Below are 144,179 nucleotides of genomic sequence, written 5' to 3'. Positions count from 1 at the left end.
GTATTGTGATGGAAGTTTTCTGTTTGTGTACAGACCCAGGCAACGGTGAGATGGAGAAGGAAGGCAGGGCCCCGAATGGCGAAGAGGAATTAAACAAGAGCAACAAAAAATCTGGCTGCTAGTCACTCGCACCTGGTAGAAAGTGTCAAGAAAAACCACAGATTTGTGCCTGAGGCTTTTTAAGTTAAAAAAAACCACAGTCTATTAATTCTTTCAACAAATATTTATTTAGTATCCGTGACCTGTCAGTTTGCAAGGAGGTAGGGATGCAAAAATGTAAAGGACACAGCCTCTTCCCTCGAGGAGATTACAATATCAGGGTAAGGCAAGCAAATAAAATCTCCATGATGAGTAAAGGTCTAACTGAGGTGTATATTACTATGAAAACCTAGGAAAGACAGCATTTCACTCCACCAGATGAAAATGAGCGGCAGTCCAGACCTAAGCTGTAAAGAATGACACAAGATACAACGTAAAACTAAAGCCAAATCTAAAAGACTAGATTGGAGTTTAGAAACTACCAATGGGGTAAGAAAATCAAGTCCAAACAGATTTCTTGTAAATGTTGAGTACTTCCTGCTTTGGGATGAGCCAGAAACAGAAAAATCAAGATAACAAGTTGAGTGTATTCCGCTGAAACCAGGAAGTAAAGAGGACCATGAAAACTAAACCTAAAAAAATAATGAAAAGAATACATAAAAGATTTAATGGATGGAAATGGGTGTTGAATTTGGAATGAGACATAGAAAAGAGATAGGCGTATTGTTCGTTTTCGAGATATCAGTTCACCAACTCGATTCAACGTGTGCTCCCTTCAACCTAGAAATCTTCCAGAAGAGTAACAAGAGTCCTAAGTTGTCCCTTATTCGGAAAGACTTGCAGCACAGAGAACTTGAAGAAAAAAAATTCTTCCAGGCTCCCCCTTTCTTCCTCTCTCCTTCCATGACCTCTCGTAAGTCTTTGATCATTTGAAAGGAATGTGTGGGTGGTGTGTAACCTTAAGAAATGTTCCTCTGCCAATTTACTAGAGGGAAGTTTTCTTTTTCTCTTCTCCCCCTCGCTCTAAGTTCTGCACAAAACCGCACCTTGCAGCATTGTACAAAGTCACTGAGAGGCGTCCTTGAAAGACTCCAGTGAAAAGAGAAGGGAGCTGAGGCTGTGAAACCAGACAGCACCCCTTCAAAACCAGATTTTTGTGGCCCCAAACAATCCTGTCTCTTTGTGTGGGATGGCTAGTGGTTGGTGAGTCATGTTACCAGGTGTATTTATAGACCATGAATTAAAAATAAATAAATAGACGTAGTTATCACCTCTTAAAAGTCTCAGAATGAGCACACAGAATAGCCAAAGGAATGTCTGAAAATATGAAATGTTGCTACTATGAGAGAGCAGGCTAAATGCAACAGATCGAAGAGTTCATTCAAAAGACAGGAATTCTGGCTGAATCCCCTGTAGAATCCACAAGACTCTTCATAGAGTGACGTGCCTTTGAAAGATGATCAATCAAATGTGCTGTGGAATCATTGGCAATGATCGGCAATGAGCAAATTGATTCTCATTTGTTTCATGTAACTATTTCTCATTTCAGTCTAAAATATGCATGGTGTATAAGAATGATGTTCCTTTTCACTGTTTTCTCTTTACATTACTGCATATTAAAGTTATTTTTATCAAATGTAATAATTAGACTCATGGTAACTACTACATTGGGTAGAGACTAACTGGAAGTGGTAACTGAACAAGGAATTCCTTCCCTCAGAAAATCATCTGTTGATCTGATAACCCGAGTTATCAACTAATCACCTGAGCTGGGAGAGGGTTTCTTATTTCGGGAGCTCAGAACCGCTCAACCATTTCTGAACTGCTTCCCAAAGCAAGGTCCTCAGGTAGGAAACAGGATCCTAGGGAGAGATCCAAAAGGCAGTTTCCGTTTTGAAACAGGAAACGTTTGGTAGCGTTGGAGAGGTGGATATAAATCATATATGCGCATACATATATCAAGGAAACATGGTCTCAGCCAGTGGTTGAGGCCACTAGGTTTCTGCAGTCACTTAAAAGTGGGCTCCAAAGTGGGACGCACTTAGTCAAAGGATGGGCAACATCACCCACTCTAACGAAGGAGAAAAACATCAGAACTTAGATTTATGTGTGTTTTAAGAGAAGAAATCAAACTTTACTGATTTTAATATATAGGTTGAAAATAGCATATATATTAAATATATACATATTTATGGATTTGTGTTCAAATATCTTTCTCTGGTTGGCTTTTGTTACTCATTGGCTTTTTGTATCTTTTTGTCTGTTTTGTTTATTGATGTTTCCCAAGTTTTAGAACAGGGCTGCGATCGGGAAGCATTCAAAACATTGTTTTTGAGTGAGGTGGAATACATTTGGTCACGAAGATTGGAGACTACTAACTTAAAATAAAGTGTGATAAAGGTGAGCTTCTTCAAATTATTAAATCAGATTCAAGCATCAATTAGTGTGTATGCTTTGTCAAATTGTATAGATCAGAAAGATATCCATCGATGGCTTCCATCAGACAGCATGTCCTTTGGATAAGGAAAGGAGTAAGCAAATAATCTGAGGTCCAGAACAGGCCTGTCAGCCAGAGAGGGAAGCATCTTTATCTGGAGTTTGACACCAGAGAAGACCAGGAAAGGTTGCAGTGTTGGAGGAGGGTCTGGGAAAGTCGGTGGATTCGAAGAGACTGGAGACCCGTCCAAATCCTAACCACCCTCACCAAAAAGACAATAAACTACATGGAGTCCACTTTAAACCAGACTGGAGAACTTCTCACACTTTCTCAGTTTAAGAGGAAAAGAGAAAGCCTTAGACCTTGGCTAAAATAAAAATAAAAATCAGAGCTCCCACTAAGAAAGAAACATAGGTTTGCAAGTCATATGGTACTTGGGTTAAAATACCAACTCACCTATTTATTACCTGTGGAATCTTGAGCAAACTTCCTGACTTCTCCAACCTCACTTTCCATTTGAATTTAAAAAAAAAAGTCACTAATACCTCTCACAAGTTTGTTGTGGTGAGTAAACAATGGAGCATTTCCCAAATCTCAGTCTTTCTTATAATGTTTCAAAACTTCCATTGAGTCTAACACCAATAGTATTATTTTAGTTATTTTTTCCTTAAACACATATTTCATAAGAAATCTTTGTATTATTATCACAAATTATCACTTATCATAAATAGAAAGCATCATAAAGATAAATACATATCTCTTAAAATTAGGGGAATCATGATTTTTAGTTGCCTGGACAGTTGATTTCTGTTATCCTGGTGTAATTATTAACAGTGTTCCTTTTACTCACAAAAGTTTTTCAGTCTAGACTATAAGTGGGGTAATTTTACCTAAAAATATCTGTGTATCCCCAGAGGTATACTCACCATTGGGAAGCACTGACTCCCGTGTGTGACATGCCAGCAGAGCAGCTGGTACGTGGAAAGCACTTGACTGGGAGAGTTTTTCTCCTTTGCTGGAGTGCCTGTGAGATGGGAATCATGCTCCTCACAGCTCCAGAGCCTATGTGGGCCGGGGGGCAAACACTGTGGGACAGCAGGACACAGAGACCAACAGCTGTGGCCATTGATCCTTTCATGCACTCGTATCTTCGCACACTAGTATCAGAAACAGACATACAGTGGATACTGGGTAATTTTGTTGTAGGGATATTAAAGAGTGAGCACAACTCAGCATCTCCAATAAGTAAAAAAGTGAACTCCAATAAAACACCTACAAACACCCTCCAGTTATAGGATAAATGGGTACTGGGGATGCAACGTGTATGATAACCATAGTTAACAGGGCTGCATGGTACTTTTGAAATTTGTTAAGATAGTAGATCCTAAGAGTTCTCGTCACAAGGAAAAACATTTTTTTCGTTTTCTTTTTTTTGTATCTATATGAGACGATGGATGTTAACTAAATTTATTGTGGTAATCATATCAAGATATACATAAGTCAAATCATTATGCTGTATACCTTAAACTTATGCAGTGCTGCATGTCAATTATATTTCAATAAAATTGAAAAACTATTAAATTTAATTTTAAAAAACACCTGAGGGCCAGCCCGGTGGCACAGCGGTTAAGTTCTCAGGTTCTGCTTCGGTGGCCTGGGGTTTGCGGGTTCAGATCCTGGATGTGGAGCTACAGATCGCTTATCAAGCCATGCTGTGGCAGCATCCCACATATAAAAAGCAGAGGAAGATGGGCACGGATGTTAGTGCAGGGCCAGTTTTCCTCAGCAAAAAGAGGAGGATTGGCAGGAGATGTTAGCTCAGGGCTAAACTTCCTCAAAAAAATAAAAAAGAAAACCACCTGAGAACATAGTAAATCAACAGGGTGTCTCTCTCTCTCTCTCACCGTGTTTGTGTTTTATATATGTGTAACATATTTCAGTAACATAAAAACATATATGGAATAAAGAAAAAAAGACACAGGAATTTGTGAGACTCCAGAAATTGTGACAAAAATCCAATTGTTTTAATCTGAGCTCAGACTGTTAGAAATTTGGTGGTGATTGGGGAGCGAGGTTGATTTTAGATTCTCTCCTAGACTTTCTTGACTTTCATGGATGATAATTACACAAGAATCAAAAAAATGTATAAAACTAAAGTTTTCTTAGGATCTGAAACTATTTACCTTCTATAGCCTAGAAAATATTTTCTTGAAATAAATTACCACTGCTACTATAGTTAAAACAGAAAAATATTGTGACAACAATTATTGAAAGAAAAAGTTAAATTGTGAGTAGTGATATAAACCAATCCTGAGAGATAGTGTTTGAGTATGAGAGTGGGTAGATCTTTACAAGCAACATCTCCTTGATTTTGGCAGTGAGTACCAAGTACCCTCGCTAAGGCAAAAAGTATGTTTCCAAGAGTACAGCGTAAAATGAGTAAATCTTAAAATAAATCCCATGCGTCTAGGTTTAGAGTTTATATCTTATATCTTTAACTAGTAGGAAAAGTTCCTTTTTCATTCAGCAAGTATCTCAATTCCATGACAAAATGGATTCTGGATTGTTCTATTAATAAAGGTGTTGAGTAGCACTTTTATACTTCTAATATACACTAAAAGTGTTATAAAATTTTGTTCTAAATAAAGACTTCGTCCATGTGAACACACTAAACACCAAAAAAGTAACAGAAATAGCTAGATGATTAACAAATAAAAGCAGATAAAGGAAAATATGAGCCCTTTAAAAGGTCAAAGAAAAATTTCAAGTAGCTAGAGTTCTGTGCATTTGCCCTCTGAGGCTTTCTGAAAACTCCTTTAGGGGCAAAATACATTTCCAAGTGAAGTAGTTTTTGAAAGTGGTTTCAACTCGTCTGATGTGTTATTGTCGAAATCAAGAAAACACTTCCTTTGTCTGCTTATCAGCAGGTGCTTGAGTATGCAGAAAGGACGAGGTTCCAAGTGGAAGGTACTTCCCCAAAACCTAGTAACATGTACTTCTAAATGCTGGGTGTTTGCACATTGAAAAGGTAGTTTTTAAAGCAAGCATAGATATTTTGTGTAGAAAGATATCCTGTGTGGTTTTTCTTTAGAATACGGGGGAAAGACTGTAAAATATACTTCTTTATAAGCTTGGACCTCAGGTATAGATTAGTCTTTTGTTGTTGCTGTTCTCTTAAAGGAAAGTTTTATTCAAGGTTAAATTGAGGCTACCTTTAAGCAAAATATTGGAAATGTGGAAGGAGATAAAATTCATGCTGGACTGTTTTCTGCTTTCATCGCTGTTTCACTCATTCATAGAGTAGCTATAATAATTGTAATTTCTTGTTACCTCTTCCAGAAGCATTTAAATTTTAAAGGAGCACCCTAGCTCCAAATTGATCTAGAGATTCAATACAATCCTGATGAAAATTTCCAAAAATGTTTTTTATGTCAAAACTAACAAGCTGTTTCTGAAAGTGAATGGAGATGCATACGACCTAGAATTGCCAAAGCAATTTTAGAAAAAGAACAAAGTTGAGAAAATTATACTACCTGATTTCAAGATTCACTGTGAACCTATGTAACCAAGAAAATGCAGTAGTATCAAAAATTAGACATATTGGCAATGGGGCAGAAAGTCCAGAAATAGAGCCAAGCATAATACTAAGCTCATTTGATTTTAAACAAAGGTGTCAAGGCAAGTCTTTCCAATCAACTGGAACAACTGGATATCTGCATGAAAAACAAGAGCAACCTTGACCTTACACCGTAAACCAAAATGAAATGAATCTTAGATCGAAACGTAAAAGCTAAGCTATAAAATTTATAGAGAAAATAGATGAGAAAATCTTTGTGATTCTGGAATAGGCAAAAATTTTTTTAGGTAGGACACACACACACAAAAGTATGAACCATAAAAGAAAACAGAAAGTCAAGTCACAGATGGCTACAATTCATTATTTAACAAAGGAGTTATATTCAGAAAGTACAAAGAGCTTTTACAACTTAATAACTCAAAAAATAAATGGGCAAAAGATTTACAGACACTGTACACAAAATAATATGAACTGGGGCCAGCCCGGTGGCGCAGCGGTTAAATTCGCACGTTCCGCTTCTCAGCGGCCCGGGATTCACTGGTTCGGATCCCGGGTGCGGACATGGCACCGCTTAGCAAGCCATGCTGTGGTAGGCGTCCCACATAGAAAGTAGAGGAAGATGAGCATGGATTTTAGCTCACGGCTAATCTTCCTAAAAAAAATAATAATAATATGAACTGTCACTAGGACTGGCCAACCAGCAACTGAAAAGATAGTCGGCATTATTAGACATAGAAGAAACGTAAACTAAAACCACAATGAGACACCACTACAAACTGGCTAATTTAAAAGGACTGATAATACCACATATTGTCAAGGATGTGGAGCAACTGGAAGACACACACTGTACGTGGTAACATACAATGATACAACTACTTTGCAAAAACTCTTCGATGCTTTCTTTTTCTCTTTTAAGTTAAACATCCCATATGACCCAGCCGTATGGCCTCTAGTTATTTACTGAAGTGTAATGAAAGCATGAGTCCACAAAAATACTTCTATCTGAATGTTCCTAGAAGCTTTATTTATTACTGTCAAAAACTGAAACGAACACAAAATCCATCAACAGGTACACAAATACACAAAATACAGTATATTCACACAATGGAATACTACTCAACAATAAAAAAGAATGAAATACTGATGTATGTAACAATATGGTTGAAGCTGAAAACTCATTATGCTGATTATAAAAGTATATAGAATGCTTGCTGTGGTCAGGAATAGTGGCAGAAGTTGACACAAATGGGTAAGAGGGACAATACTGCGAATAATCTTGTATGTGACGGAGTTTGAATTTACGACGTAGACAGTTAAGAACTGGGGCAGAGAAATGCTATGATTAGTTCCAGCAGCAGGAAGACTAGTGAAAACACTGTATGTTATAAAAACTAAAAAATTAAAGATTCAAGGCAGTTCTTACTGCTAGGAAGAAGGAGTATATAGGCTAGGAGGGGGCACCTAAGTAGATGGTGCCAGTCATTGTTCTAGTCTTGGGTTCGATGGTGTTCATTGTAGTATTATGCTTTAGACTTTGATACACATTACGCTGTCTCTTGTATGGGTCAAATATCATGTTATTAAGAAAGAAAGTTAAATGGAAAGAGTTATAAAAGAAAAAACCTACAGGAAAAGTTTGTACAAGATATGATAAGGGCTGGTGTAGATTGGGGATAGTGGTAATGGAAATGGATAGGAGTAAGGTTGCTGAATGCGAAAAGGGTGGAGAGTGAAGGAAAAGGAAAAATTAGAGATGGCTCCCAGGACACTAGCTCAGGAAATTATACGAAGGAGAAAGTCATTTGCTTACCGAGACATATTTGAGAGAAGGGCTTCCGTAAGTTTTTAAAAATCATGTAATAAACATGACCATCTACTTGACCTGTAAAGAGAGTTAACCCAGGGTCCTATAAAACCTCAGATGTAAAGGCCTATTATAAACACAGGTAATAATATTACCACCACAAAGAGACATATATATGTATTTGTTACAATACAGCATAATAGTTGTTGTAATACCGCAGATTATAAGAAATGCTTTAAAATCCTTAGCAGCTTATCTTTCCATCTGCAAAGGTTGACTATCACTCCATCCTTTTCAGAATATTACCCATGTATTAAATGACCTGTCTTCTCTACTCAACTCACCATCCCATGTGCTAAGAAATCTGAAACTGACAGGCTGAAAATAGATTGTCAAATTTCAGGGCATGTGAAAACTCATATTCCCATAAAAGAGTTGCAATAAAGGCTTTGTTGAATCATATCAGGCTTTCACTACTCACCTGTGAGTTAAAAACAAACAGCTCCTCAGTCTGACTTGCTCTGCTCCTGGCTTCATCAGAAGTGAATAAGGAAAATCAAGGACGTTTTTTAAGATGACGGGAAGATTACCAAGAAAATTTATTCTGATGAAGTTCTCAAAACAAGTTCATATATTGTAGTTAATATAAGTGTTCTCTTTTGCTTTCTATGCCAAATAATGAAAGTCTAGGCTAGATATTGATGATAAAAGGAGAGGTTTTATAACCTTGTTTTCGTGTCTTAGAGTCATATGGATTAGGAAGTGTCAAGTTAGAGACATATTTAACAGGTCTGCCAGAGGTTCATTTTAAGGAAGCACCTTGAGACAAATTTTGGCGTTCAGTGGAGAAGTTTGAAAATATTAGCTTCTAATTACGCTCTTCCTAACAGATAATAAACTTTGGACTTGTATTCAAGTCTGGTTAACAGTTATTTTAAGTTCAAATAACATGCAGCAATTTGGCAGATGTGAAGAAATTTTAAATTATAAATGGATGGAAAAGCATGGGTAGATCCTTAATTACAAAAATTCCTTATTGGTGTATATGCAAATTGAGCGCTACACTTAGAGAAATTAATTTACCTTTCATCTTCTTTTTAAAATTTGTTTTAGTTCCTCAGTGAGTCATAATATTTTTCCTTTCTATAGTCATTTTTATTTCTACAAGTCAAGTGAATGATAGTCACAGCAATCTTGAATTTTTGTTATTGTCATTGCTGTTTCACACACACATGCACATGCACACACACCCCAAACAGGGAGGATCTAACATCTTAATAACTCTGAATATGACTTTTTCCAACCATATAATGATTATTCCTATACTGTTTCAGATTTCTATTTAGAGTAATGAGCTCATTTATTAAAATACATTTTAGAGCGAGTCCGGCCCCATGGCCGAGTGGTTAAGTCTGCACGCTCCGCTTTGGCGGGCCAGGGTTTCCTGGTTCGGCTCCTGGGCATGGACATGGCACCGCTCATCAGGACATGCTGAGGCGGCGTCCCACATAGCACAGGCAGAGGCGCTCACAACTGAAATATACAACTATGTACTGTGGGGCTTTGGGGAGAAGAATGAAAAAAAAAAAGATGGGCAACAGTTGTTAGCTCAGGTGCCAATCTTTAAAAAAAAATGCATTTTAGGGCAACTACCAGCATAAAATATAATCATTTGAATGCAAATAAGTTGAGCTTATGTTTTATGAACTTACTTTGGTTCATTTTAATCTAACCTTTACTGAACTTTTACTAACACTTGGTACTTAGCTAGAAACTATAAGGACTATTTAAAAAGATGAGATTCTTCAATCTGTTACTTCATAAAGAAATTGCAATGTGATTGAGAGAACCACAGATCCATGCGTGACAAGTGAAGGACATGGATATATTTAAGATAATGTTGAACAAGTGATGTACCTAGAGAATGTGAACAAAGAAATGATCAGTGTAGAGGAAGCCAAGAAAACAAAATCTTTATTTATTTACATCTCAGGAAGGAAGGCATGAAATTCAGGAGCATTTTCTTAACTCATTCCTGGGACTTAGGCTGTAATTAAAAAAATAAAAATAAAAATCCTGTATAAGAAGTTTCAGTGAGATTGACATCTTAGTCAGTTCTGGCTGCTATCACAAATTATCAGACCGGTGGCTTAAACAACAAACATTTATTTCTCACAGTTCTAAAGACTGGAAAGTACAAGATGGAGGCACTGGCAGATTTAGTGTGGGCTAAGGGGGCTTGCTTCCTGGTTCACAGACAGCTGTGGCCTCACATGGAAGAAAACCAAGAGAGCTCTCTAGGGTGTTTTGTAAAGGCATTAATCTCATTCATGAGGGCTCCGCTTTCACGACCTAACCAACTCCCAAAGACACCCCTCCTAATATTGTCACAACGGGGGTTATGACTTCAACATATGAATTTAGGGGGACACAAATATTCGGTCTGCAGCAGTTGTTGACATAGCAATCCTAATATGGGCCCTGAGGATTTAATTTAGGTAATGCAATAGCTATGGGCTCTATCAACCATAAAACGTGACACAAAAAGGGGAGTCTTTAAAAACTTGTTGAAAAAAATTGTAACAGTAGCAACTTTTCCTTCGTTTTCATGATAAGGGGACTATCCGCTCGGTAAGCCTTTGGAAGTCCTGTCTAATTGACAGGTCCTTTAGTGGGATTTATTCCAGAGACTGGTTGATAAGCTGTGTGTGTAATTTAATACCTTGATTATGAATTTTAACTAAGTTCTATCAAAAGGTGCTATCAAAAGTATGTCATAGTTTTAAAAAGTAAAGCCTGTATCGATGGGCTCTCCCTGCATAGGACCTGTTCTTTACTTCCTTCTCCATCTTTAATGGGACCCACTCTAGTAGTTGGGATGAGATAAGGTGACTTTATATATTGAAAACCATTTTTGGTCATGGATTTTATCATATGGAGCCAGAATTGCTTCAAAAGGAGGTGACAGTGTTGCTCTAACAGGCTCCTGAATTGTTCTCTGACTGGGATTATTACTCCTCTTGGGCAGGAAAGCATGACATGTGGCTCGACTGATTTACCAGAAGCAGTAATTGTTTAATGTGAAGGTTGTCAAGTTTCATTTTCCTGGTGCTGCTGTGCTTGCAGAAATTTGGCTAGTGAGTTAGAGAAGAAGCCAAGTGGGAGAAGAAATCAATGCTGCTTGAGTGCCACCTCCCATCCCCCCAGACATCTCTTAAAATGCTCTGCCCCTTGGCTTTTCGTTATTCTCTTTAACTCCCTCCCTCGCTGCCTTGTCCTTTACGGTCTTCAATTTAAAACCCGGCTTCACTGTGTCTCGGTAGTGTAGTGGTTATCACGTTTGCCTCACAAAAGTACTGTTCGAATGTCTCCAAAACGCAAGGCGTTCACCTTGACATTTCCTGATACCTATTAGATAGTTCCCTTGGGCTGGCCCACCAGAATCTCAATCTGAATATACCTAAAATTAAACCAAGGACCTTCCCTGAAAAATCAGCTCCTTTTCCTGACTTCTATATCCCTGTTAACTGCTGGACCAAATATACAGCCACTCAAACATGAGCCTTCGAAGCAACTTTTGACAGGATAAAGGGAACTAATTTGGTAGAAGAGTCAAGAACCACCCCCCAAATGAAACTGGAAGTAGTAGAAGTCAACACAAAACGTAAGAGCCTGTCTACACTTGACTCTGCCTGAGATTATAAATATGTTGCTCATACCAGACTATGCCCCAAATTTAGTTATGAAGTTGAAGGTAATTTGCAAAAATCTTTAATTTCTCAAATATCTGAGTTGTTTGCAATGCTAGCAAAACAAAAGGTTGCTAGAATAAAGGAACGTGAGCATTAAAGAGTAAGAATTTGCCCAAATTTTCTAATATTATTGGTGAAAGAAGGTGCCTGAGATAGAATGCTTGCTTCAAATATCTTCGCAGACATCCTCTGACACAAGAGAAGGATGCATCAATCTATCACGACATTAGTATACTAGCCATTTAGACCGTCAAAACTTCCCCTCCGATTAGTCCTCTCTTTGATAATTATTTCCACATAAATTCAGTAGGCAGGCATCAAAACAGATGGAGATAATGCCATGTACTTCAGGGTACTATGAGAATTTAATCAGAGATCCTAGATAAATGGATATTAAGAGTTGGATATGTCTGGTGTGTGGCGTAAGCAATGCATATGTACCGTCGCCACAACCAACATCTTCACATATTTATTTGCCAAGTCCACTATTTCTGTGGGTGCTAGGAGAGCTGTTTGATACAGCTGTTTGTAGCAGGCAAGCAGTGCCACATGTCTTTATGTTTCACATTAAATTGGTACCAGCTTAAGACCTCACCCACCAGTTTGAGAGAAAGTCAAGTAACCTTACAGTTCCTACCTCTGCCACTGGATCATTCAAGGACTCTGGGGCCAACCTAGTGCTAAAAGGTAGTCTGGTACTTCCACTTTCAGGAAGTGGGTGCCCTGGCATCTCTCAGTCTGCAGTTGCCATAGCTGCCATTGCACTTTGCTGCCTCACGGGGCAGGGACCGGATGCGAGCTCTCCACTATCTGCCCAGAGCTGCAACTCGGAGTCCAAGGAAAGCACAGCCCCGGCAAGCCTGGTCCTTCAAGAGAAGGCTGTTACCCCCAAGTTCTACTCTCTCTGGGCCAAGCTTAGCCACATGCACCCAATGCCCAGGCCCCCAAGGCTGCAGCTCCAAGGGCCCTGTTCTCTCAGTTTCATACACGGCCTTTCCCATCTCAGCCTCACCACTGGTCCAGCACAGGTTCAGACCTCTGCCCTGATGAAACCTGAAACCGTTGTCTCCTTTCCCAAGTTTGCGTTTCCTCCCCAGGGGCAGACTACTTTCCTTTTTGTCCTCCCCTTCCCTTTCTATGCTAATAGTTTCAACTAGCTATCAGAAAGTCTCAAGATCTCAGCCTTCAGGAACTCAAAATACCCTGTGAGTCTTCTTAGTGACAAAAAGGACCCAGGTCTTAGACACACAAATTTCTGTTTACCTTCCCATGCTGGATAATTTTCATTCCTTCCTAATATGTGAACCCATCTCAAGAACAGATTGGAGGTCTTCTCCCTGCAGCAGAGAAAAAACAAGACAAGACAAAACAAAAGACCTCAATACATCCACAAGTTAATTTCTAAGTGGGTCACCCTGCTACAGAGATATGAGTATTTACTGTTAATTTCTAAATGGGTCAGACTGCTGCTGAGATAAAAGGTGCGTGACAAATCTGGGGCAGATAACAGAAGCTAAATTGCAGGGATAAAGGATAGGCATCTGGAGATAATTCACCACGGGTAAAGGAGTCAGCGGAAGATCTAGACTCAGCAATGAGGCCGAGGAGTCTGGAGATTGGTAGATTGGAGCTGATCTAGGCCAATCTGTTGGCTCTGCACCCTGGGGGAGAAAAAGGGCTGTGTGTGTGCGTGTTTTGAACAAAGCAAACAGAACTGAAAAAGGCCTTTACCTATCAGGCCTAAACAACTCCGATACAGGAATAAAACATAGAGAAAAGGAGAGCATTTTCCTACAGTAGGATTGAAGCTCAACTATGGAGCCCAGAACATCCGTGAGGGTTGTGTAATACACAGCTAGTAGCACACCATGAGAGCAGCAGAGGCAAACCAAGGGCAGCACGTTGTGACTAGAAGACCGTTGTCTAAGAAACCTCCAAATGAGGGCGTAGCAACCTCATGAGCCATCTGGACAGCGTCAACAATGCAGGCAAATTGGAGGCACCAGCTGCAGCAAATTCACCTCCACAGCAGAACCCAAGAGTCTCTCCGAAGTCATACAATCGAAAGCCAAGATGGAGGCACCTGCTGAATAAGTCATGAGATAGGTTGCAGGGACTCTTGGAGGGAGGTTAGAAAAGAGGAAAAAGAGTAAACATCTGAGGGCTTGGTACTGTGAAAGTAGGGAGTCAGGTTAAGGAAACAGGCATCTTCAGATCAAACAATAAAGTGGTTTTATTTGAAGGCACAAACAGGTGAAGCCTGGTGAGATAATTTTTACATATTTAAATAACATTTAAGCAAACTTTCATTTATTTACTTCCCGAGTGACATTTTTCCTTGTAAGTTGTCAAATAATACGTTAATCTTCTCACTTAGCCCGTGTGTGTATGTGCCGGGGACACGGGGTGTCTATGAGTTTGGTTGTCAGTTTCCCTGAGCTGGATTACTTCAGGCGTAACCGGTAAAAGTATTACTTTTGGGAACATGCAGGCTGGGAATCCAAATCTAGAGCCATTGTAAACCAAGGGCACTCACATGGTGGCATGAGATATCCAGTAAGTCTTCTTTCACGATTTCCTTTTAATTCATTTTCTCCATTGCCTATTGTCATAACCATAATCTTGGCCCTAATTAACTTTCTTTTTTTTGTCCAATGAATCTTACATACTGCTTCCGTTATGCCTTTTCTAACTCTATTACTTCTACCTGAAATGCCTCTAAATCTTATCCATATTTCAAAGTCCAGCTCAACTATGACTTCCCTCATGAAGATTTTCCACATCATCCACTCAGAAATTAACTACCCCTTCCAGGAAGTCTTATGACAGTTTACTGATGTTACACAAATGGGGCTTCTTTACCCCCTTGTTTGGCAGTTAACAAGGACCACAGCTTTACATCCTTGGACAGTGTTCTTGCTCGTGTTCAGCCTTCCCTCCCACTCTGTTCATTGCCATCTTGTTTCAGTTTTACTAGTTTTTATTCTATCAGGGTGATTCTTAATGCCTATGTAAGCTAGATGTCATACTCATAAAAATATGGAAGGTTTGAAAGGGGACAAGATTAGAAAAGACTATTCAATTTGTGTCAAATCTTATATTCCCTCACTCAGAAATGTATTTGACCCTTCAAATTCTGTAAGTTGTAATAACTTTTTTGAACTCTTTTCTAATGCCCCCCCCCCAATATCCATAAGCAGAAAACACTGGAGAAAACATAAAATAGTAATAAATGAGTTTTCCTACTGGTTCCCACAGTATTTTTTTCCCACAGTTTCCATTACTTGAACATTTGATAAACACCATGTTGATGACTCACAAGCAGATAATTTAGCATCAACCAAATGAATAAACTCAAAACTAAATGAGCCATGCTTTCACATCAGTGTTGCCAATTATACTATGCCAAAAAATTCCTTTTAGTACCAATTAGCTAAGTTAACTATCACTCAAAGGTGGATTTAAAGGAGGGGCGATCTTTATGGCCTCTCAGCAGGCAGGTACAGCTGTGCCACTACACCTTCCATCAGTATTTGTGCAAGTAAGAATTCTGGAAGACTTCTACAGTCTTGCCAAATTCAATTGTATAATTTAAGTAGATTAAAAAAAAAAGTGAAATTGATTCCACAAAAGGAAAATATGTCTAGGCATAGGATCTGAAATTAAACAATTTCCACTCTTTCAAGTTAGTTATAAGATATTTGATTCTTAGCCATCCAAAAAAATCTAAGCTGGCCTCACTCCAGTTTCTAGCAAGCTCCACGTACTAGGTTTGTGATGTTGGTCATACTATATTGTGCTCTGGTTTCCTCATCTGGAAAATGGAGATTGAAACTACTACCAGCTTCATAGAGTTACTATGAGAATTAAATAAAATAATCCACATAAAGCTAAATTGTCTAGGCCAGAGTTAGTGCTTGATAAATGTCAGCTATTATTATGTGATAACTCTTACATGTATGCCAATACTGTGTCTATGCAGTACCAAAATAAAACGGCTGAAAATAAAGATATCAACCATGCATTTCATTCCAGAGACTAAACTGTGACGAATAAAAGGATAAACAATCATGGATCTAAAAAGCTTCAATGATTTTCTAGGACTCAAATGTTTCAAATTTCGTATTTACTTATTTTGGTATAGAGCACATGAATCTACTGTAAATGCTAATCATTTGTGATCCTGAATAAGGTCAGTGTGTAAACATGCCAACTGATCTTGTTCCCAACTAAGAAAATAACATTTGAAATTTGCACGGGGAATAAAGTTTTAGCACACTATCTCTATTGTACGTCTATGACAAATCAAGCTACTGTGGGACAGCAGATTTTAACAGCAACCCAAAATCTTATGATCTTGCACTCAGTTCTCTCTGCTACAAACATTAACCCTAGTTCAGCCCTTATATCCTCATTTTTGGAAACTTACAGATGTACGGATCACTAAATTTTTTCACTTTCTATCTGAATGTGTTGGTGTCATTTAGGGTAGGCACAGGGTGAAACTCCTAAGTGACTTACTGATGGGGATAATATGCATTTGAATAAACAATTTGTATTCTGGACAGTCACACCGATATCTCTTTAAAAGAGAGCAAGTCAAAACATTAAAAAACAAAACTTTCATTTCTTCTTCTTATTAATTGAAAAGCTTTTCATTAATGATGAGAGAGTAAATGCACTTACTAGTTAGATGGCTAAGTGTCCATTATCAAGTGCTGATAAGGCACAAGAAATTGCCCTTCCTAGTGCAGTGTAACCTGAATGCTTTCTGCACTTCCATCAGCTCAGATAAGGTGCACCAAATTATCTTTCCAACTACAGTTGTGTCACCTGAATGCGATTAACACCTTATTAAGTGGTAAGGCATTTCTGCAGGTAATAAATTAGTCATGGCTCAGTGCATTGCAACACTTCTTTAGTACACTGCTTGATACATCCACTGTAGTCTATGGAAAATGCCAAAAACAATTAAATAAATTCTGTAAAGCAATTCCATTACAGGGTAATTTTATATTTGTTTTAGTGCTGCTGATTGCACAGTCAGTCAGAGAGAAGGGGCAATAAATCAAAGATCTCTCTTTATATGACTGCTGGGCCTCTTCTGGATTTAGGCAAAGTTTAGTGCCAGAAAGCTAATAGTGTATTTGTGAAAATTTTTCTGAAGTCACTAAACCATTCCTTTGTCAGTTTTTTTCCCTCACTTTCCTCCCTACACTGAATATCTTAAGATATCACAAATTAACTATAACCATTTTAATTAAAAAATTGCTAGACGAATGTGAAGCAGCTCTTAATATTTAATATAAACAAGTAATTTAAAATTTTTATAGCCAATTTATATATCTAAAAACTTTATCCATTTGAAAAGATCCCTCCTTCACTTTTGTTCTACAAGTTAAAACCCAAATACTAACAACTTGTTCCATGAAGAAGAATGAACGGATGAAATATCTTTAATAAAAGGAAATATGTAAATATTGATAATTAAATGGATTTTATCCACACACACAAATTTTAAAATAATTTCTACTTGCATTTCTTCTGAGATTCAAATTTTCCACCCGTTTCCTCTCCCCTTCCCTAAAGAATCATTATCAGTGACTAAAGGCAGGTGCAGAATTTGTAATTTGTAACAACATCACTTCTTCTTCCAAGGGAACTGGAGAACCTTTCCTAGGTTCAGATGATGGAAGTTTTAAGATACCTCCTTTCTCCACTAACTATGAGCTCTACTTCTACTGCTGTAGAAGTGAGCTTGCAATGTACGTGCGCACAGAAGGAAAGCATTCAAGCTATTTGCAAGTAAGCATCTCTTTAGAATTTGTCTGCATATATTTTTTCACTGTAAGTGATATGATTTTTTTTTCTTTCCTTGTTAAGAAACTAGGCACTCATATTAAGTGCCACATAAATAGCTAATTGGGTGGAATGATCAGAAGATTACATAAACCTCTTCTCAGGAAGGAACCTCTGAGACAAGCCACAGAGGAATGTGGGTCAAATGTTTAATCACCCTTTTCTGAGCGTATAAAATTAACATTTCTTAATGAACTCCAGATTGGCAGTTTTCAGCTTTCCCTTTAAATCACAAACCAAACCATGATCACAAAATCGATTCGAAGCTTAAGATCCCTTTAGTCCACTTCCTCATATTACAGTTGAGAAACTAAAATCGAAAGAGGTTAAATGACTTACTCAAGGTCACATAGTGAGAACCCAGATCTTATGCTGCCTCATCTGGATCTTCTGTCACTGCATCACCTGTGAGGGGGATGGACCTTCGAAAGAAGCTTTGGGCTATGTTCTAGTACTTGTTTCTAGGAGTGGAACTTGGTAGATTAAAATGAATTCTTGAATATACACAGTATGTCCTAAATTTAATACTGAACCTACTTTGGTCCTCCTTAGGGTAGCTGTAACAGTTTAAAATACTTTCCTTATATTGTGATATTTTTATCCTATATCAAGTTTCAGAATATTTCTCCATCTTTTTTTTTTAAGATATGTCAGGAGTAAGCCAATAGAGTTCCCATGAAGTTTCAGCATTATTAAAATTACTCTTACAACTTGAAATTTTAGATCAGTTTTGTCATATATTTTTTATGTAATTTATCAAGTCCTAAAATTAACTGAAATTAAATACAAATGCTGTGTATGAATCTTTCTTTTTTCTCAAAATATAAAGACTTCTAAAACATAATATATGGCACAGTTGAAGATATCTATGAAAAAACAAAAAAAAGACATTTAAATAACAGTCATAAAATACTGAGAAAATACTTTTTGGAAAACATTCTATAACTTTTACAGCTATGGTGCTTTTATTTTCCACAATGCTCAAATAATGAGATTTAAATAGTATTTTTAAAAACAGCTCTTTAGTTAACAGTCAATTCAGAATTGGGTTAAGGGATGCTATGCTGCAGAGTTAGTGTTTAATCATTCCTTTGGGCCAATGGTGTCTTTCCCATGTAGCAGTCACTGGTGTCTACAGGAAAGATTAGTTACATAGTAAAGAGGTGCCTTTATCTATTCCTACTCTCAGGACTGTCCTTTGACAACTCTGAGATTTGTAACAACAACAAGCATTAAAACTGCTTGTCTTGAATGTCCAAGGTAAGATGCCTATATTACTGCCAACAAATTGTTAGTCAATGAAAATATGCTTTGACTATGGTTGAAGGCTACTTTTCTGCACAATGATTATCAACTCCATTGTTGACATAATTGCACTTCTAGAAATATATATTTTGAAAATCAAGATGTAGTCAAATTTATGAAAAAATGTTTATTGTAGCATTATCTAAAATAAGCAACAAATGAAAAAAAGTCCTTAGAAGTTAGAGAATTGTCAAGTAAATCATGGCATGTAGTTCTACTTTATTACTTTTGCTTATTTTTCAACCTTCCCTTAATGAATATCTATTACTTTCATCATTCTAAATAAAGGCTTTAGAAACATTTTTAAAACATCCTTTGGCAAAACTAAGGGATTCAAGAGATCAACAATATTACATTTGCCATTGCCAGGAGCTATGATGTGAATGTATGCTGAGACAGATTGCATTTTCCAAAGAGGGCCACTGCAATATATCTCATCTCACATGCTCTTCTTACAACATGACATCTAGTGATGAGGTCTAAGTCCCCTGTCCTTGAACCTTGGCTAATATTTGTGAGCACTTCTACCAAGAGAGGATGTTGAAACCAGAGTACACTGAAATCTTTAAGATTTCCAAGGTTAGGTCATAAATATGCCATGAATGTCCACGTTGGTGTTTTTGTTTGTTTGTTTGTTTTGAGAATGTTCTTTCTTCAAACTCTGCCACCGTGCTAGAAGGAAATCCAATCTAAGCAATGTGGAGATACCACATGTTGATGCTTCATCTAGGTGTTCTGGCCAAGAGCTCCAGCTAAGGTCCCAAGAAATAGTCAACATCAACCACCAGACATGTGAATAGACCAGCCTTGAGATGAATCCACTCCCCAGCTATCAAATCATCTTTCTTTGAATTTTCCCAGTTGAGGACTCAAAGATGTCTTCTTTTCTGTGTCCTATCTGGATTCTTGAAACACAATCTGTGAGCAATAAAATGGTTATTGTTTTGCACCACTAAGATAGGCCGGTTTGTTTTGCATCAATAAATATTTGGAACATATGCCTCCTCCAAAGAGAAATAGTCACTTTCCACTAAAAGAGAAGAAATGAAAAATCAGCAAGTCATTCAACTTTCCAAATACCCAAGAGAGAAAATAAAAAGTATACAAATATCATTATGAGTTAATAAAAATAGAATTGATATGTTTAAATAAATAATCAATCTATCTTGCATTAAGTGCTTAGAATCAAAATTGAACTTTCAGAAAATATTTGGGTATTTAGTGAATTCCTTACTTAAAACGAAATTCATCAAACTTCACTCTAAATGTTGAAGACCTTGATTTTAGCCTCACTTATCCATAACAAAGACTAACTACCAAAATAGAAGAAAAGAGAAATTTTACATTTTAATTTTGATTGAGAATATGTACAGCAGTACATAAGAAATTGCTACTATGGAATAAAACATAAGAGTTCTTGAGGATAAAATCGATTTAAAAAAAAAAACTTTTTGAATATCATTTTAAGCTACATTTCCTGAGAAGACACTAGAGTCACAGGGTGAATAAAATGCAACATCTTTTAGCACTACCATAGTGAGTAATTACTGTATCTAATAATCTAACATCCATCAGATTAACACAGAACAAGGAATATTCTTTGCTATGAGTCATTTGACACTCTGTGATACAATCTGAGTATAATTTGCTTGTTCCTTTGGGTTAGTGATTGTTGTCCCATCTGGACACATAAATGTCAGAAGAAGTAGATGAGACTAATTAAATAGTTCTTTGCTGCAATAGAGTTGTAAGCTAAAAGGTTATTAAATCATTCATTCATACAGTGGGATATGTATTTAATGAAGAGTAAGTGATTATAATAATTAGGGTGTTAAGAGACATCTAACAAAGTCTTGGGTTGGGAATAGGAGGGAAAGGTCTAGGTTGGTTTCCAAAAAAAGGTAATGTCTAAGCTGATTCCTGAACAGCAAATAAGACTGCAGTGAATAAAGAGACAAGTGGTAAACTGTCCCCAGTAGAATCACAGCTTTTATAAAAGCTCAGAAGAGAAGAGAAGTATGGTGTATGGAGGAAATTCCAAGTAATTCAGTCTGTCTGGAGTTTAGACTATGAAGAGGGGAGTGGCAAAAGATGAGGCTGAATAGGGAAGCAGGGCCAGAACATGATGTCTCCCACACATGATTCTGCATTTAAGTTTTATGTTACAATTTTGAAGTGTTTTAGATAAGGAAGTGTCATGATCAAACTGTTTTCTATCAAGCTCTCTCAGGATGGAAGCGAAAAGATCAATTAGAAGGTAGTTTGGGGGCCGCCTCCATGGCCGAGTGGTTAAGTTCACACACTCCACTTGGGTGGCCCAGGGTTTCACCGGTTGGGATCCTGGGCATGGACATGGCACTGCTCATCAAGCCATGCTGAGGCAGCATCCCACATGGCACAACCAGAAGGACCTACGATTAGAATATACAACCGTGTACTAGGGGGCTTTGGGGAGAAGAAGAAGAAGAAGAAAAAAGAAGGTAGTTTGCATTGATCTAGGGAAAAGACAACAGTGGCCTCAAATAAAATAAGGGCAATGGAAATGCAGACAAGTGGATGGACAAATTCAAGTGATGCTAAGGTAGAAACATCAATGAGATTTGCTTATTGAGATTTGGTGATGGTGCTGAGGAAGAGATTAGGAATTGAGACTGTACCAGAGTGCCTAGTTTGAACAACTGAGAACATGGTGATGAAAATCTCTGAAACAAAAAACACAAGGAGAATATTTTGGTTAGGGTGGGGTTAAAAGAAGCATAGGTTTTTAGACACATTGACTTTGGGATGATTATGGAACAGTCAGGTAGAGATGTTACGGACATCCAGAGCTCAGAGGAACAATTCATTCTACAACTAGTGAGCTGGAGACCAATGTTTACAGATGGTACTTTCAAGTACCATCATGAGTGAGATCATCTCGGGAGAGTATATCAAGTGAGAAGTGTAGAGGATTAAGCATGTGGAAATCAATGTTGTTTATGGGTAAGGTAAGAAAAGAAGAACATTCAGAGGTGGATAAAAGGAAAAATTACAAATGTGAGAGAGTGTGGTCACAGAAGTAAAGAAAATAGTCTGTTTATTAAAGATGGATTTATCAATAGTTCAAAAGCTACAGAGAAATCAGCAAAGTAAACACTGGCAAAGGTCCATTGAACTTAGCCTTTCTTTTGCTAGTCCTAAACATTCAATACGGTTTGCCTCATCTATGTCTTCAGGTTTCTACAACTTCAAAAGGAGAAATTGTTTAATTATAGCAATCATACATGCAGAGACATTTGAGATAAGTCGGGACTTGTTTTTGCTATTATGATACCACTCAAAATATATTATATTGGAAAAGTATGATATAAGATAAAATTTTTCCTAAAATTGCTTCTGTAGTTATTGTCATAATAAATTTAATCTAATAATTATTAGTTTGCCACAAGTTTCTACTTTGAAAAGAGGTAAACTGAGGCACAGAGCTACTTCATGACCTCCAAAGGCTTCTTAAAGAGGAAAGGGTCTGTGGACGGAAACTTATGTATTCTGGTACAGACTCCTGTGTACAAGGTTCTTAAACATACGGGCAAAGCAAATAACCTTGTCAATTTCCCATAGAACATTTTCATAACAGCACATTGTTCAGCCTTTATCATTTTTAAATAGACACAAACGCCTTTAGAGTTTCATATGATTAAAAGTTTTACACTTTGTGTGTGATTCTTCAAAGCTTTCATCAGTTTGTCAGTTAACAAACAAACTAAAAACCTCATTTATTCTAGTTATGCCTGGAAGCTGAATGTTCCTAATAAAAATGCTTCCTACATAAATAAAAGTAAATGCCTTAAAGAATTGACTTTCCCCAACTTCCAGAATTATAAACCAGTTATTTCTCTTCCTGAGTACATTCAATATTTTCTAAGTGCAAAACAGAGAGGGAATTTGCTAATCCCCTCAGCACTATAACATCTCTGCGTTTAACCACACTGATCTATGTACATTTCAGCAGGTGGATAGCAAGGGTGGATGTACAAACCAAATGGACTCAGGACTGCTGCGGATACCTGCTATGTGTTTGTCAAGGCGCCCTCACCACATCCAGCGGAAGACGAACCCAGGCCATGGTCAACAAAATGCACTCAGATGCTACATTTAGGCCTGAGCAACCAGAAGAGATATGTAAAAGAGGGAGGGTAGTTTTCACTGCTTAAAAGTCCAACATGTTTTATTCAAATAAAATATACTAAAAAAATAAATTCATCATCCTAATGTTAGTATGTGAGATGAGTAGGTGGCTGCACCAGAGAAGGCCATATCTAAGGACAACCTTCAAAACTCAACCACACTCCTTCCACAAGAAAAACAAGATACAGCGACTTAAGGAATTATTAATTGTGCGTTATTTCAGTGGATATTTGCTGAGTCTCTAACCTTCGTGATAAGCACTAAGAACGCAGATGTCAAAAAGTCTCAACCCCACCCTTGAGGACTTTACAAGAATGCCAAGTAGGAGAACTCAGTCACAAAAGGAGAAAAGTTGGAAAGGACCTTAACATAACACAGAATGTCAGGAGACACCGTCAGCTGCCTCCCCAAACTCATCGCCTTTCAAACCTCCTCTCTCCCTTTTCCCCAGATATCTGCTCTCCTGTCTCCAGACATGACTTCAGGCAAGACGAGCCTCAGATCCACTTCTGGAGAGTGAATCCTTATTGGTAGAAGGCAATCATCCTGTACTGATTTCCCAGGCCAGTGATGAGTTTCAACATGAACCCACGATACAATTTTTTTCAATTAGATGGGAGAATTCTGCTGGAGTCTTTTGGAAAATGCTTCCTCAATAATAATGAGAATTATATAAAAGAGAAAGTCACTCGTATTGCACTGGACATTGTTGTGACATGATAGGAGGTCTGGTTCTATTGCTGGCGTTTTGTGGCCATGAAAGCTGCTAAGGACTAGAAAACATACTGAGAATAGGAAGGAAAGGAAAACATACACACATACACACACCAGCTCCTGATGATGTCTTCAAGCCATTAACTTCTTGTTATGGTATATTATAAATTATCTATGTTGTTTAAACCATATGAATCAGTTTTCTGCTTATTGCTCCCAAATGCATCCTGACCAACACACTCAAAATTCACAGATGAGATAATAGAGACCCTGGGATTTAAAGAGATCTGCCTGATATCAGACAACTAGTTATACCTAGTATTCTTTCTTTCTTTCTTTTTTTTTTGCTGAGGAAGATTCACCCTAAGCTAACATCTGTTGCCAGTCTTCCTCTTTTTGCTTGAGGAAGATTTGCCCTGAGCTAACATCTGTGCTTATCTTCCTCTATTTTGTATGTGGGTTGCCACCACAGCATGGACACTAATGAGTGGTGTAGGTCCATGCCTGGAAACCAAACCTGGGCCACCAAAGCAGAACATGCCAAACTTAACCACCAGGCTACGGGGCCAGTCTCCTATTTAGTATTCTTAATAGCCAATCTCCTTTTAAATAAATGGCCATCACTTTGAGATGGCTACTCTCCACCAATGTTAACCTGAACATGCTGGGCTAAGGAAACGCCGCTCTGTCCCTGATCCATTGTCTTGGTTTAGAAGGCACTTTTCCTATTTCCATTACTGTCTATCACAGGACTTGATTGTCCAGCAATGGGTATGATTATCATGCACTAATACCAAGATATAGGTTTCCATAAAGTAAGTTCTGATGCATTGTACGTGTAACCAGGTGTAGTTACGTGGTGACTTTTATCACTTCAGCTGGCAAAGGTAATGACTTGAAACTTGAATTTTTAACAATTTGGAAGTTTAAAAGCAAATTTATTTAAATTTCAAAATATCAGGCTCACTCTTGATTTCACTAATATATTATTAGAGTTTAAGAAGACCGTGTTTTCACTTATTTTGGGTATGGAGTGATATACATTAATTATGCTTAAAGGAACACAGTCAAAATTCAGTAATATTTTTCTTAAGTGAATACAATTTTCCAATAGATGGAAATGCTAAAGCAAAATTTATTACATGGATGGACTGGCATATGGTGTCAAAAACTGAATAGGATGAGAAGGGTGTCAATGTGGGGAGTAGTGCATCATGGGGAATCACAGCCCAAATATGGTGAGAAAGACATTAGTGGCCAGCCAGAGATACTGATTATATAAAGGGAAACTGATCAAATAAGTGAATACATTAGGATAATTAGAGTCATGTTTCTAGTAGTAGGAGAAGAAAATTACAAATATGGAAAGGGAGAAAACTAGAATGAATTGCAGGGGAGTGTTGTGTTAGAATTGGAATTATTGGTTTGAACTTATGATTTTCAGTATATATAGACAGAAATCAAAACAGATATGTAAATTTATATTTGAATATATATACATATATGTTCCTATACACACACATGCATATATATACATATAGGTAAGTCTGCATAATCATATGTATATTTCCTAGCTCATCTACTAAGAGGACCTGGGAGCGGTGATGCCCAAATTGCATTGAGCGCACCTAGTACCCAGATCATAGAACCAAGGTTCCTTGGAGAAATGGTTGATACCAGTGCTGGGACAAGGAAAGTACAAGACAAGCCTGGAAAATCTTGTTGTGTTAAAAAGTAAGAAAATGCTCAGAGAATTATGAAAACTTGTCAAAAGGACTCAGAAGCCAGCTTGAAGGGGCTTCCACTGGCCAAACATTGGAAATTTGAGCATCAAAATAAATAAGTGAAGAAAATAGGAAACTGAGCACATACTAATATTAATTTAAAAGGCAAAATTGAATGTTGTAATGAGGAACAGAATATTTACATAGTTACAAAGGGCCACCTCACAAAACACTTAACTAACAAGAGAGGAAAAAAATAACTTTCCAGTGGAGAAGACTGGCAGACACCACGTTAATCAAGCAATCAAAGATAATATCACCAGTAATGAGAAAAATCAAAATCATGATAGAATCAGTGAGAAGAACACAGTATTACTTCCATGACGGCCCCATAAAAATGCTACTTCCTAATCTGATCATGAGGAGATTGGTTTAAAATGTAGGTTTTATTGATATTCAGGTATGACGAAGCCAACACATCAAGAGATGATTACCATGGAAAAGATAGTATGTGGTTCATGGTTCTGAAGGGGATGGGGCACACCATGTCATGCAGGGCCACATGAGGAAGCACCAGTGTTGGACAGCAGGCAGAAGGAGCAAGGAGAAAGCATGGGCAGGTGCCTTTATAGTGGTCTTTTGGGGGAAAGTAAGGCAAGGCAGGATATGCAGGTTTAGGATTGGCTAGTTTGAATAATTTCAGCAAACTCTGCGGTATGGGGGTTATCACAGTTTGTCTTGTACCCGACCCTGGGACGATTAGGGAAGAAGAATATGGCCTCCTGGAGTGCAAGAGGTCGGTTTGGACAGGAAAGACATGCTCTCAGGGAGAGTTGCCTGCTACCTGTTAGAAATGGACTACCCTGGGAGGGGTAATAGGCCCCAGAAGCCACAGCATCGAAAACATACAAAACAAGCAAATATAATTAATACAGAGATTTGAGACAAACTCATACTGAGGTGCATTCTAAAAAAATTGTAATCTTCAAAAGCATTAAAATCATGAAAATCAAAGGAAGATTTAGGAACTGTTCCAGTCTGAAGAAAACTAGAGACCTGACAACTAAACACAATGTGTGAAGTGGATCTTTTTTGCCGTAAAGGATGTTACTGGGACAATGATGACAGTTGAGTGGGGTCTGAGGATTACACGGTAGTACCGGATCAGTTTCTAATTTTGAATGTTGTCTTGTGTTTATGTAGAATACTCTTGTTTTTAGGAGATCACATTGTTCAGGGGAAAGTTTTTTGTACTGTACTTACAACTTTTCTGCAAGTTTTAAAATGTTTCAGATTTTTTTTAAAATGGTACTTAAAAAAATAACATAGAGTAAAGAAATATTAAATCAGTATATTTTAAATTCTGAAAATATTCTTAGAACTCATATCTTGTCTCTCAAATTTTCCTTACAAACTGCAACTGCCTCCGGCACGTGATCACATTTGTTTCACAGTATGACTGCAGGTCCTTCAATTTCCAGTGTGGAATGACAGGAAAACAAGTTAAGGGAGTGTGGAGGGGGTAGATCTCAGCCAAGCAAAAATGTTAACTAAGGCTCAGGCTGCCCGGCACAAACGCCTCAGAGGTCAGTAGCCTGTGCTAGGATAAACCCCTTCCATTCCACCCAAAGATAGGCACAATAAAAGAGACAAAGAATATTGAGCAGCTGCAGACTCCAAGGAGTTTTAGGAATACAGATAAGACCCCATCATTTCCCTGTCTCCAGGAGATTCTTGCTTTCTTGTGTGGACAGAGCCAAGTTCTTTTTGGCCACCCCAGCTCTCTAATTTCAGGGTTATTGACTGCCTGTGACTACACTCTGGCTATGACTTTCCCACCAGTCTTCCCACTGCTTTTCCCCAGTTGGAACATAAAAGAACTGGAAAGAGTTGCCAGCAGGCTGATTTTTGCTGATTCCTGGGCATAACTGAAGAAAACCTGGCCTCTCTCTGGGCTTTGATCATTAATACAAGTCTATTTAGGGCTTGTTTCACTCTTGGTCTTTATCCAAGCAATGTAACAAGCTCCTGTATTAGCCTTCTAGTATGGTTTCTCTGTATCCCCATCCTTCCCTATATTTTGTATTCTGGGGGTCCGCAAAAACCTTAACACCTTCCAGAGAAACCACAGAGTAGGCCACGTCTTCTACTTTAGCAGCCTGGATTTAATTTTCAGAGCAGATGGAATTGATCAGGGTAAAGGAATTTTCTGTGCATCAATTAATATCATATATTAATTGTGGCAAGATAACACCTCCTCCCTCATGAGCATCTACTTCCAGTAACCTAGCACAACCTTCACCCGCTCCTGGAGACCACAACATTCATTTACTTAGCGACAATTTCCTGAGCATCTACTACAAGCCAGGCACTCTACTAAGCATTTAAGATATATTAGTGAGCGAAACAGACACAAATCACTGTCCATTTAGGGGCTGGATCTAGCAGAAAAGAAAATGAGTAAACAATGACCACAATTAAACAAGTAAGTTATAGCATATATCGCAATTTTAAAAACCAAATTAGTAATAGAAGGGAGTTTACATTGTCAGGAAAAAAATAGAGGCAGATTTTTAAATTTGTGATGCGAGGTAGTCAGTTTTAATAACAGAAAGGTTTGTATTGTAGCTGTTTTGTCCTGAAGTCTCTATTCCCAGGTCCATGGAGGGGAAAATGGAAGGAACTGAGCCGGGGGCAGAGCTAAAGGATCTGCAGATCTCTGCAGAGATAGCAGAGGGCTGAGGAGGCCGAGGGCATTGTGGAAGAGGATGAGACGAGGGAGGGAGATCCTGGGGGAGGAATTCCTTTATGCCATCCAAGAGGAACTCAGAATCTCCTGATGGATGTAAGTCGAGGGAGAAAGCAGAGATGTCTTTTGGACCATTCCCTAGATTCCACCAGTGTTCTTGATTGTCTATTAGTAAAATTTTTCTAGAAAAGAACCATGTCTTCCTTCCCTAGCTTACTTATCAAGACCACTAATGACTTCCAAGTTACCACAGCTAACGGTCAATTCCCGGTCTTCACCTTACTTAACTTCTTAGTAGCATCTGGTAGGTGACCACTCCCTCCCATTATCTATCCTCTCTTCACTTGGCTTCTGAGTTTCCACACACTCTCTGTTGCCCTCCTGACTCTCTGGTCCCATTTCTCAGTCTCCTTTGTTGATTCCTCCATACCTTCTCAACTTCTAAATGCTATAGTAACTCCGTCCTCTATGTCTATACTCACCCCTGAAGGAATTGTATCTGGGCTTCTGGTTTTAAATACCATCTCAGTGACGGTGGCTGCCAAATTCATGTCTCCATCCCTGATTTTGACCTGCTAGTCAACATTTCCACTTGGATGCCTAATGGCTATCTCAAATTTAACATGTCCAAAACTAAACTCTTGATTTTCCCCTCACCAGTCTTCCTCTAGACTTTCCCATCTTAGTAAATGACAACTTCATTCATCTAATTGCTGACTCTAAAAACCTTGGCATCATCCTTGATGTTCCCCAGGTACGCTGAGGAAATCCCCTTCTCAGGGCCTTGGCGTGATCCTTCTGCTTAGTGCTCCCTCCTTCCCTCCATCTACATTGCTCACTCCCTACTTTCCCTCAAGTCCCTGTTCAAACGTTGATTCCTCAGAGAGCTCTTTTTTCTACCATCCCCCTAAAAGTAAGATCTTCTGTCAATACCTAGCCCTTTGCTTTATTTTTCTTCACAAAAATTTCACTACTTGATATTCTATATGTTTATTTAATCATTTATTTATTGCCTGTATCTCGTATTAGAAAAGAAGTTCCACGAGCACAGGGATTTTACGTTTGTGTCTCTCTATGAACAAGAATAGAATCTGTCGTATAGTCAATTTTCAACACAAATTGCTAGAATGAATGAACAAGAGGAATGAGGTCATATCGTGTAGATATAGGATGCATACAGAGTTAGGCTGAATTTTTTACTGAGATCAAGTTGGTCCGTGTACGTTGCTATATGAAAGCAAAACCACCTGAGATTTGCGGGTGATTGCGTAATAACCATAAGTAAAGCTAAATGAATGCCCATAATCCTAGGGAAATCTTCTTACTCTAGATCTGTGCTGTTCAATGTGGTAGCCTCTAGGTATATGTAGCTATTTAAATTTAAATTAATTAAAATTCAATAAAATTAAAAATTCAGTTTCCCAGTTGCAATCACCACATTTCAAGGGCTCAATAACCACAGGTAACTAGTGCCTACAGTGTGGACATTTTCATCAGTGTAGAAAGTTCTACTGAACAGCACTGCTGTAGATTAACATATGCTTTCACCACACCTAAAGCCTACAATTACTTAGCTCTTTCCTTTCCTCACAATTTGCAAAATATCAGAAAGTCTACTGTTTAGGTATTTCAGTATTTTATTTCTGGAACTATCACAACTTTTCAAGAGATCCACTTCTATAACTGTGTGTGTATATACACACAGAAACACACAATTTTTTCCTAAGAGGAAACAATTTTGTTCACTTCAGTCTTTTGCCACTGTACATTCTATAAAATTTTACTTCACTGAACCTACAAATATTTATTGAATGCCTCCTATATTAAGAACCCCATATTTGTCTCTCAAGGGATAAAGAGTATACAAGTAACAATTAAATATGCAAGATGGCTTGAAGAAGGGAAGGAATGGAGATATTGAAGCCTGTTGTACTATATCCAGTTATCTGAACTAAAATGGTGGCTTGGACAAGGAATTCAAGACCCTTGGCAGAGATTAAAGACAATTTGAAGGAAAAGCCAACAAGATGTAAAGACTGATTGGACATGGATGATACGGAGCATTAAAAGTCAGCTGTAACTCTTGAGATGTGTGGGTTCCTACTATGTGCACTGTGCTGGCCTTAGAAGCAGTCAAAGCTGAGAGTATTAAAATATGACTGACGAAAACAGGCAAATCAAGTGTGAAAGAAAAGTTTTTAGGAGATCTAAAAACATTTTTTGAATCAATAATGCTAAGATATTCAACTGCAAATATCCAGCTAGCAATTGGACTGGAGGACAAATGGTTTGGAAATCATCTGTAAAAATCTGTAAGAATGAATGAAAAGAAGGAGAAGATAAAATGTGAGCATTTCTCCTCTTCGTGGGCACCAGCACCTTCAGATATTTTGTCTGTAATTATATCCTCCTCATTCATCCTCCCCCAAACCCAAGTCAATGTTTTGCCAATTTTCCTTAAGCCTCTCTTCCAAGCTTTCATCGTAAATCAAACTTTCTATTCATAACGTCATGGTATTGTACTCCAATGAATTCTCACAAGTTGTCTACTTCTTTGTAGAATGTCCTGATTATGCTGATGAACAGAAAAGTACTTTCCTACTGTGGAAATGTACATGCAAAGTTTGTATATTTTGGAACATAGCCCAGTTAAACTGTAGTAACATAACCCATTAATGTATAGTTGTTTACATGCATCTCAGGCAATTAAGGGTGTCTTTCAGGTTTAATGACTACTACAAAAGCAACTGAGAGTTTATAGTGCCAACTCTGTGGATTGACAGTTCTTTTGATGTTGAACTTGAGAAACATAACATCTTAAAAAAAAAAGTAAGCAGGGGAAAGGACTCTATTTTTGCTAAAGACAAATGACGTCTACATATTTCTGTGAGGTTGTGACAGAGCAATTTAAATGTTTATATCTCTTTATGCTTAATGTGTATGTATGTGCACATTTTTACATTTACTAGAACTTCATTTTAAGGACCTAGCTCAACAGGACCAGCAGTGAACTGGGATTTGAGCAGCCACGGTCTACTTCAAAAGCAGCAAAACAATATAAAAGTCAACAAAAAGAAATAAAACCAGATGATTTGGATGCTATTTGGGAATTCTGCATGATTAAGATCATTCATTTATTGTTAAATGAATGAATTATTTAAAAAATTTTTTTGAGGTCATATTGGTTTATATCATTGTGTAAATTTCAGGTGTACGTTATTATGTATAAACTTCTGTATAGTCTGCATCATGTTCATCACCAATAGTCTAGGTTTTATCTGTCACCATACATATGTATCCTTTACCCCTTTTGCCCTCCCCCATCCCCCTCCCCTTTGGTACCCACCAGCCTGTCCTCCTTATCTATGTGTTTGTTTATCTTCCACATATGAGTGAAATCATATGGTTGAATGGGTTATTTTTATAACGAAAGTACAGGATGCAAAGAAGCTACAGAAAAGGGAAGCTTAGCCTTGTCTTGGGTATCAGGGAAGCTTCCTAAAAAGTAACTTTCCAGCTGAGATTAGTAGAAGCATCTAAAAGAAGAGGAAGAAGGAAGCTACAGGTAATAGATCCTATTCCCACAACCTCTTACACATACAAAAAGTAATAAAGCCATATCTGTCACTTCTCAGAACTTTATGCAAGGTGCCTGAAAAGTAAAAGCGCAAGAGTGAAAATATCTGAGTCTATTAAATAAAATAATAAGAAATTTAGAGTCTTTGATGATCTTAATGTTGAAGACATACGAGGATATACTAACCACCCCTAAAACTGGGGAAAATTACTTTAAAAACCAGCTTTCTATGGCCCTTTGAAGTGGCACTAAGCAATTGGAGAAGTTTATTTTCTATACTTGGTCACGTTTCCCACTCAAGACTAAAACCATCCCCAAGAGACAAGAAAACAATATGATAAAACTACCATCTTCTCCCAAGGGATATGCTTCCAATAACTCCTAATGTTTATAACCCCCGGCTTGAGAAACAGTATTACAGATCTTGGGGAAGCTTTGATACATATATTCAAATACTAACAAAAGCAAAGAGCAGCTAGAAATTCTACAATTTTAGTGTGATTTCAGTTGATTTGTATGGATCAGGTTATTACACTGTTGGAATTTTCCTGCTGATTCTAGACCATCAAAATGGTTTAAAAGCATTTTTGAACTGTCTGGTTTGGATGCATTTCTGTATATGTGTCTCTGACTTGCACAGTTTTAAGATCCAACCTAAATTAGCAAATGTGACTCTGATCTTTTCATCCAAGGGACGAGACTATCATTATTAGAAAAAAAAATCACTTAAATTTTTGCCACATTATTATAATACTAAAATCATTACAACTATAAAAATAGCAAAGACATAAAATTAAGTGAAATGTAATTTAGAAACGTTAACAATCACCTTCTAGCTTCCAATTTAATGATAAGAAAATAAACACAATCCACCATATATAAGCAGATCGTTTTAACAAAACACTGGCTACGGATGCAGAGAGAACTGGCTTCGAATCCCTGTCCCGCCTGGTTACATGACTTTGGGCAAGTTGATGATCTCCTTGAACTTTAGTTTCTTAATCTGTAACATGAAGAGAATAACATCTAGTATGCAGGTTTTCTTTTAGAATTAGACAATAAGTTACATAAAGTATCTCTACAATTTTGGGCAATAAACAGTAATGTCTTTTTCCCTCCTTTGCCCTAAAGTGTTATGTTGAATTCCATTAATGACGGTAAAATCCACTACGAAATGGGGAAATTAGCATATTACTAAGGATTGCATTATAAACACACTTCATCCCTCCATAGTTGAATTATTCCTGATTATTGAATTGAAAAATCTTATTTTTCATATCAAAATAAAAATAAATATTTGGACAAAAATTAGAGATTATTAAATATTTAGCTATAGTCCATGAGATCTATCGATCCCAAATAAATACCATTTATGGGGCCAGCCCTGTGGCCAAGTGGTTAAGTTCACTTGCTCTGCTTTGTCAGCCCAGGGTTTTGCCAGTTTGGATCCTGCGTGCAGAGATGCTATGGCTCATGAAGCCATGCTGAAGCCGCATCCCACATAGCAGAATCCGAAGGACCTACAACTAGAATATACAGCTATGTACTGGGGGGGGGGGGGGGCTTTGGGGAAAGGAAGAAAAAGAGAAAAGTAAAAGATTGGCAACAGATGTTAGCTCAGGTGCCAATCTTTAAAAAAATAAAAATATAAATATAATTACCATTTATTATATCCCTTCTATGAGATATGGAAAGTGTTTGAATACATTTTACCATTTAGTTTGCACAATAAAGCTACAACATGGGAATGATTATCCTTATTTTGCAGATAAACTGAAGTTCAAGGAGTCTAAAAAATTTGCTCACGATCGCACAGCTGGTAAGTAAAGAAATCTGATCTAAATGGAAGTTTTTCTAATTGTAAAATCCAAGCTCTTTCTACCCCCAAGGTTAGGAGTAGAGCTGCAATTTTTCAGTGTTTTGGTAAATAAGATGTTAGATTATGGACACAAAATCAAAATCAGTAAAAAATTAAATATATTTATTGAATTTTAGAAAGATTTTATGTTGTAATGAAATTAGAAGCATATTCTGAGTCCAGGAACTGGCTCTAATCCAAAAATTTGTTGGTGATTTAATTATTATATTTATTACTAACTGTGTGAATGTCAGCAAGGCAATTAACTTGAGAAGAAATCTTACTATTGACATTCTAGTTAGTCCAGTCTATCCCAGTGCTAAAATTCTATTACATACAAGTGATTTCCTGGATTTTTTAAATAGATTTTAACTTTTTTAATGTTTAAAAATTATGCAAATAATATATGGTAGTGGTAAATATAAATACAGTCACATGTAGCTTAACGACAGGGACACATTCTGAGAAGGGAGTCGTTAGGTGATTTCGTTGCTATGCGACCAACACAGAGCGTACCTATACAAACCTAGATGGTATAGCCTACTACACACCTACGACACATAGTGTTAATCTTATGGGAGCACCATGGTATATGTGGTCCCTCACTGCCCAGAACGTCATTATGTGGCACATGACTGTAACAAAAAAGGTCTAAAATTTCTTCTCTCCAAATCTCTACCCTCACTCATCAAGAAAACAGTAAAGTTTCTTTTGTATGGATCCATAAAAGCTCCATTTTTATGATATATTTAGAACATTTTTATTAAATTACAACAGAGAAAAGTGCACAATTTGTAAATAGATAGCTGATGAATTATGATAAAGTGAACACTCTTACGTAATCACCACCCATATTCAGAAATGGAATATTACAAGTATGCCAGAAGCCCCCTTCATGCCATGTCCCAAATACTACTCTCCCCTTCCTCCCAGAGGAACTCATCCTGAGTCATAACATCATAAATTACTTTGCCTGGATAAATGGGATAACACAAAATCCATTCTTCTGTGTCAGGCAACTTACACTCAACATTATGTTTGTAAAATTTATCCATGGTATTGCATGTAGTAGTAATTTATTTACTGAATTTATTACTCTAAAACTTCTAATATAAAGCAATATAGAAGTAAGATGTATATAGAATATATACATTATATATATATATAAACATATCGCAATTTATGTATCCATCCTACTGTTGATGGTCGTTTGAGTTGTTTCCAGGTTTGGGCTATTACGTATAATGCTGCTATACATACTTTGTTCAAATTTTTTGATGCACATATGTCTGAGTTAGTTCGGGTACTTATATAGAGGTGTAATTCCTGGGTTATACCATTTATTATGCTCAACATTAGGAGATAGTGCCAGTTTTTCAAAGTTGTAAAACTTTGGCTCCCAAACTTGGCTCTTACCAGCTGTAAATGTGAGAGCTCCAGGTGTTCTACATTCTCCCTGATGTAATGGTCTGTTTTTTTTTTTTTATTTTAGCCAATTTTGGCGGGTGTATAGAGGTATCTCATTGTGATTTTAATGCTCCTTTCTCTAATGACTAATTTTTTGCGTGTTTACTGGCCCTTTGGATATCCCCTTGGGAAATATCTGTTCATATATTTTGCCCACTTAAAAATTGTTCTGTCTATCATTTTGTTATTTGCAGTATCTTGTATATATTTGTATTGTTCCATGCAAGCACTAGGTGGCTTCTCTTATTTTTTTAATGATTTTTTATGATGAGAGATTTCTCCATAAATTGGTACAGAGTGGTTAATCAGACTACTTTACAACACTACCACTTATAATTCCATCAAAAACATAAGCTACCTAGGAATAAATCTAATGAAAGCTGTAAAACACCTATTCTCAGATTTAATCAGTATTGAGAAAAGTTTAAACAGACAAATACATGGAAGGATAGTGAGTCCAGAAACAGCCACATATATATTCGCTCTTGATTTATGATGACAGCGGCACTGCAGAGAGGCTGGGAAAGGAACGTCCTTCCAATAAATGGTGCTGGTTCCACTGGCTATCTAATGAGTGCGTGCTGTTCTGAACTTCCCTTTCTTTCTACTTAATATATTTTAGCAGTCTTTCCATATCAACACTTGCAAATCTAATTCATTTTTAGTAGCTGCATAATAGTTCATTGAATGACTGTATCTCAACCAATTCACCAATCCTGTCTTGACTCACGTTTAGCTTGTTTCCACTTTTTTCTGAGGACATTTTGGAAGTTTGTCTATAGCACAACATTCTAGAAATAGAATGCTGACTCAAAGAGTGTGTGAATTTAAACTTACTGACAATTTCCCTCCCAAAAGGCCACCTCTCCGTGTGCTCTTACCAAGAGTTTATGAAAGTGCCCAGATTGTAACATAAATGACAGATGTTCCATATTTGTTCCACTTTTGCTGTTGATGACTCACAGAAAAGTTTGTGAGCAAATTTAATCACATTAACCACTGATAAGTTAGAATGAAAGTAACGCCGCCTCTGCAGAGATTAAATAAGGGCTGACAGAGCAGACAGTAGAGCCCCTCCACGATCTGTGTGCAAAAGTGGTCTTACAGCGTGGGTGGTGAAAAGAGGAAGGCCACGGGACCGTGGCAGTTGGGGCTCAGTGCAGATGCTAACTTGAGAAGCAATATGCTGACTGCAAGTAATGTGTCCTCAGTTTCTTCGCTGATTAAATTACACCCAAGTGCAAGAGATTGAGTAAATTGTCATGTCATCAAGGAATTCTGTAGTGTTGAATATTGTGTGGTATTTAAATAAGTGGGTCACCTGCCGGGGTGCAGAAATCTCATTAAAGCTTTTCAGTGAAATGGTATTTTTGTAACTGGATTGGCCTTTTATTACACCCAAACAATTCAGCTAGTGCTGTCTTCCTTGAAAAAGATGACTCCTTTCTCTCAAATTATACACATTCTCCCTCATGTTTCAAGGTTCATCACAAGCCCCATTTTCTTCCTGAAAACTCCCTTAAAAATCCATTCCATATTGACAGAATTTTTCTTACAATTCCTGGTTGCCCTTTAGTAAATGCAGTTTTGTAGTATTCTTTCATTGTTTCATGTCGAATCGCATCATGCCTATACATGGAGTTTCCAAAAATTTACTAGGAAAGAAGGATGAGATGGGAACCCACCTTGCGCTTTTATTGTGCCAGTCACATTAGTGTCATATTTAATCTTAGCAACTACTACTTAAGGTATGTATTAATATCCCCATTTTTCAGATGAGAAAATAGAATTCCAGAGATGTTATATGCTTTGCTGGGTCACACCCCTACTTAAGTGGCATTCTTGGATTCAAACTCAAACTAATTTTATTTCAAAATCGCTCACCACAATATCTTCCCCCAAACTACTGTGTCTGCTTTTTGTATTGTAGAAATTATACCTAGTTCCTGGAGGCATTTGAAGCTGTGATATCAGCACTGCCACCACCACTAAAGTGGAAAGGTCAAGGGCTTCAGAGATGGAAGCTAGAGTTCCAATCCTGATGGTACTACTTTGAACACCAGTCTCTTCCCTTTTTGAAAAATGCACGCAAAGTCTATTCAACTTCCAAAAGATGCCATCAGCCTGTGAGTGGGACATTTAATGTTGTGCGCTTTTCAGAAGTCGTATAACATTGTGCTCGAGTTGGGCTTCAGAATAAAATGAACTGAGTTTGAATTCAGGATCTGCTGCTCTCAAGCCATGCTAACTTCAGCAAGTTATTTAATTTCTCTAAGCCACACTTCCCTATCAGTTAAAAGGATTTAATAATCACGTCGCAATGGATCATTAGAAGGATTAAATGAGATTATACATGTAAATTCTTTAGCATATTGCTGGCCCATTGAAAGTGCTTCAAAAAACTGTCATTTGTACTCATACCCACTGGATTAAAAGAAAATAGACATCTGTGTTATAAGTACATCAATAATTGTGCAAAAACATAGAAACTGATTAAATCAAAGTAAAACGTTTGGAAAAGAGAAAAATCTTACTGACGTTCCTTTAGTCTTGGTATCTGATATTCAGTAGGTCCAATGGCAGAGCACTAATTAGGCTACGGTTATAATTCACAGCTGCACAGTCAAAAACATTTTTGAAAATTTATAAGGTAAAATCACCTGTTTCTGAACTGACTGGAAAATAAGTTTATCATAAAAGGTTATCTCAGTCACTTGCTTTTGATTTATCACAAAATTTAGTAAAATTATGAGTAGTAAGAAAGATTAGGACTCAAGTCATAGGGTACACACATTTTAAGAATCCTGCATATTAGTTGAGATAATGAAAACACAAGATTACCTTATTTTCTCACTTTTGTCTGCATTTAAGCAATGAAAATAAAGCCAAACAGATCTAGAACCGGTAGAACTGACTCAGGTAAAAAGGGTAAACACAGACTTTATTTCTCGCGATGAGAATGTTTAAAAAACCTTTAAGAAAACGCATTACTTTTAAATGTTGTTACCACGTCAACAGACGCTGAAACATTTCTACAGAGACTTGCAAAGGAAGTTAGCAGAGTCTTTGCATGTGACATCATATTGTGGATGCATTTATAAGGACAAAATATACCAAAATGGTTTAAGTTGTCTTAAACAAATTGGAAGTATCTAAAAGATGCAGACGGAATTGAGTTAAATTTCACCCCAAAAGCTTGTATACTTGTTTGTAAGAACCTCATTTGAATGCTGGCTTATCAAGTCGAGTATAGCTATTTTAGAAAGAAAAAAAAAATGGACAGCAGGAGTTAAATTTGATGTTCATTAACATGAAGGGAAATTTCTTGCCCCATTTAACTAATAACTTAGTTGGTACAGTGTGACAAACAAATTTTAGTTGTTGAAATCTATTATACCTGCTTTAAATTGCATCTCCCTATAGCCAGAGGCTTGGTATTGGTTAAATTCAATTTGAGTTGCCAGGGGCTGTTAATGGGTAGGTTTTTCTATTTATTCCCTTAATTGTTCTCGATCGAAATTATCACTGATAATGAAATCTTATGTGCACTTCATTCCCACGTAATCAGAAGGTCTAAATAATTTTTCCTCTTCAAGATAATGATATGGAACTAAATGCCCATAAAAATCTTTAGGGACGGTTGTTGTTGTTGTTTTTATAATGTGCGACATTTAATTTCAAAAGAAATAATTCCACCTGGGCTTCCACAGTGTTAAAACAATATGAAAATAACAAAGAAACAAACCGAAAGTTATAACTGCTCAGCCCATAGTAGGCTCTTAACAAATGTGTAAACATATGCTGACTGACTACCACAGCATATTTCTAGCACTAGGATGCCCTTCGAAACTTCTTTTTTCTTCTTCTTCTTCTTCTCCCCAAAGGCCCCCAGTATACAGTTGTATATTCTAGTTGTGAGTGCCTCTGGTTGTGCTATATGGGACACTGCCTGGCCTGATGAGCCGTGCTATGTCAGACCCAGGATCCGAACCTGCGAAACGCTGGGCTGATAAAGCAGAGTGAGCGAAATTAACCACTTGGCCACGGGTCTGGCCCCCCTTGGAAACTTTTAAGATGCAAATTGTCCTGCCTTGAGTACAGCTTTATAATAAATGTGTTATGTGCATGACACGTCATTGATATTTCATTCTGTAATTAGTGACCAAGTTTATGATATAATAGCCACAGTAAAATGCAAACAGTGAATTGGAAAGGAAAATCTATACCTATCATTTCCAGCAGAGGTCTCTAGAGAGTAACTAAAGTTATGGAAATAAGGGATATATGTTCAGTAATTTAAACAGAAAATTTAACTCTTCAGCTTTATGGGAGTCCTTTCCACTCCCCCACGCCCCTTTCCCTTTTGATGTCTGTGCTCCTTCATCAGATAAAAGGCTGTCTAAAACACCGATCAGAAGTAGACACAAGAGAACAGGTTAATCCCAAGTGCACCGGTGTAATGTGTCACAAAACAGACAATGTAATTATCTCAGCAGCCTGTTTAACCAGCTAATTTGGCAGCCTTGCATACCAGGGGTGAGCTCATCTGTTCACTGTATTACCAGCCAGGACGTTTTCCACCAAGAGCACTACAGTTTTACAAAAGCTCGTAAAAGCCTGAGGATTGAGTGTTTCCTTGAATGTGGTGTAAGAGCTTATTGCAATCTTTTATGTACAGGGGAGCAACAGGCTAACAAAGAGAAGAGAATGCAGATTAGTATTGCACAATACCAGAAACGTGAAGTCAACAATATAAATCTCCATATGTGCTTATTTAAAATGAAGTACTCGCTCTTTATGGAGAAAGGCTAAACACCTTAACAGAAATGTGATTTTGATGGCAAAGACTTATAAGCCCGCTTTTGCTTTTCTTAGAAGTAAATTTATTTGCCCCAAATGCACTCTGCATTTTGCTAACAGTAGCACTGTTCGGGGAAGTCAGCGTGGGCTTTATAGTCACAGTGACCTGGACTTGAATCCTGGTTTCTCGACTTTTCCGTCTTCTGATCTTGGGCAAGTTAGCCCCACAGTTTCCCTAAGTCTCCTGGCATGGAAGTCCCAGGTCTTCAACAGAAGTTCAAAGTCAGGGGAAAAAAGAAGCAGAAAGTCTCCCTACCTTTGGCTTCCAATTGACTGCCCAGGGGGACTGTTGTCCACACATCAGCTGAAAAGAAAATTGAGTTATGCAGCTCCCCTACTCTGCATTCTCCTGCAAATCCTACGATTGACCCCATCCACCTCTCCCAATTTATTTCAAACCACTCTTATTTCAAGTGGCTCCACTGAGGTCATATTGGTCTCATTGCTTCTTCTTTTTTTTTTTTACAACAGCCTGGGAGTTCATCTCTTCCCCTCAGACATTTGCCAGGCTTGCTTCCTCACTCCACTTCCCCAGGTCGCTGCTCAAATGTCATCTCCTCACAAGGCCTTAGCTGAACCCCCTTCCTAAAACAGAAACCCCAGGTGTTCTCTGTCTTTTAATGCTGCTTTATTTTTCTTCATAGTACTTACCTGGACCTCAGTTTACATTATTCGTTTGGTGATGCATTTATGGTTTTTCACCCCACAGGAATATCAGCTCAGTGAGGCCCAGGGATTAATGTCACTCATTGGTCTATCCTCAGTGCCCAGAGAGGTCCCTAGCACACCTATAGGGATCGAATAGCAAAGTACTGCTATGGAGGGAGTCCTCCTGATCTCTTACCTGCGTGATGGGCACAGAAAATTTGATGCATGGGGGAGGAGGTGCCACTGAAGGACCTGCAGCCTGACGCCCTGCTTCAGTGTTCGCTAGTACACTGAAAGAAGAGAGAGTCATCAGGGAAATGCAAATTAGAGCCACAATGAGACATCACTGCACAGCTGTCAGAATGGCTGTTTTCAAAAAGACAACAAGTAACAAGTGCTGGTGAGGATGTAAAGAAAAGGGAACCCTCTGCTCTGTTCATGGGAGTGGAAATTGGTGTAACCACTGTGGAAAACAGTATGGAGGTTCCTCAAGAATTAAAAATAGGACTGCCATATGATCCAGCAATTCCACTTCTGGGATATTTACCCAAAAAAAAAAAAAATGCTATATAATTCAAAAAGATTATGCACCTATGTTCATTGCAGCATTATTTACAATAGCCAAGATATGGAAGCAATGCATGTCCAGGGATAGATGATTGGATAAAGAAGATGTGGTTTATATATACAATGGAATATTACTCAGCCATAAAAAAAGAATAAAAACTTACCATTTGCAACAACATGGATGGACCTGGTGGGTGTTATACTAAGTGAAATAAGTCAGATTGAGAAAGACAAATACCATATAGTTTCACTTATATGTGGAATCTAAAAATCGAAACAAATGAACAAACAAAACAAAACAGAAATAGACTCATAGATACAGAGAACAAACTGGTGATTGACAGAGGGGGAGGGGTGGGAGTTTGGGCGAAACAAGTGAAGGGGAGTAAGACGTATAAACTTCTAGTTATAAAATAACTAAGTCACAGGGATGTAAGACATAGCATTGGGAGTATAGTCAATAATACCGTAATAAACTGGTATGGTGACAATGGATACTAGACTTATTGTGGTGATCATTTCATAATGTGTATAAATATTAAGTCACTATCATGTACACCTGAAACTAACATAATATTGTATGTCAATTTTACTTCAATTACAGAAAAGAGAAGAAGAAGAAGAGAGACGTCACAAGGAAATCTTGGCTTTGACCACTTCTTGTGTTGGACTCTTTGGCGTCACTAACCCCTGGCCTTTACTAGATGGAACGGTTCTGTGAAGCAGCTTGGACTCTCCAGTGGGTCGCATTCAAAAATGACAAAACCACAGGTGAGATTTTGGAGGTGTTGGCACTCTTGGGTGCCTCAACCATTGCAGCTGCATGGGACCTACGTTCACTCATGGTTCTCATCGGGCCCTTCACCACAAAGTTATTTATTGGATTTCCTTCGAGTAGTGGGAAAATTATAATGGTACCTAGCAGTCACTTGGTACATATGTTTGTTGAATGAGTGGTGGGAAAGAAGATTGGAAGCTGAATGTCAATGTTTCCACCACATTTTGTTCATTCTAATTTCATATTGTATAGTAATTGTGAATTTCCATGTTCTAGTGCTGCCATTAGTGTGTCAGCTCCATAAGTCAGGGGCCCCTAGACCTTAATTAAACTTTGACTATAATGTCTGGCACACTGTGGCACCTGAGAAAATAGTTGTCTAGTACACAAAAATTTTAAAAATGAACAAAAAAAGACTAAATATTAAAGCTATTGAAGTATTTTTTAAATGGAGAATCACAGTATATTTCCAAAAGTAATTAAACACATCAAGCTAATACTTCTGTGACAACAAAAGTGGCTCAGTAACACATATCTCTCTGTCTCAGCCATTGAGGTACCAGACACTGATTTCATCTCGTAGAATTCTCCATATACCCCTGGCAGGGTCCCATTGTTATCATTCCTAACTTATAGGGGGAGAAATTGTGGCAAAGAACAGGTAAGCATCTTGCCCAGAATCACACAGCTAATAAGCGCCAGAATTTGAATCCTAGTCATATTAACAGCTCTCTTTTGGAGTCCTTCAGTATATACTCTTCAGACTGATCTTCTAATATTTCAAATATTATTTTCCTAATTTCCTTTTATCATTAATACCCACTTCCTACTTCTCTAACAATGAAGTTAATATCACAAAATGATAAACTTAAATGTTGCAAAGCTTCAGTAAGGTTTGGATACCAAACTCTGAAAACATACTTAATCATAAATGTGTATCCCTCCTGAAAAGGGGGTGGTTAAAGAAGGTTAGTGTTGCCCTTGGGGTGGTAGAATTCAAATTTCATGAGTCTCCTAAGCGTATTTAACAGAGAAAGAAATGTCGCCATCTTTCCGTAAAACTTGTATTTCAAGGCCCTTCTATGATTTATGAATTTCTCCCCCATTGAGAACAAGTGATATATAGCTGGAGTCTAATTCATTCCAACTCATCACATCTATTTTGTAACTCCATATCGCCTTTCAAAATCAATAGGCAGTTCACACTGAGGAGATGCATTTAGGTTTGAAAGAAGATAAAAATTTGACTCTGAGCTCGTCCTTGTATGGGATCCTGTTAACATATTTTCATATGTCATCAGGTCAAACACCATAACTTGTTTTTTAGACTCATTGCCAAATATTCTTCAGCTCTTGTATGATTAACTCTTACACTAAGCTTGCAAGCAATATTAATTTGCATGGATTGAAAAGTTTATTACTAAATATCTTATGGCCTTTGACAAAAGTAAGTGTTATGTAAGTAGTGACCATGTGTCCCAAATTAATAGTCTCTTCCTCTGAACCTTTACTTTTAATGTTTTCTTATGTTATCAGATCATCGATATAGTTCTGTTCATAAAGCTCAACAGTTGGAGGTACCTTTCCTTTATTCACATATTTATTTATTCATTTGCTCAACAAATATTTACTGAGAGCCTATTGTAATAGGCTCTGTGATTGCGCTAGGAATATAGTGGCAAAAAGACAGACATAAAGAGTGAAAAGCAATGTACAAAGGCATCTTTGGATGCCATTGTAATCATAAAATTAAGTGAATAGTCACAACTTCTCAGCATATGGCACATGCCGGGCCAGGTCCTGTGGTTGAACGAAGCAATGCAGTACATGGAGAGTTACATCAACTCTCTTCAATAACTGGGTGACATTTAGAAAATATATCCCTGTGAATACACTAGCTATTCTAATATTTGAGCAGGCAAATTGTAAATATATAGATTGCTCAACATTTTACTAAGTTATAGAGTCATATTTTGAATTTATTTCAATGGAGTCTCTGAAAAAAGAAATTGTTTTTATCTTTTGGTCATGGTTTAGGTGTGTTTGAAATCAAAGGCAGAGGAAAGGGTGAATTTTTGACCCAAAAGTCGTGGTATTCCACACAGAAGGAACCATAGGAGAAGAGGCAGGGAGGCCCTTTTGGTTGGGGCATAATGGTAGTGCAGAAGAACAGTGGGAGATAATGTTGAAAACCCAGTTTTGCAGGAATGTTGAAAGCTGAGCTTGGCAGGTCAAGGAGCTGACAGATATGCAGCAGAGTAACACAATCAGAATTGGGATCTTAAATGATTAATCTGACAACAAGGTAGAGAATGAATTGGGAGAGGGGGGCAGAGGAGGTGAGAGGCTAAAGAAGGGCATTGATGTCAAACCCAATGAAGGCCTGAACTAGAGGAGTTGAAGTAAGAATGCACATGTTGGGGGTGGGCCCTGTGGCCGAGTGGTTCAGTTCCCGCGCTCCGCTTCCGCGGCCCAGGGTTTCACCAATTTGGACTCTGGGCGTGGACATGGCACCGTTCATCAAGCCATGCTGAGGTGGCGTCCCATGTGCCACAACTAGAAGGACCCACAACTAAAATGTAAAACTATGTACTGGGGGGTTTGGGGAGAAAAAGCAGGAAAAAAAAGGATTGGCAACAGTTGTTAGCTCAGGTGATAACCTTTAAAAAAAAACAAAGAATGCACAGGTAAGAAAAAGTGTTGCAGAAAGAGGACAAGAGAATCAACAGCACGGGGAACCAGACTGGATTTGGGCTGAAAAGAATCTGCACTCAAAATAAGACGATGTTTTTAGAATTCATCTCACTAAAGTCTCTGATACTGATGAACCAATACAAGAGCTTTTTAAGGTTTCCTTATCTGAGACAGTCTCTAGATAAATGGAATTGCCTCTGTAGGAACTGCTAGTATTTATTAATAATGAAATATAATAATCATATGCTAAATATTATATGTATATATTTATCAAATTTATTTTAATAATAAACTAAGATTTATTGAGCACTTACAAGATAGCATGTCAAAATGTACCAGATAGCACGTTCAAATTAAACATGCTACATTCGTTATCTAGTTAAAGCCACAACAAATCTACAGGTAGGTTCAGTTATTGTCCTCTTTTCACAAGTGGGGAAATTGAAAACTAGAGAACTTAAGCAACATTAGGCTGGAATTTGATCTCAGCTCTGTCAGACGTTTCAGTATGAGCACTCAGGCGAAGTTACATCTGAAAGAATAATAATTACTTCACCCTGAAGACCAAAGAAGTTACAGAATTTGTCCTACCTACTTATCAAAATGAAATCTTTTATTCAAATATAATAAATATCTTCTGAGCATCTACCATGTGCCAACCTTTGCTTTAGATGTTTAGACACTGGATTCTTAGGTACTGAGTAAAGAAAAAAACATAAGCATTCAGAGAATTTTTTGTTCCGACTTCTTAGTTGTGTAGGCTCTACACTGATTGGGGGACGTGAGTAGGGAGAAGAATTGGAGAGAGCTGCGAGTCAAACTTATTCTCTGTACAAAGCGACATAGAGCTGCAGATGGAATATGGAATATGATCTGCCATGTTAGATTCATCTACCATAACGAAGTTTAAATTATTAAAGTAATCTACTTTGGAGAAAAAGGAGTGGGGAATCAGGGGAGGAAGTGGGAAATGAGGGACTGAGAATGGTAATCTTAGAAAAAGCTCCTATTCACAGGTAAACCAGCCACCTCTCTGTCTCCAAGTTTCATAATCCTGCATTCAACTTCCTCCCAAATTCTGGTAGGAAGTATGTCCACGCTTAGAAGGCACGTCAGAAACATTAGATCCATAGCTCACGAGGTCAAATCCAAAATTGCTGCTGATCCTCCTCCTCCTTCATATTTCAGGAACTAGTTTGTTGTTGTTTTGTTTTTCTTTGCTTTGCATCCCATTTTCCCTGAAACCAGATTTCTCCTCTATGTTCTCCCATCACCGATGGATTCATTTATCAAACTGGAACCTATACTCTGACAAAGGTTTGTAAAAAGGAATGTAAGGAAAATACTCTCACGACAGTTACTAAACATCGTATCCTGCTTGCCTTTTTCCTTTGGACTAATTTCCAAGCATCAGACCCATTTTTCTCCCTGATCTTACGCTCATTTTTGAATACTGTCTTCACCTTTGCCCCAATACTTTCCCAGTTTTGTTCATCCATCTCTTGGCAACTTATGCCTTCCTTCCTTTAGACTACAGAACAACTCTAGCCTTACTCACTTTCTAACACTCCATTCTCCAAACCAATTCTATCCTCAACTCTCCTGTCACTTCACTGCTGAGTCACCAGGGAAGTGAGAAAGGCCAGGTCAGAACATGAAGACTAGTCCAGCATGATATGAGGGCAAGTGTGGCATTCATGGGATCCTGTCTTGAGAGGTTCACATAGACAGGGAGGAAGGGTATCATGAACTTATTCAAGAAGAATTTGGGTAGGTATCCAAGATCTCAGATCCAACCAAAAGAGACTCATAAGACACAGAGTTTGAGTCAGCCAGCTGAGGTTGACTATGGACACTGATGCAAATTAGGCAAATCACCATGGTCAGAGATCCCAAGTCAAACAGTGATGAGCAGGATGGGGTACTGAATAGAAACTGGATCAAGAAGCCTGGAAATCATTTAGGTGTGGTATAGACAAGCAGCCCAAACAGGAATAAACAGAAAATGTGAATGATCCTAGGGCATGGACAAGGCATCTCCCATTCTGGTTATAAATGTCCTTCTTGGTGTAGTTAACCTTGACTGCTCTGAAGAGTGAATCAGCATTGTAGAGGTATATTTTCTTGATAATTTTAGGTATAGAGCTACAGTTTTTTATTTAACACTCATCATTAACTTTCATAATCATTATGTACCCAAATATATAATGTATTTGCCTTATTTCTGTGTCAATAGTTTCTTCCTTCAAAGTACGTGAGTTGAGCATCCTTGTATATAATGTCTTGTACATTCAGAAATTGTCCACAATTGAATGTGAACTGGAAAGTATTTACTGTGTAACAAAAACCTTTGTCTAGTTAAATTTTTCCAAGTAATTTCTCACACAATAAAATGTTAAATGCTGTCATCTGCTAAATAGTATGCATATTTTATAACCTATTGGTGGGGTCAGGATTGGATAGGTAAAGGGATTAAGGGGAAAGAAATGTTGACTCCAGCTCTGTACCACAGTCAGAGTGAAGAATGCAGATTTTTTCCCTCATCTTGGCCAGTATTGCTTCTGACAAATATGTTAGATTATCTTATTTCCTCACTCTACCCTAATGTCGACTCTTCTTGTACTACAAACCAAATAAGGTCTAATTGTGAGCTTAGGTAAGGCTACATGATATCGTCTCAAAAACCTATCTATGGAAGCATAGCATATTATAATTAAGATAATTTCCACAGCTGGGAAATCCTCAAAAGATCCCAAGCTTGGTTTGGTTTGGTGCCAGGATATATCAGGTTGACAGCAAACGATCATTGCTCATTTCATTTTTTCTCTTTAATAAAGAGAACACTTCTGGCACACTACTCCTGCATGTTACATCACCACACTACCACAGGAGTTTGATGAGTTTCCATTGATTCAAGCCAGCGCTCAACATAGTAATAGACGCTAGACTGACATGAGAGGACAGCACAGTCATTTTTTTGTTGTTAGTGCCATTGAGTCAATTCTGACTCCTCACGACCCTGTGTACAGTGCGTGGAAACCTGCCAGGTCTTTTGCCATCCTCTCGCATTCCAGCACTACATCAGCCAATGTTCCACTGCACGTCATTGGGTTTTCATGGCCAATTGTTTTTTCAGAATGGGTGGCCAGGTCCTTCTTCCTGGTCTGTCTTAGCCTGGAAGCTCCCCTGAAACCTGTCCACCACAGGTGACACTGCTGGTATTTGAAATACCAGTGGAATAGCTTTCAACTTGCAAAAAAATGGGGGACAACACAAGCTTCTCCTTCTTCAACAATTTAGTGCTATCTCTTTATTTTTTTTATATTAGTTTCTGTCCTCTAGCCAATATTCAAAAACAAGTCAGGAATATCACGAAGATCTTTGGCCCAGTGGCTCAGTGGTTAAGTGCACACTTTCTGCTTTGGCGGCCCGGGGTTCACTGGTTCAGATCCCGGGTGCAGACATGGCACTGCTTGACAAGCCATGCTGTGCTAGGTGTCCCACATATAAAGTAGAGGAAGATGGGCACGGATGTTAGCTCAGGGCCAGGCTCCCTCAGCAAAAAAGAGGAGGATTGGCAGCAGTTAGCTTAGGGATAATATTCCTCAAAAAACAAACAAACAAACAAACAAATAAAAATAAAATAAAATTACAAATACATCCAAAGAAGACATACAAATGGCCAACAGGTACATGAAAAGATGCTTCATGTCATTAATCGTCAGGGAAATGGAAATCGAAAACATAATGAGATATCACCTCACACCTGTTAGAATGGCTGTCATCAAAAAGACAAGAAATATCAAGTGTTGGCAAGGGTGTGGAGAAAAAGGAAGCCTTGTACACTGATGGTGAGAATGTACATTGGTATAGCAATTATGAAAACAATATGGAGGTTTCTCAAAATATTAAAAATAGAACTACCATATGGTCCAGCAATCCCATTTCTGGGTATCTAGCCAAAGGAAATGAAATCAGTTTCTCAAAGAACTATCTGTACTCCCATGTCCATTGCAGTATTATTCATAATAGCCAAGATATGGAAACAAACTAAGTGTCCACAGATGAATGGATAAAGAAAATGTGGTATATATACAATGGAATTATTCAGCCTTGAAAAGAAATAAATCCTGCCATTTTCAACATGAATGAGCATGGAGGACATTAAACTAAGGGTTATTTCAATTATTTGTCAGACATAGAAAGACAAATACTGTATGATCTCACTTATATATACACGTGAAGAATATATAAATGCGGAATCCAAAAAAGCCCAACTCATAGAACCAAAGAGTAGAATGATGTTTGCCAAGGCTTGGGTGTTGGGGGAAATGAGGAGATGTTAGTTAAAGGGTACAAACTTTCAGTTATAAGATGAACAAATTCTGGGAATTTAATGTACAATATGATAGCCATAGTTAATAATACGGTATGGCGTACTTGAAATCTGCTAAGAGAGGAAATCATCAGAGTTCTCACCACACACACAAAAAGCTGCCTACGTGAGGTGATGCATGTCTTAATTAACTTGATATGGTAACCATTTCACAATCTATCTGTACATTAAATCATCACATTGTAAATCCTAAAAAATTATAAATACACATTAATAGGTTGTTTTTTCTATCAATATTAAGTAAAAAAAAATATATTTTTAAAAAGTAGATTTAGGATTAGAAACCTCAGAAACAGTAAAATGTATGCATTGAGCTAACAAATAGGAGCTCACAAAGGTGCAGAGATGAATGGTCAGAGAAGCTCAGAGACAGCCATAGCGAGCTTTGTCATGCAAGCTAAAGGGTTACAGATTTTCTCCCTAGGAGAGTGTATTAAATATGGCAGAGGGAACTTGTTCCATAAAGAAATTGCCTGAAAGTGACCATTGGCATTGACAATAAACATGTTAATATTTTCATAAAGTAGCTTTAGCAGAGTTGTAAAGGCAGATAGGGTACATTGCATGGATATATGAATAGAGAGGATCTGGACTCCAGACAGAAATGGAAGAAAGGGCAGTCAGGAGAACGACAGGGGGCAGCCAAAGAGAAGAATTCTAGGGAAACAAGGTCAAGGAAGTCTTTTTTTAAGGGTTGGGGAAAGGAGTATATTCATTGCCTAAACAGAAGTTAGCAACAGAAGGAAACAGATAAAAGACACAATTGAGAGAGAAGAATGCTGAGTCCACTTTGAATTCTACCTCTGTGTTCAACTATCACCTAGATTCTGGAACTAATTCTCTGTCCAAAGAGAATGTCATAATCTCTGTATCCGAGATCTCAAGTCACCCTTGTTGATTTTTGCCACTTCCTGACTTTGTTACAGGTCCTGGGCTCTGGCCTTACCGCTTGTGATTAAGCCCTTAATTTGAGGCCTAATTCATACAAATTACTCTCCTATTCCCAGTTCCCACTTTGATTAATTTCCGAGAATCCATGTTGCTCTCTCTAGAGTAGAGCAGGGGGCTATGAGGACAGATTGAGAAATAAGACAGACTGTTCAAACCTCAGCACGTTTATTAGCTGGATAAACTACGATAGATTACTCAGGTCCTAGATTCTGTATTATTATTTGTAAAAGACAATAATAGTACCCCCCCCCCACCAAGGGTTTCTGTAAGCATTAAATTAGATGATGCCTGTATCACATTTAGCAAATATGGATGCCAATTTAGTCATGTAACAAGTGTGTCTTTATTCATATTAATACTGATACTGCAAAATACAGGATCAATTTTTTTAAATCACATCATAGAATTTTAGGACTGTAAGAGACTGCAGAGATGAAATTTTGTGATATCCCTGCCATCGAGAAGTAAGCTTAACCTAATTCAAAAAATAGCTCAGGGCAAAATATATAAATGACCTGCTTACGGGTTACTTTAAAAAAGTACTTTTCTTTAAAAAAAAAAAAGCTAAATAGAATGAATTTATATCACCATTATGAAACAATCATTTGGAATTAATGACCAGTTAATGAAACATTGCAATAAAGTTACGTGGAGGAAGGAAGAAGAGCACATCTAGTTAGAATTTAAGAACATGATAATCTTCACTGCATTTTACCATACCTGGCTGCCAACTTTGTGGTATTATATAGTTGAAAGAACACTAAACTTGGAATCAAAAGATGTAGCTGGATCAAGCCCCTTCTCCATTATTTATTAGGTCTGTAACTTTGTGCAAGGAATTTGCCATCTCTAAATCTCAGCTTCTTTACCTTTAAAATGGGAGTGATGATTTAGCTTATTTCACAGGATGATTCTAAGAACCAAAGTATATGCAAAAGACTTTTATATGTTGAAATGTGCAGTATACATGTAAGGAAAATAATAAAAATTTCAGTGAACACAAATGGTGGAAACTTCAGACTCTGCATTCTGTAACATGTTCTTTAAGCTTTTTTCCTTGGGATCTTTACTCATTACTTATTCTGAAGTGTCAGCAGGCTTTCTGAAACCACACAGTACTAACACAGCACAGTGCCACGATGGACGGCTGTAGATTCAACCAGAGCCTTTTGATGATCATCATCTTTGAAGGTTTCCCATCTATAGACCTGCTCTCACTTTGTTCGCTGTAGTTGATAGAATCAAGCTACAGGCTTAGCATGTGATAGTCGGTTTGAGTCAAGGTTGGAAATCACTCAGTCAAGAAACCGCTCAATCACTCTGTCTAGAAAACAAATGGATTAGGGAAGAAAAACCAAGATGACTCAGACCTGATTCTGAAAGTGTTTTTAATGGGCCATTGATTCAGCCTCTACTGAATATTTACTAAAAACAAAAAATAATATTGGCAATATTCTTTGTGGAGTTTCTTCCAGACAGCTGTGACATCGGAGGAATACTTGGAACAACGCATATAAAAATTCTGTAAATAATAGCACCTTCCTCATCTATGATTATTTTTCTCATTCCAAGAGACATTGAATAAAATGAGCTATTTTCCAGGAATGTCAGAAAGCTCTAGAAATTAGTAAGTTGGGCACCGCTACTCAGTAATTATTGCAATTTTTAGTTAGTACGAAAGTCCAGATTCCCTTTCCCCTATAGAAACTAGGCTTTAGATGTTGGTTAGATTCTCAGATTGGCCCAAAATTTGACAGCAAACTCAATGTGAGACAAAATACTTCCTCAGAAAGCTGAGGTGATCATTGATAGCATTCAGAGTAGACACTATACAAGAGCCCAACAAACCAGGAGCAAGAGGGTCACGAACCAATTCTGGGGGCCACGTTTAAGGAGGAATGTCCAGAAAAGACCAGAGAACCAGAGAAACCACAAGTTTTTCTCTCTGTTTTGTAGTCAAGCATCTAAACGTAGCAGTCTACATTGATTATCTTCCTATTCACTGAAAAACATATTATGTTATATTTGATAATACAAAAGGAGATTACCAGTTTGGAAATATCACAAATTAGAACATACAGCTAGAGCTACAATTATTTGGTTTCAGGGAATTAAGATGCCCAACTTTTCAAGGAAATGTCAAACTGTTTTCTGAAGTTATTGTACCAATTTATTATGCCACCAGCAATATCAATTTCCGCATAGTTCTCTACCCTTCCCAATACTTGATATGGTCAGATGTCTTGATTTTTGTAAATCTGAGTATAAAATTATTTCTGATTATGCTCTTAACTTGCATTTTCCTGGTTATTAAGGAGATTAAGCACCTTTTTTCCCTTTATTCTTCATTTTGTTTTGTATATGTTTGTGTCATTTGTCTAATTTTCTGTTAGGTTTCTTGTTTTTCTTATTGATTTATAAAGATTTTTAATATGCATATATTGGAAACTAATCCTTTACTAGTTAAATATGTTTCAAATTTTGTCTCCAGTTGAGTGCTTGTCTTTTTACTTTATTTACATACCTTTTGGCAAACAGAAATTCTTCAATCCAATGTAGTTAAATTTATCGGCCTTTTCTTCTATGTTAGTATTTTTTAATTTCTTGTTTAAGAAGTCTCTCTTTACCCAGAAGGCATGAGATATTCTCCTATTTTTTTTGTAAAAGTTTTAAATATCTCATATTTCAGCCCTTAATCTACATGGAATTGATTTCTGAGCATGATGTGGTCCTCCAATAACTTTTTAATCCATGCATTTTTAATTGTGCTGCAGTCTTCCCCCAAAATTGCCCTAGTTCAGGTCATGACTGGCCTTCATGTTACCAAATCCAGTGGTCAACTTCTTGTCTCTGATTCTTTTTTTTTTCTTTGGTAACATTTAAGAATCTCCAAAACTCTTTCCTTCTTGAACTCAGTCTTTCACTTCATCTGTGACATGACTCTTCCCTGTCTTTCCTTCCACCTCTTGACCCAATCTTTTTTGGTCTTCATAGCTTTCTCCATTTGCATCCTAGATGGTGGTATGACCCAGGGCTCCATCTTCAGTCACTCATCTTCTCATCTATTTAGTCTTTCCTAGTGTCCTCCCCATATCCATTGTTTAAATAGACACATATATTCTAATAATTCACAGATGCATTAAATTCAGTTCAGGCCTCTATCCATAATACTAGGTCCCTTGAGCCAAATGCCTACTGGACAGTGCTGTTGAGATATCCCAAAGGCATCTCAAAATAAACATCTTTAAAAGGGTATCTTTTTCCCATCCCTCCACCTTCCAAAATCTGCTCCTCTTGCTTCATTATTCAACAGAGAGATTGATACCACTCTCTACCCGGTCAACAAATAAGAAGTAGAACTTTGAATTTCCAGATTACTCTGGGCAAGCAAAAGTGGCTTTCTCCATTTGCTAGAGGAGGGCCAGCTCTTATTGCCTGAAGTCCAAGAAAAACCCTCCAGTGCCCTAAGGCAGACAACTAGCAAGAGAATGCTTGACCTCCTTAAGATCTATACATGCCTCGTCTCATTGCTTCTGGATCAGCAATCAGGGTCACATCTCAGTATCATCAGGGTGGGGATGGGAGGACCTGGGTAAAGTTCCTACTAAGAGAAGATGCCTGGGGATAGATAAGGAGGGTAATGGCTGGGAATTAGAGCCAGGAACACAAGCTGCATCATAGTTTATTGATACAGGACACCACTTCTGTGTCTCTAGTTTAATATCCTGAAAAGGATGCCTGGAGATGGTGTTAATACTATACTGCCATGTCTATTTGAAGCTTAGAAACAACAATGGCCTATAGGACATGAAGTAGAGATGCCATAATAATCTTGCTAAAGTACTTAGGAAAGGGTCAAAGTTCTTAGAGATGTGTAAATGCTAAGATGAATTTACTACATAAGATGAGAAGGTTTTCTATGTTCCCCTGGAAGGTAGGAGTAAGGCAGAAGCTCTCTTTACTAAAATAATAGTGAATAAGTAATGCGCTAGTGAGGAGGCCACCAGCATCACTGGAAAACTCAGTGGTGGCTGTTCTCATAGCCCTGAGTTGATGGAAGGAGATGCTGCCATGGAACTGGGCTACTGAGTGTCATTGGGGATATTAGGATTCTGTAATAGCAGAGACCAGATGGTGACAGTTATAGTAAATAGCAATACGGCCAAAATGGCAACTATGGGGCTGGTACTTGAGGTAATGGCTAACAGATTATTGTTCTTCTTAGTGAAGATATAGATGGTCAGGCTATGAGTGTGTAATTTAACCCTTACAACAACAAAAACGATCAAGAACAGGTAAGGAAAAAGCTAATATCAATTACTGCAGTGGAAAACCATAATCTCTCACCAAATTTCCATGTTTGAGTTAGTTTTCAGACCCAGAGCCCCTTAAGTAAAAGGTAGGATGGTTACCTTGAGGAAGGGCCCCAGAATGTCACAACATGTGACATATACAATAGCCTTTCCCTAAATCCTTTCTTCCAGTGACCTAAGGTCATTTGCCAAAGTCACTGCATACTGGGCAAGAGGAAATATTCGAATCTGAGAGCGATGGAATACAAGGCCTAAGCTGACACTGATAAGAAGAGACCCAACATGCCGTCATGGACCCCTGTGAAACTGGAAGCATATAGAAATCAGGTGATAAATTGAGAGTCCTGCTCAAATTCCATTTTATGGTGAGTGCATTGATCCTCTGGTCATTTACTTCTATCTTGGATGTACATAATTTTGTTGGATGTATTTGGTAGATCCAAGAACGTCCACAATTGTCCCCTGACATGTGGAGTTAGAGCCATTATTGTAATAGAGGCTGACTGAAAACCCCTGAAACTATCCACCTCCCAGGCCAACATAGTAAATTAAAAGTATTACTACATTCTGGGTAGAATGGCAAAGAATTGTGTCACCGTCGAAGATTAAATAATGCAAGGATGGGGGTTCTCACTCATTCCCCATTTAATTCACTGGTATGACCCTGCAAAAGCAGATACATGGAGGGATGTCTAAAGGTGAAAGACTGGGAGGTAATAGAAAACAGATATATTGGTCTCTGACCCAGTTCCTGGCACAGCTTTCCTAAAACCCCTGTAATTTCCTGAGTGATAAGAGCACCAGGAGCATCTTTTCTTCCAACGTTTGGTATTTGACCCTGGTTTCTGCCACAGAGCTCCTAAATCTCTTGGAATTTCCTGGGTGATAGCAGTGTCCTTTGTGTTAATGAGGTGATGCTTGGTGGGCTTCTGGATGGGGCTGGTCACCAGACGGACCAAGCCATGATTAGAAGCTTGGAATTTTCAGCCTCATTCCCCATTGTCCAGGGCGGGGAAAGCTGGAAATGAAGTTAATGATTCATCGGGACTATGTTATGAAGCCTCCATAAAAATTCCAAAAGTACAGTATTCAGAGAGCTTTCAGGTTTGTGAGACAGAGAACATGGAAGCTCCACATCTCCTCCCACATACTTTGTCCTATGCATCTTTCCCATCTGGATCTTCATCTCTATTCTTTACCATATTCTTCTATAATAAACTAGTAAATGGTAAGCAAACGATTTTCCTAAGTCCTGTGAGCTGCTCTAGCAAATTAATAGAACCCAAGGAGGGGGTCATGGAAACCTCCAATGCATAGCTGATTGGTCAAATGCATAGGTAACAGCTAGGACTTGCTACCGGTATCTGAAGCGAGAGGCAGTCTTGTAGGACTGCTCATTTAACCTGCGGGATCTGAGGCTATCGCCAGGTAGATAGTGGCAGAATTGAGTGAAATTTAGGACATCCAGCTAGTGTCACAGAATTGCTTTGTGTGGGAACCCTCTCCCTGACCCCGACACACACATCTGGTGTCAGAAGTGTTGTGAGTGTGGTAGTAGTGTGACAGAGTAAAGGAGAGAACTCAGAAATAGGATACGGTTTCTACACAAAGACCCAACCGCACACGCTTCGCCAGATGTGGTATCTGAATTAGAACAGATCAACGTAGGCTCTAGAACTTGATATGAGGCTATTCATTGAGAGATCACATTCTTTTCGATCTCCATCAAAAAAGGAGGATCAACAGCAGCTTGCTTTCACCTGGAGCGGACAATAGTACATATGAACAGTCTTGCCCCAAGTCTAAGTTAACCGACTTGCTCTCTATCATAATATAATCCAAAAGAGCCTTGATAATCTTGACATTTTCACAAACATCATACCGACCGATTATTTTGATGGATCTGAAAAGCAGGAGGTGATACATACATGTGCCACTGATAAGATATATGTGCACTGGAGGGTGAGAGATAAACCCTAAAATGATTCAAGATCCTGCCATATTGGTGAGGTTTTTAGAGGTTCATTGACTGGAGGTATTCTTGGATATCTTCTGAAAGTTAAAGCACAAGTTCACATACGTTGCCCCTTGTACTACTATATTTTAGATACAGCATTGCCATATTTGGAACTACGGTCCGTACACATTTATAGGGTAATATGGACAGCTTCCAAATTTGATTAGAGGGCAGAGAAAGAGAGGGCTCTGCAGCAGATTAAGGCTGCAGTACAAGCAGACCTTCTACTTGGCCATTTGACCCAAGAGATTTTATTTTGCTAGAGATAGCTGAAGGAGTTAAGAATTTCATGTGGAATCTAAGATTTTTTGAGCAGTGTCATTTGCTATGCAGCAGAGAATAAGGAGAAAAGCAGCTTCTGTCATGCTCCCAGTAGAGACTGGTGCATGGGCCCCAGAAGAGACTAAATGTAAGATCATGGGAGATCAAGTGGCAATGCAATTGAAAATGTCCATCATGAACTGGTTATCTTCAGACCCCCTATGTCATAAACACAGTAGAAATCCATAGCCCAGTGGAAATGAGAATTGGATCCTAAAAGGCCCAGATGGTACAAATTAACATAGAAAAGTAGCTCAGATCTACTCTTCTCCTTCAGTTCACAGATATGGCCCCATAAGGCATTCCTTATGACCTGATAGGTCAGTTCTATGTGCTAAGGTGAGCCACAGATTTATTGCTGATGCACTACAGCTCAACTCAGGGATGGTCCTGAAAGACTATAAAGGCAAATTGATCAGTTCACCTGATCATCAGCTCATGTGGAGGGAGAACCGAAAGCTCAGACCACTTGGGAATGAAGGGAAGAAGTTCTGGGTAATCCCACCAGACAAGCAATTTAGAACAGCAGAAGTGTTGACCAAAGTCAGGGGAATCTAGAATAATTGAGAGACGACACAAATGATATATTTCAAATTTGGCCTCAGGACCAACTGCAGCAGCGGAGACCATAGCTTGTCCCACTATCTCTTCCATTGTAAGTCTTTCTTGTTTTTAATTGTGACCAAGAAACTTGAAGATCCATTGACAGAACAGAGAGGACTTAGTATGAGACTCTACCTGAGCACATCCTACTGCAAACACCGCTGACTCTGCATGAGAGATTTCTCTGGCTATAGGAGCTTGCTTAACCTCCTGGCCAATCTGGAAATGCTAGGGGGTGAGCATCCCTAAGACCAGCCATTGATCAATTACAGATAGAATTTAGTGGATTAATAATCTGGCTTCCTCACCCCTCAGACATATATCACAATTCTCAAGTATGCTTTAGAGTCTTCCAGAGTTCCACAGTGGGATTGAGCCCATTGTTCAAAGAGGTAAACTGGTCATTAATACATCCTGTACTGAGTTTCTTTCCTTTCCAATCTTTCTTCTCCAGTCTTCTCTGATCATGTTCCAAATAAACAACTTTCAATCAAAATCTTGTCTCAGGATCTACTTCTGAGAATCCAACTGAAGACAATATGAACTTTATTTCAGATCCTCAGATATTCCCTGCTCTGTTTCCTCTTCTGGTACTTTCTCCCCACCCCATCAACCTCTACCTCCCAGGTTCTCCTAGCTAAGTTTTATTTGTCTTTTTAGTCTTAGCATAAAGATTATTCCCTTAAGAAGGGTGACTCTAAGCCCAGGACAAATTAGATTCTAGAAATATGCTCTCTCATGGATTTCTATATGTCCCATATCATAGTACCAGATTTATTGTTATTGTCTGTCTTTATTTTCCAATTGACTGGAAGTATTAAGAAGACAGGGATGATGTCTTTGTTCACAACAAATTCCAAATGTCTACCACACGGTTAGTATATAGTAGCTGCTCAATAAATATTTGTTGAATGAAGTCACTTACAAATTAAACTTATTACCATGGCTTCCCTCTATCTCAGTTTAGGACAGAAAGTCTTGTCCTCTCTAATCTCACCTCCAGGTATTCCCCTAGATGCACCCTTCACTCCAGGGAATTAAACTGCTTGCAGTTCCCTATACACACATACTCAGTCATGTTAAGCCTTGGCCCATTTGTTTCTTCTGCTATGATAGCATCTCCCTCCTGTCCACCTATGTTATTTCTACTCATCCTTTAAGTCTCAGTTAAAGTGTAACCATCTCTGGAAAGCTTTAGTGTCTCAATAATACTTAGGATTCTCTGCTCCCAAAGAACCTTCAGCATAATTCTACCATAATTATTTAATATACTATAATAATTTTTAAATTTATTTTTTTCTTCCCCTCAAAACCTGTAATCTGCCCAAGAAATCAATCTTTGAGTGTTGTCTTTTAATACAGTGCCTAGCACAGTGCTTGGGGAAAAAGTATGTGCTTGAAAGTATTTTCTGGCTGAAGATGAATATGAAATATGATTAAAGAACTAGGGATGGTTAGCCTGGAAAGGAAAAGTCTTTTTATTTTTTTACTGAAGAATAGTTGACATACAATATTGTTTTAGTTTCAGGTGTACAACATAGTGATTCGACATTTATTTACATTACAAAGTGATCACCCTGATAAGACTAGTTACCATCTGTCATCATACAAAGTTATTACAATATTATTGACTATGTTCCCTATGCTGCGCATTACATCCCATGACGTTTATTTTATGACTGCAAGTTTGTACCTCTTAACCCCTTCATCTATTTCACCCTTTCCCCGGGCCTCCACCCCTCTGCCAACCTCCAACCTCCAACCTCCAACCTCTGTATCTATGAGTCTGTTTCTGTTTTGTTTTGTTTGTCTATTTTTTTGTTTTGTTTTTTGTTTTAGATTCCACATATAAATGAAATTATACAGTATTCTTCTTTCTCTGTCTGGCTTATTTACCTTAGTATAATACCTTCTAGAGCTATACATGTGGTTGCAAATGAGAGGACTTCATTCCTTTTTTATGGCTGAGAAATATGCCATTGTATATATATATATACCACACCTTCTTTATCCATAGACACTTCCATATCTTGGCTATTGTAAATAATGCTGCAATAAACATGATGGTGCATGTATCTTTCCAAATTCGCGTTTTTGTTTTCTTCAGATAAATACCCAGAAGTGGTTTTGCTGGATCATATGGTATTTCTGTTTTTAACTTGTTGAGGAGCCTCTATACTGTTTTCCATAGTGGTTGCACTAATTTACATTCCCACCAACAGTGCATGAGGGTTCCCTTTCTCCACATCCTTGGCAAGACTTGTTATTTGTTGTCTTTTTGATAACAGCCATTCTGGAAAGGAGAAGTATTAAGGAAAGCATGGCATCTGTTAGCAAGTGTGCAAGGGCTACCTAAAGAAAGAAGTAAGCATCACAGTTGAGGTGCTTATTTCGGTGTATTATAGCCAATTGCTTTCTGACTTTACAGAATTAGATGCTGGGAATGCAAAAAAAAAAAAGAGCTTGTTGGTTGCAACAACTGCTGATGTGTGTAGTTCCTTCTATCGGTTACTAAATACTGCTGTTGGTAGTTGTTAACAGTTTGATGTGTATCTGTACTTGTTAACAGAAAAGGGCTTGGAATTCTAGCTGTCTGGGTTCAAATACCAACTCTCCCTCTAATAGTGCTACAACCTTGAGCAGTACAATGTAATGTTCCAATGCCTCAGTTTCTGTATCCGTAAAACGGAGTTAATAAAATTACCTACCTCCCTGGGTTGTTGTGAGGGTTAAATGAATTAACATATGTGAAACACTTAAAACAATATGTGCTACAAGGATGTTTGCTATGATAAAAATTATTTTTATAAAATCCACTAGGCAAAAGCAGGTCCAAGTGCAAGTGTTAGAAAGCATATTTCGATTCAACCTAAAAATGACTTTCTGATAATTTAGGCTATCCAGCAGTGGAATTAGCTGTCTTGGAATAGTAAACCTTATGGTACTAGAAGTTAAACCATCCAACCAAGCAGTGGCTGCATATTTTGAAACGTAGTAGAGATTTTTTTGTTAATTCTGATTCCGTGACTTCCTCAGCAATACAGTGTGACAGCACCACCCGCCAATTTGCACTAACATCTTTATTAAGAACCTCAAATCCTTAAATTTTAACTCTTTTCTCCCTTTCTGGGGTATAAAACTAAATATTAATGCAAGTAGGCAAAAAAGAACATTTATCTTTAACCCTTTCTTTACTATCTCTTCCAACTAGATAACAACCATGAGTATTCAGCGGAACACTGGCTGGCTTGAACCATAAGTTGAAACATAAGGACCAACTGTCCCTCTGATAAAATTTTTCCTTAGCTGAGACCGTTCCTGGGATTCATGGTCAAGATAACACAGACTGGAGGGTCATAACATTGCTACTTAGTCTACCACGTGCATAGGTGGGGGGAAGCTGGAGAAAAAGATGTTTGAAAGACATGAGAAAGCATAAGGAAGTTCTAAATTCTCACTTATTTTTCAAGAGCCTGCATACCTCATAAAGAAAGGTTAAACAACGCTTCACTAAGGCCCACCCCTGAGGTTTGGTCTGGAAACAAGCTCTAGTTTTTCCAACTCTCCATTTTACCCGGCACCTCCTGCCCCATCACCGTGATCACCACCACTCTCTTCCCCAGATACTGTATCTAACAAGGAACTCTCTGCAGAAGCAGACGTCTATTTTTTTCCGACAAAACCATTCTATTAGATGGCATTCCTTGTTTTCCCACTATTTTTATTCCTTCCAGTACTGGTTTGGGTTGCAGAAATCCAAGATTTAGGAAAAGAAATTGATAAAGAGATTGAACTGAATCCTTCAGGCAGAAGGGTCACCTTGAAAGTTCTCTAATGACATTAGTGCAAGAACCAGAATTCAACAATGAAGTTGCTAAAACATTTGTAGGTCTTATTGCATTTTTCTTGACCATTCTTTAAATGCAAACTGCGTGGAAAACTAAAACCTCAATTAGTACAGAATTGTTCTCTCCCAAAAGCATGAAGACAAGTTGTAGCTCTAAAAGGACAACTCTATTAAATTAACTGTGCATATTTAAAAAAAAAAAATTGTCACCATACACTCCTCTCTTCTGTCATGTACTAATGAAAATTTGCTCCTTAGAAAACACTATTTGGAGTTTCCATTTGGAACTCTTAAGTAGTATTATTTATAAGGTAGCTTTACCCTGGACCAAATCCATGTAATAGACTATTCTGGTTTCACACTCTCTCCATTGTAGCATTCTTATCATTTGTGTGTATATTAAAGGCTATGAGTATGATGGACTTGCCTTCTAAAGGGTAAACCAACTGGTTTAACTTCCCAGAACAATTACACATGAAAAGTCTAAAATTCTGTTTGCCAGGTAGACTTTTTAATTGTTCTCACTTTCTTTTCTATGAAAGAAAAAAGAAAACTCTTTGGAGCCAAGTAAACAAAGGATAGAACAACTATGGTTGACAAAAATGTCCCCCATATTAAGTTATTAAATATTCTATAAAATAAAATCTTTTAATGAATATTTGTTCAGCGTCTTTTTCTTAGCTCTACTCATTTGAGCCTATTTTATAATCTTGAGTAAATCTTTTAGCCTAAACCCTGTCCCAAATCCCTCACTTCCTATACCCTGTAAAAATAAAAAGGGCAATGGAAGTCTTAGCTCATAGACTGTTTTGAGAATTCCAAATTGACGCCACTAGCAGACAAGTTCTCAAAGTACAGTCTTTGTAGGAAGGATGTTTGCTCTCGTGAGCCAAACCATTTGGGGCATGTATGTTAGCTTCTTGCCAGCTCACTGTCCTAACTGACCACTACCTCTTGTATTCCATTAAATATTCCAGAGAAACAGGTCTTGAAAGTATGGTAGCATTGACCTGCATCAGAAGGCAATTCCCAGTTCAATGTTGTGGGGTTTTTTAAACAGAGAATGTGCTCTCTGCTAGAAATTTTGATATCTGAGGAAAAACTCAAAAACTCCCAGGTGTTTGGGGGCAGTATTTACACTATGAGGACAGTATTTCCACTAGTACTAGCCCCCCCAAAAACCTCAAAGATCAAGAACCCATCCTATTTATGAGTTATCTTAAGTGTCTATTATACCTGGCTAAATTGTGATTCCTTTCTCCACAATCTCTGTCTTCTCAGAAAATAACACAGCATGCAGAACTCTTTCCTTCACCTCCTCATTTCCTTTGTACATCTTGTGTGGTAGATGGTTAATGACCTCAAATTCCTCCCATCCCAGGAAGCATGCCTCTTTGCAATATGATTTTGCTGCTTCTCCCTTCCAGAGGTGGAGTTTATTTTTCTGCTCCTTTGCAGATGGGCTGGCCTTGTGACTTAGAACGTAGCAGAAGTGATGTGTGAGTTCAGGTGTCCAGACCTTAAGAGGTCTTGCAGCTTCTGCCTTTGTGATCTTGGAATACTGCCCTGACACTTCCAGGTAAGAAAGCCAGTCTAGCCTACTGAAGAAGTAAAGGTCACATGGTGACCCGAGTGACCTAACTGACAGCAAGCAGCAACTGCTATCTTTGACATTCCAGCTGACCTCTAGCACAAGGCAGCCACCTGAATGACTCAAGGCGGAGCAGTGAGGAACCACCTTGCCTAGCCATGGAATCACGAGAAGTAATAAATCAGCTTTAACAAAGCCATCAAATTTTTGAGTGGTTTGTATAGAGCCATAGATAATTGGTACATCTTATGTGAAAGTCCTATTTCCTCCAGCTCATTCTGGTTTTCCGATGTATCTGGAATAGTAGCTTACCCTTCTCACCTTTCCAGCTCTGGAGAAAGTGAAACTGCAAGAGTCTGAACCTGGTTTGATTCAGGCTTTACAACTTTTACTAGCTTACCCTATGCTGCTAGGACATGTACCCTGGGTTTATAGTTTTGACTCTCATTTGTGAATCATTCTGGGTCATCAGAAATGGCCTAATTTGATATTCAGGAATAAATACCTGTCTTCCAATTCTTTTTGCCTGTAATTTTATTCAGAATGTGGAAGGATGAGTACCCATGTGTACGAGCAAACTATCTGATGTGGAAAAAGCTTTAGGACTCTTGGACGATGAGTCTCAGTCTATTGTTTTCATCTAATGATAGCCTTGTGATCTCTTCTCATCTTTCTGGCCCTCGCCTGGGAAGAAGGAGCCATCATGGCAAAATGCCTTTGCAGCTTTTTGGAAGTGATACAATCTGAATGTGGCCATAAGTGCAACCAAAGAAATATTAGGGTCTTGATATTACTTTAGATCTCTTTCCCACCTTCCAATGGTCATGGCGTGTTAAGAGGAAGGGGTGAGCTATCATGGCTAGTATTTAGTGAAATTTCATGATTTGTTCTGTTCTATCTACATTGAAACTGCTTTAGAACAAAGGCAAGGATTTTGCAAGCACATAAGGGCTATTTTGTTATAGTTGGTTCAAGCAAGAAAGATAACGATGTGGTCTAGTGGTTTCCACATGTCTTTGAGTGTCAGCAACTCTGAGTCCTAATCTCATCCAACTGTCTTTCTGGCTGACTCAGATTACTCAAGAAAAATTACCTAACTTCTCTCTGTCTCATTTTTCCTTCCAATAAAATGGAAGAAATTGCCCTTATTGCACAGAGAGAATTCTTTTTAATTAACTGATATTTATAAAGACCCTAGAAATACTTAGTATGATTATCCCAAATATGCATGCCTATAGACATGCACACATACATTTTTTTTTGACCCTCAAATTTCTTTTACTTTATTCAAAGTCTTAGGGAGAAATTAAGATGCAAGCAGGGAAGTTTATGATTTCTCTTTTCCCGTTTTAAAGGCATCTCACTCCTAGTTCAGCAGCATGGAGAAAGATTTGTTGTCAGCTCCTGTGCTGGGCAATGATTCAAATTCCCGAGGTTAGTGGCAGCATCTCAGAGAGATTCTCAGAGATTTTCAAAGCTCCAGTTTCTTTTAATTAGCTCTGCCTCTCCCTCAGGCAACAAGTTCAGAGAATCAATACGTTAGACTGAGTACAGACTTTGCGGGTATCAGGAGCTACAGTGTGTTGGGACTTGTCAGACCCTGGATTCAGGTTTCAGGAGGTAAGCTTCACTGGTCTAAGCACATTTAGAAAGCAGATTTCAAACAGAAGCAGCTCACCAGCTTCTAGACACTGTCTGACCATGGTTCCCAGACAGAGACTGCCATTGCTTTCCACCACGTGTTGGCCCAACACAAGTCACACAAGCTCCAGGACTTGTCCCAGTGGCCTGCAGATCCATCCAGACACTGGTTGAGTTAACAACACACTTGAGAGAAGCTGCAAGCATGTATTCGGCTGACGTGTTAAAATGCTCATGGAGAAGCTCTTAGTCCACACACCATCTATTCCCCCACTCATATTTCTCCTGTCATAAGAAGATTTTCCCTGTACCTAGAAGATATTTTGAGTAATACTGGCTATATTCTTACTTTGTGAGGCATCAATTTTATTTGTGGCATCCTTGTTCTTTATTTACTATAAACGCGAGTTGCACAGAAGGCTGACAACAGCTTTGCTAAGCGAGGTGCAGTGGACATGTTTCCAGAGTCCAAACCTCAAGCAAAAAGTTCCTGCTGCTGTAGGTGTTGCAATAACTGTTCTGGTACAAACTCCACAAAGTCAAGGGCAGAACATCTGGGGTTCTTTGCAAGCATTCATTATTTATGCTGAGAATGGAACCACAAAATTCATCTTTTAAAAAAAATCAGATTAAGTGATATGGAAAAAATAAAAAAGACAAAGCCTTACTGATAAAGCAATCAGTAGCCAGTATTAAGTGACAATAAACACTATTAGACTCCGTTATGCTTGAAGCTGTAAGCAGTAGGGCCCTGAGTGTTTGTCTCAAAGAATCACAGGATATCTGAAAAGTTAGGAAACATAGGTAAAGTTATTTTTAAATTATACACTACATCTTCAAAACATATGCTCAGAATATTTTGTCATGTAATAGCTCTAAATTTCAAGCAATGGTTTAACTTTTAATCTGAAAAAGTAAAATGAATATACACCAAATTGTCCAAAAAAGTCTGGAAACACAGGGAAAGTAGTATACTTATTGGTTTTGGGTTTTCTGTTTGTTTCTTTTGTTTTTTTCTTTCAGATTAACACTTGGACCCATTGTTTAAAATTTCAAAATATTTCACCTGAAAATGTGTCTGAAGGTTGGAGAAAAACATATTGAACCTGTTATTTGAAAATGTGACCAACATACTGTTTAACAACCATCCCAAACTTCTTTCGATTCTCTGTATAAGGATAAAAGATCCAATGTTGCCTAAGCCAAAAACCAAAAGAAAGGGCTTGACCTGAGTCAATCAATTATTTTAACAAAGCTGGGGAGGAGGGTTGACTGTATGGAGAGAAAGGACGGTGTGATTGAAGGGGAATAAGATGGTAATCAAGAAAGTTAAGAGTCATGGAGGGTGGCAGGGCTGGGATATGGTGTCAGGGGCATCATATCAGGCCTCACCATGCCTGGGAGGAAACATTCCTCAAGGCTACTACCTCCCTTTGCTTGATGTTCTTGCTCTCGAGGAAAACTTCAGGATTGCTAATTCCTGCTTTCCACAAATCCCAAGCCTGGAAATGGGGGTGCTCTGGTTCCAATTTAGAACTGAGGCAAGAAAAAGATTTATCTCTCTCCGTCCTTGTACTGGTTTCAACTTTCCTTCCTAAAGTGTGAAAGCAAAGTTAAGTACAGTTGATATTTGGGATGGTAAAGCAGAGCCTCGTTAATTGTTGTACAGAGATCACGATATCACACATGCAAATCTTCCTCTACCTTTCTTCTTTCCCTCAACCATAAGCACTAGGCACTTCTTACCTTTGGGGTTTGGAGAGAGTGAGGAGAAAGCAGTGTCCAGACTCAGGCTCAGACACACAAAAAATTACACCAAGTCAAACACTTCTCTGACCCTTCCTAATCACCCAGTGGTTACTGCTGAGCCCTTACGGCTTTTCGATAGAGAGAGTTGAAAACCATGTCAGGTCTGTCCCCAGGGTCTCTATAATGGTGGAGAAATGCCAGCCAGTAGGGTCTAACTTATCTGATTGACAGGAGTCTGTATTCTCTGCTTCCTAATCACAAAACTGAAATCTAATCATGGGGCCATGATTAGAAATCCTCTGACCCCTTACTTTTGAACTATTATTACTTTTCTTCACATTTATCCAACAAATCTCTCTACTTTTCTTTATTTTTCCCCAATACACGGCACAAATATTCAAAGCAATGAAGTATGCTCACCCAGACAATAAGCACTTGCTAAGATCATTTTATCCTCTAATATTTGGATAGTAAATCAAGCTGACCTGTCAATCTAAGTGATAAATTAAGCCAGGTTCACTATAAATTACATCAGGCATTGTTGTATTGTGGAGTGGTGAGCAGCCTCACTCTGCAGCACCTTGTGTGGGTACCACCAACATAGCGTTTCCTGATCTGCAAACTTGAGGATTAGGTTCTATAATCTCAGGAACATGGGCATACTCCTTTTTTTTTTTTGATGTCTGAAATTCTAGTTTATTTTTCCAGATCTTTGTCTTTACAATGTTATATATCTATGATCACTTTTATAATAAGATTTGGACCAAACCCTAAAAAGGATAAAAGCACCACTCAAATTCCATGTTTTCCCAAAGAAATAGAAAAGAAAAAAAATTTAAGTAAAGAAGTGTGGTTTAAGGGACACTTTGCTACAACATCTGGGGTCCAATATTTTTCCCTGATCACATTTCTATCTTATTTATTTCATTTTCCTTTAAATTGCTGGGTAAATTTGACAGCCCGAGAAAGAGAGGTCCTAATAGCTGTGTCAAGAGCCAAGGATTGAACAAGATTTCCTACGTCACCCTGTGTCTCAACAAAGGCTGTACCAAGTGTCTGATTTTAGCATTTGGCTCAACACTGAACACCTGGAAATGGCATTCAGCCAGAGATGAACACAAAGCTGAACAGTGGGTGAGCAAGCGCATCTGTCTCCTCTTGTTTTCCCCTTCTCAGCTATTAGGTAAATAAGGTAGTTATTAGGTAGATAAGGTAGTTATTAAATGATGACTTATGCAAAGCCTACAATTTTAGTGTTCACATTTCTTCTTACCAACATTTATCAGCCTCCTCAGCAAGCAACATTTTGATAATATTTGTTATGAAAACTAGTTTGACTTCCTACCCAATGCCATCTTTGAGGATGGATTTCAAACTGTTTTCCTCTTAGAACAGAATGGATACATGAAGATTGCCAGATGTCAGATTTGCTAAAATGGAAAATTGGAAACTGGTAAGTTTCAGTCGCTGGTTTCTATGTAAGTATATTCCTAGGTGCCCCACATGCATACAAGTCAGAGCTCTCAGGACTCCTGACTCCATTTCTTCAGCCACAGAAACCACATTTCCCCTCACTCCTCACTTCACCAATCCGCAAACCCTTTAACTGCCCCTGAAATGTGGAGATACTTCCCGACATCTCCACAAATATAACAGAAAGCTTTCGTGGTCTAATGTAACCAAACTTATAACCATATGCACGCCTTGTGTGACCAAGAAAATCACTCATCTCTCTAGTGTGTCCAGTTCAGGATTCTTTGCAATAGACCATGGTACATGGAATTTAAAGGCTAAATCTTGGTGCTACAGATTGCAGAGGAAACAGGCACACAGACAAAAGGAATGAAATCAATGCCAGATTTTATTTAATACTGTTTTTTCAAGTATATAGCTTATTGGCTCTTTTTAAAAGATTCTAAATTTTGCTTGCTGTCTAGAGGACACGTGGCTATTTCCCTTTGATCTCAGAAGAGTTCTGCACAAACATGATTTAAAACAAAATTCAGTAATGTAATTATGAGTTCATAAACCATATACATTCCTAATGAATCCTAATAAGTCCATAAAGTAGCGACAAGCAGTTTTATCTTTGCTTATTATTAATAACAACCTTGTAGCTTTAAAATGCTTTTGCATACGGTGTTGATACCTCCCATGCAGCTCCTTGTGTTCTCTTGGTCTCACGTAGCCTATTCTAGGCACCAAAGTGACCATCTGGTCTGTGAGGGGTCTGGTCGGTATCCCATACATGCAGCTGGGCAGCACTTTGCCCTAAGGATCCCATCTCTGGCTTCCCAACTGGGGCTTTTCTGTTGACACCTTAAGTCGGGGACAGGGAGGGAAACTATTCTCCTCTCATATATATACAATCTAGAGTGTGGGGTAGCTCCCTGGGGTTGCCATAACAAAATACCATAGATTTGGTCGTTTAAAGAACAGAAATTTACTTTTTCACACTTATGGAGGCTAGAAGTCTGAGATCAAGGTGTTGGCACATTTGGTTTCTCCTGAGGCCTCCCTCCTTGGCTTGCCACCTTCTCACTGTGTCCTCAAATGGTCTTTCCTCTGTGCACACTCACCCCTGGTGTCTCTCTGTCCAAATTTCTTCTTCTTATAGGGAGCTCAGTCAGATTAGAGTAGGGCCCACCTTAAGGGCCTCATTTTAACTTAATCACCTCTTTAAAGGTCCTATCTCCAAATAGAGTTATTTTAGGAGGCACTGGGGGTTAGGGCTTCAACACATACATTTTGGGGGAACACAAGTCAGTCTATAAATATACCCTATGAGTGACCAATGGCAGAAGGAAACTGATGAATAATAAATTCTTTTTCATTCTCCCCCTAGACAAACGGTCCTGATTCACACTTCTTGTGAAGGCTTTTAAATAGTACGTACGTGGTTATCAAGCATAGGTACTTACAGCAATGGCCCACTAACAACTCATCCTGGTGTCGACTCTCCCTCCGTCTTTGCCTGGTTCCTCTGTACCCTACTCCTTACAGTTCCCAGGATCACAAATGCTAAGAAAAAACTTGCACTCGGACTCTGCTTTCTGGAGAGCCCATGCTAAGATATATAAATTATCTCATTTCATCTTTACAATAACCATGCCACATATGACTTTGCAAATAAAGAAACAGGAGAATTGGAGAAGATAAAAGACTTGCCCAGGGTCACACAGCTACTAAACTACAAAGTCAGAACTCTGATTTAAATCTTTTGATGCTCAATCCTGCATTATTTTCTAGGTACCATAATATCTCCTAGCATTGTCTATGCATAATCAGATAAAATTTAAGCCATTTGCATACCAATTTTTAAAACTGTTTAAATGGATTAGAGATAAGACATCCCAAGTATATAATTCATCTCCCTATTATTTAAATGCTACTCCGGCCCTCCTTCCTCAAATCTGAGTCTGGTATTCCTTTTTCAAAGCTTATCTATATCTGAAACTATTCTTTTTCTCAATAGAAATTATATAAATTACAATCTTTTTACTAGTACTATCACAAACTATACCTTTCCAAGCAAACCACATCTCGCAGTGAAATTAGGGAGGCCTTTATATCTTAATCAAAGCTTAACAGTCTAATCGTTCATTAAACATGAGAGTAATTTAGCATGCTACCATGCAATCATTATTGTTTCCTGAAAATCTGATGCGATGAGGTACAATAAATGCAAACTGAAATATTGCCTGTGGAAGGTTATTTATTATTTCTTCCAGCTAAAAACATTCATAACTGAAATTTATTGGTCCATACTCCCTTCATTATAAATATTTTATGTTCTGCCTCGGGGATCCATGTCTTAGCATTTAAATGTCTCAATCTTGTGTCAGTAACAGGAAGAACAAGTTCACTGGGTGGAATTTTTGCCCTTTACTTCAGAATGTTACAATAATAATAGGCTATAAATATGTTATAATTATGCCTTTGATCACTGCTGTGGTTTTCTAGTCTGAATGAATTAAATTCAAAACTAAAGCTCAGCTCGTTGACAAAAATGACAGTAGTTATCTTAAACTAAGATTTTGCTGAAAGCCATATTAATATAGTGAAAATATTTAGAGTGGCCAAGATAATAAACCACTTCTATTACTTCTACCACAACGTGAAGTAGCACCTACACTTATCACCACCTTTGCATACCAATAGTGGTTTACATTTATGTAAAGCTTTATATTCTTAGTACTTCTATATCTTGATCACCAAACAACCTTTGAAATATTGAGCAGTTCCAAAACTCTCCATTGTTCAAATGAGAAAACCGAGGTTCAGGTAGTTACAGATGTATAATTTTTGTTTTAATTTTTAAATTTTACAAACAAGATTCAATAAAATCACACAATAATGTGAATCAGACCCTGCTTTCTGCCCATCCCATCTCGTGAGGAGGCTGGCGGTGAGGGAGCAGAGGAGGGCACAGCAGAGAGGAGAGGAGGACATGAGCAGGTGACAAAGCAGCAGATGACAGGTAAGCTTACCTGGGGAAATGGGGATACGAGACAGAGGATATGCCCTGTATCATCTACATTCTCCCAGATCTACCCACCTGTGTAAAGCCTGCACAATGGATTACTGGTAGATTAATGGGAGATGTCTAGAATTGTTGTCACTTTCCTGGAAGTCCAAGCCAGCAATGGGACCAATGGTTACCTGCACTGAGATGCAGCGTATTTTACCACATTTGTTAATGGATATTTTAAAGTTCCAATTGAAGGACCTTTCAGAGATCTTTATCTCACTTGTTCTCTTCCAATTCAATTCTGGACATAATCTTTTGAGATTTACCCTACATATGGGAGCACACAGAAGGAAGAAAAACAATTTCATCTCAGTGAAGACTAAAAAGAAAACTGTACCCTGGTATTAAACATATGGAGGAAGGACTAACCTCTCTTAGTGTATACAAACATGTTGACAGAAATTTCCTGAAGAAATATCATGTAATTTGAAGACAAGGTGATCTTTGATAGCTTGGATCCAGGGGCTTCTTGGGCACTGAATTCTCCTGCAGAATCTTGTAAGCCTATGTGCCCTCAAGCATATTCCTTGAAACAATGGTTCCTCTAGATGTAAATAGGTTTATGTGAAAAGAGAATTCTGTGATTAGATTGTCAATGCTGATCGCCAAAAATATTCTTTTGACAAAGCATAGCTGAGTTTATTGCTTATCATGATGAGGGAGATGGTTACTTTGACAGTCTTAGTAGCATCTTGGAATGGGGAAGACAAAGCAGAAATTTAGGAGACTTGGGAGATCTTGTTAAAGTGGGGGCTTGATCAGGACTGCAGAAGGTTCATGATATAAGCGGATTAGTGAACACAGCATGGATATGGTTTCTAAGAGAATCTTGAAGAGCTAGCCCTCCTTTGTTGCCATATTATCCTGAGAAAGAGGATTTACTCTGATGAGGGTAAATGGAGTATTTTTTTGAATAGATTTTCTGGAAGTTCATAAAATGAACAATAAACCTATTTGCAACTTTAACATCCTGGGCAAGTTTCCTGAAAAATAAAACCATGTAATGAAGATAGCCACATAGTAAAGTCACGTTTATGTATAGACAATAATCTTGTAGGTGTGAATGGTTTTGCTTCTCAACATACGTTTGGAAATCCCTGGATTAAACAAAGTTAAGCAAATGTTTTTACAGTGGGACTTTCCAGAGTCTATAATCTGTGAATGTGTATGTAATTTTCAAGGAAAGAGTATATAATAAATAGCATTTCCTAAACATTTACCAAAGAACATCTTTATTTCATACATCTCAAAATAAAATCTCCCAGGACTGGTATTCCATGTAACATAGTTGTAGAAATGGTGACCAAGACTTTAGGATGTTCATTTTTAAAAAAGATAGATTGTAAATATAAAACCCAAAGTAGGCAGTTTTGTTTGAATTAGAGAAGTAACTCAGTTTCCCTGCACACAGGCACCAACATCTTAAGCACCCAGCACAAAGGTGCTCTGAGCTGGAATCCAGTTCATGAGTTAAGCAAAACCAGAACACATCAGTGATTGGAATGAAGGTTCACAGCACCAGTTATTTGAGGAGGAAAGTGAAGCAGATGATACAGAAGGAGGGGAATTCTTCCAGTGCAGATATGTTGCCAAGCTAATACAATAAGTCATGGACCTTTGTTATGTCTTCAATTTATCCTACAGAGTCAGTATTGAAATGTTACATTGCAACATGCTCTTATTAGATACTACTCTTCTATGAGGCAAGAAATATTGCTTACTAAAAGTAAACAACAGGTAAAGTAGCACTTTATCTTCAGGCACACACAATTTAAATGGCCAAACAGAGCTTGAGTATTTTCTATTAGTCCATAGAACAGGCAGACAACTACAAAAAACAGGTCATCTACATAGTCTAGGATTGGTAAACGCCACTGCAACGTGACATCCCTTCATTTGATCATGAAAGGAGTCAGTTGCTCTGTTATGAAATGAACATTTCCATTATTTGAAGCAAAGAACTAAAAGTGGATTTTTGGAGAAACAGTAGAGGGAGTAAAGCAGATTTTTAAAATATCAACTCAAAGAGATAGCTGGCAAGATGCTGGGTTAGGAGAACTCTAAACTCACAGACATAGAAAATTTATAATTACCCTTGTACCAATTGTCCCTGAGAGAGAACTGAAAACTGGATTAAAAGAATTCCCACAACAAGGGACAGTGCCGACTAAGGTGGAAGAGGCAGAAATTCCTTTCTGGAGAGGAAAAAGTCACATTCTGCTTCATGGCCTGGAGCAATCTTAAGCCACATACAGAATCAGCCCCAGCTTCTAACACATGAAACAATTGTGTGCTGCCACACTGGAGGCTGGCCCCACCCAGCTGCACTACTGAGAGAGCTGGCAACAGCCTTGCAAGTCTGAGGCCTAAAGCAATTGCAAGCCCCTGAGCCTAGCAACCAGCCACGCTGGGGGCCTACTCACTTAACAGAAAAACTGCAGCAGGAATGTGCTGTTAGACCTTGCAGTCAACTGTGCTAGGGCTCCCCATGCTCAATACAGTGATTGAAGGGACCACAGCAACTGCATGTAGCTGAGTCTTACAACTAGCAAGCTTGGGGTTAGCCTAGCCTACCAAAGCACCTGTAGGAAGAGCAATCCTGCCACAACAGATGGACACAAGTAGCCCACACAGGGGACACTCTTGGAATATTTGGAACTGGTGACAAAAGGGAAGCACACTGCTGGGCCTCATAAGGCATCTCTTACATAAGGCTACCTCTCCAGGATCAGGAGATGTAACTGATCTATGAATACATAGATATAAGCAAAGAGAAAGAGGCAAAATGAGAAGACAAAGGAATAAGTTCCAAATAAGGGCACAGGACAAATCTTCACAGAAAGAACTAAAGGAAACAGAGATAAATACTCTACCTGATAAAGAGTAAAAACTAATAGTCACACAAATACTCACTGATCTTTGGAGAAGAATGGATGAGTTCAATGAGAACTTCAACAAAAAATTGGAAAATATAAAAAAGAACCAATCAGAAATGCAGAATACAATACTGGAAATAAAAAATTCACTAGACAGAATCAGTAGCAGAGTAGATGATACAGAAGAACAGATCAGCAAGCTGAACGGAAGACTAGAAGAAATCACTCAAGCTGAACAGATAAAAGAAAAAAGAATTAGAAAGAAAGAGGACAGTCTAAGGGACCTCTGGAACAACATCAAGTGCACTAACACCCATATTATAGGTGTCCCAGAAGGAGAAGAGAGAGACAATGGAGCAGAGAATCTATTCAAAGAAAAATGGCTGAAAACTTTCCTAAGCTAAGGAAGGAAACAGACATTCAGGTACAGGAAGCACACAAGGCATCAGATAAGATAAACCCTAAGAGGCCCACACCAAGACACATTATAATTAAAATGTCGAGATTTAAAGTTAAAGAGAGAATCCTAAAACCTGCAAGATAAAAACAACAAGTTACATACAAAGGCAATCCCATAAAGCTAGCAGAAAGCTTACAGGCTAGAAGGGAGTGGCAAGACACATTTAAAGAGCAGAAAGGAAAAAAATCTACAGCCAAGAATACTCTACCTGGCAAAGTTATTATTCAGAATGGAAGGAGAAATAAAGAGTTTCCCAGGCAAGCAAAAACTAAAGGAGTTTATCACCAAGAAACTAGCCTTACAAGAAATACTAAAGGGACCTATTTAAGTGGAAAAGAAAAGAGCACAAATACAAATGAGAAAATTACCAAATAAAATAATACAAAACAAAATCACTAGTAAAGGCAAATATACTATAAAGGTAGCAAATCAACCATCTATGAAGCTAATATAAAGGTCAAAAGATAAAAGTACTAAAATTATCTATCCCCATGATAAGAGGGTCATGGAGACACACACACAAAAAAGAGGTTAAATATGATATCAAGAACATAAAGTGTAGGAGAAGGAGAGTAAAAGAGTGGAGCTTTTAGCAAGAGGTCAAACTTGAGACACCATCAACTTTATATAGATTCTTATATACATAGGTTATTATCTATGAACCTCATGGTAATCACAAACCAGAAACCTAAAATGAACACACAAAAAATTAAGATAAAGGAACCCAAATATAATACTAAAGAAAGCCATCAAACCACAAGGGAAGAGAGCAAGAGAAGAAGAAAGGGACAGAGAAGAACTACTAAAACACCCAGAAAAAAAGTAACAAAATGGCAATAAGGACATACTTTTCAATAGCCACTTAAATGTCAATGGCGTAAATGCTCCAATTAAAAGGCATTGGGTGGCTGATTTGATTAAAAAATAAGATCCATATATATGCTGCATAAAAGAGACACTTCAGACCTAAAGACACTCACAAACTGAGAGCAAAGGGATGGAAAAAGATACTCCATGCAAATGGCAATGAACAGAAAGCTGGGGTAGCAATACTTACATCAGACAAAAGAGACTTTAAAACAAAAACTGTAACAAGAGACACAGAAGGGCACTACATAATGATAAAGGGAACAATCCAACAAGAGGATATAACACTTGTAAATATTTACGCACCCAAAAAAGGAGCATGTAAATATACAAAGCAATTATTAAAACATAAAAGGAGAAATAGACAGTAACACAATAATAGTAGGGAACTTTAACACTCCACTCACACCAATGTATAGATCATCCAAACAGAAGATCAATAAGGAAACATTGGCCTTAAATGACACATTAGACCAGATGGACTTAGAATATAGAACATTCCACCCTAAAACCACAGAATATGCATCCTTTCCAATGCTTCTGGAACACTCTCCAGGAGAGATCACATATTGGGTCATAAAACAAGTCTCATTAACTTTAAGAAGACTGAATTAATACCAAGCATCTTTTCTGACCACAATGGTATGAAGTTAGAAATCAACTACAGGAAGAAAATTGGAAAAGCCACAAATATGTGGAGATTAAATAAAATGCTACTGAACAACAATTGGGTCAAAGAAGAAATAAAAAAATACCTGGATACAAATGAAAATGAAAATATGACAGGCCAAAATCTATGGGATACAGCAAAAGCGTTTCTGGGAAGGACACTTATAGAAATATAGGCCAAGCTCTGCAAACAAGAAAAATCTCAAATAAACAATCTAACAGTGAACCTAAAGGAATTGGAAAAAGAAGAACAAACACAGCCCAAAACCAGTAGAAGGAAGGAAGTAATAAAAATCAGAGCAGCAATAGAGTAAAAAAAAACAATAGAAAAAGTCAACGGAACTGAGAGCTGGTTCTTTGAAAAAATAAAGAAAACTGACAAACCTTTAGCTAGACTCACAAAGAAAAAAAGAGAGAAGGCTCAAATAAATAAAATCAGAAATAAAAGAAGAGAAATTACAATGGACCCCTCAGAAATACAACAGATTATAAGAGAATATCAGGAAAAGCTATATGCGAGCAACTTGGATAATCTAGAAGAAATGAATAAATTCTTAGAATCATACAATCTTCCAAAATTGAATCAAGAAGAAATAGAGAATTTGAATAGACCAATCACCAGTAAGGAGATTGAAATAATAATTAAAAATCTCCCCAAAAATAAAAGTCCAGGACCAAATGGTTTCACTGGTGAATTCTACCAAACATTCAAAGAGGACTTAATACCTATCCTTCTCAAACTCTTTCAAAAAACTGAAGAGGAAGGGAAGCTTTCTAACTCATTCTACGAGGTCAACATTACCCTGATACCAAAACAAAACAAGAGCAACACAAAAAAAGAAAATTATAGGTCAATATCACTGATGAACGTTGATGGAAAAATCCTCCACAAAATACTAGCAAATCGAATACAATACATTAAAAAGATCATATGCCATGATAAAATGGGATTTATTCCAGGGATGTAAGGATGGTTCAACATCCAAAAATCAATCAACATGATACACCACATTAACAAAATAAAGAAAAAAAATCACATGATCATCTTAATAGATGCAGAGAAAGCATGACAAGACACAGCATCCATTTATGATAAAAACTCTAAACAAAATGAGTATATAAGGAAAATACCTCAACATAATAAAGGCCGTATATGACAAACCCACAGTAAATATCATTCTCAGTGGAGAAAAAATGAAAGCTATCCCTCTAAGAACAGGAACCAGACAAGGATGCCCACTGTCACCACTCTTATTTAACATAGCATTGGAAGTCCTAGCCAGAGCAATCAGGCAAGAAAAAGAAATACAAGGGATCCAAATAGGAAAGGAAGAATTGAAACTGTCACTATTTGCAGATGACACGATTTCATATATAGAACACCCTAAAGAATCCACCAAAAACTTTTAGAAATAATAAATGAATATGGTAAAGTTGCAGGATACAAAATTAACATACAAAAAATCAGTTGTGTTTCTCTACACTAACAACAAAGTAGCATAAAGAGAAATTACGAATACAATCCCATTTACAACTGCAACACAAAGAATCAAATAGGAGTAAACTGAACCACAGAGGCAAGAGGCCTGTACACTGAGAACTATGAAACATTGTTGGAAGAAATTGAGGAAGACACCAGAAACGGAGTGATATCTCATGCTCTTGGATGGGAAGGATTAACAGAGTTAAAATGTCCACACTTCCTAAAGCAATCTACAGATTCAACGCAATCCCTATCAAAATTCCAATGACATTTTTCAGAGAAACAGAACAAAGAATCCTAAAATTTATATGGAACAACAAAAGACCCCAACTAGCAAAGGATTCCTGAGAAAAAAGAACAAAGCGGGAGGCATCACACTCCCTGATTTCAAAATATACTACAAAGCTATAATAATCAAAACAGCATGGTATTGGCACAAAAACAGAAACACAGATCAATGGAACAGAATCGAGAGCCCTGATATAAACCCACACATCTACGGACAACTAATTTTCAAAAAGGGAGCCAATAACATACAATGGACAAAGGAAAGTCTCTTCAATAGATGGTGTTGGGAAAACTGGATAGCCACATACAAAAGAATGAAAGTAGACCATTATCTTACATCATACACAAAAATTAACTCAAAATGGATTAAAGACTTGAATGTAAGACCTGAAACCATAAAACTTCTAGAAGAAAACATAGGTAGTATGCTCTTCAACATCAGTTTTGGCAGCATATTTTCAAATACTATATCTGACCAGGCAAGGGAAACAATAGAAAAACTAAACAAATGGGACTACATCAAACTAAAAAGCTTCTGCACAGCAAAGGGAATCAGTAACAAACCAAAAAGATAACTTAACTATTGGGACAAGATATTTTCAAACCATATATCTGATAAGGAGTTAATATCCAAAATATATAAAGAACTCCTATATCTCAACAACAGAAAACAAAAAAATCCAATTAAAAAATGGGCTAAAGATCTGAATATTTTTCCAAAGAAGATATACAGATGGCCAACAGGCACATGAAAAGGTATTCAACATCACTAATTATTAAGGAAATGCAAATCAAAACTACAATGAGATATCACCTCATACCCGTCAGAACAGCAATAACTAAGACAAGACATAAGTGTTGGAGAGGATGTGGAGAAAAGGGAACTCTCATACACTGCTTGTGGGAATGTAAACTGGTGCAGTCACTATAGAAAACGGTATGAAGATTCCTCAAAAGATTAAGAGCAGAACTACCAAATGATCCAGTTATTCCAGTAAGGGATATTTTTCCAAAGAACGTGAAAACATGAATGCATAAATATATATGTATCTCTATGTTCATTGCAGCATTATTCACAATAGCCAAGACTTGAAAACAACCTAAGTGCCCATCAAGGGATGAATGGATACAGAAGATGTGGTAGAGGCTGGCCCAGTGTATTGGTTAAGTTTGTGTGCCCTGCTTTGGCAGCTGTGGTCTCGCAGGTTCCAATCCCAGGGGTGGACCTGGCACTACTTGTCAAGCCACATACAAAATGGAGGAAGATTGGCACAGATGTTAGCTCAGCAATAGTCTTACTCAAGCAAAAAGAGGAAGCCTGGCAACAGATGTTAGCTCAAAGCCAATCTTCCTCACACACAAAAGAAGAGAGAGAGAAGATGTGGTGTGTATACACACACACACACACACACACACACACACAATGGAATACTACTCAGCCATAAAAAAGATGATACCTTGCCATTGGTGACAATGTGGATGGACCTTGAGGGTATTAAGCTAAGTGAAATAAGCCGGAGGAAGAAAGTCAAATACAGTATGATCTCACTCATAAATAGCAGATAAAAACAACAACAACAAACAAACACATAGATATAGAGATTGGATTGGTTGTTACCAGAGGGGAAATGGGGAAGGAGGAGGGCAAAAGGGGTGACTGGGCACATGTGTGTGGTGATGGATGGTAATTAGTCTTTGGGTGGTGAACATGATGTAATGTACACAGAAATCAAAATATAATGATGTACACCTGAAATTTATATAATGTTATACACCACTGTTACTTCAATAAAAAAATAAACAAATAAAATAAAATATGGACTCAAAAATATTGAAATTAATTATTAACTTAGAAAAAGAAAAAGCAGGTTTGATTTTTACACCAGGAAATACTGAATTGATTCCAAAGACACTGAGATGATTCCAGGAGTTCACATAAATGTAATTCTAACTGTGCAACTGCAAATGAAGCCACAGAGGAAGAAAAAGTCCAAATATTCTACAGAAAGTAATGTCATTGCTGAGCTCAGATTTTGAAGGGACATATATAAAACCCAGACATCGCTGGCCCTTCTCATGGCTGGCCTGAATGTGGTGATCTATGCAACACAGCAACCTCCAAGAAAGGTTTTTGAATTACCGTGAAAAGTAATTCAGATCTTAATGGAGTCTCTTAAGAGACACTGTATGAAAAGTACAGATACCCGCTCTTTACTCCTCCACCCTCATGGCAGTTGCTTTCCTAATACTTACTCTCTTTCTACATTCTTTCCTACAACTCTTCCGGAAAACCCTTCCATGTTTTAATCTTGACTATAACCACTTCTTTTTCTTTAGAAAATCAATCTGATCTTTCTCTGTTCTAAGGGCCCAAATCAAAGTGTCAAAAGCCCAGCCCTAAAGATGCAAGAATAATGAAAGAATTCTTCCTTCTTAGAGCTATCAGGAGCGGGGTCTGACCAAAGTCTCTGAATTTGTATGTCAATATCTTTGTCCTCTCCACATATTCAAAAAATGAGATGAAAGAAACATAGCCAAGAATTCCTATCAGAGGGTGGCACAGAATTGCTATATAGATTCAGGAAGTCTACGGAACCAAATAAAGTGTGGTTTACCAAAAAAAAAAAGTCTTTTAAGCCTTGATCACAGCAAGTACAAGGTAAGGAAGGGAATGTTCTCTGTTTCAGGCCATTAATATATTGAGTGATGACCAGAGAGAATGCAAATCTTTCTTCAGACTAAAAAGACACAAAACATATTGGTAAGAAGGAATTAATTGGAGCTCTAGCTGGGGAAGAATAGGTAAGCTTCTAGTCTTGAATTATCTCTAAAGGTCTCTAAGGAATTTGCAAATTACATCATTAAACCAAACATTGCCAGTGAAATCTGAGGGGTTGTGAAGAACAATAAAGGGGAGTAAAACTGGAGATAGGTAAATACTAACCAATTTTGAAACCTGGGATGAAGGGAGATTTGACAAATTAGAGACAAGTAAGAGTTACATTGATTTCAGCTAAGATTTTAGACTCTTTTCTAAAGAAGCAATGACCACTAGGAGCCAATAAAGGCTCACAAAAATAAATCAGACTCCTATCCTTCCATTCTGTATTAGTCAGGGTCCTAGCAGGGAACACACGGCATCCACAACCAAAGGATAATTGAGGAGAGTTTATAGAGGGGACTCTTCATAAAAGCATGAGAGAGGACTAAAAGAATTTAGAGGGATAGTGAAGAAACTGTGGAGAACCAGCACCACCCAATACAGGACTGGTTACATAATTTGCAAGGCCAAGGGCAAGATGAAAATGCACAGCCCTTTACTCAAAACTTATTAAGAATTTCAAGACAGGCACATTACAGCATTAAATCAAGCATGGGGTCCCATTGACCACACAGGCTGCAAACCCACTGCAGCCATCTCCAATCCTTGGGTTTCAAGGGGCAAAAAGGGAAACATGCAGGAGAACCTGGAGAGAGTTAATGGCTGTATCGTTAGCTGAAGGAGAGGCCACTGGAGAGACATTGTGGTTTTCAGTAGAACTAAGCCACTTATACTAAGCCACTATTACCTATGCGTGTGAAGAGATGGATCTGGGGAAATACACACCTTAATCTCATTCTTCTCCTGCCCTTCTATAATCTCATGCCAGTGCACAACAATGGAATCCAGTTAATATAGCGCATGGAGTACAGCTTCCAGGGGCTCAGGGCTGGGTGGAGGGTGGACTGGAAGAGGCAGGGAGAATATCCTGCACACTTTAGTGAAATTACTATGCTGTTAAATCTGTGAAACCTGGTAACCTTAGTCTCTAAGGACTTGAAGAAGATATTTGACACAACTTCTCAGGAGCTCCTTTAGGACAATATAGAGAAATACAGCTTAGAAGCAAAGACAATTACGTGGCTCAATAACAGGTTAAACAATTATATCCAAAGTGTACTGAAAACTAATAAATGTAAACTTGAAGGGAGCTGTATGTGCACCACAGCCCCTTTACTCTGCCCTGTCCAGTTCAGCACTTTTACTACTGACTTGCAAACACAGAAGAGATGCTTATCAAAGCATGGTTTACAGATTGCTGAGTAGGGCAGTGCCTAACCAAGATGAAAGAATTAGAATCCACAAAGACCTGATGTGCTGTGGCAATGGGATAAAAAGATCTTGGCCAGCTGGAGCAATCAAATAAATCTAATAGCAGTAAATCTTGGGATTTGCTCTCAAGTTCAAAGTCAGTGGCAGAGATTTGGGACAGGGAAGACAATACTTACTGTGTATTAAAATGACTTAGGCACTTTGGAGGAAGGTAAAGTCAATGTGAGTCATGGGTGTGGTGGATCCTCCAGAAAAGCAGATTAGGTTTTAGGCAGCATTAATTGAACAAAGGAGATGATAATCCAAACCTGGGATTGTGTTGATCAAACCACACCTGGAAAACTGGATTTATTTTGAATGTCATATATGACTTGTGATGTACTCTGAGAAGAGTAACTAGGATAAAAGAAGAGACATGTGGACTAGGACCAACCACAAAAGCTGACCTGGCTTTAATAACTGATGCAAAAAACAAGTTGAATGTGACAGTGTTGAGATTACTGCTCAATCAGCAAACAAAAGAAGAGCAGGGAAGGACACAGATGAGATGAAAGATATAAGTGAGTGGATGAGGTAAGTCTTGCCCCCTTAGTTCTTCCCCCTGAATTTGCAGTTAAGAATCCACCAGGATAGAGGACACTTAGATCCAAAAGCTCACTGCCTTTTGGAAGGGAAAGGGAGCATTTTCCCACAGGGATCCACTTTATTACCCTATAAAGCAATTCTTCCTAGGCCACAGTTAGGTACTTCTGAATTCCCTCTCTTATTGTGTTATAATGCCTATTTGAAAAAAGAGCCATGCACTAAAACAGAATAGAAGTTATTCCTTAGTAGTAATAACTGAAGAGATTGGGAGCCTATAATAAGAGACCACTCAGGAGAGTAATGGTATCCAAACTGTTTCCAAATATATGAAAGACTGCCATATGAAAGAATAATTATCATTGTCAAGTTCAAGGAATATAACAGGATCATTTAAAAAAATCAGAGAAAGATGTTTTCAATGGTACAATTTTCTGAGGACAAAATGGATGGCCATGGAAGGCAGAGAGCATCCCATAACTAAACATGAATAACATAGTAACATAGTCTAGATGACTCTTTAGCAGACATGTTATTTAGGCTATTCTAGCATTAGATAGGTGTTGAAAGTAGTTTTTAAAGATCATTTCTAATCCTGAGCTTCCACAGTTCATTCTTTCTTTCATTCAATAAGTATTTATTGAGAAAAAGCCACATACCCAACATGGTCTTTGGAACTGAGGATAGACCAAAGAGAAACAAGTCATTTCCTTATGGAGCTTAGATTCCATGGGACAGGTAGATAACAAACAAATAATCAATAAAATGTGAGGCAGTAGCAGGCTGAGCAGCTCAGGTGATGGGGGAAGAGAAGCAGATATGGATAGGAACGTCAGGAAAGGCCTCTCTGGTCAATGAGCTCATCTCTTTATCATACTAAACTTCTCTAAATCTTCAATCCTGGTCTCTTCTTAAGGCTCTTATCATTTTTTTTCCTTATCTTCATTACCCTCCATCTGGTTTACTCTTTAACTCCTAAGCTGAGAATCACTTTAACTTTTAAACCTAGAAGAACTCACTGGTAAATCCATCATAGCGTACTTTAAAAGCAAGATGTGCCCAATACTGATAATTTCATTTAGAACCATGATGTGGGTATCTTCATACATCTCATCTATAGTACACTTCTCCTTCCGCACCAACTAAAGCTTTGTAACGTTTGGGCTCAGGCCTGTCTTCCAAATCTCAGATTGTTATTTCTTTGAGGAGGGGGCACAAACACTTATTTATCTATGCCTCCTGCTCATCTCAAGAAAGTTTTATCTTCCTTTCATCTATGTCCCTTTCTGTTTAGCGAATAAATGAAAATTCTTGATATTTAATTGGGAATTTTTGTTGCATGATACTCTGATGCCAACATCCAATCAAATCTACTATGGGACAAAAGAAGGTAAGAAAATAAAGCAGTGTTATACCCCAAGCTTCAAAGCTAAGAGGAAAACAAAACAATGGAATTATAGGCCCAAATTAGACACATGTACACAAAATATCCTGTGGCCTTTAATTTTTTTCTTTTCCTTTCTTTCTTTTTTTTATTTTAACTAGTGTCTTTATATAGCTGAAGTACAGGGAGGTATTTGGAGGGTCAAAGGGTTGAAAAAGTTACTAGGATAAGAAATAATTTTCTGTTACCATAATGCACTAACAAGTTGTTGTTTTAACTTTCTAATCACAGATTCATAGTCTCACAATGTAATGGAGTGAAAATTACCTCACCAGCACCATCTTATAGAAACAGACTTCCAAGGTGAAATTAATTGCACAAGATCATATACTTATTTCCACAATCAAAAAATTAAATGGATGGAGTTCAGATCAAAATGGCAGAACAAGCATAAGTCTCTACATTTCTCTTACTCTTGGTCACAATGAAATTACAGAAAAAAAATTTTTTAATTAGCAGTACTGGAATACAAAAAAGAGATTCTGATGACAGTTTAAGAAAATACTAAGAGTAAAAGCAGATAGGATCTGATCACTGGAGAAATCATAGCAAGGAAACTATGGTCCCAAAAACCCTAAGCAGAGGGGAGAAAGGCACTGACTTTCCAAGGGATCCTCAAAGGTTCTCTATGCTCAGAGTTAACAATTACAAAGAGCAAGCCTAGACTGTGCAAAAATATCAGAGCAATTAATCATAGACTCACACTGGAAGAGGGAAGACAAGCTACTTTTACACCCCTCCCTCATGAATAGAGATCAACTGGTGATGAGATCTCAAGATAAAACCTAAGAACTCTTCACATGCCTGTCTGTCTAGTCCCATGCCTGAAGTCTCTGGCTTCTCTCACTGCTTCCAGACATGGATGAAATACCACACAGCAGGATCCCAAGCAGCTGCTAAAGAGTCTAGATAACACAACCCAGTCACACAGGAGTTAAAGCCCTATGGGACAAATTCTAACCAATGGGAGAAACAATACAGAAGAACATCAGGGAAGGGGAAAAAAATTCTTTTTTCCTGAATCCTTGGGACGCAGTTGTTTCAGTCTGAGTTTCTCTTTACTCCCTGTCTGAAAACATCATACACAAGCAAGTAAGCACACCTGTGTTGCAAACTACTGTTTTGCTATGGCTTGTTGTAAAGTATGGCTAGAAAGATAATATTTCATCATCAATTGTTTCTTTTCTCCTCTGCCCCACTCTCTGTTTCTCCCATAGCCCTGGGACTGTACTTCCCAAATCAAGTGTCTGCACTTGGTTCTTCTTCTGAGGAATGTTCTTGGTTGAATTGCATCCTCCAAAAAGATATATTGAAGTCCTAATTCCCAGTATCACAGAATGTGACCTTATTGGAAATGGGGTCATTGCAGACGCAATTTAGTTAAGAGAGGTCATACTAGAGTGGGGTTAACCCTAAATCCAATATGACCGGTATCCTTATAAGAAGAGGAGAAAGAAACAGAGACACACAGGAAGAATACCACTTGAAGACGAGGCAGAAATTAGAGTTATGCTGCCATAAGCCAAGGAACTCACTGGGCTACCAGAAGCCGGAAAAGACAAGGAAAGATCCTCTCCCGGAGGTTTCAGGAGTATGGACTTGCTAACACCTTGATTTTGGACTTCTAGAACTGGGAGACAATAAATTTCTTCTGTTTTAAAGCCACCCAGTTGGTGGTAATTTGTTACGGCAGCCCTAGGAAATTAATACAAGCTCCCAGACAATTATTACCAGATATCGTTCTAACTCCAGATATGATTCCAGAACATAGACCTTTAGAATAGGGTTTTGGAGTTGGAAGCCTATCTGAAAGCAGAAGGGACACAATTGCTGGTGCTAAGCAGGGTAGCAATAACCCGTGGCACACAGACCCCACAATTAAGCTTTTGTCAGTGGTTACCAGCTTGAGGTAGAGGGAGGGAGCCACGTATCTGCAGGACCTAATCAGCACGGAGAAAGTGAGAAATAAAAAGATAGTGCAGTAAGCTTTTGACAGGGCTAGGTAACTTGTAAAAAGAAAATGATAGGCTCAAGGCAGTTAATTACTAACTTGAGGCGTTCTCTGAACCCAGAGGACTGCTGTGACAACTTTAATGGAGATTCTTATCTCTTGAAGCCTCAGGACAGACTGATGAAGATCAAGTCTGATGGATTCTAGGATTAGAACAACATTAGAGCAGGAAATGAAACTAAATGTACAGCCTCAGAAGTGCTCCCATGTCAATGTCAGTGTCCTGACAGAAGAGATTGAGACCCTTAGATCTGGGATGAGGACATTTGGGTGGAAGAGCCTAGGAATCTTGAATTCCTGAAGGTCTTGAATTCTCCCGAGGTCTCCTGGCTGGCCTCATCCTCCTCATCAGAGCAGAACAGCCTCTGCTTGCCTGGGGACTACGTAAGGACTACACTGAAACAGGGAATTTGCAAGACCTGACGGCCTGCTCTCACTGTCTCTCACTGCTTCTAGGCCAGTAACCAGGTCAGATCTCAGCACAATTTGAGTATGGAAGTACAATCCCAGCTCCCATGTCAAAAGCTTTTCAGGAAATAGCTAATACATATCAGTAGAAAATGATCTTCAGAGAATTAGACGGGGGCAGGAAATGGAGGTTGGAGTTTTGGATGGGGCAAATTCATCCAAGACTTGAATTCAATGTTTTGCCCTTTTTCATCCTTTCCTGACTCATTTCCTTTTTCCTTCATCATCATTAAAACTATTATTGTTAGGCTATTATTTAAATAAATTGTAGTACATCCATTCAGTGGAATAATATTCAGTCATTTAAAAGAATGAGCTATATCTGTAAGACATAGGAAACACGGGCAGGCATGTTTCAGACATCAATATGTACCACCTTCTCAGACTCTTTTGGTTGAACCGGTGTCAGCTGCTTGTTTTACCTAGCTGTTATGGCAGCAACTGACTTCTCAGGCCTTACATAACTCCCACCTTTGGCCTCAGGGCTTTTCTGACGCTGCTAAATTACGAGTGGCAAGGAGATCCATTTGAGGGTCACACACAGGCAATCCGGAATTGTAGGGGGAACGGATGCCCTATGCAGTGAATGAACTTGTGACATGGGAGAAATGAGCTGGTAGATACATTTTTCTCTTTTCATCCTGGAAAAAAACTGTTCTGAGATGAAGTAGCTCATACAATCCTTGGAAAGATGATCCCATGAGATCACACTATCAGTTGCAACTGACACCCACAGTGGCCAGCCCCGAAATGCATCCCATTATATTTGTTCTCCTTTCATCCCTGACTTACTCCTACTTCTCTGGGACTGTACCAGCCAATAAATTCGCACACCAGCTTTTTCTTTAAGCTCTGTCTTCTAGGGAACTTGATCCAAGGTAGATGTTTGTTATATAATGTTACGTGAAAAAGTAAGTTACAGAATAATATGGAAAATGACAAGTTTTACATAACAAAATGTATAAGTTTTTAAACGTATTGTTTAAATATATTGTTTAAACATACTGTTTAAACACATTGCCCGTAAAGGTATAAAAAGAGGCCTGAATCAATACACATCCACTTTTTGAGAATGTGTAGGAGTAAAGACTGAATATTTACTTATACCTCTCTGTTTAAAAGTTTTAAGGTCATCTATTATAATTGTAATTTAAAAAAATACTAAAAAAGGAAAGTATTACAAAGTAAGCTCATATGGCGGTATGACACTAAACTGAACATGTTGCAGATTTTTATATTACTGATGAAGAATTTCAGGCATTGGAAACAGAACAGTTGAAAAAATGGTCATATTAGAAAGTGAATTAAAGAAAGTAAATATCCGCATCTTTTTCCCCCTGCTTTAACATTTGCTGGTCCTAAACAGCAATGTTTCTGTACTTATAATGGGGAATACAACACAAAGCAATGTCTTTCAAGGTTGTATTTATACAACACAAAAGGAAATGCAAACCTGTCAATTAACTGATTTTTTTCCAAAAATCAATATGAATAAACAAGTAGATGAAAACTCTTCTTAAAAACTTAACTGGCTAAATGACAATACTCATTTCATTTGTGCTCCTTATCTTTGCAAAAAAAATGTAGCTCCTTAAGAAAAAATCAAAACTGATCTCTTTCCTCTAATTTTATTAGACCAAAATTTTAATTTCCTGTAATTAGTATTTGGGCATATAAAAACTACAATGATATTCTAATAAATATAATATGTCTTTAGCCATCATATGTGATTTTAAGATGTAGTTTAGGTGCCTCTTTAAGATATAATCATAACTTGGTTAAAACTTTTTTTTCATTTTATGCTGTAAGAGGACAAATCTCTCCCAGAGAAAGGGCAGCACCTCCATTAAGTAACAGAATTATTAACAGAGGTGATTATGTAAATTAATTCTAAACTGACTTTAGTTTCATTATTCAGTCACTGCCTTCAAAATGCAATATACAAATAAACCACTTTGTTTTCATAAAATAACATAAAATTGCAGGTAATTCTTATATGCACTGTTGAATACTTTCTATTTGTTTTCTTGGCAGTAAGAACAAACAATTGATTTTAGGGGTACAAAAGTAAATTGCTAAACTAATATAAACTATACCTTGGTTTGTAGTGAAGGTAAAAGACTTTGAAGACCCCACTAATAAATTTGATAAATATGAGGAGAAATTACCAAACCAGTTGATTTATATCTAGTTTATATATACATATAACAAGTATAGAGAAAGTATGTAAGGGTGAAGGAATATTAATTTTCTTTTAATGTATAGGTAAGCAGAATTCTTGATAATACTTATACATGCTATTTTATGATTTCATGAATTTAGGTTTATATGGCATAACTAAAAATAATTCCAATGGCTCCAAAATAAGCTGTTTCACACGAAGATCTTCATGGCTGATAAATATGATATCACAGGGGCATTTTAAAAGGAGATTGTTTATTAACCTCTTACAAAATTGGTTAAAAATAGGTCTGAGAAGCTTGCATCTCCAACCAAGGACAGCCAGGAGAAGGATTTACTCAGCAGGAAGCTCACATTCCTCACCAAGGGTAAGGAGGCTAAGGTTACACTGGCTGGAAGCTTGCATCCATGCCTAAGATGAAGGAAGCCTGCATTATATAGCCTCAAGCTTACATCCAAATCCAAGGACAAAGGAGACCAGGGTGCACACAACCAGAAAGGTCACAGCCAGGATGTTCATCTCTATCCTAGACAGGGAACTGCCACTCATACTTTCATGGTGGGAATGTAAAACGGTAGAGCCACTCTGGAAAGCAGTATGGGCATTTCTTAAAGGACTAAATTTGCAATCATGGTACAGTCCAGCAATCATAGTTATGGGCTTATCCCAGAGAAATGAAAATCTAGGTTCTCACAAAAACCTGCACAGGAATGTTCACAGCAGCATGATTTATAACAGTCAAGAACTAGAAACAACTCCAAAGTCTTTTTAAAGGTCAAATGGTTAAACCAACTGTGGTACATCCACACCACAGAATAGTACTCAGCAAATAAAAAGGGAACAGAGTACTGATAAGTTGGTACCACTGGGAAACTCACTTCCTAATGAAGAAAACAGGTGGTTAGGGTTTATAAAATGAACCTGTTGCATGAATCTCCAAAGAATGATGTTGAGGGAAAAAAAGTCAACCCCCCAAGTTATATACTGTACAATTCCATTTATAATGGATTCTGCAAACGGCAGAATTCTGGAAATGAGGAACAGCTCAGCAGTTGCCGGGCACTTGTGGAATGGGACAGGAAGGAGGTGACACAGTGAGGAGAGGGCAAGGGGAGGGATTCTTGCAGTGAGAAAATGGTCTGCATACTCAGTACATCAATGTCCACTTCCTGGTTGTGACACTGTCTTATAGTCTTCCAAGATTTTATCCACGGGGGAAAGTAGTTAACGGGTACACAGGAATCTCCGAATTATTTCTTACCAGTGCATGAGAATCCACAATGAGGCGACAGTAAGTAGTTTACTTAAAAGAAAAAACAGAGTTGAACCCTCTAGTGCCAAGTGACCTGAGTGCCAATCACTGCTTGGGAATCCTGGCGGCAGATCCGTCCCCAGCGAGGTTCTCCCCCTGGGAATGGCATCTCTTCCCTAGTGGAGACATTCCCCATATGCTGCCGGTAAAGGAGGTGGCAGCACAGAAGGAGAACCAAGACAGCAATGAAGAATTTCTCAAGTAGAGGCGGGAAGGCATACAGAAAGCAAGAGCCAGGAGGAAAGGGAGGCATCCCAGATGCAACACGGGGCCCACTAGTGATCTAGATACTGGTAACAAAGAGTGGGCAGTGGACTGGAAGCGCCGGGAAGACCAGAGGAACCGCGCTCCAAACTGGAGGGATCTGAATGCATGCGCAGGGCCGATGACCAAGACGTTGCTCACACTTGAGCCGGACGTTGCTGCTGGGTTTGGCCTCGCCCCCGGGGTTCAGAGGTCATGGCCAGAGCCAAAGTCAGCTTTGGCTTAGAGCGACTTCAGGGCCCCCACCCGCCGCCTCCGTCCCCCTCGTGTCCAGCCCCGCACCAGGCAGCGACGCCACCCGCCGCCCTCTCTTTCTGGGGCGGTTCTGCTCTCCCCCGAGCTCTCCTCCCACTGGACCCGAGGACAGGCCCGCGGAGGCCGCGCCCGGCCCGCAGTCCCAGGCTCGAGCGCGCGCCGCCACCTCGCGCAGCTGCTGCTGGCCCGCGGGGCTGCCGCCTGGGCGTGCACCTCCCTGTCGCCACGCCGCGGCCGGGGATCAGGGATGGCCCCGCCAGTGGACGTCCAGGCCCGGCGGGCGGGCGGCAGCCCTGGGACAGCAGAGGGGACCCAGCTCCCACCCACGTCCTCGTGCCTCCGTGCCCGCGGTGACCATTTGTGCCTCTTCCCCAGTCTCCACCTGCGTTCCCCCACCACGCGGGCGCTTGTGTGGCCTCCCCCCATCTTACTGCCGCGGCAGGTCTCCGGCGCCCTTCCCCGTCCTAGGGCCGATGTGCTGGCCGGGCACGCTCGGGGATTGGCCCCGGCCATCCGCAGAGCCTCTCCCCGGCCCGAACCGGAGCAGAGTCTCCTTATCCTCCCCTCGTGCCCCAGCGACCACGCAGACACCAGCGAAGGCGCCTGAGCCGAGGGACTCGGGCACACCCGCAGCAAGGCCTCAGTAGGCAGACCAGGCCTACGCTCCTTCCCAGCGAGATGAACGGACTGGCCACATGGCCATCAGCGGCGCAGCCAGGGCGAGGCTCCTTACTCTTGCCTTTGGGCGGCCTCGCGTGTTCTTCTTCGCCAGAGCCTCCACCCCATGAGCTTTTACATGCGTTTGTAGATCTTAATCCCTAAAGCTTTCACCATAAATCGTCTTACAGATTCTTTCATTAAATTTATCTGTGCTTCAAAATAGCATTTATCCTTTAAAAAAGTATTCCATTCACTCAAACAAGGGTTTTTTTTTCCTATTAGGAACATATAATGTCTACTTTCAAGCTCATCAAATGCCTAGCACATTTTTTAAAAAATACTTTATTTTTTAGAGCAATTTCAAATTCAAAGCAAAATTGAGAGGATAGTAGGGAGTTCCCGTATACCCCCTGATTACACACACACACACACACATACACACAGCCTCCCCAACTATCAACATCCCAAACCAAGATGGTACCTTTGTTGCCTTGGGTGAAATTACATTGATCCCTCATTATCATCCAACGTCCTTTTTGTGATATTAGGGTTCACTTTTGCGTTGTACATTCTATGAGTTTTCACAAATGTATGCTGAAATTTATCCACCATTATTGTATCATACAGAATAGTTTCACTATTCTGTGAATAGTGAAATTCCTATTTCTGATTCCTGGGAGAATAATAAAATTCCTCTCTGCTCCTTCTCCTCATTCCTCCTCTGCTCAACTCCTGGCAACCACTGATCCATAACTGTCTCCATAGATTTGCCTTTTCCAGAATGTCATATAGTTGGAACCGTGTAATGAGTAGCCTTTTGAGATGAGCTTCTTTCACTTTAGTAATATGCATTTAACGTTCTTTCATGTCTTTTCTTGGCTTGCTAGCTCATTTCTTTTTAGTGCCGAACAATGTTCCATTATCTGGAAGTACCACTGTTTATCCATTCACCCACTGCAGGTCTTAGTTGCTTCCAAGTTTTGCAATTATGAATAAAGCTGCTTTAAACATTCATGTGCAGGTTTTTCTGTGGATATAAGTTTTCAACTCCTTTGGGTAAATACCAAGGAACACCATTGCTGGGTCATATGATGAAAGTATGTTTAGTTTTCTAAGAAACTGCCAAACTGTCTTCCAAATTAAACGTACCGCTTTGCATTCCCATCAGCAATGAATGAGTCTTCCTGTTGCTCTCCATCCATGCCATCATTTGGTGGTGTCAGCATTTTGGATTTTCACCATTCTAACAGGTCTGTAGTAGTATCTCTTTGTTGTTTCAATGTGCAGTTCCTTACTGATATATGATATTAAGCATCTTTTCATTTGCTTATTTGCCATCTGTATATCTTCTTTGGTGAGGTGTATGTTCAGATCTTTTGCCCACTTTTAATGAGCTGCTTGTTTTCTTATTGTTGAGTCTTACGAGTTCTTTGGATATTTTGTATAACTGTATTTTATCAGGTATGTCTTTTGGAAATATTTTCTCCCAGTGTGTGGCTTGTCTTTTTGTCCTGTTGACAGTGTCTTTTGCAGAGCAGAAGTTTTTAATTGTAATGATTTTAATTTTAATTTGTTTCTTTCATGGGATCCTGCCTTTGGTGTTGTATCTAAAAAGTCATCACCAAACCCAATTGTCCAGATCACCTAGGTTTTTTACCATATTATCTTCTAGGAGTGTTTTTAGTTTTGCATTTTACATTTAGACCTAATTCATTTTGGTTAATTTTTGTGAAGGGTGTAAGTGGGTGTCCACATTCATTTTTTTGCATGTGGATTTCCAGTTCTTCTGGCACGACTTATTGAAAAGATTATCTTTTCTTCATTGTATTGCCTTTGCTCTTTTTTTTCAAAGGTCAGTTGATTATACAGTCATGCAGCACGTAACACCATTTCTGTCGATGACGGACTGCATATGCAGTAGTGGTCCCATAAGGTTATAGTGGAGCTGAAAAATTCCTATTGCCTACTGATGTGGTAGCCATTGTAATGTCATAGCACAATACAGTACTCACATGCTTGTGGTGGAGCTAGTGTAAACAAACCTATGGGCTGCCAGTCATATAAAAGTATAGCAATACAATTGTGTGCAGTACGTAATACTTGATAATGATAATGAACAACTATGTTATTGGTTTATATACTTACTATACTATACTTTTATCATTATTTTAGATGGTACTCTTTCTACTTATTAAAAAAACAGCTTGCTATAAAACAGTATGCCGTGTTACTCTGGCAGCAGCCTCATACATCTTATGTTTTCCTGCATCTCTTTTTTTTTAAAGATTGGCACCTGGACTAACAACTGTTGCCAATCTTCCTTTTTTTTTTTTTTTAATTTTTTTTCAAAGCTTGGCACCTGGGCTAACAACTGTTGCCAATCTTTTTTTTTTTTTTTCTGCTTTATCTCCCCAAATCACCTCCCCCGTACACAGTTGTATATCCTAGTTGCACGTGCTTCTAGTTGTGGGATGTGGGATGGTGCCTCAACGTGGCCTGACGAGCGGTGCCATGTCTGCGCCCAGGATCCGAACCCTGGGCCGCCGCAGCAGAGGGCGCGAACTTAACCACTAGGCCACGGAGCCGGCCCCTCTGCATCTCTTGATTGCATCATTTTCTCTTGCCCTTGATTTAATCTTGTGTTGTTTTGTTCACCACAGCCCCTAAGTGTACGAAATCCACTGCTGATGTTTCCAGTAAGAAGCCACGTCAAGTGATTGACCTGTAAACACAATTAAAAGTGATTGAGGACTGCGAAGGTGGGAAAGCAGTGATGGTTATTGCTTACCAGTCAAGCATGTCCCATTCCACCATAGCTACAATCTTGAATAGCAAGAAAAAAGTGATGGAAGCTGTTAAAGGATCTGCTTCATTGAAGGCAACGAGACTAACAAAAATTCGAGAAGGGTTTATATTGGACATGGAGAAACTTGTAATGACCTATATTGAAGACCAAATACAGCGGCATAACCCTCTCAACACCATGAGGATCACAGCCCAAGCGAAAATTTGTTCAATGTTGAGAGAAAAGGCTGGACCCAACCACTATGTTGAATTTCCCACTGGCTCTGAGTGGTTTAAATGATTCAAGAATCCTTATTCATCACATAATGTGAAAGTGAGTGGTGAGTCTGCGAGTGCTGATGTGAAGGCAGCTGAAGAATTTTTGGAAACTCAGATGAGCTGATTGTGGAGGAAAATTACTTGCCAGAGCAAATATTCAATGTGGATGAAACCTCCCTGTTCTGGAAATGGATGCCTGAAAAGACTTTCATCCCTAAGGAGACCACGTCAATGCCAGGTTCAAGGCTTTTAAGGACACAATAACATCAATGCCAGGTTTCAAGGCTTTTAAGGACACAATAACAGTCTTGCTTGGGGGCAGTGTTGCAGGGTACAAATTGAAGGCCTTTATGGTCTGGCACACTGAGAACCGCAGGGCCTTCAAGCATATCGATAAGCACTCACTGCCAGTGCACTGCAGGAGCAAGAAGAAGTCATGGATGACTCAGTTCCTCTCCCAAGATGCCCTCCTGAATTGCTATACCAGTGAAATGGAGAAGTACTGTTTGGAGAATAACATAACTTTCAAGATTTTGCTTATTGTTAATAAAGCTCCCAGACATCCTCCTTTCATTGATGATCTTCATCCCAATATCAAAGCACCATTTCTCCTTCCAAACACCATCTTTTTTATACAACCAGTGGATCAAGGAGTTAAAGCAGCTTTTAAGGCCTACTACCTGAGGAGGATCTTGGCCCAGACTATTGCTGCAACTGAGGAAGACACTCATGCGATTCTGGAAGGATTATAACATCTATGACTGCATCGAGAACCTTGCTTGGGCTTGGGGTGATGTCACCAAGGAGTATATGAATGGCATCTGGAAGAAGACACTCAAGAGGTTCATCCATGACTTCAAAGGTGGCAGAATCAGTAAGGCTGTGGTTGAGATGGCAAACTACTTTAACCTGAGTGTGGCTGAGGATGACACTGAGGAGCTCCTAGAGGTAGTTCCTGAGGAATTGACTAATGAGGAGTTATTGGAACTGGAACGGGAATGCATAGCTGAAGAAGAGGCAAGAGAAAAGGATTCTGCAAGAGAAGAAAAAGATGAAGAACCCCTAAGAAAATTCACAGTGAAGGATTTAGCAGAAGCTTTTGCAGACCTCAGCGAGCTCCTTAAAAAATTTAAAACACAGGGATCCCAACACTGAAAGATTTTCAGTAGTAGAGAGGACTGTTCATGGTGCATTATCTGCTTACAATCAAGTCTATGATGAAAAAAGAAACAAACCAAGCAAACCACCGTGGACATACTTCTGAAAAGAGCGACACCTCCTTAAGAAGAGCCTGAGGTAGGTCCTCCTCAGGAGGTGATCCAGAAGAAGGCATTGTTATCACAGGAGATGACAGCTCCATGCATGTTATTGCCCCGAAGACCTTGAAGTGGGACAAGATGTGGAGGTGGAAGACAGTGAAATTGTTGATCCTGACCCTGTGTGGCCTAGGCTAACATGTGTTTGTGTCTTAGTTTTTAACAAAAAGGTTTAAAAAAATAGAAAAATTTAAAAATAGAAAAAAGCTTATAGAATAAGGGTATGAAGAAAGAAAATGTTTTGGTACAGCTGTGTACACTGTGTTTGTGTTTTAAGCCAAGTGTTATTACAAAAGGGTCAAAAAGTTTTAAAAAAATTAAAGTTTATAAAGTAAAAAAGTTACAGTGAGCCACGGTTAATTTATTATTGAAGAAAGAAAAATGTTTTTTATAAACTTAGTGTAGCCTAAGTGTATAGTGTTTATAAAGTCTTCAGGAGTGTCCAGTGATGTCCTAGGCCTCCACATTCACTTGTCACTCACCCACTGACTCACCCAGAGCAACTCCCAGCCCCGCAAGCTCCATTCATGGTAAGTGCTCTATACGGGTGGACCATTTTTTGATCTTTTATACCATATTTTTACTGTACCTTTTCTATGTTTAGATACATAAATACTTATTGTGTTACAATTGCCCACAGTATTCAGTACAGTATCATGCTGTATGGGTTTGTAGCCTACGAGTAATAGGCTATGCCATATAGCCTAGGTGTGTATTGGGCTATACCATCAAGGTTTGTGTAAGTGCACTCTATGATGTTCACACAATGATGAAATTGCCTAAAGACATATTTCTCAGAACATATCCCCACCATTAAGTGATGCATGACTGTATTTGTGTGGGTCTCTTTCTGGGCTCTTTATTCTGTCCCATTGTCTATTCTTTTGTCTATGCTTTTGCCGATACCACACTGTCTTCATTACTAGAGCTTTATAGTAAATCCTGAATTTGGGTAGTGTCAGTCCTCCAATTTTGTTCTCCTCTTTCAATATTGTGTTGGCTATTCTGGGTCTTTTGCCTCTCCATATAAAATTCAGAATAAGTGTCACTATCCACAAATAGTTTGAAGGGGTTTTCATTGGAATTGCACTAAATCTATAGATCAAGTTGGGAAGAATTGGCATCTTAATAATATTGAGTCTTTCTATCTATGAACATGGAATATCTCTCCATTTATTTAGTTCTTTGATTTCTTTCATCAGAACTGCATAGTTTTCCTCATATAAATCTTGTGCATATTTTATTAAATTTATACCTAAATATTTCATTTTAGGGGATGCTAATGTAAATGACTGCATTTTTAAATTCAAATTCCAATTGTTCATTTCTGGTATATAGGAAAGCAATTGACTTTAGTATATTTACCTTGTGTCATGCAACCTCACTATAATCGCTTAGTAGTTCCCAGAGTAATTTTGTAGATTCTCTGATGTTTTACATAGACAGTCATGTCATCTGCTAACAAGTACAGTTTTATTTCTTCCTTCTCAATCTGTATACCTTCTATTTCCTTTTCTTGTCTTATTACATTAGCTAGGGCTTCCAGTATGATGTTGGAAAGGAGTTGAGAGGGGACATCCTTGCCTTCTTCCTGATCTTAGTGAGAAGTCATAGTTTTTCACCAGTAAGATGTTGGCTGTAGGTTTTTATATACTTTTTAAAATCAAGTTGAAGAAGTTCCTCTCAAGTTCTGGTTTGCTAAGAGTTTTTGTCATGAATGAGTGCTGGATTTTGTCAAATGCATTTTCTTTATCTATTGATATGATCATGTGATTTTTCATCTGTGGCTTGTTGATGCAACAGAGTACATTGGTTGGTTTTTGGATATTGAACCAACTTTGCACACCTGGAACAAACCCCATTTGGTCCTGGTATATAATTCTTTATATACATTGTTGGATTTGATTTGCTAATATTTTGTTGAGTATTATTGCCTATGTTCATGAGAGATATTGGTCTATAATTTTCTTTTCTTATAATGTCTGTATCTGGTTTTGGTATTACAGTATGCTGGCCTCATAGAATGAATTAGAAAATATTTCCTCTGCTTCTATCTTCCAAAAGAAATTGTAGAGACTTGATATAACTTCTTCCTTAAAGGTTTAGTAGAATTCACCAGTGAACCCATCTGGACCTGGTGTTTTCTGTTTTGGAAGGTTATTAATTATTGATTCAATTATTTAATAAATATAAGCCTATTCACATTGTCTATTTCTTCTTGTGTGAGTTCTGTCAGATTGTGTCTTTCCAAGAATTGGTCCATTTCATTTAGATTATCAAGTTTGTGAGAATAGAGTTGTTTATTATAATATTCCTTAATTATTCTTTTAATATCCATGACATCTGTAGTGATTTTCTACTTTCATTTTTAATATCAGTAATTTGTGTCTTTATTCTTTTTCTTTTAGTTATCCTGGTTATTTTTTCAAAGAACCAGCTTTTGGTTTCATTGCTTTTCTCTATGAATTTCCTGTTTTCAAGTTCTTTGATTTCTCCTCTAATTTGTATTATTTCTTTTTCTTCTTCTTACATTAGATTTAAATTTCTTTCTTTTTTTTCTAGTTATCTGTGGTGGAAGCTTTGAATATTGATTTTAGATCTTCCTTCTTTCTTAATACTTGCAATCAATGCTATAAATTGCCTTTTAAGCACTTTTACTGCATCTACAAATTTTGATAAGTTGTATTTTTATTTGCATTTAGTTAAAATATTTTTAAGTTTCTCTTGAGGTTTCTTCTTTGACCCATGTGTTATTTAGACACGTGTTGTTTATTCTCCAAGTATTTTAAGATTTTCCAAGTACCCTTCATTTATTGATTTCTAGTTTAATTCCACTGTAGTCTGAGTGCAGATATCGTGTGATTTCTATACTTTTAAATTTGTTAAGGTGTGTTTTATGGCCTAGAATATGGTTTATCTTGGTTCCATGTGAGCTTGAGAAGGATGCTTATTCTTCTCTTGTTGGATGAAGTATTCTACAAATGTCATTTATATTCAGTTGTTTGATGGTACTGTGGAGGTCAGCTATTCCCTTATCTTGGTTCCATGTGAGCTTGAGAAGGATGCTTATTCTGCTCTTGTTGGATGAAGTATTCTACAAATGTCATTTATATTCAGTTGTTTGATGGTACTGTAGAGTTCAGCCATTTCTTTACTTATTTTCTGTCTACCGAATTTGTCCATTACTGATACAAGGTGTTGAAATCTCCAACTATAATAGTGGATTCATCTGTTTCTCCTTTCAATTCATCCATTTTTTCCTTATGTATTTTGATGCTTTCTTGTAAGGTGCATACATTTTAAGGATTGTTATGTCTTCTTGGAGAATTGGCCCTTTGTCATTATATAATGTCTTTCTTTATCCCTCATAATTTTCATTGCTTTAACATCAGCTTTTTTGATTTGTGTTAGCATGGTATATCTTTCTCTATCCCTTTGCTTTTAATTTTTATGTGTCTTTATATTTAAATTGGTTTCTTATACCTAACGATAGTTGGATCTTTTGATTCACTCTGACAATCTTTGTTTTTAAATTGGTGTATTGAGACCACTGACATTTAAATTGATTATTCATATAATTGGATTAATATCTACAATATTTATAACTGTTTTCTATTTGTTGCCCTTGTTCTTTGTTCCTGTTTTTGTCTTCCACTCTTTTCCTGTCTTTTGTTGTTTTAAGTGAACTTTTTGTAAGATTCTATTTTTTTCTCCTTTCTTAGAATATCAATTATACTTCCATTCTTTTTACTTTTTTAAGTAGTTGCTTTAGAGTTTTCAGGATACATTACAAATTATCCAAGTCTACTTTCCAATAACGCTATACTGCTTCATGAGTAGTGCAACGTTATCCGTAAGCCACAACCATCAGATATATTGTTGTTATTTTCATTTTAAACAAACTATCTGTTCAATCATTTATGAATAAAACGAAGTTTTCATTTTACTTTCACTTATTCTTTCTCTAATGCTCTTCTTTTCTTTATATAGATGTGAGTTTTCTTCTCTCTGGAGAACTTCTTTTAACATTTTTTGCAAAGTAGGTCTACTGGCAACAAATCCCCTCAATTTCTGCTTGTCTGAGAAAGTCTTTATGTCTCCTTCAGTTTGAAGGATAATTTCACAGGATACAGAATTCTAGGTTAGTGTTCATTTGTTTGTTTTTTCCTCTCAACACAGTATATATTTTACTTAACTCTCTTCTTGTATGCTTGATTTCTGAGGAGAAGTTTGATATAATTCTTATCCTTGCTTCTCTATAGGTAAGACGTTTTCTCTGGCTTCTTTCAAGACTTTTTCTTCATGTTTGATTTTCTGCAGTTTAAATATAATATGCTTAGATGTTGATTTTTTTACATTTATCCTGCTTGATGTGCTCTGAGCTTCCTAGATCTATGGTTTGGGCCTGATGTTAATTTGAGGGAAATTCTTCAGTCTATTGCTTTAAATATGTCTTTCATTCCTTTTCTTCTCCTCTGGTATTCCCATTATTCCTATGTTAAGCCTTTTGTAGTTGTCCCACAATTCTTGGATTTTCTGTTATATTTTTTTAGCTTTTTTTCTCTTTTTTAGTTCTAGAATTTCTATTGACATACCCTCAAGCTCACTCATTCTTCCCTCATCTGTGTCAGTCTACTAATGACCCCATGAAAGGCATTCTTCATTTCTGTTACAGCATTTTTTATTTCTACAATTCCTTTTTATTCTTTCTGAGAATTTCCACCTTTCTGCTTATATTACCCATCTGTTCTTGTATGTCTTCTGCTTTTTCCATTTCAGCCCTTAGCATATTAATCGTAGTTGTTTTACATTCCCAATCCAATAATTCCAACATCCCTGCCGCTTCTGAGTCTGGTTCTGATGCTTGCTCTGTCTCTTTGCCTTTTAGTATGCCTCCTAATTTTTTATTGAAAGCCAGACCTGATACAAACTGTATCATGTAAAAGAAACTGTAACAAATAAGCCTTTAGTGATATGATCCGAAGTTGGGGGTAAGGAGGGGGAAGCATTCTATAGTCCTATGATTAAGTCTCAGTCTCTCATGAGCCTTAGCCTCTGGGCTGTAACCTTCACAAATACTTTGCAGTCCCCTACCCTTTGGATGGGACAAGATGACAACAAGAGTCAGGAGTTGGATGTTTCCCTTCTGCCAGGTTGATTAGGCTCTAATAAAATAGTTTCTCCTGAGCGTAGGCCTTGTTAGGGACAGAATGCACTGGGCATATTTCCACATGGCTACTTTCCCTTCCTCCTCTCAGAATCAGAGAGAACTTTTCTCTCATCTTGACTGTGAGAACCTAGTAGATCTCCTGGAGATAAAACTCACAAAAGTGTGTGGGTTCCCCTGAGACTGAGCTCCTCCGGAACCTTTGGCTTTCAGATTTGTCCATACTGAGCTTCCAGCAATTTGTCAATTACAGTTTAGGTTTTCCTAGTGCTGCTTCCCACAAAGTTTTCTGCTTGGGGGTTTCTGTTCTAGTAAGTTGTGTTTCTCAATATCTGCCTATCTGTCTCTCTAATTTTGGAGGCATCAGTTTCCCCTGTGATCTCCTTACTCTGAAAGATCTAAGAAGATTTGTCAATTTTCAGTTTTTTCAGCTTTTTGCTTGTTAGAATGGAGTAATGACTTCCAAACTCCCTGCATGCTAGACCAGAAACCAGAAGTCTCATCCAGCACATTTTGAAATGGCTCAAAGAAGTAAAGCATAGTGCATGTATACAATTTTTATTGTGTATTTTTTAATACTGTCTACTTCTTTCATAGTTTATGCACTTTTTAAACTTTTGGTTAAAAAATTGGTATACTTCTGCATCAACTCTCCTTTGTTAGAATTTTACTACTGATCACTCTTACTAGAAATAGTATCCCCCTGTAATGAGAAAAAGTATGGATTTACACTGAGCTGCCCTCAATCTCTGTCTTTGCATCCTTCCTTTCTCCAGCTTAAGTGTGGTCCGCATTTGGGTTATAAGCCCTTCTGCCAGGCTGTAGGCAGCAGAATGGCAAAGTAAACAAGAAGTGAACATCATCACTCATTCAGCTTATGACATGAAGGGGAAATTAAAAACAACATTTCCATCACATTTCCTCAATAATCAATGCCGTGGAGTTTCAATAATGAAAGAGGGAGATTAGCACATTGTGATGTAGAGTGTTTTCAGGGAATTAGGATATTGCTTGGAAATAAATAAGATTGAACATCCCCTCAATGTTAAGTTTATGCTGGGCTGGCTTCTTTATGTCTTGTTTGTCATAATTCTCTGTAGCAGGTTCCTTTGAAAAAGGCTCCATTCTTTTCCCATCCTTTGTTAGACACTCCTCATGTTTTCATAGGCCATAAACTTGCTAATGCATACACGTGGCAGGGACCAAGTCTCATCTCAATGCATCTTGTGTCACAGTGCACCCATCAATCCTCCATGTGCCGTGAAAAGACTGCCGCCCTACAACCTCTTTACTGGGGTTTTGTACATGCTGCTTAATTTCACTGCGCCTGTCAAGCCGTTCTTTATCGGAGAGGCTAACAGCCTCTGAGTGCACGGTGCTCTATCACTTACGCAGGGGTTATATTGATCTTTCTGGTGTGTGCTCTAAAGTGGCTGGCATGAAAAGCCAGCGAGGCAGCCGGTTTGAGCAGTATGGGTCATTTACAAACTTCAGGAGGAGATGCCGCAGGATGCCAGGGAAAACGTTTTTGTTTTTCCAGAGGGAACCATTGTTCATGAAATGTGGTTAATGTACCATATTTGTATACCCTTAAAATCATTTTATAACCACACTGAGTGCCTCTAAACATTAAATATATTTTATAAGTAGTTGGTTAACTAGCTGTTGTGTGCTTTAAATAGTAAATAAAATGGAAAGGCACTAAACAGTGACTATATTTCATAGAGTAAGAAGCTTTTCCAGCCACTCAATAATTCTCAATGTTAAGAAAAATTGATTTTCTAACTGCCGGGTGCCTCTAAAAATTAGTGTCTTATCTTTCTACAGGGGATGCTTTTCAGTTAGCCTCCTTTCTCCTGAACTGATCTCTAAAGTTCTCTTCTTGCAAAAAATTCTATAGGTTCTTTTGGACTATAATTTCACTGGGGCACGTATGTAACCAACTGGGCAAAATATAAAATAGGAAACAATTCCATCTTACCTTTCTGAATGTTGATTTCAGAAGAAGTAGTTCTTCATCAGCTGACTCTTTCTTCATTCCCACCATTTCCCTCTCCCCCCAGGAGCAGGGCTGCATGGACAGACCTGGGGCAATGACATAGAACTTAACGGCACTAATTTCCAAGCACCTTCACACAGCCCCTCTGAGTGATGGAGGCATTTTGCATTTGTGAAAGCCTAATTACGGAAAGGAATTCCCTGAGAGGGGGTAATAATCACATATCTTCATGGCAAATTAAATCATTTTCCCAGTTCTTTATAAACTCTGTTTGGCCTTTAAGAAAATCAAATTGCTAATGCTGAGACCTTCTAGACAGATATGATAATGGCTCATAGCATCACAAAAGTTGAGAACTGGAATATCAGACACTCTACAATTACAGGAAACAGCAAGAAAAGAAGACTCAACTTTTAGTTCTGCCTAAACCACAACCAACTGGGTGACTCTTGGGCTGTCACAGAGCCTTTTTGAATAATCTGTCATAACCTTGTCAATGTAAACTCATCAGTAAAATGCACGATTTGAGCTACATTTTAGAATCTGGCTTCTGGATATTCTCCATGGGCTCCTTTTAGATCTAACGATTTAGAAATTTCTTCTGTCCCCGTATCACCATTCTGAAGAACCAAGTGTCTCAAGTATGCTTAGCAGTTCCACAGCAGTGAGTGGCTGGCATGTTGAAGCCTGAGAAGAGCAGATAAGCATCGAACTTCCTGGGATGTGTGCTTAGAAAGAATGCAGAGTGAATAAAATTCTTTTGAGATACACCCTCCAAATTCCCACTAATGTTACTGGGAAGTATGTGGGATCAAATTTGGACAGGTTGCTGATTTGGGGCCAAATCCAGTGATGACCTGGCACTTAGTAATCCACATTAGACTGATGTGGCCTCCTGGTTCACAGGCTTGAGCAAAGATGTGGCTGAGAAAAAACACCCCTGGGAGACTGGAAGCTTTCTGGGGTGAGGGTGTTGTCTGAATCACCGTTGTATCCCTAGCATCTAGTCAATAGTATTTGCTTCGTAAACATTTGTGAAGTTAAACTTAATCCCTTAAGCAAATACAGCCTCCCAGGCAGGAAATTTAAAATGTCTAAAATGGAAAATCCCAGAAGACTTGATATAGCACTCAGTATGAGCCCTCTATTCAATAGGGTTACAAGAGAAACATCAGGAAAATCATAATGGTCCAAAGAAGGAATCATTTTGAAGATTGGATTTAATCTAGAAACTGCTTTTCCAGCCAAAAAGCAGAGTAAGGGCTCACCCCTCCTCCCACACATACATCCCAAAATACAGAAGAAAGAAACAGAGAACACAGACGGGAAAGTTGTAGCGTGGAATGCGAGTAAACAATAGCAATTAAGATTAATTGATGGCTTACTATGTGCCAGCTACAGTTCTAAGAGCTCTATATGGATTATCTAATTTAAATCTCCCTCCAGACCGATCAGAGAGACATTATTATTACCATTTTATAGATAAGGAAAAACAAGTACCTGTGTTTCTTTTCTGAAGAACTTCAAAGGCTGGGCAATTTAGAAGACAGATGACTGAATCTGTAGCATTAGTCACTATAGATAACTCTCTATTTAAAATCTAGTGGTCGACCATTATGCAAATAAGAATATTCTCCAAGTAATGTAAAATTCCATGATGTGAGAAGGCATCATAGAAAAGAACAATATGAAACACAGGAAATGAGTCAGCAAACCAGAAATCAAAAATGATGTGGCCAGGAAAAGAAATGATTACCATAGTCACCAATGGAGAAAGAATTTATTTGACTCGTTGGGTATGATCTCATTGAGTACAGTCCCAGTGATCGGGATACATATACGTTTATACCTTTTGATGCATTAGAAAAAGAGCAAGGCCAGCACTTGTGTATAGAAAAGAGTATATTTGTTCCATGGCTGGCCCTAGGCAAAATTGTTGACTATGATGGAGTAATGAGCTTATGTTTCACATCTGGGTACAAATTAGGACTCTGTTACCAACTGGTCACATGACCTTGGACAAGGTCACTAAATCTCTCTGAGTCTCAATTTCCCTCAGATGGCAAAATGAAGGATATGGGCTAAACAAACTCAAAGTCTCCTTCTAACGCTAAAAGTCCATGCCCTGGTTGGTTGGTTCATCTTGGTGTCCTCCTGGATACTATTTCTGACCTCTCTGGGTCCTGTTTCTGACCCTATCTCTGACCCAGGCCTTCTTCTCCTTCTTTACAATCTCCTTAGAGTTCTCTTCCCTCTTATGAAACATGTATAATAGCCAGGGTTCCAGCAAGAGACATATGGTACTTTCAAACAAAGATAACTCAAGACAATTTATTGAAGAGACTAGGAACAAAAGTATAGGGAAGATGTACAAAAGACAGTGCAATTCCTTGGGTGAGGGAGCAGTTACAAGCATCCAAAAAGAGAGAGCTGTTAGAGAGGGCTACTTTGAGGAAAGCTATGACTTTGGAACTAAGGGACTAGATAAACTAAACTCATACCTTCTAATATCTTTCTGAGGTTCCACATCGGATGAACCCAACTGGATACCAGAAGAAAGGAAGCTGATTGATGTGGTTCATGTAGACCAACCACACAGGGCACAGAACAGGGTGCAGCGGGTAGAAAATAGATCTGCAGGGCAAATGGAAGATATCCAGCAGACTCATTCTTAAGGAAGGCTCTGCTATCAATCCATCTATTATATTTCAGGGTAAATTATGTCAATGTGTTGATGATGTCACATATACCTTTTTTCCTTCCTTAAAAATAGATAATGCAGGTACATAAAACATAAATAAAAGAAGCAAGCAACTTCAAAGAGAATACAAGCCTTCTTGGTTCAAAGTAAGTCTTCCTCACACACCTAACCCCTAATGTCTAGCCTGTCCTCCTTTCTCTCATACGTCTTCTGCCCCCATCACATTTCCTGCCTTTGTGAGAAGTAGAAAAACCCTCTGGAATGACCTCCAGTGCAATGCAACCCCAGGTCAGGCACAGAACTAATCGAGTTAACTCAGGCAGGATTTCACTTATGACCCCGCAGCTAACATTTGTGTGCAGCTTGCAACCTGCAAGGATGTCCATGGCTATCCTTTGAGAGGCCTCTCCCTGAAGAGCAAGCATAACTAACTAGTATAATTTAATTCTTCCTTTTAATTGTGGAATGCAAACTCATGTTAATATGATTTGGGGAAAACAGGTGAGTAAACAAGAAGTGAGAAGTAAACATGACTTTTCAGCTTCCCAAGGGTATGGGCTAGTGCTATCTACTTCACCTAGGTAGAAGAGGAACCCTGATTATTACCTTATTCAATGTTTAGCCAATAAATGTTTGTTGAAACATACATTGGGTCAGGCACTGATCTAGGCTCTGGGGATAAACTAGTGAAAAAGGTCTTAACAAACATTCTTAACTGGGGAGACTAACAAATAAGTATGGTGAAGCACTGATAAGCGCTATGGAGAATTGCAAAGTAGGCTTAGTGATTTGGGGGCAGGATGGGGAGGGGAGTGTGGTTATAACATATAATCATGGAAAGCATTGTGAAAATTCTATTTGGCACAGAACTGAAGGAGGTAAAGGACCAAGCCATGCAGGTATTTAGGGAAAATTGAGAACTAGTAAAGCTCGGAGGCAGTTGAGTGCTGTCATATTTAATGAGTAGTAAGGAGCAGAAGGGTTGAGTTGGGGAAGAGTAACTGGTTAGCTCAGAGGAAGCTGAAGTTACAACCTTAGCTTTGCAGATCATAATAAGGACTTTGGTTTTTATTACAAATAAGATGAAAAAACAGGAGAAAATGATAGGTTTTCAAAGGACCGTTCGGCTGCTGGATTGAGAATAGGGAGTCAGGATAGAAGGAGGAAGACAAGTTAGAAGCATTAGGAGACAATTGCAACCCAAGCTTCCTTTCAAGGATTGGCCAAGGAGGGTTTTAATGGAGGTGGTGAGAAAAGTTTGATTTGAGAGCGATTTGGGGGTTAAAGTCTCAGGCTTTGCTGCTGGATTGGATGCAAGGTGTGAAGAAACAGAAGATGGCGAGAGTGACTAAGATTTTGCCTGAGCAGCCAGAACGTTAGCTAAATGATTGCAGTATAATCTTAGTTTTGTTTCCTCAAAGTAATCTGTTTAACTTTCAGGGTAGTTACAGCACCGCACAACTTACCAGCACACAAAGAAGAAGAACTCTTATGAATTTTATTATATTTACCTCCCACTTCCTAAGATTTCTTGAGGTCATTTATAATAGTAAAATGCAAATAAAGCCAAATAGTTGGGATGAAAATAAAAACATAGACAAATAGAACTGGAAAGATATAAGGAAGACATAAGAACCTAGAAAATATTCCCTATTTTTGTTTCCAACTGAACGAACATGCTGAATTACTTGAATTACAGAACTTCAAATCAAATAGATGTTTTCTTAGATGTTCCACCTGAACTTAATAGCTTTTTAAGCCCCACCTCACAAATCCAGAATTAACACAATTTACTAAAGGTGCACTGGGGACAAACACTCCAGAGTAATAGAAAAAGGTCATCTCCCAGATTTGGATCTGTAAAGAATGCTTACTTATCCACATCCCCGTCCTCAAATCCTGCCTCTTTCCTGCCAATCCTCTTTCCCACCTGGCTGCTGAGTCTCAGATTCCAAGGTAAAGTGCCCCTTCCTTTTTTCCCCAAGTCTTTCCCGATTGCTGGAAGGTTTGTTTTTCTCCCAACTTTTTCTTCCCTCAAATTAATACCCTGTCTGAGCTGAGACTCCTCAGTGTTTTGTATGACCCCTTTCTGCCTCCATGGGACCCTTAGGCATATTCCTAATATGGTATAGAAGGAACCAGCATACCTCTCTTCTCCCTACTTAAAGGAATGTGTGAGAGTCATTTCCTTTGAGCCATTGCCCTGACACCTAATGTTTTCATAAGGAATAAACAAACTGCCAGGTCCAACCAGACTCTCCACACTCCTCAGAGGCATCCTCAGAATTTAAAGTCACCAGCACTAAGGTTACTTATGTTTTCAAACAGTCTTTGATATGAGCTCCATGTTTGGGCACTGAACCAGGCTGACATCATGTGCACTGAGTTCTTAATAATTTTAGCATAGGCTCTGATGGAGCCCAAGAGTTTCTCTCAGGAGACGCTCAGAAAGCATCACATAATTTCATCTATCCTATAAGATTTCAGAAACTAGAATTAGCAGAATGGAAATATCCTAGAGTCCAGTATCCATGCCCAACTTACCATAGACACGGTCTAAAGATCTGGATCAGATGAGAGAGTTAAAAACACTTTAAATGAGGGAAAAATGCTAAGACTTTTAGCCTCCCTGGGACATCACAACCCCCTTAATGAGAAAACCTAGTAAATCTTTCTACTAAGGTAAGAGAGAAGCAGAGTCCCCAGATGCCTGTTTCATGGAGTTAATACCAGAGCCAGAAGGACCAAGAGAAGCTAGGCAGCCAGACAAAACCATTCCTGAAATAAAAGTCAGAAAATGGAAACACAATAATCTATTGCCATCCTTCTCATATACAAACTCTGACCTATTTGTGGGAATAAGGAGACACCTAACATCCTCCTCAGATTGAGCTACAGACACTGCATGGGAGTATCTTTGATAACAGTCTCCATAGCTGTCCTCGGAAAGCTATACATCACTTTGACACAGATCTTTCCCTTAACAATAATTTTTATTGATCACATTATGTTCCAGGGACTACACGATTTCTTTACTTACAGGTCATGGTAAGTTTAGAAAGTACCCTTATTTCCCTTAAGACATACATTTCTTATCCACAGAAGACTTTCTATGACCTAACTCTAAACCTCTGCTTATCCTCATCGTTCTTCAGATTTTCAGGAGCAACAACTGTTGGTGATCGATGAAGCTCAGAATATGTCAGAATCTAACGAAAATAATTTGGAGACAACATAGCCTGGAGTTTGAGTCCTAGTTTCACCTCTTAGTCTTATTTAGTAATGATTATAGGTTCCCTATTGCCTTCTAGTTAACCTAGTTTAGATCTTCTCCCCATTCTGAAGATCAGACTGGATTAGAAGAATCAACTGGGTTCCTTGAAGATGTCCTAGTATAGTTGTATAGGGCAGGCTACGATCCCTACTTAATGAATCTTATGACTGGGAGACACCATGGGTGGGGCTAAAAGCCTTCTAAGAACCCGAAGATTATGGATGTAACAGAGACACCCCTCCCCCAGCTCTCTGATGTTTGGGCTGTCAAATGATGATTCCTGAAGATTCCAATTATGCCCCTCATTGTAGGGCAGAAATTGTGCCTCATTCTTCTCTGTAACCCTATACCCAGCACAGGGCCTGACATGCAGAGGAGGCTCAGGTACGCTTTGGGAGAGAAGGAGGGGAGAACACACCCTTAAACACAGGGCTAGACCAAAGAATATGTTTGTGACTAAATATTGCCCTGTGCTCTCTCTTCTGTTTTTAATCTGAAGGGGATTTTTCAGTCTTTTATTATTTAACTTTTCCTCCTTTTAATTTTTTTCACTAACGAGAATAAACTATGAGAACAAAGATTTCTTTTTCTTTTTCTATTTTTCATGTGTACTTCATGGCAGCAAGCACAGGGTTAGCAAAGTCTTTAAAATATTCATGATTTATGATTTGCTTGCAACCAATACTTTCCCATATTGAGTTCAAATTTAAATTAAAGTAAAATTTTGGTGTAAAATATTTTTTAAATGAATCCACATCCAGAAGCTTTTTTTTTCTTTTGCCTTTTTAAAACCATCTTCAGATTCTGCAGAATCATGTCTATTGATATACTTTTTCTTTTCTAACAATTATTTGACATAGATTCCAGGTGGACTTTTCAAGGGATTTGCCATAATACTGCCTAAGTTATTCACCTAAAAGTTCAAGTGCATATTCAAACACAACATTCTAAAGAAGTTTCTAATTTTTCCTTCTAGGATCCGTTATTACACTTTTATTTACTAGAAAAGGGTAAGTTGTTTTGAGTGAGTTCCCAATTAAAAAATTTAAAACACACACCCCCAAGGAGCCTACAGCTTTAGTCTAACTCCAAAACTTATAGATGTGCGAATAGAATTGTTTTAATCCATTTATTATAAGTCCAAGAAACAAGACCATTCTTAATTTCCTTGCTGTATGGCACTAGATGAAATCATTAATAATAAGTGGGACAAGTTAATACTTCATCCCTATTAACACATAAAGATCTAGATAACCCACAGAATTCCTTACATATTGGGAGAGGTGGAGAGAAACAAACAAAGGTTTGTTCTAAAAAGCTATTTTTAAAAATTGAGGCTTGGTTCAATTCTAAGTTCAGTAAATTAGCACGATTGATTTGAAGTTGCTGGTTACGAAAAGTCCCTTTTCAACACTGGTAGATTTTGTTCCTGAGCCAAAAAGTCAACATATATTTCCTGACTGTTTACTATCTACATGGCCCTATTAGATGCTGGTATTGGATACAAAGGGCTAGACAATATGATTGATTATTACCCACATGAAGCTTATAATCATGTTAGAGAGGAAAAACTATTTATGCAAAAGACGTTACAATGCCAAAAAGTATTCTGCAAATTAGTCCATATTTCCCATGTTCTTATTTTTTTTAAATCCTCGAGAAGCAACTTATGACTTCTAGAAAAGGTGATGATGAAAACAATGTTTAAAATTTGGCAGAAAGAATAGGCTTAAATAAATATTTAAGTTGCAAAACTCAAGCAATTGTTGAAGCTATATTTTACAGGCAGAACAAACAGTGGAAATTGTGTGTATTAAAGCTCAGATGATTGGAAAAGCTGCTGAGGGAACTGAATAAAGTATGACACTCCTGGAGGAAAGCAGCCTTAGTATAAAGAAAGGCATCCAGAACCAGGAGGGCTCCGATTGGAGAGCTTCCTTTCTCTCTGGACCCTGCAGTACAAAAACTTCATGGGTACATCCTTAGCCATTCCTTCACGTAACACGGAAGCATGAGCCAGTTTTAAAATTCTAGCTAAAGAACAAGACCTTGAGAATCAAATGGCAGTGCATATAAAGAAGTCCTTTCCCACTTAAGGAAGTAGAGATTGAACTCTTATGCAACCAGAAAGGCTAATGGGCCAGGAGAGGTCCCAGAATATACCATTTGCTATGTGTGCAATAATCTGTATAAGAAGGTACTAACACAGATGGACGTCTGCCTCACTGATTACTTATCTAGAAAACCTCTTTTGAAGAAAGGAAAAAACAGCAGGCAAAAAAGTACTAATAGAGAATATTTCCTTATAAAAATCTTATTATGAGTAAAAAGAAATACACCTTTTATTAGCAAAGTCAGAGTCACCTTCAGGCAAAAATCTCATTTGGGAGTTGAACATGGAACACCTCGTGTTTGGGGTAGACGGGGAAAAATGTAGGGCAGGTAATTATCAAGTTTGAAGCCCTTACCTCCTGTCAGAATACAGGAGTTGTTGGGAAATGCTTACCTATTAAATAAATAAGCAAATAAAATGAAAGTGGGGGCTTAATATAACTCAATTTAGGAAACAGAAATGGTACAGAAAACCCTAAAGATCAACAGAAATATTATTGCCACTAAAGAGCAAATGATTTGAGAGATAGATGGGGACAGACAGCAGAAGCTGAGAAGTTTAAGCTTTTGGCCTTCAATCTATGAACAGTGGAGAGCCCATAAACCTTCCTTGTGGGGCCAAGAAGGCTAAGGAATGGGGTGAGTTGGAGAAAACGAATCAAACTCCTTTTCAGGAAGATTTATCTGCCAATGTGCATAACTAAAATCAAAGAAATGAAAAACCAGAATCCAACAAGCCAATTAAGACACTACTACAACAACCCTGGTTATAATGTTATTGGGAGTACAAAATTAAAAAAAAAAAAAGTTTTATGTGCGCGGAAAGAAACTCTTTTGCAGGAAATGTAATGATTCTGTTTTAGAAACACTGAGTCTGATGTACAAGAGGGACCTCATGTGAAAACTTATAAAGGGAAGTTGAAATTTTGGGTCTGGAACTCAGGATAGCAGTGATGACTGGAGGTATAGATTGGTGTCACCTACACAGAGGTGGTTGAGCTGTAAAGGGGAGGTGTCCTCAGAAGAAGACAAGCAAGAGCAAAGGCTCCAGAGTGATCCCTGCATTAGGGGGATGGAAAAGGAAGAGACTTCAAAAAAGAAAGAAAAAGAACAGACTGATACGTAGAAATGGAAGCAGGAAGGACGCCAAGGGAGGAGGAAATTTCAGTAGTTTTGGAATGAGGCAAGAGCAAAATCTGTGATGATAGTGGTGCAGGCAGGAGCACAAGGTGCTAATTAGCAGTGATTGTGAGGAATGGGAGAGTAGACTTCTAGAAAAGCTCAATAGTGAAAACTAAGAGAAACTTGGAGATCAACGTCTAAAATCCAGAGGCATCAGATAGGTGGCTGCCAAATTAACCTCCCGAAAATGCAACTTTGCACACATTTTCCACCATCAAAAGCAAACAAGAGCTCTTCACCCTCATAAGATTCAGTCTATATCTCCTTATCTCAGCATCCAAGACCTTTCACTATTGGGCCTTGTCTATTTCTTCTCTTCTACACTCATAAGTCTTCCACTCCAACCAAACTTGTCACTGTCACCAGCTTAAGCAACGTGTTTGTGGTCTCAGCACCAGTGCCATTCAACTTCCCTTAACACTCTTCATTCTCTTACATAGACCTAATATTTAATAACTCCCCCTTGCCCCATGTAATGTTTTCCCAGGAAGCCATTCCCTCTTGCACTGGACCTGGGATGACTGCTTCTGATATCATTTGTACGCTACCTAATATTATGAGGAAAGGAATGCTGACAGTACTAAATCTTCTGCTCCCCTTGTCCCATAATTCACCTGTCTCAAGTCAATTAATTTGTCCAGTATTGGCTTCTATACCAAGACTTCAGAACTTTGCTGAATAAAGTTGTGTAACTGGTTCATTTGAACATCTCCTGCCAAGGCAATGCCCTTGATGCACTCATCAGGCCTTTGTACCTCTCCCTTAACTCAGTCCCACTCTCCTCAACTTCTTTAAATTATCCCCTGGTTCTTCAACACCACCTTTCCTCTCTGCTCCTTTCCTTAGCTTTTTGGCTTAGTCAGCACAAATTAGTTCCTTTGGTGGGAATTCATTCAAATTTCCCTCCTGCCCCAAAGGTATAAACCTGTCCATATCCGAACCCACCTATAAGGCTTTTCTTAGAGGAAGAGCTTTCTTTTCTCCTAATAACGGTTCTAGGTCTCAGGTTCTCCCACTTTCCCCCTCCCTGTCTTCCTTTCAAAGCAAATTTCTTGAAAGAATAATCTGTACTCTCTCTCTCTCGGTTCACTTTCTCTCCTTCGCTCTGTTCTCAATGCATTATAATCTGGCTTCTGTCCCACCATCCTTTGAATCCCCTCATCAGGGTCACCAGCCAACTTATAATAATCAGATCAACCCATGCTGATGTCTCCATGATATTTGGGAGTTGACTACACCTTTGATCCTTTCTGAGAGGCTCTTGTGATGCTGCAGTGTGACTTTTTCTCGCATCTCCTTCTATCTCCAGCATTGTTCTTTTCATTGTGCTCTTTCTTAGCCTCCTTTTTGGGCTATCCCTTCTGAGCCAATCCCTTAACTCAGTGGTTTCCAATTCCCGGCTGACCATTGGAATCACCTGAGCAGTATTTTAAAAATGCTAATACATCAGCCCCACCACCAGAGATCCTAGTTCGATGGGACTGGAATGGAGCCCAGGCAGCACTCTTTTTTAAGCTCCCCAAATGATTCTAATGTATACCTGTGGTTTAAAACCACTGCCTTAACTCATGCTTCCCAAATTTGTCTCTTCAGAGGAATCGCCTGGGGCAGTTACATATAAATATACCCAGATCTCAGCTCCTTAACATTCTAGTTGAATAGGCCAAAACTCAGAAACCAAAAAGTAACCAGAGACTCTTGCTTTCACTCACATCTATTGGGCAACACTTACAGCTATAGCCTCATTGAGCATCCACTGTGTGCTGGATAACACATTTATTTTCCAGTGTGGGGTGACCCTCAAGCTAAGAGCTCTCTTGTATGTGCTCTTTGAGCACTTTCCGTAAATCAATTACTTGTTTGTTTGTGTCTCCTTTACCTGACTGTGAGTTCCTGGGGCAGAGATCCTGTCTTATTTATTTTATACGAATTTTATATGAACCAGCAAACTTTCCAGTGTATATTAACTCCTAAATACATAAATATATATATTTTGTGTAAATTATGAATGAATAAACAATTATATTATTTTCATACGCATTGTCTCTAACATAAAATATGGATGGTGTTCTAAGGCTTTTTGTATTCTTGGCACTTACACAAATTAGGCTAGTGTTCATAACGATGAAGGAAAATTTTCTGCAATCTGTATTTTTCCTATAAAATCCTTCTGTATTATTATGTGATTCATTTTTTTGCTTTTGTTTTTTTCTTCCCCAGTTTCTTCTCTCTCAGCACTGGTTCCAACTTGGCCAAATGACTTACATGGGTTATGGTATATTTTTGGAATCACCTTTGTGGGAGATATAAACCACATGGAATTTGGAGTAAAATAGATTTGGACTTATGTCTCGTTTCTTCTCATTTGTATAATGGGGATAAGACATACTTGTGATTATTAAAGATATGAGAAGCTCTGGCCAGAAATTTAAAATTTTTTTTCTCATCAGGCTGTCTGCTTTTTTGAGAAAAACTATACAACTTACATAAATCCAAAGGATAGTCTTTTTTAAGCTAATGTTGTCATTGGCCCCACCCCATTTTACATGTGACTATATGTTCACTAATCCTTATATTTTTCCCTACAATCTTATAAAATGTTGGGTCCCTCTTCAAATTCAAATGTAACCAATCCACCTGTTCTTTAATTACATTGGCCCCTTCTAGAGCGTGCTACATCCTTTGTCTGCCTGGGAAACTCTGATTGGTCCCTTAAAACCATCCTGATATCTGGTTAGTCACTTCTTCCTCTGTACTGCCTCTATCTGGACACAGGCCTTTTTATCTTTGCACTTGTCATAATGGACTATAATTTTGGTTTACAAGTTCTGTCTAGTAGATTTCAAGCTCCTCTAGGGCAAAGATCATGTTTTATTAATCTCTCTTATCCCAGGGCTGAGTGCAATGCGGAAATATGGACCCTTGATGTTTGTGGAGCTGAATCACTCCTAGAACCAGAATTTCACTTCTCCTTTACAGTTCTATCTTCCAAAGCTCCACGCCCTCACTATCCTTCAACATTAACTTTGGAGTCAGAAGCTCTAAGTTCAAATCTTTGCTGACCCTCATTTTTTTTTTTTTTTTTAATTTTATTTTTTCCTTTTTCTCCCCAACGCCCCCCCGTACATAGTTGTGTATTCTTCATTGTGGGTTCTTCTAGTTGTGGCATGTGGGACGCTGCCTCAGCGTGGTCTGATGAGCAGTGCCATGTCCGCGCCCAGGATTCGAACCAACGAAACACTGGGCCGCCTACAGCGGAGCGCGCGAACTTAACCACTCGGCCACGGGGCCAGCCCCAAGCTGACCCTCATTTTTGTGTGTGTGTTTTTTAACTGTGAAATGGAAATGATTAGACCTATTTACAGTGTTGTTTATAAAATTACATGAAATAATGCAAATAAATAGCATAGCACGGTAAGTATCCAAAATGAGTACTCAATAATTGCTGGTAATGTGATAGTCATCAAAATTCTGGTGCAGGTTTTTTTGACCATTCACTACAGGGGGTCTACTAGTAAATTATAGTACTGAAAATGCAGGTTTCTGTTAAGTAGTCAGGCATGTTGAGTAAATCTAAACCTTTCTGGTTTGGCATTTCTATTACAAACTCAAATCCCTCTTCTCACCTTTCCTGATTTCTTGGATACTTCCTGAAATGATTAGGAGGTTGAGTAATCCTTTCTGCAGACAACAAAATCTTGTTTCTGGACTAATCCCATCATGCCCTACATTCCTATTTACTTCAGTCACCCCCAGGAACCATAAGTCATCTCATTACTTGAACTCTCATCCCCATGTCAATTTTAACATCCTCTAATCCGGAGCAATCTTCCATTCCTCCCTTCTCCCTCAAATCCTTCCAATGTGCCCTCTGGAATCCCTGATAACTCACCAACTTAATCTCTGGAATTCTCAAATTCTTCTTTAAATGTTTATTTCACTTTCCTGCTCTAACTAAAACCTGGTCGCCCTTGTGGATACTGCATCCCCTGTAGCCTCCAAAAAGGTGATATTTTTTTCCGTTGCATCCCATAAATATGGAGGGCATGATAGATGTTCCCCTTTGCTTCTTGTTGGTCCTTCCAAACCAGTACTAACTTCTTCCTTTAAAAAGAAAATCCCAGCCCCTTTGAAGTTCATGCCTATGGCAACTTCCAATCATAGCCCTCCTCCTTTGTTCCAGTCATGTGCAGACACTGAGGTCATCCCTCCTCATTCAGGGAAAATTCAGCAAGTAGCTGACTGACTCTCCACTACCACTCTCCAATCATCTTTGGTGATTTTGATGTCCATGTAACTCACATTGTGGAGAATGCTTTCAATATCCTGGCTCTCAGTGCCTTGACCTTCTCATGTCCAATGATCTTGTCCTCACCTCCCTCAGCCACCTGCTCCCAGGTCATATCCTACATCTTGTTGTTGCCACCAACTACAGATCTCAGCAATCTCCATATGAAATATCCCACTTTGTGATCACCTCTTTCTATTGATTTTCAGTAAATCTCCTTTATATGCCATCCAAAGATTCTTCAATTCCATGGGGAGATTTATCCTATCAACTTTTGCTTGTCTTTTATCCTTTTACATCCTCACTTCTCTCCTTACCCAGTATATGATCCATCATCATAACCACTCCTCACACAATAGCTCGATGACATTGCTGTCTCTCTTCCTTCGTTGTATAGTTGCCTGACAAAACTTCACCCCAGTTGAATCAAACTTTTGCCTATTCTGTGCTTGACTCTGAGAAGCTGGGCATGACTTAGCAGAACATATGACTGTACTGACTTGTGCCACTTAAAACGTATGACCATCACCTACAGTCGACCCATGTTGCTCCTAGCAATCCTATTACATGTCCCAATTTACCTCCACACTCTCCAAAATGACTATTTCATCGTTTATCCTTTCTCCTCAGAATCTCTAACATACTCTCTGCTCTTCTTTACTTCAGCTGATGCTCTTACTTCATATTTCATTGCTAAAATAGTAGCTATCAGAAAATAGTATCTACATGTTCCCACCACCCGATGTATACTTCACTTTATCTCTACCACTACTTTGCATTTCTTCCTGTTGCAGTGGATGTACTCACATCAAAAGTCAAACCATCACCTCACGCCTGTTAGAATGGCTATTATCAAAAAGACAAGAGATAACAAGTGTTGGAGAGGGTGTAGAGAAAAGCGAACACTTGAACACTGTTAGTGGGAATAGAAATTGGTATAGCCATTTTAGAAAACAGTATGGAGGGTCCTCAAAATATTAGAAATAAAATTACCATATGATTAAGCAATACCACTTGTGGGGTTATATCCAAAGGAAATAAAATAAGTTATCCCCAAGAGATATCTGCATTCATATGTTCAATGCAGCATTATTTACAATAGCCAAGATATGGAAATGAATGGATAAAGAAAATAGATATATCATTCAGCCATAAAAAGGAAGGAAATCTTAGCATTTGTGACAGCATGGATGAAACTGGAGGACATTATGCTAAGTGAAATAAGCCAGACACAGACAGACAAATAGTCCATGATCTCAGGTACATGTGGAATCTAAAATAGTTGAACTCATAGAAGCACATAGAATGGTGGTTGCCAAGAGTTGGGGGAAATGGGAAGATGCTGATCAAAGGGTGCAAAGTTTCAGTTATATAAGATGATTAAGTTCTCGAGATCTAATGTACAGTATGGTGACTATGGATAACAACACTGTAATGTATACTTGAAATTTGCTAAGATGATGGTTCTTCAGGGTTCTCACCACACACACAAAGAAAATGGTAACTATATGTGGTGATAGTTATGTTAACTAGCTTGATTGCAATGATCATTTTACAATATATATGTATATCAAAGCATCAAGTTGTATACCTTAAATATATGCAATTTGTATTTGTCAGTTGTATCCCAATAAAGCTGAAAAAAATAAAATCACCTCCTCCACACAACCTTTACAGGGTCTATCCACTGGCCCCCATTCCTGCGTGTCTTATTCAAGGGCTTTGTTTCCATAAATGTCCCCAATCTCTCTTGAATCACCACATCCCTTATCTACTAGATAATCACTACACAAGGATGCTGTAAGCTCCCATCTTAAAACAAACAAATCCAAACAAACTTTCTTTGATTTCACATTCCCTTTACACATTCCCATCCTCTATTTCTCCTTTCACTTTCTCATTTCCAGTCTCTTTTACACAAAACTGACAAAAACTTTGTCTATATTTTATTTATGTCTCCAATTCCTTCACTCTCCTGAAAGCACTTCAGTCAGTCTTTCAACTCCCAGCTCCACGGAAACTGCTCTGGTCAACCCTGTCTTTCCATTACCCAATCCAATGGACAAACATACTTGCCAACATAGCAGCATTTAATATGGTTGACCACCACTCCCTTCCTAAAACATTTTATATTCTCAGCTTCTAAGATATCTGTTCCCGTTCTGCTACCATCTCAATGTCCTTCTGACTTCTAGATTCTTCTCGTTAATGTATTCTCAACATAGCAGCCAAGTTGACTTGGTTAGAACACAGATGAGATTATTTTACTGCTCTGCTCAACAAACTCCATGCCATTCTATATCACTCAGGAAAAAAAAAGTCCTTCCAGTGGTTTCTAAGGCTCTACCTTGACTTGATTATTGCCAACTAACTGAGACACCACCCTCCTCTTTGGTCACTCTGCTCCAGCCCCATAGACTCCTTGCTCTCTTTGAATATGCCAGGCATGCTCTCTCCTCATGGCCTTTGTACTTGCTGGTCTCTCTGCCTGAAAATGCATTCCTCTAAATATCAGAGTGGTTGGCTCCCTACTTCATTAAGGTCCCTTTCCAAATGTCACCTTCAGAAGAAAACTTCTTAAAATTGGCTACACCCTCTCCTTCCTTGGCAGTCACTATCTAATCCATCAACCTGCTTTGTTTTTCTTGATAGTGCTAAATATCACCTGGCACATAACATATTATTATATTACTTATTTGTTTGTTTTTTCTCCTCCCCACATGAAATTAAAGCCTTGTGAGACCAGGAACAGTATCTGTTTTTCCTTTGTACTACTATATCACCAGCAGCTAGCAGTATTTATTGCACAATAAATATTCATTGAATGACTAAATAAAACCTTTCTTTTGAGTGTCTACATTCCTGTGATCAGCATCTGCATATGCTTTCCTAGAATCTTTAAACATCTTTATCCACAACTTAAACCAAATCCCTAGCACGGTGAATTGAGACTTTAGGCAAATAGGTTGGCCATAACCCTCTGTCGAGTGTCTTTCCTCTGTCCTAGCACTAAATTTATTAACTCACTCTTAAAATTCTCTCCATTTCCCACAAAATGCAGGGTGGTTGAAGTCCAAAATCAATAAAGATAAGAATGCTTAGGGCAGGAAAGAAGGAAAAAGAGATAGTAGAAGGAGGAAACATTTTAAAGGAACTCATAAACATCTCAGAACTGTATTTGGGAAACAAAGATCATGCAGAAGAAGAATTTTGGAAGAAAACATCTCCACAGAAGTATGTCTTCTCTCTTCCTCCCGTTTTTCTGTGGTAGACTCTAAGATAATTCTCCCTTGGGCTGGACTGTGCTCTGTCATGCAAAACAAAGGACAAATCTTTTGGCCTCAGCTACTAGTTATCTGAGTCCAGATAAAGACAAACAGGATAGGCCCAAGGCGAAACTGTCAAGTGGAAAACTTAGCTTATGTCTGGAAATTCCCCTTTCTCTGCTCCCTCCCGACTTGGAGATATCCCTCCTTCTCCTCCAGTGCCCAGAGCCCTCCTGCTTCCAAAATCTTCTCTCTGTCAAAAAAATAAGAGGAATGTCTTACTATATTTACATTTGTAGCCAGGTTATAATTTCACTTGTACTGCATTTAAATAGTAAAGACGATGCAGATTTTGAATTTTCCTAATAGCTGATCTGATCTTTCAGCAAGGAAAAATACAAGATTTAATTCAGTCCAGGAAGCTCAGGCCAACCCGGTATCTTCAAACAGTATTTTCATGTAAATGCTTAGTGTCTCTACCTAAAATTCCCAGTCTCGTATTTTCCTCCTATTGGCATTTAGATGTGTGTGACCCCATGGCAAAAGGGGAAAAGGGGTGACTGATCCTAGAATGTTCCCCTGCATTTTCACGGGTTCTGGCTTCAAAGTAACTCATTTGTTCTGTTTCTTGGTTTGGTGGCTGTTGAGTTTCATGGGCCCATCTGCCTCTTGCTGGGGGTGACAGGTGGTACCCACTGCTCAGCTCTCTGTCTCAATGTCCTAGCCTGCTGCTCCTCTTTCCTCTAAGATCGGCCCTCTGAAGATTAATCATCCTCTCAGCAGCTCTGTGTGTCTTCAGTCTGGAATGTAGGACCTTCTAGATTCCCTGTGTAGGAAATGCAGAAGCAGAAGAGCAGCCTCAGGCTTTTCTCTCTCTCTGTCTCGTACCGACATTTCAGCTCTCTAGCTCCTGGGCCGTGCTAGGTATGAGAATTCTCCTAGATACTGGGAGCTTTCCCTCCATGCACCCAGGGAAGCATGCCACTGATATGGTCATTCCAGCCTCCCCACCTATCTGGATGTTCCTATGGCCCACTACACTGAAAATGGGAGCCCTGATGTCGGGGGAAACCAAAGACTCTGGCATCTTCTCCTAACTCTCTGCTCTCCTCTCATTCCCACATTCCATGGGCTGGAGTCATTCTCATCCTATCAGATTCTATATACCCTTTTAATAATAAATAATTTTATCACTGCTTTTGCTATTCTGAAATGAAAATCATAGATAACTCTCCTCATATAACTTCAAAAAATCAATATCATATCCTAATTGTAATAAAAAGAGAAAAAAAGCAAAATTAATTTATCCTTAATGTATTTCAAAATGTAGACAAATGCTTGGTCATATCTACAAGGAAAGACATGCTGAATTGGTCTGACAGTTAAGCCTACATGCAGAATCACCTGAATGTGCCTGTTACAAAGTCTGTACTGGGACCCAAACTCCCTGAGTGCTTTGTTGATGATCTTCTGAAAGAGTGACCAAAGCAAGGAAACTTGCAAGTGAAACAAAGTATGATTCTCCCACAATTTACACTGTAGGAACTTAGAGTACTTACAGTACATAAGCAGTACTTACAGTACACTTATGGAAAATTTAGTATATAGTAAATTGGGCAAACAATACTTCCTGTCAGATGGAGTTAGGTCCCAGGCACAAAGGACTTTAGATAGGTTTTTTCTCTGTCCATGGCTTAGAATACTATTTTATTTCAGTGAACCGGGCCACCCATTCCATCTGTCTGGAATCCCTGGACTCTATTCATTAAAAACAAGATGTGGCCTCCTAGCATCGTGTGACAACAATAACTAAAGAGCCCCACAATTTTCCAAAATGCCCTCTAAGGGGTGATTTTCCACCTTTTGTAAGAATTACTTCTCTGCATCATTTCCTCCTTCTTTACTTAAGGAGCAAGCCTCACGGTGCGGCGGCCACTGCCGAGGAGAGGTCTGCTCCTCTCTTACTATAAAGAGAACCGCCCTTGATCTGCATTTTCGGCTATGGCTTTTGATCTGGGAGCCCACCAGATACCTGCACCTCATTACTCTTGTTATATTACCCAGCTATTAGCACCTTAAACTGTTTTATTCTGATTTATTAATTTGATGTTTTCCAAATTATGAAATCAATACACGACTCTGGTAACCAGTTAAACAGCACGAAGATGACTGCAAAAGTCATTTTCTCTTCTCTCATTTAACTTCCTCTCCTACACACAAACACACACCAACTCACATACATACCCCATACACACACATACACATGCGCACACACAGGGCTTTGATTTTTTTTTAATCAAAACAGCACCATATTCTATACACTACCCTGAATGTACTTTTTTTCAATTAATAATATATTATGGCTGCCCCCAAATCTGTAGAAATTAACTCTTCTAATAATTAACATATAAATTATATGTAAACACAAAATAGTATACCGTCCCATGCACTCCTGTATAAAATTATCTATAAATAGGATTATATCAGACTCCTTTCCAAGGAAGTCTTTTCCTTTCTCCTTTACTCCCCCCCCAACTCCTGTTCTCTGCTGCGTGCTATTCCATGCTCCCCAAAACTGCACCCCTACCTGTGTCTTTTCTGCCTCTATGCTGCCCGTTATTCACAGAGGGAACTCCTGGTATCAATTTTACGAATTATTTTGCTTTTTAACTTGCTCCCCTAAATCTTTTTCCTCATGATTTTAATCTCTCGTATTGTTAGTTCTGTGCTTTATGATATTTCTCCCCCTTGATCTTCAAGGTCACAAATTCAGAGCTCAGCACTCTTCACGTCATCCACTGATCCCCATTTTTTAGTTTGACAGTCTTGTTTTTGAAGTAGAAAGCCTTTGTTGTACTGTGTTGTCTCCTTAAATACTGCTGTGTGTTTTATAGTTCTTCAAGTTGCCATTTGTTCTTTCTATGGTCTTCATCACATCAGGACACCTATCCTGAACTTCTCTTATTCTCCATATCCTCGGAAGCTGGGGCTCATAGATGTTTTGCTATTTTCATGCGTTGGCTCATTGGAGCTCAGCAGACTTCGGAGTAATTTAAGTTGTTGCAGTCCCCATATGTTGTCTAAAGCACAATTGTTGCTGCCCCTAAAGCCCCCAAAAGGTTACTGGCCCCCCGCTGAGATACCAGGAGGAAGACTCTCATCTCCCCGGCCTCCCCAAGCCCTCCTGGCCCCATGAGGAATGTGAACTTGTCACTTGTTGAGCTGGTCCACAATTCCATGAGCGCCCAGGAGACCACACTCCCTCCAGCAGGTTGATACCAACGTTCATCTTAGGAGTTCTCAGAACCCGGCAGCCCAGCACCTCCCCAGAATCCAATACCCTCTCCCATACCAATCTCCAGGCCCCAGGCCGCCCTGGGGAGTGAAAGTACAGCGTGAGTTCTTCTCGTGAGAACGCTGACAGACTGTGGCTTCACTTGAACTGAAGGCCAGCTCTGCTGGGAGGCTGCAGCATTAGCTTTGCCCAGAGGGGGAAAGTGGGAATGGTGAGAAAGTATGTCACTTTCCAAGAATCCCCCAAGGTGGTCGTTTCTGACTGTTTCTACAGTCAGGAGTCCTTTGAGAGGAAGAAATAGGTCTAATTTATCTTCTTAACCCTCTTAGAGCTCATTTTCCTTCATTTTTGGAATAGAGATATTACTACTTATCGTGTAAAATAGAGAGAATGCCACCTCTTATAAAAGTTAAATGAGGGGTCAGGGGGTGGATGAAATGAGTGAAAGAGGTCCAAAGGTACAAATCTCCAGTTATGAAGTAAAGAAGTCCTGGGGATGTAACGTAAGCTTGGTGATTATAGTTAATAATACTGTATTGCATATTTGAAAGTTTCATAGAGAGCAGATCTTAAAAGTTCTCACCACAAGAAGAAAAAATCTTGTAACCAGGTATGGTGATGGATGTTAACTAGACTTATTGTGGTGATCATTTTACAAGATACACAATATCAAATCGTTATGTTGTACACCTGAAACTAACGCAATGTTACATGTCAATTATACCTCAATTTAAAAAAGGTCAAATAAGATAGTATGTGCTACGTCCTAAGCATGGTGCTTGGCCCATGATGCTCAATGAGTAATTATTTATGCCCTCACTACCTTCAGTGCCTAGTACAACTCCTATTACATAGTTAACATACTAAAATAGTCATAGACTGAGGGATTGTTAATATTAAAACCCAAAGGAAAACTTGAACAAAAGTGAGCTGCAAAGTAGTATGATAGTAAAAAATAATTTTGTCCTTTTATCCACTTTATGCATGCATTCAATATTTTTCATTGTCCATAATGCCATAATAAGAGCATTTTAGACTATTATATAAATGTCATCAAATACTACAGGTATTCATCCTGGAGTCAAAACTTCAAAATATGGTTTAATAATCATGTTTTGGAACCATCTCAATATTACCACAAAAACAAAAGTGCATGACCATAGCTGTGAAATGAATAAAACCACCATGTAAAATTCCACACATACTTCAGTATTCCACAAGATCCCTTCAGAATAAAGAAAGTAAACCAGGAGAGTATTTTGGAAACAGGAATATGTAATATGTTTCAAAATTTCCATCACAAATCAGCATGTCCATATCCTAATGAATCCAATTTATCAGAGAAATACAGTCGTTACTCCTCATAGCAACCAGTTATTGCCTGTGGGAAGGCAAACTGATGATGCAAAATGTGGCTTATTTTCCCTAGAATGGAAAGTGAAAAATGGCTCTCAAAATTTCTTTAGGGGGCTGGCCCTGTGGCATAGTGATGGAGTTCGCATGCTCCACTTTGGCGGCCCAGGATATGCAGGTTCAGATCCCAGGTGCAGACCTACACACTGCTCATCAAGCCATGCTGTGGTGGCATCCCACATACAAAATAGAGGAAGATTGGCAACAGATGTTAGCTCAAGGCCAATCTTCTTCACCAAAAAAATAAACAAATAAATAAATAAATTGGGGGGGGCGTGTCTGTGCAGTATTGCTCAATATCTCCTGACATTGTTTTATCTTAAATTTCTCTTTACTAATAAAGGTTCTAAGCAATTAACCCATTTACTGTTCTGATTGCCCAGGGCTCCTCTGAAGAGGCACAGCAAGGAGAGCACAGGGCTGGTTCGAGGCAGGATTGCAGTATAGCTAACTCCCACCAGGATGATGCCCAGTTTCCTGTCCCAACCCAATTGCCTCTTTAATTTCCCCACCCTTCCAAGTCAGGTCCTTCATTCAGCAATTATTTGAGTGTGTACCTGTTACATGCCAGGTACTAATCTAGCCTGGAAGGATTAGATTAAAAGACACAGCTCTTGTCCTTTCAGGTCTTCAAGTGTTTTTAGAACAAGGCCAAAAACAAAAAGATTATGGCACAATAGGAACGCTGCTATGAATAAATAGAAAAGTTCAGTGAGAATGTAACAGAAGGAGCATTTAAGGGCCCAGTGTATATTAGGCACTTGATAAATATTGAACAAAAGCATACATGAATGAATAAATGAATTAAAGATCTTCAATGTCAGAGAAGGTTTCATAAAAACAAATAAATAACACTGGAAATGAAATCTTAGAAAAGCAAGAGTTTTATGGGGATGCAAGAGGAAAGGGTCCTCAGAAGAGGGAAAGGCAGGTGCAAATTCAGAGGGTAGAGAAAATGACAAGTTCAGAGAACTACACATAATTTAGATGTCTGGAAGTTAAAGATCCAACCTGCTGGGAGGGCCAGGGCCTAAGAACTGAGGTTGGACAGTTGGCAGGAGACATCATTGCGATCCTTGAGGGCCAAATGAAGGATTGTAGATTTTTGTCCTGTAGTTTAAGGGATAGCCTCTGAAGAATGTTGAACAGGGAAGTGAAATGCCACATTTACCTCTGAGGGAGATTACTTTTGGTTGCTCTGTGGAGGAGAGCTTTCAAAAGGAAGAGAAAAGAAGGAGAGAGACCATAAAATGCCCCTGCAACGCTCTCAGGGGTTGGCCATCAGAGTCTGCACCTGGGTCATGGAGGTGAGGGTGGAAAGCAGGGGAAATGCTTAGAATATTCATGAGGAAGGATTGGCTCCTCTGATGAAATATGGAGGGTGACAATCAGGGAGAGAGCAAAACCTAGATTCACCTCAAATGCCAGCTCCTCTTACTTAAGCAATACATGAATCAGGACTAACAAAATGCATCATAGGGAGAGTAGGCTACAGAACTAAGAATGGACTGGAGTGGGGGCCAAGGGGCTGAGAGAAGAGAAAGCTGCTAACAGGGTGCTTTCCCTAAATATAGAGCCTTCCTTAGGCACCCACTGCAGCTCTGTGAGTGAGTTCGGGCCTGCTGGGGCTGGAAGGCTAACTCTCCCAGGCTGTAGACAGGAAGCTGAGTGGAACTGCAGCACTGCAGAGCTCCAGCCCTCCCTCTTTCCACCTTCCCAAGTCTCCGTGGCCACACTGAAGGGGAAGCTTCCTCTAAAACCCTCTTAGCCCAGACTCATCTGCAGTTTTCCCTCAGAGTCCAGGGAATATATACTCAACGCACTCTCCATGTTGGCTTTACTGACTTGGTTCACGAAAACTACTTGGATTAGAAAATGCATGATTGAGAAAGCCGAGACCTTCAGGAAAAATTAAAGCCAGGACACAAGGTCGTAAGTGAAGTTATGAAAGCCGTTATCAATTTTTTCACTGTAATTAAAATAAAACAGTATGGGAGGACGTTTAAGTTCCGTATCACGTCTAACAATTGTTGAGGACTTTCCCTGAGCCTCGTATTGCAATTATCGTCTCACTTAATCCTCACCATGGCCCAGGCTCCTTATTACTCCAGGTTAGTAATAATAAGAAGCACTGTACAATTAATTCTCATTTACATTTTATTCCTCATTATAAACTTTTAAAAATTTATTTTTTCTTCCCTACAGCTTCAACCAGACATTCTTTGATTAACTTTCCTGGCTACTTATAATATGAATGCTAAAATTTACTCTCTATACTATTTCTTCAAGGAAATGTTTAATACCTTTCTGATTTTATGATTTATAGTTATTTATTCTCACCTCCTACATTTACCACAGTCCCAGAGACACACTGTAATGTTGATACTAGTGATGAGAAAAGCTTAGCTGAGTTGCTAATTTTTTTTAAACTCCTTCTTAATACACAGGAAGGCATAAAATGTTGGTTCTAGTCAAGATAAAGTCACTCCAAGCAGACGCCATGGGTCCCCTTGATGTAGCATTTGTAACTGAAGTTGGAAGCTCTCTAATGCAGAATCCAGCATTTAGTATGCTTCCTAAGTTTATCCTAAATGGTTCTTTTCCTGTTCTGTGGCTCACTTTACCTCTATTTTCTATGCTGATGTTTAGTTCTCTTTCTAATTATTGCGAAGGGAAACAATTAGAAATCCAGGCTTATGTTAGAACCTAAATATGCTCAAACAAGGAAAAGTTAAACTGAAGGAAATTAGTATAAAGTAGAATTTCATGCCAATAAAATGAGATGTTGTGAGAGATTACTGTATTTCTCTGTCACTTGAAAAAAGTCCAGGTATACGAGATTCCTTTTGTTTTGTCTGACCGACATCTATTTCCCCTTCTTCTAGTAACAGGAACAACACCTCTTCACTGCCCCCACCACGAGATTCGAGTGGGAGCGACTCCAGCCCTCAGCCACAGGAGTGGATAAATGTCCTTTAAAGTAAACTTTGGCCAAGTTGTGACCTAGGGGCAATAGTGGAGCACAGTTAATCTATTAAAATGAAATTTCCAGACTCAAGTGGTGACTCAGGGCACTCCATGCCTCCGCCTGGGTCATTCTTCGGGAATGGGTACAGGACACAAAAGGAGCTAATGGTAGCCATTCCAGGAACATTGGCCAAAGTGACAAGGATAGAGGCACTTTTATACTTCTGATGTTACTAAGCTAAATTCAGAATATTTGCCATCATTTGAATATTGCCTGCCTAGGAATTAAGAAAACACAGAGGAAGGAAAGTTGAGAGCTGAAATGAATCAGGTTCCTGACAACATTATTACATCATCTGGATCCAGGCATGCCTCAAGGCAAATACCCCTCCAATTTATATTTACAAGAACCAATCAATTCGTTTTGTGTCTAAGTCCTTTTGAATTTCTCTCATTTACAACCAAGAGTCCTAACTTGCCAAATAAGCCAATAATTCTGTGCATTACAGCTCAGGCTATGTATTCCCTACCCTAGGTTCCTGTACATAATGGATTGGGTATGGAACTGGGGGATGGGAAGTACGCATCTTCTTCTAGCTGTGGTTTACAAGCTCGTATGACTGCATGGTTCCAAAATAAGTGAAAGAAATTAGGTAAACTATTTGCGAATATCTCTGAACATGAAAAAGTAGTTCTTTATTGGCATTAAAAAGAACTTTGGAATCTACGTAGTCAGCATAATGCATTATGGTTGCTAGACCACTCAAGTCTGGCAATTTCATTTTAATAGTTCAATTTTGCCCCGCTATTGGTCCTAGGCTACAACTTGGCCAAATTTCACTTTAAAGGGCATTTTATGGCAAAGATCCAAACCCTTTCACAGCAAAAGCTGAATGCTAATGGAATTGTTGTGATTTAAAACTGTGAAACACGATCTATTTTTCAATGGAGGAAACAAAACGCGTAACCACAAATATTTCCAGTTTCTTAACTCAACCTTGAAGGATATTTTTGCATTTTTATTCATGATTTAATGATGGGAGATACTGTGAGACAATATCGGATAGTGTCAGAGCATCAAATTAGGAGACCTGGGTTCAAGGTGGCAATGCCACCTACTAGCTGGGTGACCCAGAGCAAGTTAATTAACATTTTGTAGCACCAGCATTAAGTTGCAGCATGGATATTAAGTGAGAAGATACTTGCAAAATGTTTTTTTCTGAGCCTGGCACATAGACAGCATTCAATAAATGACTGTTGTCGCTGTTATTATTACTGGTAAAAATGCTAGGAAAAGTAATATTCCTACTAGCAGAGTATTAACCTTTCACTTTGGTTTTAGTGATGGGGAACTTTTGCGTGCATTATGGTTTTTTTCCTTCCTTCCTTCCATTCTTCCTTCTTTCCTTTCTATTGTTTTTCCTTTCTTTTTCTTTCTTCCTTTCTTGTCAGTTGAAATATCAGAAGAAACTGCTCTAGGAGAAACCTTAGGTCTGATAGAAAAAGGTGGCCTTTAGTTTACAAAGAACAAACACAGGATAACTTTTAAATGCCAAAGAATTTTCAGAAATATAGTTGTGTAATATGACTCACATAACTAAGAATCTACAGTAAATTTCCCAAATCACAGTCATTGATTTGTAGGTTGCAAAACCTTAAAAGTTTCATAAGAAAATAAAAATTTGTTTTTAAAATACGCCTTAAATTTCGGAAAAAAAGTAAAGAAGTTGCTTACTAGTGTAAAAAAGGACAATAATATTTCCTGATTAGAAAACAAAGATTTTTAGTTAGATAATAAAGAAATTCAATCTCTAAGATTATCTCTAACTTTCATTGCATACATACTGGATATTATAACTTAAAAAAATATTTCATAATATTATTCAACAAAAATGATGCTGGAAAAACCTCAAGATTCTCATAAAACCAACACAGGTTTGCAACAGGCAAGAGATGAGAATTGTTCTGGTTATGTAAAGAGAGGAACGTAAAAGGGCAAAGTTAGAAGAAGGGAGACAATTTAGGAAGATTAGATCACACCATTCATGAGGTTCATTTGTTCTGTTCTTACAATTGTTTAAAAAGAAAAACACTTGTTATCTCCAACCCAGAACAAATCTCTCCTCTAGGTTATGAACATTCATTCCACATATAAAAATAATGACTGCCTACTTTTTGCTGCACTACTTGTGAAAATTTAAACACTTCATCATTCACTAGAGGGGCACACGCATATATTGGGACAACAATGGAAAAGCACTTTCTACAAGCAATGAGCCAGGGAGTGAATTTGCTATAGCCTTGTGGCTGTTGAATTATTTAAAGAAGTAGAGGTAAGTTCCTTGAAATAAAATCCAATCATATGTGTAATGAAGAGGAAAGATTGATGGGCTGTAAGGAGAGAGAATGTTGGAGCAGAAATTATACTGAGAATCAGGCATCGGGAGTCTAGTCCTGGTTCTGTATAACTGAACTCTCAATGACTTGATCAAATCCCACTTTTCTGGGATGATGTGTTTCTACAAAATTAAGTGGTGAAAATAAATTGTCTCAATTTTTAACCCAAAATTTTTGGGAGTGAGCACATGCATCTATCTCTGTTCCTTCCCCAAAATGAACTATATAAAATAGGCATAAGCTTGGGGCCAGCCCCATGGCAGTGTGGTTAATTTCACTTGCTCTGCTTCCCTGGCCCGGGGTTCACCAGTTCGGATCCTGGGTGCAGACCTACACACCGCTCATCAGGCCGTGCTGTGGTGGCATCCCACATAGAGGAACCAGAGTGACTTACAACTGGGATATGCAACTATGCACTGGGGCTTTGGGGAGAAAAAAAGAAAAGGAAGATGATTGGCAACAGATCTTAGCTCAGGGCCAATGTTCCTCAAGCATGAAAAAAAAAAAAACAACAGGCATAAGCCCACAAATAAAAGACAGGAGAAGAAACAGCAGAAAACAATAGAAGTTAAAGTTTTGGAAAGTAAAAGGATAAATGGCAACTGACATAGCAAAATACAAGGGCAAGGGGGCAGGCAAGGTGAAGGAGAAGCAAGCCGACGCCTGCTGCAGAACGTTGGGAAGGCTCGGGAATTGCTCACTCCAGGTATTTCTAAAATGCAGAGTACGGTGGAAAGTAGGATTGGTAGAAATTTTTAAATAAATAGTTATATCTCTGGATCTTCTTCCCTTGTCTGTATTCTCAGGCCACTAACCCTTTTTTATTCCAGCAGTAGACTGGAGGTTTGCTGTCTGGAGAAGTCACACAGGACAGGCTCTTGTACTTAGGGAACCAGACACAGCTGAGGGTAGAAGTAGGGTGCCACTTCCTAAATGACCCAGCTGTCAACACGCCCACTCTGCATCTACTACTTTAGCTTTTTAAGACCTTATTCTTAATTAAACCATATAAAATTGCCAATACTCAACCTTTTCTAACCTATAAAAGTAGCAATTTCATGTGAATTAACACAAACATGAAAGGATCATTAGACATTTAAGCAAAGACTCAAACATGAAAACCAGAGTCTAAAACAAAAAAGAAACAAAACAAACACAGGTAAAGTAGGATTAAAGAAAACATACCAAGAGCCAGCCCTGGTGGTCTAGGGGTTAAGATTTGGTGCTCTTAGCACCATGGCCCGGGTTTGTTTCCTGGTCGTGGAACCAGGAGGCTCACATAGAGAATTAAACTAACAACCAGGATGCACAACCATGCGCTGAAGCTTTAAAAAAAAACACCAAAAAATTATTAGCCATTACATTCATGAAATGAGAACAAGAGCTTTTAAAGACAACAACCAGAAGTCATGAAAGAAATATTGAAAATGAAAAATATGATAGCAGAAATTAAAAATTAATGAAAACCAAGATGTGGGGAAAAGGCAAGAGAATTGGATAGAAGGTCTGGGAGATAGAATTTTCAAAAGAGAATAAATTAAAACAGTAGAAAATTTCCCAGAATTAAATATGCATTCCCAGTTGAAATAACTCTCAAGATCCCACACAATGATTTTAAAACAGATTTATACTGAGGGAATCCCTGTGAAACAGCAGAAAACCATGGATAAAGAGAAAATCCTAAAAACTTTCACAGACTAAAAAAAGAATCAGAACATATGAACACAGAACTTCTTAACAGCAACACTGCAAGCTTGAAGGTCATGGCACAACACATTCAAAGTTCTGAAGAGAAATTATTTCCAATCCCTAAGTCTAAATAAGACCAACTAATAATCAAGGGTGAGGGCAGAACAGAAGCATTCTTCAGGCATGGACTCAAGACATCTATCACTTATGATATTTCTCAAGAAGTTATTGGATGATATTTTCCACTAAATGGGGAAGAAAACCAAGAAAAAGTTGAAACAAAGTCTTAGGATATTAATTAAGGCCTCAGGATGATAGTGGCATTGAAGGCCTAGAGATGAAAAGTCTAGATTGTAACTGGATAAAACAAGGCTCCAAAAGGCATAATTCAAAGAACAAAATGATATTTGATTTTTAAAATACGTTAAATTTAGAAATATATTAAACATATTAAAGTTAGAAATTTAGGAGACAAATTAATGGTTGGTATATAGGAAACTAAACAAATAAAAACAAAGACAAGTATAAACTTCAGGAAAAACAAAAGAATCTATAGGAAACAAAATGCAGGTATTATTATATTAATCACTTCTAAATAATATTTACAGAATAACACTAACTTACATTACACGGCTTTGACAAAGGAATCAGAATATTAGACTACAATTGTTCGGAGAACAAAGTGTCTCTTTATGTAGCATTCTTTTTCTTATGTGCATTAAGAGAAGTCTTACGTCAAAATCCCATAATTTATTTGTTTTGGAATATTCTCTTTGCAATTTATTTTATAAAATAAATTCTGGTTTGTTTTGTTTAATTTTGTTTAATTTATTTTACAGTTAACATTTATCCTAATGAGCGTACCCTATATTCTATGATGTCAGCAAAAATTACTGGTATAATGACTCTTTAAAAAAAGTTTTGACAGTCCTAATAAACTGTGACATGTCATTGTCTTACGCAAGTTTCATTTTCCTTAATAACTACAGGGGTACAGATTATCAGAATTTGCACAACACATCTAATATGGCATAAGCTTCAGTTTGGCATTCCCTATTAAACTATGTCTCAGCAGGATGCAAAACTTAGAGAAGACGTATTACAATTTGGAAAAAAAATTGTTAAATTATTTTTATCGCAAAGTAATGTTTAATAATGCATTGGGACAAAATAAAAGGAAACTGCCCTAGAGGACTGAGAAAAAAATACCACTACACTGCAAAGAGAGGCATAAATATAGACAAGCTGATGGGAAATAAAAACCCACCTTCTACTTAGCAGTTTGTCGTGCTCTTTACTGTGCGTTCTAGCAAGACCACAGCTCCTGACTGCCGGGAGAAAGAGGGCTCCACGCAGAGCCTTCACAGAGTGCGGCACCATCTGGTGACAGAATGAATAAAAACCACGAAGAGCGCTGATTAAATCTGCATGAATTCTATCCCAAAGATGGGGGAGGAGGAAGAAAGGAATTAGGTAAAGACAGTTACATCCCTTCGTGTTTCTATCTCTGGGCCTCCCTCACGTTTCATTCTAACGACCGTCTTCCAGAGTCTCTCTCTTACTGGACTGAGGGAACATCCAGTTGAAGAAAAATCAGGTTTGTTTACCTTTTGCAAGAGAAGTAGATGCATTTTGAGCGAGTCTTTAAGCTTAGAACATTTCCCAAAATGTTTTCACTCTCTATTAAGATTCAGAAAATCATTACTTTCCCTTTGTTAAAAAAGCAAAGAAAATCCAATATTTTCAAGATTTTACCACCTGGAGCTAGAATGTGTCTTACAGCCACTTTGTTATTTAATTTCAGAATTGCCTATATACCCTTAATGTGATGTACAGAGAAAGATGCTTATAACGTCAAGTAAATGTAATGAAAGGATATTGGAGAAATAATTAACTAAGGATCAAAGTACTTTTCAAAGATGCCAAGGGCAGTCGTGTAGAGCACAGATCAGTTGGCTGCAAACTCCATTCCATCAACATAAAGCACGGGCAAGAAGAGCCTTTTTGGTTTTGATTGGTTTAGGTTTGGTTTGTTAATGAAAGTTGTCCCAAAATTGACACTTAAATGTTATAATAAAAACAACAATGAAGTCTGTGCTTCAAAAGAGGTTTTTTGCTTGGTGTTCTGTCCCTTTAAAGTCAATAGCTTTTCTAAATTCTCTGGCTGACCCTAAATAAAAAATTCTGAAGGCGATCTCTCCAGAAATGCATTAGGCGACAGGACCGAGCTCATCCTGCCAGTGTTTCCTGCACAGCAGAGGGGCAGTGGCTGTGGCAGATTATGGTCTCGCTGCCCTGATGGAATTCCTCTGAGCCAGTGGGGGTGGGATAAAGGTTCTCAAACCCCCTACCCCAAAACTACAGCTCTGAAGTCTGGGAAATGTGGTGATTTTGTTTTCCTAAACAAACTCTTTCACGTGTTTCAGTTAACCTGTACATTGCTAGAAAAGCTTTGGGGAACACAGAGGTAAAATTAACCCTGATTTTATTCACTCATTCGCTCACTCACTTATTCAACTATTTATGGAGCAGATACTGAGTGCCAGGTACTTGGTTAAGTAATAGAAAACTGACACACACAAAAAAAAACCGAAGAAGAATCCAGAGTTTGAGGCAAACATTAAACATTGCACAAACATTGCCCAGTTCCTTGTTTCTGCATTAGTTTGAGGTCTAAGAAGGAAAAGCACAGGGTGAGAAGAAAGTCTATAAAGTAGGTCCTGATGTGGTAACATCTTTCATTTTGATACAGTTTATAAAATGCCTTCACACGTGAACTCTCATTCAGCCCAAAGGTCAACCCTGTGAAGAAGGAAGAGTGGCACTAACATCACTACACAGAGGGACTGGAAGCTTGTGGCTATGTGTACACAGCTAGGTCACACAGCTAGTGGGACTCAGGGCCAGCCATAGGCTCAGGCCTTTCTTTCAACACTCTTTTCCTCACATCGCACTCCCTGTCACTTTAATGCAGCCATTTCTGAAAACAAAACATTGGAAGAAGTCGTCAATTTTGTTGGTTGTCCCACACATAGTCTTCAGCAGAGAAACAGCACTTAACATAGGTGTTCATATTTAAGCCACTTGCCCAGACTTAATCAGCTCTTTTCAACTTAAAAATAATGGCAATCTGGGTGTAAATGTCTCCCTACTTCAAAAGGCTCAATCACTAACACTTTAGTAAGAAATAACCCCTTCTGAGTTTCTCTGCTCTTCTCTTTCCTCAAATAGAAGAACATTAGAAATAATCACATTGTTAAGTATTATGAGTAGAACTAAAGAATTTCATTGCCTCAAATTTGGGCTAGGAACAGGTAGTTTTATTTTCTCCGTTTAAAGTTCTTATATTATAAAAGTAATAAAAAAAAATACCTAACTGTTTGTAACAAATTCCGACAATAGAAAAGGATGTAAGAAAAAATATGATTGTCTCACCCAGCCCTCTTCTCTCACCAGTGGTGAAAACATTAATGCTGTTGATCAGGTAAACACTGTTTGGTGTAGATTATTCCAGAAGTTTGTTTTATGTATTAATTTTACTTTACCATTTCTTGATATTACCAACAATGCCATAAAAAATACTCTTGTTCATATTTCTTGTGCACTTATGTAAGCATTACTGCACAATAGATATCTAAGAGTAAAATTACAGGTCAGTATTTTTGCACAGAGCTTTTTGAGTACTAAAACTGTCCTTCCAAAAGTAGATAGCATCTTTTACCACCCACAGCCTTGCATGTGACTACAATCCTTTTGTCCCCCCAGCTTTATTGAGGTATAATTGACAAAATTATAAGATTAATTTAGATTGATTAATTAATTTAATTAAATGTAAGATATTTAAAGCATACAACATACTTACCTCATTTTTTTTGGTGAGAACATTTAAGTTCTGCTCTCACAGCAAATTTCCATTATCCAGTACAGTCTCATCAACTGTAGTCGCCATGTTTTACATTAGATATATATATACCATATTTCCATTATCCATTCACTGGTGGACAGCCACTTAGGCTGTTTCCATTCCTTTGCTATTGTGAGTAATGCTGTAATGAACATGGGAACGCTGTCCTTTTTAACGTGCATAATCGATGGCAAAAAATTCACTGTCATTTAACTTGCATCCACCTGATTAGTAGTGGCATTAAGTGTCCCATCAGGTGATTTTTATTTCTGTATGTTTTTCCTTTTTGTATCCTTTACCAACCTTTCTATTTTTTGGTTCTTGTGGATGATTTTTTTTTCTTAATGATTTGAAAGACCTCTTTATAAAATATAGATATGTATATGTTTATGTGTATATAATGTACATGTTGAAAATATTTACTGCCAATCTGTCATTATCATTTTGCACCATTGCTTTCTTGTACATTTTTAGGCATCTATGTTGGATATTTCTTGTTTTGGTTTGCTTGCTTTTGGCTGTCTAATGCTCATTCCACATGTTTTAGGAAAACAGACTGATTTTCTCTTCTCCATTTGATAACCTGATGACACCAGTAATCAAGATGCCCTGCTCTCTTATAACTTGGGCACTGAAATGAGATTTATATTCTTTACTGGACAAAGTCCATCTGTTTTGTAATGAAGAGGATTCATTTGCTTCACGATGGACGTGAAACAGCTGCACCCTAACTTCCATCTGTACAGAGCTGCTACATAAACAGACCCAAGACAACCAAACGTTCACACCCCCATAGATCAGACAATCCCAGAGAGTCTGCCGGACAACACTCTGTACTCTACTGAAAGGACACTCGGTCATTTTTCCCTGCCCCTTTCAAAAGTCTTTCACAAAAATATCCCTTGAGTCACTGTCCTCACCATCTATGCTGGCCACCAGAGTCAGGTGGACTCTGTGATGATACACATTCATCACGAAAATGACAAAATAACTGATTGTTGGTCTATTCTTTGCAAATGCATTAATTCACGCATTTTACAAATTCAGCCATCTGCAAGACAAAAAGAATAAAAAGCCATTTGTTTTTATAATATCCTTTAAAAAGTGTAAAAGAGGGGCTGGCCCTGTGGCATAGTGGGTAAGTTCAGCATGCTCCACTTCGGTGGCCCAAGTTATCAGGTTCAGATCCTGGGCACAGACCTGCACCACTCGTCAGCCATGCTGTGGCAGTGACCTGCATATAAAGTGAAGGAAGATTGGCAGAGATGTTAGCTCAGGGCTAATCTTCTTTAAGCCAAAAAAAGAGAAGAAGATTGGCAACAGATTTAGCTTAGGGCTAATATTCCTCAGCAAAAAAAAAGTGTAAAAGAAAAAAATTTTTTTATTTTTATATAAAAAATGACCTTGGATAAGTAACTTGATTCATTTTTGTCTCTACTGCTTTACTTGAAGAAAGGAAATAATCCCCCTGCTTACCTCAGAGTTATTGAAAGGATTAACTAAGATAACATGTGTGACATATTGAAACATATAAATTACTTGACAAAGGCAAGTTATTTTCATTACAATTAAGCCATATAATGGAGAAGACAAAGCAGGGGGCTAGAAGCCAAGAGACCTGATTCTAGTATTTGTCCTTCCATCAACTAGTTGAGTAAATTTGCATAAGCACTGGGCTGTCCCCGATGGCCTAGTGGTTGGGGTTCTGTGCACGCCACTTTGGTGGCCCAGGTTCGGTTCTGGATGCAGAGCTACACTACTTGACTCTTAATGGTGATGCTGTGGTGGTGGCTCACATAAAAAAAAAAGAGGAAGATTGGCAGCGGATGTTAACTGAGGGCAGTTCTTCCTCAACAAAAATAAATAAATAAATTTGAGTGAGTACTAAAACTCTGCTTATCTGTTAAATATGAGAATTAAAATCTCTGATTCTTTCTAGTCTGAAATTAACTCAATTCTTAAAACATTAATAGAAGAAAATAGAAAGGGAAAACACAAAGGTAATTTTTTAAAGAAAATCAAGAAGCGTTTGTTGACTGCCTGGCCTGTGATTTAACAATGAATAACATCTAAGGTTTGCTCTCAAAGAGATTACCTTATTCCTGAATCTGTGCCTAGGCATGAAACAGACTTTTGGGAAGAAGAAAGAGACTCAGTGGGGAAGGTAAGGACAAACGGGACCTCGTGGCACCTGTGCACCTGCTCTCCACTGCCTTTAAGCAACGGCCTTCAGAGTATAGTAGCCGCATCACTTCCGCCTCCCAGATTCCATGTAAAAGGTCTCTAGCAGCCAATCCTAATGCAAAACATATAGACATATACCTTCAATTTATCAAAATTGACAGTATGGAAGCACCGTGATCTATTTGTCAATTTAGCATGTATCTAGCTCTCTTTTAACAATATGTGATTGCTAAGTAAAGATAATAACAAATTTGTGCTTCCCTCTAACATCATGCAACCATCACATATACAACTTAAAAAATGTTAAACCTCCCTCCAAAAGAGCATGCAAAATCACTTTGTCCATATTTACATGGTGTATGTTCCTCTAAGTCACCTATTGATATCTTGTAATTTAAATTAATAAACTGATATACAAGGTTAACCGCTATTAACTCATTTTATTTAGTAGAGAAGTGGGGGGAGGTGGGTCTGGGCTCTATGCAATCTTACGAGGTGGCTGTATTTTTTCATTAATTTTTATCATAGGATATAAGTACTAATGGGCTCCATCAGAGATCTCCTGAATTCAGACTTACTTCCACCAACCTTATGTAGCAGCGGCCCCATTTCTCTTGATAGTCATGATCAATCACTCTAGCTAGTATAACATGACCCTCTTTTTTGCCTTTCTGTTCACTAGCATGAGGAGCCCAAGGTAGAAAAGTGGCACTGTCAGTTTCTAGTTTAATGAACCATTCTTGTGTTCCCTGGTGGAAGCATTTCTCCCTTGGGAACAAAGATCTCTAGAACAACAAAGCCTGAAGTTGTGGAGGTGGAGCAAAGCTTTTGCCAGTGGATCATTAGAGGTAAGCGAGAGGAGCTATTCCCATTCCCACCCCTTGGTTCCCAGAGCCGAGAATCCTAGCTATGGGAGAAATAGCAACATTTGTCAGTGGTTTAGAGCATATACCACTTCTTCAAAGATGTTTCTATTGCCTCCCACTGTGACACCCAGCTGGTGCTGAAACCGAGCCATCAAAAGGCCACTCTATTATTCTACTAAGTCAGCTGCTTCAGGGTGATAGGGAACATGGTAGAGCATGAGCCATTGCTGGACTTCATTTCCTATAAAGTGAGTTTTTGGTAAGAAGCAATGCTGTGTGGAATGCAATCATTATGAATAACACATTCTGTAAGTCCATTGATGGTGGTTTTGGCTGAAGCCCTGCAGGCAGAGAAGGTAAATCTATATCCAGAGTAAGTGTGTATTCCATTGATAACCAAGCTCTATCCCTTCCATGATGGAAGTAGTCCAGTGTTGTCTACTTGCCACCATGTGGCTGGCTGATTCCCCTGAGGAATGATGCCATATCAAGGCTCAGTGTTGGTTTCTGCTCTTGGCTAGTTGAACTTTTAGCGGTGGTGATATCCAGGTTAGCCTTGGTGAGTGCTAGTTCATGTTGCTGAGTCCATGCATAGAATTCATCCTGCTGTTGTGATCACTTTGTTCATGAGCCCACTGGGCAAGGACAGGGATGACTGGAGAAGAGACTGAGTGACATCCACAGAAGATCATCTTGTCCAACCTCTTCTGCTGAGGCTGCTCCTCGGTGAGCATTCACCTCTGACACAAATGTCTTCACACTCTGTGCCCAATCAGAGCGGTCTGTCTACATACATCTTCCCTAGTCCTCCAATCTCCAGTTTTCAAAGTCCTCGCATTGTATTTCTTCCAAATCCATGACCATTCAGCTAAATTATTAGCCACTACCCATGAAGCAGCATAGATTCAGGTCTCTGGCCGTCTCTCCTTCCAGGCAAATTGAACAACTGCTGCACTGTTCAATGCTCAGACCACTAAGAAGATTTCTCTTCTCCGCTGTCCTTCAGGGCCACCTCAGAATGAGGCAGTAGGGCTCCAGCTATCCACTTTCAGGGAATGCTAGCATATTATGCAGAACTGTAATCTGTAAACTGGGCCTCAATTTTTTTTTGGGGGGGGGCAACTGATCATAGGGAACTTCTCATGAGATCACAGGTATAAACTGAGAGAAGAAGCAACGTAGCCAGTGTAGGGGCCATGGGAGTCTGTACCACTTAAACATGCAACTTATCAATTCATTCATGAGCGGCTTGAGTCTGATACTGTATATGCCACTTCATACGATGAGGCGTGCTGCTGTGCTCACTCAGGTTAGGGCTTGCTGAGTCACAAAACACACAATTCAGTTCATATGATCACTTCATGGCTCCGAATGGCTCAAATGTCCCGTCTCTACTAGGGCTCAAACCAAGCTAGAAGTTGTTTCTCAAAAGAATAGCAGTCAGAGGACGTTTGTTCCCAAATTCTAAAGCTCTGCACTATGATACATCTATATGGGCTTACTAAAGACCCTTTCTGACACACAGACTTCCTACACCATTGGATCTGCTGGTCATTTGGGCCACGTGGCAGAGCAGCTCACATGGTATCTTGGGGGTGTGGCAGAGACTTCTCTTGTTCTGCATCCCATTCAAAAGTGGAAAGATTTCAAGATTCTCAGTAAATCTGTTGGAGTAGCATGCCCAAACTAGGTATCATGCCTTTTTCTTATTGGTAGGGGGTGCTAGATGCAGCAACTGTTTTTCACCTTGGGAAAGATTTATGAATCTCTAGAAATTTCTTCAAGATGGCAAGGTTCTGAATTTTTGTAAATTTCCCCTGTTCTGGCATATATGTGTCTTACCTAAGGGTCTGAAGTACTTCATAATGTCCGGGTCCAAACAGTGTGATATCATCAAAGTAATGAACCAGCATGATGTCCCCTAGAATAAAAAGGTGATCTAAGTCCCTGAAGATGAAATTATAAGCAGAAATTGTAGAGTTGGTACAGCTCTGAGATAGGACAGTATTGTTTGCCCTGCCCATTTAATGCAAACTGCTTCTGATGGCTGGCTGCGGAATAGATGTTCAGAGACAAAAGCATTTGCCAGGTTCTTATCTGCATATATAGGTGCCAGGGGATGTGTACATTTACCTCAGCAACAAAAATCACATCTGGAACAGCAGCTGCAATTGAAGTGACCAGTTGATTAAATTTATTATAATCCACTCTCATTCTTCAAGGTTTGCCCGTCTCCTGCACAGGACTAACAGAAAAGCTGAATGGGAATATGGTAAGAATCACCACCTCTGCATCTTTCAAGTACTTGGTGGTGTCACGAATCTCTGCAATCCCTCCAAGAATGTGGCATTGCTTTTGTTTATGATCTTTGTATGCAGGGCCAGTTGTAATGGCTTCCACGTGGCCTTTTCTGCCTTGCTAGCCAACATGAGGATTCCAAAAGTTGCTAAGTACATTCATTTAAAATTATATCTTCTGAAACTGGGAGAAAACTTCACAGGGAGCATTTGAGGACACATGATGAATTCATTACATTTGGGGACACTCTGGGCCCAAGCCAGTATTCCATCAATACCTGACCTTCCTAAACCCCTATTCTGAGTGGCCAACCATAGTGGTGTTAGGGTTTCCAGGAATTAATGTCATTTCAGAGACAGTGTCTAGTAATCCTTGAAAATCTGATTATTCACATTTTGACAATAATACTCATGTTAGTAAGTGACCTCAGTTCCCTTTGGGGAAGGCTAGGAGGGAGAATGTCCTATAAAGTTTTGGCTCTGTAGCAGGGGTCTTCCTCAAGGGGGTCTGCCCTCACATTTGTTCAAGATACTCTAAGTCTGTTAACTGGCTCAAGTCTGGGAATTGGCCGAAGGATTGATCACAGCTGCCTGTTGTGGTAACTGAAGTCAGACTTTTGTTCACAAGACCTAGAGCTTTTCCACTTTATTAAGTAAGATTTTAGTAGGCTGCCAATTAATTTCAGTTCTAGAGACATCTTTATCATCTAGCAATGTCAAAGGTCTCTGATGGTTAAGTCATCCTAATTACTACCTTGGCTCTGTTACCCATTATAATCATCATGCGCACATTGTTTTTGGTGATTATGTGCTGCCACTTAGCTACTGCCATCCAGGAATTCCCATTATTTCCAGAGAATTCCAGGAGTTCAGTTTTATGGCAGGAATTCCCCTATTGTTCCTGGCCTCTACAGAATATACACTGCAGAGCCCTTCAAGGATGCCTCGTAAATGTATTTCTCACAGCCTTGCACAGTCTTGGTAGAGACAGTGTCCTCTTGACCTTCTCAAGGTGAAGGGGTGTGTGAGCAGGTCTTATGTAACAAATCTCCCCTAGCGTTCCAATCCCACTGAGCCTTTGCATACCCTTCTCTAAGTACACCAAGAAAGCTCTAGCATCACAACTTTATTTAGTATAAGTTACCTTTGGGTCTAGGTTTCAGTCAACCAGTCAACCAAATTGTTAGACTCTCTCTTTGCTACTCAAAGTGTCACCATTATCACCGAATCTCTATGTAGTGCTCCCTCATCAACAAATTCAGCTTGGTTCAACATTATTTCCTTCCACCTAATCCAATCTGCTTAGCTTGGAATTTTAGACTCCAATCACATTGGTTTATTTTTCCAAGTTTTCCAGTACCTGTAAAAGCAATCTACCCCATTATGTACCTTATTTTCACTAGAAATTCCATAGCATAAAATTGATCTTCTTAAAGGCTTGTCTACCATAGGCACTTGGTTACAGGTGTTAAAAGTGATCATTTAAGAGGCTGGCCTGGTGTCATAGTGGATAAGTTGGTGCGCTCCCCATCCGTGGCCCAGGGTTTGCCAGTTTGGATCCTGGACACAAACCTGCACACCACTCATCAAGCCACGCCATGGTGGCATCCCACATACAAAAAATAGAGGAAGATTGGCACGGATGTTAGCTCAGGGTCAGTATTCCTCAAACATACACCAAAAAGTGATCATTAAATAATTGCTTTGTCAGTGGATTGCCAGTGTCCCTTTTACCACTGGCCGCAGTAACATTGATGCCTTTAAATCCAGTAAGATCAGAGAACCAATTCAGGTAATCATCTTTAAGTTTCTGTTGCCCTAGAACCTCAAGGTTTCCATTACCAAAGATTTCAGTAATTAGCGTTTAATCAGGGAAGCAGAACAACTATGATATTATAGAATAAATAATTTATTATAGTAATTACATCTTACACAATTGTGGAAGAAATTGAAGAAGTAAAGGTCTGAAAAAGATCAGAAAAAAGTCACTAACCAGCCCTGACATGAGTTAACCAGTTTTCAGGAAGCTAAGCATGGCCACCTGCTCATGTGGATCAAGAAATAGGCTGGTATAGAATCTATGGGAGATTTGTGGTCCTCCATGGCCATTGCTTCTGTGATTTCACAGCAAAGCACCTGGCAGTGGGCTTGGCACAGCTCTTGATCAGAAGCACCAGGGGATGGGAAGGAGAAATGGATGCAGAATGGGAAAAGGCAAGAACACAGTGAAGGAAGTGTGTGCAAAGTTCCCGAAGTAGGAGACAGTATGGACTATTTAAGACAATGAAGAAGAGCCGTGTGGCTGGAAGTAGAAGAAAAGAGAAAAGAGTAGAAGGTTAATTCAAGACAAAGTTGGAAAGATAGAAAGGTGGGGTCTTATAGGAACTGGCAAGTTATTCTAAGTGCATTGGAAAACCATAAAAGGGATTCTTAAAGCTCCTAAATATGGTCATTATTACTATCATCATATTTACTTACCTTGTGGCAGGGACTATTGTGAATATTTTACATAATTATTCACCTAACATTTATTAAGCATCTACTATGTGCTAGACACTATACCAGAGATTCAACAGTGAACCAAACCATTGACCATGGACACTTTTTTCAAGAAGTTTATGATCTAGTAAACACTGTTGCATTTAATCCTCACAACGGCCCTATGAAATAGGAAAGTGAGGCATGGGAGGGAAGTATTAAATTAAATTCCTTGAGGTTATGAAATTTATAGGGCCAGCATTTGGACCCTGCTCAGTCATATTCCCAAGACTTTGCTTTCAAGCAGTAGGCTATCTGCCGCCCATGCTGTTACGTAAACACTCAGCTAAACCCAAGAAATAAATCACTAGGATATGATTAATTTCTTAATCTCTTCATGGTCTTCAGTTCTCTATGCCTGTGTCAGTGTATATATCTTAGGCTATAAATTTCACTTGAGCAAGGAAATGAGACAGCCTTGAGGATGTGAAGTGTCCTTTGCAGAATTCAAAGCAATTAAGTCTGCTAGCTTTCTTGGTTTATCATGTGTGTGGTGTATGCTGAGCAGGTGGGTGGCTGTCCATCACGAGACCTGAAGTTCTGCATTATATTGGACATGCACACTGGGATGACACCTCCAATGTGGTGGCTTCTTATTGGACTCATATCGTTTTGTCATGTTCTCTTTCCTTAAACAGGAAATGTAATCATAAGGCTTATTTTTAAGATTTTTTCAAAAGTTTCTCACTGACTCTAAGAAAAAAGAGTTAATTTAATGCTGAATATGTTGAACGAGCACTGGGCAGATAAAAATCTAAATTTGATTGTCATAACTGTCAGGCCATTTAGAAACCAAATAACTCATATCCTTCTAATTGCTTTTATGTTCATTTATCCAAGAGGCATGAGTCATCTCTCACAGAATCCTAATTATGAATGACTTACACCTTGTTGATGACAGAGCTCTGTGTTATCATTCTTATAGAAACTTTCCAAGATGTATTTCTTTCAAAATAATTTTAACTTTCTCTGATTTTAGTTTATCTCATAAATTTGCACTTTTTCTCAGAAATAGGTGACCTAGCGGCCTAACCTTGCCTGCCTTTCTTTCGGTAGCCAAAGGCTTATGTAGATGCCAGGAAAACTGAGTTTCTGAACTTTTTGCTGTGAAGAGTGTTGATGCTGTGATGACAGATTAATGCAGGCGCATGACAAGTGAAGCCCTGCTCTAGAAGCACTGTTTCTTATTAGCAGGGAATCTGAAAACCCCAGCAAAGACAAGAGAGACACGAAAATCCCTCCCGCGCATATTTGAGTCTATTCAAACAAGGGTCAACACATTCCGGAGCAATCAAGAAGTTATTACATCACTAGTAAGAGTCCAGGTATACTTTTCTTAATTGGGTATCGGATGTAAGGAATTATTCCAAGATCGAGAAGGGAGAATTAATATAAATGTAACTTACAAAATTTAATGTTTTAAATATTTATTGACACAAAAAGTGCTGATTCAGATTTAAATGTCATCAACAAGTTTACACACACAAACATACACACGCGCGAGTATTCAGTAACAAAAAATTTTGATTGATCCTTGATCCTTCCACATTTTATAGCACTTGTAATGGCAGCTTTACTTAACCTCTACCAAGCCAGTATTTCCTCCTCAACCCCAGGTTTCAATCAATCCTGGCAAGCAGATGCTTGAAGCCTGAATGAAACATATATAGTTTAGGGCTATTTTTGACTAGTATTTCTTTCCTCTAACTTTCTTTTACACCATCAGCTGTCCATTATAGAGGTCAACTCGGGTCGTCCGTGTGAAATATTAGGCACGACAGTGGTCTTCCAAGAATTAAGCTATCGGGACT

The 144,179-nt window shown here is 38.6% G+C and overlaps 1 long non-coding RNA gene across 1 annotated transcript; it reads right to left on the bottom strand.

Annotated features, from left to right (window-relative positions):
- Window positions 1–90,809: 90,809 nt before the first annotated feature.
- On the bottom strand, window positions 90,810–132,124 carry LOC123278494 (uncharacterized). The gene is made up of 4 exons (XR_006515905.2): window positions 131,847–132,124; window positions 104,497–119,071; window positions 101,978–102,081; window positions 90,810–93,172 (listed from the first exon to the last, which is right to left on the bottom strand). It is a non-coding gene; the product is annotated as an uncharacterized lncRNA (long non-coding RNA).
- Between the last annotated feature and the right edge of the window lie 12,055 nt (window positions 132,125–144,179).

Source organism: Equus asinus, chromosome 19 (assembly GCF_041296235.1).
Source record: "Equus asinus isolate D_3611 breed Donkey chromosome 19, EquAss-T2T_v2, whole genome shotgun sequence".
NCBI classification, from domain to species: Eukaryota; Metazoa; Chordata; class Mammalia; order Perissodactyla; family Equidae; genus Equus; species Equus asinus.
Note: the sequence above shows the minus strand (reverse complement) of the source record. Positions and strands in the feature narration are given on the sequence as shown.